At 56.7% G+C, this 137929-nt stretch overlaps 4 protein-coding genes across 4 annotated transcripts; all 4 read left to right on the top strand.

Annotated features, from left to right (window-relative positions):
• The first annotated feature begins 9266 nt into the window (after positions 1-9266).
• LOC138101465 (serine/threonine-protein kinase PAK 3-like) lies at positions 9267-22318 on the top strand. The gene is made up of 12 exons (XM_068999230.1): positions 9267-9358; positions 13159-13281; positions 14021-14217; positions 14901-14964; positions 15559-15607; positions 15906-16018; positions 16275-16392; positions 17142-17241; positions 17523-17719; positions 17812-18027; positions 21702-21739; positions 22192-22318. Exons 1-12 carry the CDS (start codon positions 9267-9269, stop codon positions 22316-22318), a joined length of 1434 nt encoding a protein of 477 aa, XP_068855331.1.
• Positions 22319-22426: 108 nt separating this feature from the next.
• Positions 22427-31357, top strand: LOC138101466 (serine/threonine-protein kinase PAK 3-like). The gene is made up of 11 exons (XM_068999231.1): positions 22427-22431; positions 23054-23250; positions 23934-23997; positions 24592-24640; positions 24939-25051; positions 25308-25425; positions 26175-26274; positions 26556-26752; positions 26845-27060; positions 30741-30778; positions 31231-31357. Exons 1-11 carry the CDS (start codon positions 22427-22429, stop codon positions 31355-31357), a joined length of 1224 nt encoding a protein of 407 aa, XP_068855332.1.
• Positions 31358-31465: 108 nt separating this feature from the next.
• LOC138101467 (serine/threonine-protein kinase PAK 3-like) lies at positions 31466-40396 on the top strand. Its single transcript, XM_068999232.1, has 11 exons — positions 31466-31470; positions 32093-32289; positions 32973-33036; positions 33631-33679; positions 33978-34090; positions 34347-34464; positions 35214-35313; positions 35595-35791; positions 35884-36021; positions 39780-39817; positions 40270-40396. Exons 1-11 carry the CDS (start codon positions 31466-31468, stop codon positions 40394-40396), a joined length of 1146 nt encoding a protein of 381 aa, XP_068855333.1.
• Positions 40397-40504: 108 nt separating this feature from the next.
• Positions 40505-49429, top strand: LOC138101468 (serine/threonine-protein kinase PAK 3-like). Its single transcript, XM_068999233.1, has 11 exons — positions 40505-40509; positions 41132-41328; positions 42012-42075; positions 42670-42718; positions 43017-43129; positions 43386-43503; positions 44253-44352; positions 44634-44830; positions 44923-45060; positions 48813-48850; positions 49303-49429. Exons 1-11 carry the CDS (start codon positions 40505-40507, stop codon positions 49427-49429), a joined length of 1146 nt encoding a protein of 381 aa, XP_068855334.1.
• The last annotated feature ends 88500 nt before the right edge of the window (positions 49430-137929 follow it).

Genomic DNA, 137929 nt, shown 5'->3' on the forward strand with positions numbered 1-137929 from the left:
AGAAAGAAAGAAAGAAAGAAAGAAAGAAAGAAAGAAAGAAAGAAAGAAAGAAAGAAAGAAAGAAAGAAAGAAAGAAAGAAAGAAAGAAAGAAAGAAAGAAAGAAAGAAAGAAAGAAAGAAAGAAAGAAAGAAAGAAAGAAAGAAAGAAAGAAAGAAAGAAAGAAAGAAAGAAAGAAAGAAAGAAAGAAAGAAAGAAAGAAAGAAAGAAAGAAAGAAAGAAAGAAAGAAAGAAAGAAAGAAAGAAAGATTCTGCAGTGCATAAACTAAGGAAAAAAGTCAATCTCTACTTCCCATTAACAGCAATGTTTGGACCCTTCCCAGCAAGCTGGGCTTCAGCACAGGGAATGGTTTCTCCAGGAGGCAAACGTTGAGGAATCACGAAAGCCCCCACACACCCTTCCTCCTCTCTCCCTTAGCTTCAGCTATCTGAGCTGGAGTCATACGGTATGGAACATCCCCTTGGCTAATTGGGGTCAGCTGGCCTGCTTGTGTTCCCTGCCAGGATCTTCTAAATGCTGCTGCTCCCTTTAGCTCTTGGACACCTACTGACACAGAGCTGGGAAAAAACATCCCCTGGCCACCAGCTTACAAGGTGAGTTACGCCAAAGTAAGAGCTCTGTGGGAAATCTCTATCCATGCCCATCCTTTTAATCCATCTGTGCACATAGGGGCTGCCCATAGATGTGTCTGGTATCTGAAGAAGGAGTGCACAAGCACCGTGACTGACACTTTCCCTCTCCATGTGCGTTCCACAGCTATGGGTACAGACGTGATGGAAAGCCTGGTACAGCCAGAGCCTTCTGTCCCTGCAGAAGGGAGCGCGGCGGGTGGGGGCGGTTGGTGGGCAGCGAGTCCCGGACAGCGGGCGAGATCCGGCTCCACAGGTGCCAGGCCCCGCTAAGGCTTAATGCCGGCTCCTCTGCAACAGCAAAGACCTTCAGCCGTGTCACTGCCCAGAGGGGCGGTGCTGGCCCGGCCGCACAGCTCGTTTTCCCCACAGGTTGCAGGAGATGAGAACACAACGCTTGCAAACACCGACTGTGAGCCACAGCTCTGGGTGCTCAGCGTTAAGCTCAGCTCTGGGAGCGCTGCACCAAGCTTCAGGGGATGCACTGGGAGCCCGGCTGGGCTCTGCCCTGGGGCCATCCTCCAGGGACAGCTGCAAACAGGGAGCATTTGGTTGCCACAAAGAGCCAAGCCATGGCTGCAGGGAAGCTGCTCCGGCTGCGGCCTGCACTGTTGTGTGCTGTGCTCTGGGGCTGCTGCTCCCCACAGAGGGGACTGCACTGGGGTGCCAGAGGAGACAGAGAAGCTCCAGCTTAAGCCTAACTGGGCTGGGTGGCTGGGCTGGGAAGAGTGGCGAGGGTCAAGGGCATTCACAGAGCTCATCCTGCTCTGTGAAGAACGAGGAAAAGGAAGTGGGAAGCCAGCAGTGAGCAGAGCTGAGGCCTGGAGAGCAGCTCTGAATGACCCCCAAATCTCACCAGACCTCTGAGACATTGCTGTTCTTCAGCCAGTGACAACATGAGTCCCTAAACCTGGGGCTCACTCTTCCTCGTGGCCAGGGGCATCAAGGAAGGCTACAGTGCAATGGGGACTGCGGTGAGCTGGGAACTCACTGGGGGAAAGAGGGAGCACTTGTGGAGCAAAAGGCAGGTGGGGGAGAGAACTGCTCAGAGAAGAGCTGAGCTTCAGCTTGAGCAAGCTGAAAAATGGCATTGGGGGTCATCCCAGACTGATTTCATTTCAGAAGTTACTGAACAAGTTTGTTATTGGGGGGGTGTCATATTTTCCCCCGGAGGTGCACACTCTGCAAACTTGAGCTGCACTGCCGAGCTACTCAAGCACGTCTCTGCTGCAGGTCACGGCGTTTCTTCTTTGGCTTCTCGTGGCCCCGGGGCTGAGCCGCAGCAGAGCCTTGGTGGAGCCCAGAGCAGCCTCAGCATCCACAGAGCCCGGCTGCAAGGAGAGAAAGCAGAAAGCACCCGTCAGCTGAAGGCTCCCGTCCCCCTTGTCCCAGCCGCCCGCGGTGCCCAGGCCGTGCTGGCCGCGCTCAGGGCGCTGCCCAAAGCTGCCCAGCATTGCTGCCTCTGGCAGGAGAGCAGGAGGGCAGGACACGTGCCCAGCCTGCAGCCGGCCATGGCACAGCCACCTCCTCAGCAGCTGCCCAGAGCAGGATGCCGCTGTGCTCGCTGCCGTCTCCCAAAAGCCCTTATCCCAGCCATGCTGCGTGTGCTCAGGGATGTGCCTAAACTTTGCCATCAATTCTTTCCTTTGGAGGAGAGCAGGAGAGCAGGACATTGCCACCTGCTCAGCAGCTGCCAGTGCGGGATGCTCCTGAGCCCGCTGTTGTCTCCCAGCACTGCTATTCCCCCCGTGCTGCAGAGACGAGGATCCACCTGGAGAGAGCCGTCGTGGGAGCGAGAGCCGGCCCCAGGTGCTGTGCCAGCCCCTCCTGAAAGGGTGCTCCCCGCAGACCATCTGGTGCAGCACGATGCCCAGGGACCAGACGGTCGCTGCCTCGCCGTGGTACCAGCCTAACAGGGTCCATTCCGGGGGGCTGTAGGACGGTGTTCCTATGGAATAGAGGTGGAGTTCTTCAGGGGGACGCTGCCTGCTCCCAGAGCCTCGCCCCAGCATCCCTGGGCATGCGGGGGCCGCAGCAGCGGCACGCGGCGTGACCCGCTGCCCTCTTGCCAGCACCTGGGACTTGCGTACAAACTGGGGGTTGGAAAAGAAGCCGCTGGTGTCGCAAGAGGGCAGCGGAAGCCCTGGCAAGGCCCGAGCATTCCATGCAAAGGAAAAACCCACTTTGTGCTGGGGAAAAACCACGCTTTCATCCTCCCTGCCTGCACTGCCCCAGAAACCATTCTTAAGCCAAGGCAAGCACGGGCAGCAGAGCAGTCCGAGCCCTGTCTCGCCTGCACACCAAACGGGCTGGAGCACAGGTTCTGGGCCCCCCTCTCTGCTACTCCCACCCACGGGTGTTTCTGTGACGCTGGCTGCCCCAGCCCCAGCGCCAGTCCTGGGCAGAGTGGCTGGCGAAGGCTGCCAGCAAGGCTGGAAAATAGCCCTTCAGCCAGCGCCGCTCAAAAGCAGCTCAGCTGAAGACTCCGGCTGCCATGACTGGCAGCAAAAGGGAGAATCCCCCCTGCCACAGCTGGCTTTGGGCTGTGAGATGTTGGGCCGTGAGATGTTGGGCTGTGAGATGCCGCTACCAGGAGCCTCCCCCTGCGTGGGCTCACCTGCAAAGCTGGTGTAGGCTGCGGCTTGCAGGTAGGTGCCACAGCCAAAGTCGATGAGTTTGGCCTGCCCGGTTGCCAGGTCAACCAGGATGTTCTCCGGTTTGATGTCCCGGTGCAGGACCCCGCAGCTGGTGCAGTGCCGCACGGCCTCCAGCACCTGGCGGAACAGGTGCCGCGCCACCTCCTCACACAGGAAGCCCCGTGCCCAAATGAAGTGAAGGAGGTCCTGAGACCGCTCCGGGCGCTCCAGCACCATCACCACGTTGTTGGGGAGCTCCAGCCACTCGTGGAGCTGGACGATGCCAGGGAAGCCAGCGGACACCTTGTCCAGCAGCACGATCTCCAGTGGTGCTCGGGTGCCGTCGGGCTGTGGGAGGAGCACGGTGCTGTCAGCGGAGCTGATGCCGTGCCGGGGCTCGGGAAGCCCTCAGCCAGCCGGGGACGCTCTGCGCGCTCCGCTGGCCCCACGGCCGCTCTCCCTCGAAGTGTTCTGGCGGCTTCCACCCTGCCGGGCCTCGGCTCATCCCCGCCCGTCGCGCCCCGGCTTCTCCCGCTGCCCCTCGCTCACTCACCAGCTCGCCCCAATGGCCGATGCGGTTCCGCGGCACCCGTTTGATGGCCACCTGCAAGGCAAGGGGAGCAGCGGGCTGAGCTCGCCGCCCGCCGTGCCCAGCCCCATGCTCCTTCTCCTCCTCCTTTGCCCCCCGCCTCCTGCGCCCGCCGCCGGCCCCGCCACTCACCGGGGCGCCGTCCGAGAGCCGCGTGGCCGCGAAGACGCTGCCGAAGCCGCCGCGCCCCAGCAGCGAACCCAGCCGGTAGCGCTCCTTCAGGCCCTGCTGCGCCTTCCGTGCCCGCGAGACGCGGCCGTCAGCGCTCGGCCCGGGGCCAGGAACGGCCCCCGAGCGCCGCTCAACCGCCCCGGGCCGGCCATCCCCACATGGGGGCTCTTTTGGAGGGGCCACCGGCGGCTCGGGGCCGGCGGCCGCGCTCAAGAGCGGCGGAGCTCGGAGCGGGGAAGACGCTGCGGAGGCGGCGGGAGCGGCCGCGCCGCCTGTGTCCCCGGCGGGCCCCGGGAGGAGCCGAGGCCGGGACCGGGGCCGGGGCCGGGGCCGGGGTAGGGGTCGGGCCAGCCGGAGCCAGGGGCTGGCGATGCTGCCCAGGAGCCAGGCACTGATGCCCGCCCAGCAGCGCCACAGCCAGGACGGCGAGAGCCGGGCGGAGGCGGGACCGCGGCGGGACGCCCGGGGGCGGGGAGGGGGCAGCCCCGCCCGGGGCCGGGGGCGGGCCGGGGGCATGGCCCGGCCGGGCCTGGGGAGAGGGAGGCCGCGGGAGGGGGGGTTGGGGAACGAAAGGGAGAGCGGGAGAGGGTGCGAGACACTGGGAGAGGGAGAGGAGGAGCAGGAGAAGGGACGCAGAGGGTTCGTGGACTCGCTGCTTTTGTGCTGCTGCCGCTGCTGCCGCTGCTGCCGCTGCTGCCGCTGCTGCCGCTGAAGCGCTGGGAGCGTTTGTCCGCGTGTCCGTGTGTCCGGTGCCCGTGTGTCCGTTCCCCCCCGCGCGCCCCACGGCCGAGCCCCGCGCGCCCCGGGGCAGCACGGGCCGCTCCGCTCCGGGGCCGAGGCGGAGTCCCGGAGCATCTCTTCCTCCCGCAGCCACACCAAACCCGCTCGGCCATTGGGAGCAGTTTTGCACACGTTTCCCTTTGAAGGGCTCCTCTCTACCCCCATTTCCAAGGAGTCTCCCTGGGGTTTTGGCACCTGCAGCGACAGGGCAGCGATTGGGCTTCAAAGTGCAAGAAAGACATGGAGGGGCTGGAGCACGTCCAGAGATGGGAATGGAGCTGGGGAAGGCTCTGGAGGACTTCTGAGGGGCAGCTGAGGGATCTGAGGGGGCTGAGCCTGGAGGAAAGGAGGCTCAGGGGGGACCTGGCTCTCTCCAAGTCCCTGACAGGAGGGGGCAGCCAGGAGGGGTGGGGCTCTGCTGCCAAGGGAAAGCACGAGAGGAAATGGGCTCGGGGGAACTCTTGGGGTGGATGGTGGGGAAATTCTCATCCTCCGTGTCTCTACAAAGGGGGAGGGGGGCAGGGGTGGGGCACGACCTAGGGACACGGGGGTGGTGACGCTGGGCTGGGGACACGGGAAAGGGCACGGGAAGCCAAAGCCCCGCTGAGCGCTGGCGCTGGGCTGGCACGGGGTGAGCCGGCAGCAGGGCCCCGCAGCCCTGAGGGACTCGCCCTGACGGCTGGGGAGTATTGATCCCGGTCTCTAAAAAATGAGACTCAGTAAAATATCATTAAAAGGTGCCTCCTTCTCCTTCTCCTCCTCCCCCATCCTTTCTCCTGCTCCCCCTGGGCCCAGTGCCCACCCTTGGCCCCCCGTTTTCCCAGCGCGGTCGCATCCCGCGGGAGGAGCCGGGATGGAGCCGGGATGGAGCCGGGAGAGGTCGGGCTGGGGCAGGGCTGGGCTCTGGGCCCGGCCTGGGCGCCCCCCACGCGCCCCCTCCTCAAATTCCCCTGGCGGGGGGCGCTGGGAGCGAGGGGGGGCGCAGGCGGGGTCCGGGTGGGGAGCGCTGAGCGCTGCGGGTCTGCCTGGCAACTGGTGAGTCACCAGCGCCGCGCGCTCTGATTGGCTGAAGGTTGTTCAACGCCTTCTCTGATTATCTGATACTCGCGGGGGATTTTGGTTGGTCGTTGGGGGCTGTGGGGCGGCTTAGGGGGGGGGTCTCTGCGCCTTTGGGGTTCGCTGGGTGCCGATTTGGGGTTCAGGTGCCTCCCAAGGGCCCCCCGGGGGGGGGGGGGGGGGTGACACAGGGGTGACACACGGGGGTCCCCATTCTCGATCCATCCTGGGGCCGGTTCTGCCCCCTCCACTCTCGGTCCCCCCGCGGGATCCCCCAAAGTCCCTTCCCACTGTTTCCCAATAAACGGGACCGGGGCGAACTGGGAAGCCTTCCTGGAAACACTGGGAGCAGCCGGGCAGGGGCAGAGTGACAGCGGGGCTGGGGGGGACACACGACCCCCAAAATCAGCGCGGGGATGGAGCGGGGGGTCCCGGCCGGGCCCGAGGCCACGGGGAGGGGCTGCGGCCACCGGTGGCTCAGGAGCTCTGTGGGCAGAGCAAAGGGGGTGACACCGGGCTGGGGGGCCCCGGGGGACCTCAGAGCTCCGGGGGAGGGGGGACACGACCCCCGGGCCCCTCCCGTCACCTGCTTGCGCAGGTAGAAGCCGAGCCCCAGCGCCAGGAAGACAAAGCCCAACACGAAGCCCCCGATCCCCGTCAGCATCTTGGGGGGTGGAGGGGCAGCTTTGGGGGGGGGGGGGTGGACGGCAGAAGGATCCGGAAAACGGCGGCGGCTGACGGGAAGGGACCGGAATGGACTGGGACAGAATGGGATGGACTGGGACAGAATGGGATGGACTAGGACAGAATGGGACAGGAGGATACACTGGCACCAGGATCAGGACTGGACAGGGCCAGATTTGGAGCACCAGGGATTATACTGGGATATATTGGGACCACACTGAGGGTTACTGGGAACATACTGAGGCCCAATGGGTGCTGCTGGGATATACTGGGAGTGATTTGCATCATACTGGGAATGACTGGGATTGTACTGGGAGTGACTGGAACCACAGTGGTGGTGAAAGGGCACAATTGGAAAGATGCAGGGGGCAATTGGGATCATCCTGGGAGCAGCTGGTCCATACTGGGGTCATAGTGGGATCATAGTGGGAGTGACAGGGTCATGTTGCAGTGACTGGCATAGTGCTGGGAGTATCTGGGAGTGACTGGGATCATACTGGGGGTGACAGGGATCAAACCAGACTCATACTGGGAAGTTACCTGGAATCATCCTGGGGGTGACTGGACTCATACTGGGATCATGCTTTGAGCAACTGGGTCCATGATGGGGCAAAAGGCATCATAGAGGGACTGAATGGGAGTGGCTGGGTTCATACTGGAAGTGACTGGGGCTGTACCTTACTCCTACTGGGAGGGACTGAGAGTGAAAGGAACCATACAGGACATGACTGGGAACAACTGGGACCATGTTGGGGGCAAGTGGGATCTTCTTGGGAATGACTGGGAACATAAAAGCTTGAGTGGAGTTTTTATCCCGTGGCATTCCTGGGGAGCAGCGGCAGCTCCGTGCCCCCAGCCCGGGGGGTGGGAGCAGGGGAACCGGTGGCAGCATCTTCGGGGCACAGCCGAGGGCTGGGGGGCTCCTCCCCCAATTCATTTTCTCTGCCCAATTCAAATCATCCCCTCCCATTCAAATCCCCTCCGTTCACATTTTCTCCCCACCATTAAAGTTTCCTTGCCCCAGTTCAACTTTTCTCCCCAATTAAGCCCTGAGGCCCCACCCCATCCCCGGCTCCTCCCAGCAGGATCCGGCCGGGACTTTCTGGAAACAGCAGCGGAAAGAGTTCAAAAATTCCTCATTACTTCCATCGATTTCCTTGGTTTCCGGGGCATTTTCCTGCGGCTGCTCCGGGCCAAGGCTGAGGGGTCCCCTCGGGCTCCAGCCCCTTTCCAGACCCTTTTTCCAGCTCCTTTCCTCAGCTGACCCAAAGCTGCGGATTTTGGGGAGCGGGAAGAGTCGCTCTGCTCGGGGGTCCCCGCAGTGCCCCAGGGAGGCCCCGAGGCCGCAGCGTGGTTCCCTCCGGCCCCTTGGAGTGTTTGGAATCTCCAACTCTCAGCAATCGCTGTCCGTGGCATTCAATTCCCCCTGCAGGGTTTTCCCCCAGACCGGCTTTCTTTCCAGAGGGTTTTGTGGTTTCGCTTTGAGCTGGGGCCTGAGGGCACCGGAGCGGCCGCGGGTGCCGGGGCAGGAAGGGCTGAGGGACAGCAGTGCCCCACAAACCTCCGGGAGGGGGACAAGGGCTGGAGGGGGCAAAGAGAGAATAAACACAAGATTTTAGAAAAAGAAAAAAATCCAGTAAAATATAGATGATATCTAAAATATAATAAAAAGAACTGAATAAAGAAAGTAACAGCAGAGCTTCTTCTCCTGGGACTTTGGGTTCCTTGTCCAAGCTCCGAGCTGGGTGTGAGCCAGAAACCAGTGCCTGGGAGAGCCATTGCTGCTTGAAGGGCTTCCTATGGCCAGAACTAAAGTGTCGAGTATCAAGGAACAGCTTGAGGTTACAGAAGCGCCAGCGCTCCCGTTGGATTCCCTCGTTTGAAGCTGAAAGCGGAGCTCCATCTGTGACTCTGCTTTGTAAGGATTGAATGTAAAACTCCAGAGCAATCCCCGTTTCCCTCCCTCCTCTGGCCAGCGGCGCACGGAGAAGGGATGGGAGTTTCGGTGAGTCCGTGCTTCCCCCGGAGGGACAGGAATCCTTGCCGTGTCCAGCGGGGGTCCCTCCCCAGCCGTGCGGTCACTCCCCGGCCCGGCCCTGAGGCGCGGGGCAGTCGCGGGGCAGCCGCGCTCCGGCCCCGTCAGCAGCAGCGCCGCTTCGTGCCGGGCAGGAGCGGCAGAAGGAGCCGGGCGGCGGCGGGGGCTGAATCCCGGCAGGAGGAGGAGGAAGAGGAAGAAGAAGAAGGGGCCAGGTCGGCCTGCGGTGTCCGATGGCCAGGGAGCAGCGGGGAGGCCTCGGGGAGCGGCGGCGGGCGGGGCTCTGTTGGAGCCGCCCCGAGGGGTTTGTGCCACGCCGGGTCCCTGAAGGAGTCGCTCCGCGGCACGGGCGGGCTGGGAACATAAGGAAATGAAGAGAAGAGAAGAGAAGAGAAGAGAAGAGAAGAGAAGAGAAGAGAAGAGAAGAGAAGAGAAGAGAAGAGAAGAGAAGAGAAGAGAAGAGAAGAGAAGAGAAGAGAAGAGAAGAGAAGAGAAGAGAAGAGAAGAGAAGAGAAGAGAAGAGAAGAGAAGAGAAGAGAAGAGAAGAGAAGAGAAGAGAAGAGAAGAGCCGCACCGAGACGCGTCTCCCCCGCCCGCGTCTGAAGGAGCTGCACCGAGGGACGGGCGGAGGTTGAGTAGATTAAAATACAGAGAACAGAGTAAAAGAGAATAAAAAACTGCACCGGGATGTCCGCGGCGCCCGGTGTCACTGACGAGCCGCACGGCGGGACGGGCGCTGTCGGGTGTGGCCAGAAGGGCAGTGCCGAGGAGGGTGAGAGGTGAGAATAGAAAAAAACAGTAGGGAGAATAGAATAAAATGCAATAAAAGACCCACACCAGGGAATCTCCGCAGCCCCGTGTCACTGAAGAGTTGCACCGAGAGAGCGGCGAGAGGTGACGGTGGTGAAAAGTGGAGTATTGCTGATGTAGGGAAGCTGAGAATTATCCTGGAGCTAGAAATGGACCAATCGTCATCCTGATGATTAAGCTATGAAAGAAAAAGCTGGGACTCAGCAGAACTGGACCAGGCATGAGCTGTCAGCCTGAACAGGTCACCAGGAGGACAGAATGATGAAGATGAAGATGAAGATGAAGATGAAGATGAAGAAGTAGCTGGAAGACCCTTGGTTTCAGCCCTTGGTTTCAGCAGGACTGGCAATAAAAGGCTGTAAAACCTTCAGAACCCTGGAAGATTCCCTTCCTTGCCACACTGGGCCTAAGCTGGACAGCGCCTTCGAAGCCGTGCGCTCTGGACGGGCTGTCCTGTTCATGGCTTTGCGCTGCTTCCCAGCGGCCCAAGGCTCTCCCCCCTCACAGAGGGGCCCTGCCCCGCCCCGCGCGCCCCGTGGCCGCTCCCGCTCCGCCCGCCCTGCGGAGATGTTGCCCCCCCACCCGCCCCCCGTGCCCTGGCATCCCCCAGCGCCAGCCGCCCCTCAGGGAGGGGCAGGAGGAGGGAGCAGGCCCCGCTTGTTCCCCTTTCCTGGCGGTCACGTGGCATCCAAGAGCCAAGGAGGGCTGAAATGGCACGTCCCCCAAACGCTTCCCTCTCTGGTCCTTTTGGGGCACTAACGCGCTCTGCTCAAGGGAGTCCGAGGGCCTACGCTCGGCTTTCCCTGCTAAGGCCTCATTCTTCCTTCTGTAAGCTCTACAACTGGCTGGTTGACGTTAGCTCTCTAGGAGATGGGGAAAACGAGACGCTTTCAAATTGGGAGAATTACCCTGGTAAATTACTGCAGTTTTTCAGCAACAGAATTTCAAGGTGCAGCTGGGCCTTTCAGCCATTGCATCGATTTTCAAATGGCACCCGCAGCATCCGACGTGTGAAGAGCCCAGTGTGAAGCTCCTCAAAGACACTGCAGCAGTTGTCCCCCAGCAGACAGGACGTGTCTGTGCTGAGTCACCAGAAAAGAGAGCTAAGCCCGGAGTCATTCGTGCATGGGCAAGCAGAGTTGGTTTCCAGAAGAGTTGCATGCACTCGTTTCCCTCTCCCACTCAGTACTTGCTCTCCTCTTTCAAGCTGGCTCCTGCCTTTAACTGGAGCTTTTGACAGAGAAGGGAATGACTGCATCTCATTTTCTTTGGGATGTGGCTATCCAAATGTCTGCAAGGAATCTTACAGGGAGCATGGAGCCTGGGCAAACATCTGTGAGGCTGCAGCTTTTGACTGCTTGAAACGGGCCTTCTTTGGGCTCGGCACCTGCAGGCCACCGCAGAGCGGTAGCCGCAGGCTGCTGCCAGAGCTGCAACACAACAAAACTGTGGCAGCCCGAGAATCAGCGCGCAGCTCTTCTGCATGTTGTCCGACGTTAAGGTGCCAAAGAAAGAGCAAGCAGGAAGAGAGGAGCTTTGTGTCAGGAGACAAGCCAACACCTCCCTGCCAGAAAGGGAGGTCAGGCTCCAAAGTGAGTCCGAGCAAAGGTCAGCATGCACCTACGTGCTCAAGAGGCAACTGCGCACTGCAGTACTCCTGGAAACTGATTTCCTTGGCTTCTTTTGTCCCCTAAATGTCATCAAAGCAGTTAGGGCTTTCAGAAGCAACAAAGATGCCAGCAGGAACAAGCACACTTGCTTTTAGTCAAAGCCTTGGGGAGGAAAAGCCACGTTTGCTTGGATTTCTTGGGGGCCTGCTGGATCGGTGCATTTTCGGAGTTACCCCGGGATGCCTTGAGCACTGGCTTATGGACGGTAAGGATTTTTTCTCCTGCTTTATGACTGAGGAGATCTTCCCAGGCTTTTCTTTTGCGTCAGCTGTACAGAAGATTTCGGTTGCCGGGCGTAACTACGCCAACAGAGCCAGAGCGGCTGCTATTGTGACGTCAAGGGAGCCGGGCCGCATCACAGTGCTGTCAGCGCGACGTTGTCCCGGCGCGCGCGAGGCCTCCTTGTCCAGAGCAGCTCTTTGGCTCGCTCGCTGCAGGAGGACCCTCGTGACTGAGGCGTTCTCAGCAGACGGCCTGCACCCCGAGAGGAGTCTTGGTTTTTCCCCCGGGTGGCATTCAGTGTGCAAACCCGCACAGCACTGCTAGAATGATCGGGCAAGTCTGTGCCGCGGTTTGCACGGTTTTTTCTGTGGCGTATTCCGGCTACTTCCTGACCCACCTGACTCGTAAGTAAAGGTTTATCCTGGGGGTAGCCATCACACGGCTTTTGCTTCACTTTGCTCTTGATGCTCGTTTGTAGTGATGAAGCAGATTTGGGAGCAAAAGTGCCATTAAGGTGCCGCTCCTTTGCTAAAGCTCCTGCCAACAGCATCAGCTAAAAAGGGGGTGTCTGCACTCGCTGGCGGCTGGAGAGTATTTGCAACGTAACCTGCAGGGGTTGCGTTCCCTCCACGGGAGAGCGCGTGGCATTGGACACTGTCATTTCCTCAGCTTGCTGCTTCAGCCGAGACAACTGCAAATTGCAGGCTGGCAGGGAGCCTCACAAGTACTTCTAAAACTTGCCCAGGAGTGAGGGAAAGCACTTTCTTGCTCCAAATCCTGCCATTAGAGGCCTTGGCTCTCTGCTATGACCCTTGACGGTGTGCCAAGAGAGCAATTCCCTTGGCAATGAAGTGCAAGCTCCTAACCGCTTAGGCTTTGCTCCTGAACCCAGGAGCTGTTCCTGGGCTGCTTTAGAAGAGAACCACCACAGCTATGGGGCCCTTTGTGGAAGCTTTCCTGGGGGATCATTTGCAGCAAATGGATGGGAATTAGTGCATGCAATTTATTTAAAAAACAAACAAACAAACAAAAACCAAATTAAAAACAACCCAACAACAACAACAACAACAAAAAACCAGAAAAGAAAGGTTGCAGAAAAGAGAAGAGGAAAAAGCTGCTTGAGCTGTTGGGCAGAACAGAAGCTCTGACTTAAAGGCCACTTGGCATTTCTGTGATCGTGTTTCTGTTTCTTCAGCGACAAAAGTAGAGAGAGCCTAGTATAGTGTCCTTGTTGTTCTCTTGCTTGCAGTGGGAAAATCTTGTGTTGCTCCTGGAGGGATGTTGGGAAAGGAAAATGCTCTCTGTTGGGACTGACTTGTCCTGTGGGACTCCCCAGCACAGGCACTTTTCTAACGGCATCTGGTTCCTTTTGCCTTGCTCTCTGCAGGTCACCTCACACGCGGATGGAGACAAGCCCGTCCTTTGGTGAGTGGCAAAGGAACCTCTGACCTTGCTGGCATGTAAGAATTGTGCGGCAAGCTGTGAGCTTGGCCTGTTGTGGTAGAGTGTAGAGTGCCAGCCTGGGAGGCGGAAAGAAAGGCCAAGTCGGTGTTGGCATCAGCAGCAGCAAAGGGAGCACTGGCTCTTTCCTAATTTTCCATTGAAGAGCCTTTCAAGAGATGAAAGGCAAGTGTGGCAGGCCAAAGGTGTCTTGCTGATTCTAGCCAGGGTGGAGGATCAAATGCACAGCAAGACGGAGCACCACCTAATTTGCCCACCTTAAGAGGGTGAATTTCACGACTCAGAATCCCACTTTGATCAAAGTTTCTGATTTCCCCTTAGTCTGGGTGAAAAGAAAGCAGCTTACGGAGCTGACAAGAAAGCAGCTCCTAAAGGACTGGCTGCTCCCTGTCCCTCTCACTGCTGTCTGTCTGCAGGGCTCACCAGCAGGGTCAGCAGCTCCTCTGGCTCCCTCTCTTGCTGAGGAAGATGCGGAAGAGGAGCCAAATGACAAGAAGCCTCCAGCTGGTGTCCATCCACGGCCTGAACGTGCAGAGCCAGTAAGTGGCGCCTGTGGTTGGCACTGCCTTTGGTGGAGGGCCGAGCTTCAAGTTTCTGACGAGCCAGCCCTTGCCGCTCGTGCCTGAAGATGCTGGGGGCTGTGTGCCTGCCATGACGTAGTGCTGCTTCAGCCAGGCCAGGCACCCCTGGCAAATGGCTTCTGAACTTTCCCATTTGAGCGCCATTTTGCTGGGACGCTGAGAGGGCCTGAGAATGTCTTTGGGATCAGACGAGAGGCAGCATTGTGCCTTTCAATTGTTGCCAGCGTAGAAGTGAGCCCCTCGGTGCACGGTGTCCGTGCAGGCTCCCCGTGGTCAGTGGACAGAGACGGTCCAAAGACTCAGTTGAGAGCCTTGCAGGATACTTAGGAGACACTGGCCCCTGGGAGGGACCAATTAGCTTCAGGCACAACATAGAGCAGACTGGCCTTCTGGTCAGACGCTACCATGCCCACTCGAGGGTGACTTCATTGCCCAGGGGAACACAGCAGGAGGAAAGCAACAAGGCTCTGGGGCCCTGCTCCCACCTCTTGCTGGATCTTTGCAAGCTCGTCAATACCTTGTTGCAGTGGTCTTGCAGAAAATCGATAAAATGTAGCATGAACCTGGCCATGTGCTGCTGTATCACAGCAGCCTTTGGGCTTTGCCCGTTGCCTTTGAGAAGGGGACATGCAAAACCCCCCCAGCCAAAGAGGCCTGGCGGTGGCTGACAGCCTTCCTTTTGCCGTGTGCTCTGCAGGGCATCTGTGCCAGCCGCCTTTCTGACGGGCAATCCTTTCTTGTCCCAGCTCTCTCTTGACGCGCGCTCTGCCGTCCAACGTGCCGCTTCACCGGCGCGCTCTGCAGCAGCCAGCACTCCCCCACGTGCCAGCACTTCGTTCAGCAGCCCAGCCCAGCAGCCGGAGATGAGAGAGGAGCAGAGCCTGAAGAGACTGAGTACGTCTGGTGTATTTCTGGTCTGCCAGAGCGGTGTGTTTTCTGCGGGTCTCTGAAGTTCCTCCTCGCTTTAGTGTCACAGAGGCATTTAGGCCTCCCTCCAAGAACCTGTTGCTGTGCTTTGAGGCAGCAAGAGAGCGCTCGGCGTGTTCCCGCTGCCTCTGAGGGCAGCTGGCACTGGCTTGACTTTTCCTGGGCTGCCCTCTGTGCCAAAGACAAAAGCAGAGATTGTTTCTGTTGAGCAGAAGGCTGGCACCTAGCGGGTGACTGGGCCCCAGGGAGCTCTCGGGCCCCAGCTCTTCTCTGGCTGCCCTTTTTACGACTGTTCTCGCTCCTCCTCTCACTGCTGCACACTGTTCTCCTAAGTGGCCCTGCCGGTGACGGCAGGTGCCACTGCAGAGGCCGCGGAGGCCCTTCCTTAACTCGGAGGGCCCAGTTCCTAAAGGCCCTTCGTTCTGGCTTATCACATGAGCTGCTGTGCTTGAGAGCCGTGAAGTCCTTCTTGGAAAGGCCAACTGCTGAAAGGCAGAGAAGATGGCCCTCCCGCTCGCTGTTCTCAGCGGCTGGAAGCCAAGTGACTGCAATGGGCACAGAGCTCCCGACAGTGGGGCTGCATCTTGGATCGTCTGGGGAGCGGCATCTCCCTTTGAAAGTGAGCACCTTGCACTGCTTTTGTCTTTCAGGGAGCATTGTGAGTCTGGGCGAGCCGAGGAGGAAATACTCGGCGTTTGAAGAACTCGGACGAGGGTAAGTCTGACGCCTGCTCCTTACGCAAAACCACGGGCCCGGTCATTTGGCCGGTGCAGCGTCAAGCGTGAAGTCAGGCAAGCTGCGAACACGGTCAGACTCCGGCTTTACCTTCCTGCCACCTCTCAGGACTGCTCAGTCAGAGCAGTCAGAAGGCATCATCAAAGACAACCTGGTGCTGGCAAGGTCTGCCTTGCTTGCAGCAAGGAGCAGGGCCTGGAAGATGTCCCGCCCCTGCCGGCCTACCAGAGCACCTTGTCACCCGAGAGCTGGCAGATAACACTTCTCAAAGGCAGAGTTTTCCAAGTTCTTCTTCTCCAGTTTTTCCAAAGGGTCCCCCTTAGGCTGGGAACGGAAGCAATCGGGCGTGTGCCTTGGAGATTTGTAGCAGCCCTTGGTGTTCACACTGGGCCTCAGTTTTCTCCTGGACACCCTGCGTGGCAGAGGGCTGCTGGGCTCTTGTGCTATTGGCGGGGGAGGCGCTGCAGCCAGGCGTTTTCCAAATGCTCCAGGCAGCCTGGGGAGATCTCCCGCCTAGGCTGGCTTTCACCGCCAGGGACTAAAGGGCTTTTTCTGCTGCCGTTTTCTTTCTAGGGGTTTTGGAGCTGTTTATAAAGCCCTCGACGCCAGCACAGGACAACAGGTAAAGTGTCAATGCCCCCAGCAGATTTTGCAGCTCTGGAGCGCTTTCGCCGCGGCTGCGAGCCTTGGCTGGAGCTTTGGGTGGCCGCTCCATCTCTGCGGCAGAGGCTGCTCCTCTGAAGCACAGCCTAGGCTCAGCAGCCTGCAGACGGCATTTGGGACGGGCTTCGGTCCTTCTCCTAAGCTCTGCCCTTTGGCACAGCTGGGCTGCGTCATTGCACAAGCACTCGCTGCGTGTTCCTGGGGATCTCGTGCGACGAGCGGCTTCTCAAGTCAACGGTCTCTCAATGTCCTTTTAGGTGGCCATCAAGAAAATGGCTCTTCAAGAGGAGATGTCCGAGGAGCTGGCTGTCAATGAAATCGTGGCCATGAGGGACAGTAGGAACCCCAATATTGTGTCCTACTTAGACAGGTGGGGCTATTCTCATGTCAGTGTTCCTTTAGGATACTGCAAGCCCAAAGTGGCAAACCCCTTTGGTCACTGGCAGAAAATGGAGCTGTTTAGGATTTCTCTCCTCCAGTGCGTGGGAGGAGGTTGCACTTGGTCTGCAAGAATCTCCTCTGGCAAATGCAGCTTGGAGAGCACTTCCAGAAAGCTGGGTCAGCCCCTCGGGTGACTGGGCTGTGCCCAGGTCCTCTCTCTCCATGCCGGGCTTTTCTTCTTTCAGCTACCTGGTCGATGGAGAGCTCTGGCTGGCGATGGAGTTCATGGACGGCGGCACGTTGTATGATGTAGTCGGGGCAGTGTACCTCGAGGAAGGACAGATAGGCGCTGTCTGTCGGGAGGTGAGGGATGCCGCTTGTGCTTCCCCTGGCCTGTTGGCCCTTGTCAACTGGTGGTTAAGAACAGCAGAGATTTCTTGCTCACGGCCTTGCTTTGCTGTTGCTGTCACGACACGCAGAAGAAAGAACATCTGAAGCCAACTGCCTGCCAGTGTCCCCGCACTTCCTAGGCTCCGTTCTCGCACTCTTATGTGCTGCCGTTGTGCTGGGGCGCTCGCGCTCGCTGGCTCGCTGGCTCGCTCGCTGTGTCGCACTTGTTTCCTCTTGCCAGCTTTGCCTCTCAACGTTTGCCTGGAGCCTGTCTGTGTGTCCTGCATTCCTTGCCGCTCCAAGCCTGAACGCTGGTGGCAGAATTTCAAGCTAAGGGCAAAGGAGATGTCCTCAGCTTCAAAGGATAGCATTGCAGCCCAGATGGCGTTGGATTCTGGAACAGGTCTAACGTGCTGCTTCCTCCTCTGCTGCCACAAGGCTACCAAGAAAATCTTTGCCATGCCGCCCCCCAGCCAAAGGGCACGCGCTACGTACCGAAGGGAGGAGGGGCTTTTGGAAGCTCAGATGTGCCTTTGCTTGGAAAGATAGAACACGCGTAAGAGTGTTGAAGCAGCAAGCTCTTCCTCTTGACAGCACTAGGATGCTGCGCCCTGGCTCCCAATTCCCTGAGAAAGCTGTCACTCTCGTCCAGCCCGTTCCTTTCTTGCGGGATGAAATCAGGTCCTGAACCTTCACCCTTCCCTTTCTCCTCTCTCTCTCAGTGCCTGCAAGGACTGCATTTCCTTCATTCCCGCCGAGTCATCCACAGAGACGTCAAAAGCTGCAACATTCTTGTGAGCACGGACGGATCTGTCAAACTGGGTGGGTATCCTTGGTCCGGCGCAGCGTTCCCGGGATGCGCTCTGGGGCTGCTCTGGGGTAACTGCCAGTTCTCCAGAAGCACTGCTTGGCCAGTGCGCCAAACCTGAGGGCGTTTTTGAAGAGGCCAATGCCTTGTTTCCCTGGCTACAGCCCCGCGGAAGCAGAGCACTGCTGCTTTTCCAGCTAGATTCACCGTGGCCTTGTCAGGCTTTGAGCGGGCAATTCTTTGGCTGGGTTTGCCAGTTGTAGCTGGCTTTGACAGGGTTTGTTTTTCTCCGCAGCTGACTTTGGCCTCTGTGCTCAGCTCACCCCTGAGCACGACAAGTGCAGCTCCAGCGTCGGCACTCCCAGCTGGATGGCGCCAGAAGTCGTGAGAGGAGAAGCCTACGGCCCCAAAGTGGACATCTGGTCACTGGGGATCGTGGGGCTGGAAATGGTGGAAGGGGAAGCTCCTTACCAGAGGGAACCCCGTCTCAGGGTAAGGTGCAGCTTCAAAGTGTGGCTCTGTGCAGAGAGAGCTGTTGTGGCTAGGAAAGGAGCAGGTAGAGTGTCCGCTTCCCTTTTTGGTAGGTTTTTGAACTGATAGAAAGGAACGGGGCCCCAAAACTGCAAAACCCCAGGCACCACTCGGCTCTCCTGCGCGACTTTCTCCGCTGCTGCCTGCAGACAGACGAGGACAGGCGCTGGTCTGCCCAGGAACTCCTGAAGGTAAGAAAAAGCAAAGCGGCAAAAAGCCCTGCGAGCTGTGGACACCTGCATGAAGGGCCGAAGAGGACTGTGGGCCACGTGGGCCTGGGCGAGACAGGTCCGGGAGCGGAAGGCGGAGGGGCAGATGGTGCCCTCGGTCCTCTTTGCGCGTCTTCCTGGTAGCAGAGGAGCCCTGCTTGAGCCTGTTGGACGTGATCTTGGGAAGTCATGGTTCCTTTTGGTTGTGTTTTTCCTTTGGGCAGCATCCATTTGTGACCTCAGGCGATCCTGCCTCCAGCCTGGCTGCTCTGATCATCTCAGCCAAGCAAGTGCAGGAAGATTGGAGAGGAGACGCTTGCGCCTGAGGAGGCCTTGGTGCCCCGCCAGCCCAGAGGAGTGAAGAGGGGATGTACCGTATTTAAGAGAAGATTCGGCCATCCCCTGAGTTTTATAATTTAGCTGTTCCATAGTTAGGAAGTTTATGGTTTTGAGATTTTCTTAGCTTAGCTGGTTTTCGTTAGGACTCCAGTCCCCAGAAAGTTTCATTAAAGGAGCATTGTTTAGCTAAGAGTAGAGTATTGCTGATGTAGGGAAGCTGAGAACTATCCTGGAGCTAGAAATGGACCAATCGTCATCCTGATGATTAAGCTATGAAAGAAAAAGCTGGGACTCAGCAGAACTGGACCAGGCATGAGCTGTCAGCCTGAACAGGTCACCAGGAGGACAGAATGATGAAGATGAAGATGAAGATGAAGATGAAGATGAAGATGAAGATGAAGATGAAGATGAAGAAGTAGCTGGAAGACCCTTGGTTTCAGCCCTTGGTTTCAGCAGGACTGGCAATAAAAGGCTGTAAAACCTTCAGAACCCTGGAAGATTCCCTTCCTTGCCACACTGGGCCTAAGCTGGACAGCGCCTTCGAAGCCGTGCGCTCTGGACGGGCTGTCCTGTTCATGGCTTTGCGCTGCTTCCCAGCGGCCCAAGGCTCTCCCCCCTCACAGAGGGGCCCTGCCCCGCCCCACGCGCCCCGTGGCCGCTCCCGCTCCGCCCGCCCTGCGGAGATGTTGCCCCCCCACCCGCCCCCCGTGCCCTGGCATCCCCCAGCGCCAGCCGCCCCTCAGGGAGGGGCAGGAGGAGGGAGCAGGCCCCGCTTGTTCCCCTTTCCTGGCGGTCACGTGGCATCCAAGAGCCAAGGAGGGCTGAAATGGCACGTCCCCCAAACGCTTCCCTCTCTGGTCCTTTTGGGGCACTAACGCGCTCTGCTCAAGGGAGTCCGAGGGCCTACGCTCGGCTTTCCCTGCTAAGGCCTCATTCTTCCTTCTGTAAGCTCTACAACTGGCTGGTTGACGTTAGCTCTCTAGGAGATGGGGAAAACGAGACGCTTTCAAATTGGGGGAATTACCCTGGTAAATTACTGCAGTTTTTCAGCAACAGAATTTCAAGGTGCAGCTGGGCCTTTCAGCCATTGCATCGATTTTCAAATGGCACCCGCAGCATCCGACGTGTGAAGAGCCCAGTGTGAAGCTCCTCAAAGACACTGCAGCAGTTGTCCCCCAGCAGACAGGACGTGTCTGTGCTGAGTCACCAGAAAAGAGAGCTAAGCCCAGAGTCATTCGTGCATGGGCAAGCAGAGTTGGTTTCCAGAGGAGTTGCATGCACTCGTTTCCCTCTCCCACTCAGTACTTGCTCTCCTCTTTCAAGCTGGCTCCTGCCTTTAACTGGAGCTTTTGACAGAGAAGGGAATGACTGCATCTCATTTTCTTTGGGATGTGGCTATCCAAATGTCTGCAAGGAATCTTACAGGGAGCATGGAGCCTGGGCAAACATCTGTGAGGCTGCAGCTTTTGACTGCTTGAAACGGGCCTTCTTTGGGCTCGGCACCTGCAGGCCACCGCAGAGCGGTAGCCGCAGGCTGCTGCCAGAGCTGCAACACAACAAAACTGTGGCAGCCCGAGAATCAGCGCGCAGCTCTTCTGCATGTTGTCCGACGTTAAGGTGCCAAAGAAAGAGCAAGCAGGAAGAGAGGAGCTTTGTGTCAGGAGACAAGCCAACACCTCCCTGCCAGAAAGGGAGGTCAGGCTCCAAAGTGAGTCCGAGCAAAGGTCAGCATGCACCTACGTGCTCAAGAGGCAACTGCGCACTGCAGTACTCCTGGAAACTGATTTCCTTGGCTTCTTTTGTCCCCTAAATGTCATCAAAGCAGTTAGGGCTTTCAGAAGCAACAAAGATGCCAGCAGGAACAAGCACACTTGCTTTTAGTCAAAGCCTTGGGGAGGAAAAGCCACGTTTGCTTGGATTTCTTGGGGGCCTGCTGGATCGGTGCATTTTCGGAGTTACCCCGGGATGCCTTGAGCACTGGCTTATGGACGGTAAGGATTTTTTCTCCTGCTTTATGACTGAGGAGATCTTCCCAGGCTTTTCTTTTGCGTCAGCTGTACAGAAGATTTCGGTTGCCGGGCGTAACTACGCCAACAGAGCCAGAGCGGCTGCTATTGTGACGTCAAGGGAGCCGGGCCGCATCACAGTGCTGTCAGCGCGACGTTGTCCCGGCGCGCGCGAGGCCTCCTTGTCCAGAGCAGCTCTTTGGCTCGCTCGCTGCAGGAGGACCCTCGTGACTGAGGCGTTCTCAGCAGACGGCCTGCACCCCGAGAGGAGTCTTGGTTTTTCCCCCGGGTGGCATTCAGTGTGCAAACCCGCACAGCACTGCTAGAATGATCGGGCAAGTCTGTGCCGCGGTTTGCACGGTTTTTTCTGTGGCGTATTCCGGCTACTTCCTGACCCACCTGACTCGTAAGTAAAGGTTTATCCTGGGGGTAGCCATCACACGGCTTTTGCTTCACTTTGCTCTTGATGCTCGTTTGTAGTGATGAAGCAGATTTGGGAGCAAAAGTGCCATTAAGGTGCTGCTCCTTTGCTAAAGCTCCTGCCAACAGCATCAGCTAAAAAGGGGGTGTCTGCACTCGCTGGCGGCTGGAGAGTATTTGCAACGTAACCTGCAGGGGTTGCGTTCCCTCCACGGGAGAGCGCGTGGCATTGGACACTGTCATTTCCTCAGCTTGCTGCTTCAGCCGAGACAACTGCAAATTGCAGGCTGGCAGGGAGCCTCACAAGTACTTCTAAAACTTGCCCAGGAGTGAGGGAAAGCACTTTCTTGCTCCAAATCCTGCCATTAGAGGCCTTGGCTCTCTGCTATGACCCTTGACGGTGTGCCAAGAGAGCAATTCCCTTGGCAATGAAGTGCAAGCTCCTAACCGCTTAGGCTTTGCTCCTGAACCCAGGAGCTGTTCCTGGGCTGCTTTAGAAGAGAACCACCACAGCTATGGGGCCCTTTGTGGAAGCTTTCCTGGGGGATCATTTGCAGCAAATGGATGGGAATTAGTGCATGCAATTTATTTAAAAAACAAACAAACAAACAAAAACCAAATTAAAAACAACCCAACAACAACAACAACAACAAAAAACCAGAAAAGAAAGGTTGCAGAAAAGAGAAGAGGAAAAAGCTGCTTGAGCTGTTGGGCAGAACAGAAGCTCTGACTTAAAGGCCACTTGGCATTTCTGTGATCGTGTTTCTGTTTCTTCAGCGACAAAAGTAGAGAGAGCCTAGTATAGTGTCCTTGTTGTTCTCTTGCTTGCAGTGGGAAAATCTTGTGTTGCTCCTGGAGGGATGTTGGGAAAGGAAAATGCTCTCTGTTGGGACTGACTTGTCCTGTGGGACTCCCCAGCACAGGCACTTTTCTAACGGCATCTGGTTCCTTTTGCCTTGCTCTCTGCAGGTCACCTCACACGCGGATGGAGACAAGCCCGTCCTTTGGTGAGTGGCAAAGGAACCTCTGACCTTGCTGGCATGTAAGAATTGTGCGGCAAGCTGTGAGCTTGGCCTGTTGTGGTAGAGTGTAGAGTGCCAGCCTGGGAGGCGGAAAGAAAGGCCAAGTCGGTGTTGGCATCAGCAGCAGCAAAGGGAGCACTGGCTCTTTCCTAATTTTCCATTGAAGAGCCTTTCAAGAGATGAAAGGCAAGTGTGGCAGGCCAAAGGTGTCTTGCTGATTCTAGCCAGGGTGGAGGATCAAATGCACAGCAAGACGGAGCACCACCTAATTTGCCCACCTTAAGAGGGTGAATTTCACGACTCAGAATCCCACTTTGATCAAAGTTTCTGATTTCCCCTTAGTCTGGGTGAAAAGAAAGCAGCTTACGGAGCTGACAAGAAAGCAGCTCCTAAAGGACTGGCTGCTCCCTGTCCCTCTCACTGCTGTCTGTCTGCAGGGCTCACCAGCAGGGTCAGCAGCTCCTCTGGCTCCCTCTCTTGCTGAGGAAGATGCGGAAGAGGAGCCAAATGACAAGAAGCCTCCAGCTGGTGTCCATCCACGGCCTGAACGTGCAGAGCCAGTAAGTGGCGCCTGTGGTTGGCACTGCCTTTGGTGGAGGGCCGAGCTTCAAGTTTCTGACGAGCCAGCCCTTGCCGCTCGTGCCTGAAGATGCTGGGGGCTGTGTGCCTGCCATGACGTAGTGCTGCTTCAGCCAGGCCAGGCACCCCTGGCAAATGGCTTCTGAACTTTCCCATTTGAGCGCCATTTTGCTGGGACGCTGAGAGGGCCTGAGAATGTCTTTGGGATCAGACGAGAGGCAGCATTGTGCCTTTCAATTGTTGCCAGCGTAGAAGTGAGCCCCTCGGTGCACGGTGTCCGTGCAGGCTCCCCGTGGTCAGTGGACAGAGACGGTCCAAAGACTCAGTTGAGAGCCTTGCAGGATACTTAGGAGACACTGGCCCCTGGGAGGGACCAATTAGCTTCAGGCACAACATAGAGCAGACTGGCCTTCTGGTCAGACGCTACCATGCCCACTCGAGGGTGACTTCATTGCCCAGGGGAACACAGCAGGAGGAAAGCAACAAGGCTCTGGGGCCCTGCTCCCACCTCTTGCTGGATCTTTGCAAGCTCGTCAATACCTTGTTGCAGTGGTCTTGCAGAAAATCGATAAAATGTAGCATGAACCTGGCCATGTGCTGCTGTATCACAGCAGCCTTTGGGCTTTGCCCGTTGCCTTTGAGAAGGGGACATGCAAAACCCCCCCAGCCAAAGAGGCCTGGCGGTGGCTGACAGCCTTCCTTTTGCCGTGTGCTCTGCAGGGCATCTGTGCCAGCCGCCTTTCTGACGGGCAATCCTTTCTTGTCCCAGCTCTCTCTTGACGCGCGCTCTGCCGTCCAACGTGCCGCTTCACCGGCGCGCTCTGCAGCAGCCAGCACTCCCCCACGTGCCAGCACTTCGTTCAGCAGCCCAGCCCAGCAGCCGGAGATGAGAGAGGAGCAGAGCCTGAAGAGACTGAGTACGTCTGGTGTATTTCTGGTCTGCCAGAGCGGTGTGTTTTCTGCGGGTCTCTGAAGTTCCTCCTCGCTTTAGTGTCACAGAGGCATTTAGGCCTCCCTCCAAGAACCTGTTGCTGTGCTTTGAGGCAGCAAGAGAGCGCTCGGCGTGTTCCCGCTGCCTCTGAGGGCAGCTGGCACTGGCTTGACTTTTCCTGGGCTGCCCTCTGTGCCAAAGACAAAAGCAGAGATTGTTTCTGTTGAGCAGAAGGCTGGCACCTAGCGGGTGACTGGGCCCCAGGGAGCTCTCGGGCCCCAGCTCTTCTCTGGCTGCCCTTTTTACGACTGTTCTCGCTCCTCCTCTCACTGCTGCACACTGTTCTCCTAAGTGGCCCTGCCGGTGACGGCAGGTGCCACTGCAGAGGCCGCGGAGGCCCTTCCTTAACTCGGAGGGCCCAGTTCCTAAAGGCCCTTCGTTCTGGCTTATCACATGAGCTGCTGTGCTTGAGAGCCATGAAGTCCTTCTTGGAAAGGCCAACTGCTGAAAGGCAGAGAAGATGGCCCTCCCGCTCGCTGTTCTCAGCGGCTGGAAGCCAAGTGACTGCAATGGGCACAGAGCTCCCGACAGTGGGGCTGCATCTTGGATCGTCTGGGGAGCGGCATCTCCCTTTGAAAGTGAGCACCTTGCACTGCTTTTGTCTTTCAGGGAGCATTGTGAGTCTGGGCGAGCCGAGGAGGAAATACTCGGCGTTTGAAGAACTCGGACGAGGGTAAGTCTGACGCCTGCTCCTTACGCAAAACCACGGGCCCGGTCATTTGGCCGGTGCAGCGTCAAGCGTGAAGTCAGGCAAGCTGCGAACACGGTCAGACTCCGGCTTTACCTTCCTGCCACCTCTCAGGACTGCTCAGTCAGAGCAGTCAGAAGGCATCATCAAAGACAACCTGGTGCTGGCAAGGTCTGCCTTGCTTGCAGCAAGGAGCAGGGCCTGGAAGATGTCCCGCCCCTGCCGGCCTACCAGAGCACCTTGTCACCCGAGAGCTGGCAGATAACACTTCTCAAAGGCAGAGTTTTCCAAGTTCTTCTTCTCCAGTTTTTCCAAAGGGTCCCCCTTAGGCTGGGAACGGAAGCAATCGGGCGTGTGCCTTGGAGATTTGTAGCAGCCCTTGGTGTTCACACTGGGCCTCAGTTTTCTCCTGGACACCCTGCGTGGCAGAGGGCTGCTGGGCTCTTGTGCTATTGGCGGGGGAGGCGCTGCAGCCAGGCGTTTTCCAAATGCTCCAGGCAGCCTGGGGAGATCTCCCGCCTAGGCTGGCTTTCACCGCCAGGGACTAAAGGGCTTTTTCTGCTGCCGTTTTCTTTCTAGGGGTTTTGGAGCTGTTTATAAAGCCCTCGACGCCAGCACAGGACAACAGGTAAAGTGTCAATGCCCCCAGCAGATTTTGCAGCTCTGGAGCGCTTTCGCCGCGGCTGCGAGCCTTGGCTGGAGCTTTGGGTGGCCGCTCCATCTCTGCGGCAGAGGCTGCTCCTCTGAAGCACAGCCTAGGCTCAGCAGCCTGCAGACGGCATTTGGGACGGGCTTCGGTCCTTCTCCTAAGCTCTGCCCTTTGGCACAGCTGGGCTGCGTCATTGCACAAGCACTCGCTGCGTGTTCCTGGGGATCTCGTGCGACGAGCGGCTTCTCAAGTCAACGGTCTCTCAATGTCCTTTTAGGTGGCCATCAAGAAAATGGCTCTTCAAGAGGAGATGTCCGAGGAGCTGGCTGTCAATGAAATCGTGGCCATGAGGGACAGTAGGAACCCCAATATTGTGTCCTACTTAGACAGGTGGGGCTATTCTCATGTCAGTGTTCCTTTAGGATACTGCAAGCCCAAAGTGGCAAACCCCTTTGGTCACTGGCAGAAAATGGAGCTGTTTAGGATTTCTCTCCTCCAGTGCGTGGGAGGAGGTTGCACTTGGTCTGCAAGAATCTCCTCTGGCAAATGCAGCTTGGAGAGCACTTCCAGAAAGCTGGGTCAGCCCCTCGGGTGACTGGGCTGTGCCCAGGTCCTCTCTCTCCATGCCGGGCTTTTCTTCTTTCAGCTACCTGGTCGATGGAGAGCTCTGGCTGGCGATGGAGTTCATGGACGGCGGCACGTTGTATGATGTAGTCGGGGCAGTGTACCTCGAGGAAGGACAGATAGGCGCTGTCTGTCGGGAGGTGAGGGATGCCGCTTGTGCTTCCCCTGGCCTGTTGGCCCTTGTCAACTGGTGGTTAAGAACAGCAGAGATTTCTTGCTCACGGCCTTGCTTTGCTGTTGCTGTCACGACACGCAGAAGAAAGAACATCTGAAGCCAACTGCCTGCCAGTGTCCCCGCACTTCCTAGGCTCCGTTCTCGCACTCTTACGTGCTGCCGTTGTGCTGGGGCGCTCGCGCTCGCTGGCTCGCTGGCTCGCTCGCTGTGTCGCACTTGTTTCCTCTTGCCAGCTTTGCCTCTCAACGTTTGCCTGGAGCCTGTCTGTGTGTCCTGCATTCCTTGCCGCTCCAAGCCTGAACGCTGGTGGCAGAATTTCAAGCTAAGGGCAAAGGAGATGTCCTCAGCTTCAAAGGATAGCATTGCAGCCCAGATGGCGTTGGATTCTGGAACAGGTCTAACGTGCTGCTTCCTCCTCTGCTGCCACAAGGCTACCAAGAAAATCTTTGCCATGCCGCCCCCCAGCCAAAGGGCACGCGCTACGTACCGAAGGGAGGAGGGGCTTTTGGAAGCTCAGATGTGCCTTTGCTTGGAAAGATAGAACACGCGTAAGAGTGTTGAAGCAGCAAGCTCTTCCTCTTGACAGCACTAGGATGCTGCGCCCTGGCTCCCAATTCCCTGAGAAAGCTGTCACTCTCGTCCAGCCCGTTCCTTTCTTGCGGGATGAAATCAGGTCCTGAACCTTCACCCTTCCCTTTCTCCTCTCTCTCTCAGTGCCTGCAAGGACTGCATTTCCTTCATTCCCGCCGAGTCATCCACAGAGACGTCAAAAGCTGCAACATTCTTGTGAGCACGGACGGATCTGTCAAACTGGGTGGGTATCCTTGGTCCGGCGCAGCGTTCCCGGGATGCGCTCTGGGGCTGCTCTGGGGTAACTGCCAGTTCTCCAGAAGCACTGCTTGGCCAGTGCGCCAAACCTGAGGGCGTTTTTGAAGAGGCCAATGCCTTGTTTCCCTGGCTACAGCCCCGCGGAAGCAGAGCACTGCTGCTTTTCCAGCTAGATTCACCGTGGCCTTGTCAGGCTTTGAGCGGGCAATTCTTTGGCTGGGTTTGCCAGTTGTAGCTGGCTTTGACAGGGTTTGTTTTTCTCCGCAGCTGACTTTGGCCTCTGTGCTCAGCTCACCCCTGAGCACGACAAGTGCAGCTCCAGCGTCGGCACTCCCAGCTGGATGGCGCCAGAAGTCGTGAGAGGAGAAGCCTACGGCCCCAAAGTGGACATCTGGTCACTGGGGATCGTGGGGCTGGAAATGGTGGAAGGGGAAGCTCCTTACCAGAGGGAACCCCGTCTCAGGGTAAGGTGCAGCTTCAAAGTGTGGCTCTGTGCAGAGAGAGCTGTTGTGGCTAGGAAAGGAGCAGGTAGAGTGTCCGCTTCCCTTTTTGGTAGGTTTTTGAACTGATAGAAAGGAACGGGGCCCCAAAACTGCAAAACCCCAGGCACCACTCGGCTCTCCTGCGCGACTTTCTCCGCTGCTGCCTGCAGACAGACGAGGACAGGCGCTGGTCTGCCCAGGAACTCCTGAAGGTAAGAAAAAGCAAAGCGGCAAAAAGCCCTGCGAGCTGTGGACACCTGCATGAAGGGCCGAAGAGGACTGTGGGCCACGTGGGCCTGGGCGAGACAGGTCCGGGAGCGGAAGGCGGAGGGGCAGATGGTGCCCTCGGTCCTCTTTGCGCGTCTTCCTGGTAGCAGAGGAGCCCTGCTTGAGCCTGTTGGACGTGATCTTGGGAAGTCATGGTTCCTTTTGGTTGTGTTTTTCCTTTGGGCAGCATCCATTTGTGACCTCAGGCGATCCTGCCTCCAGCCTGGCTGCTCTGATCATCTCAGCCAAGCAAGTGCAGGAAGATTGGAGAGGAGACGCTTGCGCCTGAGGAGGCCTTGGTGCCCCGCCAGCCCAGAGGAGTGAAGAGGGGATGTACCGTATTTAAGAGAAGATTCGGCCATCCCCTGAGTTTTATAATTTAGCTGTTCCATAGTTAGGAAGTTTATGGTTTTGAGATTTTCTTAGCTTAGCTGGTTTTCGTTAGGACTCCAGTCCCCAGAAAGTTTCATTAAAGGAGCATTGTTTAGCTAAGAGTAGAGTATTGCTGATGTAGGGAAGCTGAGAACTATCCTGGAGCTAGAAATGGACCAATCGTCATCCTGATGATTAAGCTATGAAAGAAAAAGCTGGGACTCAGCAGAACTGGACCAGGCATGAGCTGTCAGCCTGAACAGGTCACCAGGAGGACAGAATGATGAAGATGAAGATGAAGATGAAGATGAAGATGAAGATGAAGATGAAGATGAAGATGAAGATGAAGAAGTAGCTGGAAGACCCTTGGTTTCAGCCCTTGGTTTCAGCAGGACTGGCAATAAAAGGCTGTAAAACCTTCAGAACCCTGGAAGATTCCCTTCCTTGCCACACTGGGCCTAAGCTGGACAGCGCCTTCGAAGCCGTGCGCTCTGGACGGGCTGTCCTGTTCATGGCTTTGCGCTGCTTCCCAGCGGCCCAAGGCTCTCCCCCCTCACAGAGGGGCCCTGCCCCGCCCCACGCGCCCCGTGGCCGCTCCCGCTCCGCCCGCCCTGCGGAGATGTTGCCCCCCCACCCGCCCCCCGTGCCCTGGCATCCCCCAGCGCCAGCCGCCCCTCAGGGAGGGGCAGGAGGAGGGAGCAGGCCCCGCTTGTTCCCCTTTCCTGGCGGTCACGTGGCATCCAAGAGCCAAGGAGGGCTGAAATGGCACGTCCCCCAAACGCTTCCCTCTCTGGTCCTTTTGGGGCACTAACGCGCTCTGCTCAAGGGAGTCCGAGGGCCTACGCTCGGCTTTCCCTGCTAAGGCCTCATTCTTCCTTCTGTAAGCTCTACAACTGGCTGGTTGACGTTAGCTCTCTAGGAGATGGGGAAAACGAGACGCTTTCAAATTGGGGGAATTACCCTGGTAAATTACTGCAGTTTTTCAGCAACAGAATTTCAAGGTGCAGCTGGGCCTTTCAGCCATTGCATCGATTTTCAAATGGCACCCGCAGCATCCGACGTGTGAAGAGCCCAGTGTGAAGCTCCTCAAAGACACTGCAGCAGTTGTCCCCCAGCAGACAGGACGTGTCTGTGCTGAGTCACCAGAAAAGAGAGCTAAGCCCAGAGTCATTCGTGCATGGGCAAGCAGAGTTGGTTTCCAGAGGAGTTGCATGCACTCGTTTCCCTCTCCCACTCAGTACTTGCTCTCCTCTTTCAAGCTGGCTCCTGCCTTTAACTGGAGCTTTTGACAGAGAAGGGAATGACTGCATCTCATTTTCTTTGGGATGTGGCTATCCAAATGTCTGCAAGGAATCTTACAGGGAGCATGGAGCCTGGGCAAACATCTGTGAGGCTGCAGCTTTTGACTGCTTGAAACGGGCCTTCTTTGGGCTCGGCACCTGCAGGCCACCGCAGAGCGGTAGCCGCAGGCTGCTGCCAGAGCTGCAACACAACAAAACTGTGGCAGCCCGAGAATCAGCGCGCAGCTCTTCTGCATGTTGTCCGACGTTAAGGTGCCAAAGAAAGAGCAAGCAGGAAGAGAGGAGCTTTGTGTCAGGAGACAAGCCAACACCTCCCTGCCAGAAAGGGAGGTCAGGCTCCAAAGTGAGTCCGAGCAAAGGTCAGCATGCACCTACGTGCTCAAGAGGCAACTGCGCACTGCAGTACTCCTGGAAACTGATTTCCTTGGCTTCTTTTGTCCCCTAAATGTCATCAAAGCAGTTAGGGCTTTCAGAAGCAACAAAGATGCCAGCAGGAACAAGCACACTTGCTTTTAGTCAAAGCCTTGGGGAGGAAAAGCCACGTTTGCTTGGATTTCTTGGGGGCCTGCTGGATCGGTGCATTTTCGGAGTTACCCCGGGATGCCTTGAGCACTGGCTTATGGACGGTAAGGATTTTTTCTCCTGCTTTATGACTGAGGAGATCTTCCCAGGCTTTTCTTTTGCGTCAGCTGTACAGAAGATTTCGGTTGCCGGGCGTAACTACGCCAACAGAGCCAGAGCGGCTGCTATTGTGACGTCAAGGGAGCCGGGCCGCATCACAGTGCTGTCAGCGCGACGTTGTCCCGGCGCGCGCGAGGCCTCCTTGTCCAGAGCAGCTCTTTGGCTCGCTCGCTGCAGGAGGACCCTCGTGACTGAGGCGTTCTCAGCAGACGGCCTGCACCCCGAGAGGAGTCTTGGTTTTTCCCCCGGGTGGCATTCAGTGTGCAAACCCGCACAGCACTGCTAGAATGATCGGGCAAGTCTGTGCCGCGGTTTGCACGGTTTTTTCTGTGGCGTATTCCGGCTACTTCCTGACCCACCTGACTCGTAAGTAAAGGTTTATCCTGGGGGTAGCCATCACACGGCTTTTGCTTCACTTTGCTCTTGATGCTCGTTTGTAGTGATGAAGCAGATTTGGGAGCAAAAGTGCCATTAAGGTGCCGCTCCTTTGCTAAAGCTCCTGCCAACAGCATCAGCTAAAAAGGGGGTGTCTGCACTCGCTGGCGGCTGGAGAGTATTTGCAACGTAACCTGCAGGGGTTGCGTTCCCTCCACGGGAGAGCGCGTGGCATTGGACACTGTCATTTCCTCAGCTTGCTGCTTCAGCCGAGACAACTGCAAATTGCAGGCTGGCAGGGAGCCTCACAAGTACTTCTAAAACTTGCCCAGGAGTGAGGGAAAGCACTTTCTTGCTCCAAATCCTGCCATTAGAGGCCTTGGCTCTCTGCTATGACCCTTGACGGTGTGCCAAGAGAGCAATTCCCTTGGCAATGAAGTGCAAGCTCCTAACCGCTTAGGCTTTGCTCCTGAACCCAGGAGCTGTTCCTGGGCTGCTTTAGAAGAGAACCACCACAGCTATGGGGCCCTTTGTGGAAGCTTTCCTGGGGGATCATTTGCAGCAAATGGATGGGAATTAGTGCATGCAATTTATTTAAAAAACAAACAAACAAACAAAAACCAAATTAAAAACAACCCAACAACAACAACAACAACAAAAAACCAGAAAAGAAAGGTTGCAGAAAAGAGAAGAGGAAAAAGCTGCTTGAGCTGTTGGGCAGAACAGAAGCTCTGACTTAAAGGCCACTTGGCATTTCTGTGATCGTGTTTCTGTTTCTTCAGCGACAAAAGTAGAGAGAGCCTAGTATAGTGTCCTTGTTGTTCTCTTGCTTGCAGTGGGAAAATCTTGTGTTGCTCCTGGAGGGATGTTGGGAAAGGAAAATGCTCTCTGTTGGGACTGACTTGTCCTGTGGGACTCCCCAGCACAGGCACTTTTCTAACGGCATCTGGTTCCTTTTGCCTTGCTCTCTGCAGGTCACCTCACACGCGGATGGAGACAAGCCCGTCCTTTGGTGAGTGGCAAAGGAACCTCTGACCTTGCTGGCATGTAAGAATTGTGCGGCAAGCTGTGAGCTTGGCCTGTTGTGGTAGAGTGTAGAGTGCCAGCCTGGGAGGCGGAAAGAAAGGCCAAGTCGGTGTTGGCATCAGCAGCAGCAAAGGGAGCACTGGCTCTTTCCTAATTTTCCATTGAAGAGCCTTTCAAGAGATGAAAGGCAAGTGTGGCAGGCCAAAGGTGTCTTGCTGATTCTAGCCAGGGTGGAGGATCAAATGCACAGCAAGACGGAGCACCACCTAATTTGCCCACCTTAAGAGGGTGAATTTCACGACTCAGAATCCCACTTTGATCAAAGTTTCTGATTTCCCCTTAGTCTGGGTGAAAAGAAAGCAGCTTACGGAGCTGACAAGAAAGCAGCTCCTAAAGGACTGGCTGCTCCCTGTCCCTCTCACTGCTGTCTGTCTGCAGGGCTCACCAGCAGGGTCAGCAGCTCCTCTGGCTCCCTCTCTTGCTGAGGAAGATGCGGAAGAGGAGCCAAATGACAAGAAGCCTCCAGCTGGTGTCCATCCACGGCCTGAACGTGCAGAGCCAGTAAGTGGCGCCTGTGGTTGGCACTGCCTTTGGTGGAGGGCCGAGCTTCAAGTTTCTGACGAGCCAGCCCTTGCCGCTCGTGCCTGAAGATGCTGGGGGCTGTGTGCCTGCCATGACGTAGTGCTGCTTCAGCCAGGCCAGGCACCCCTGGCAAATGGCTTCTGAACTTTCCCATTTGAGCGCCATTTTGCTGGGACGCTGAGAGGGCCTGAGAATGTCTTTGGGATCAGACGAGAGGCAGCATTGTGCCTTTCAATTGTTGCCAGCGTAGAAGTGAGCCCCTCGGTGCACGGTGTCCGTGCAGGCTCCCCGTGGTCAGTGGACAGAGACGGTCCAAAGACTCAGTTGAGAGCCTTGCAGGATACTTAGGAGACACTGGCCCCTGGGAGGGACCAATTAGCTTCAGGCACAACATAGAGCAGACTGGCCTTCTGGTCAGACGCTACCATGCCCACTCGAGGGTGACTTCATTGCCCAGGGGAACACAGCAGGAGGAAAGCAACAAGGCTCTGGGGCCCTGCTCCCACCTCTTGCTGGATCTTTGCAAGCTCGTCAATACCTTGTTGCAGTGGTCTTGCAGAAAATCGATAAAATGTAGCATGAACCTGGCCATGTGCTGCTGTATCACAGCAGCCTTTGGGCTTTGCCCGTTGCCTTTGAGAAGGGGACATGCAAAACCCCCCCAGCCAAAGAGGCCTGGCGGTGGCTGACAGCCTTCCTTTTGCCGTGTGCTCTGCAGGGCATCTGTGCCAGCCGCCTTTCTGACGGGCAATCCTTTCTTGTCCCAGCTCTCTCTTGACGCGCGCTCTGCCGTCCAACGTGCCGCTTCACCGGCGCGCTCTGCAGCAGCCAGCACTCCCCCACGTGCCAGCACTTCGTTCAGCAGCCCAGCCCAGCAGCCGGAGATGAGAGAGGAGCAGAGCCTGAAGAGACTGAGTACGTCTGGTGTATTTCTGGTCTGCCAGAGCGGTGTGTTTTCTGCGGGTCTCTGAAGTTCCTCCTCGCTTTAGTGTCACAGAGGCATTTAGGCCTCCCTCCAAGAACCTGTTGCTGTGCTTTGAGGCAGCAAGAGAGCGCTCGGCGTGTTCCCGCTGCCTCTGAGGGCAGCTGGCACTGGCTTGACTTTTCCTGGGCTGCCCTCTGTGCCAAAGACAAAAGCAGAGATTGTTTCTGTTGAGCAGAAGGCTGGCACCTAGCGGGTGACTGGGCCCCAGGGAGCTCTCGGGCCCCAGCTCTTCTCTGGCTGCCCTTTTTACGACTGTTCTCGCTCCTCCTCTCACTGCTGCACACTGTTCTCCTAAGTGGCCCTGCCGGTGACGGCAGGTGCCACTGCAGAGGCCGCGGAGGCCCTTCCTTAACTCGGAGGGCCCAGTTCCTAAAGGCCCTTCGTTCTGGCTTATCACATGAGCTGCTGTGCTTGAGAGCCGTGAAGTCCTTCTTGGAAAGGCCAACTGCTGAAAGGCAGAGAAGATGGCCCTCCCGCTCGCTGTTCTCAGCGGCTGGAAGCCAAGTGACTGCAATGGGCACAGAGCTCCCGACAGTGGGGCTGCATCTTGGATCGTCTGGGGAGCGGCATCTCCCTTTGAAAGTGAGCACCTTGCACTGCTTTTGTCTTTCAGGGAGCATTGTGAGTCTGGGCGAGCCGAGGAGGAAATACTCGGCGTTTGAAGAACTCGGACAAGGGTAAGTCTGACGCCTGCTCCTTACGCAAAACCACGGGCCCGGTCATTTGGCCGGTGCAGCGTCAAGCGTGAAGTCAGGCAAGCTGCGAACACGGTCAGACTCCGGCTTTACCTTCCTGCCACCTCTCAGGACTGCTCAGTCAGAGCAGTCAGAAGGCATCATCAAAGACAACCTGGTGCTGGCAAGGTCTGCCTTGCTTGCAGCAAGGAGCAGGGCCTGGAAGATGTCCCGCCCCTGCCGGCCTACCAGAGCACCTTGTCACCCGAGAGCTGGCAGATAACACTTCTCAAAGGCAGAGTTTTCCAAGTTCTTCTTCTCCAGTTTTTCCAAAGGGTCCCCCTTAGGCTGGGAACGGAAGCAATCGGGCGTGTGCCTTGGAGATTTGTAGCAGCCCTTGGTGTTCACACTGGGCCTCAGTTTTCTCCTGGACACCCTGCGTGGCAGAGGGCTGCTGGGCTCTTGTGCTATTGGCGGGGGAGGCGCTGCAGCCAGGCGTTTTCCAAATGCTCCAGGCAGCCTGGGGAGATCTCCCGCCTAGGCTGGCTTTCACCGCCAGGGACTAAAGGGCTTTTTCTGCTGCCGTTTTCTTTCTAGGGGTTTTGGAGCTGTTTATAAAGCCCTCGACGCCAGCACAGGACAACAGGTAAAGTGTCAATGCCCCCAGCAGATTTTGCAGCTCTGGAGCGCTTTCGCCGCGGCTGCGAGCCTTGGCTGGAGCTTTGGGTGGCCGCTCCATCTCTGCGGCAGAGGCTGCTCCTCTGAAGCACAGCCTAGGCTCAGCAGCCTGCAGACGGCATTTGGGACGGGCTTCGGTCCTTCTCCTAAGCTCTGCCCTTTGGCACAGCTGGGCTGCGTCATTGCACAAGCACTCGCTGCGTGTTCCTGGGGATCTCGTGCGACGAGCGGCTTCTCAAGTCAACGGTCTCTCAATGTCCTTTTAGGTGGCCATCAAGAAAATGGCTCTTCAAGAGGAGATGTCCGAGGAGCTGGCTGTCAATGAAATCGTGGCCATGAGGGACAGTAGGAACCCCAATATTGTGTCCTACTTAGACAGGTGGGGCTATTCTCATGTCAGTGTTCCTTTAGGATACTGCAAGCCCAAAGTGGCAAACCCCTTTGGTCACTGGCAGAAAATGGAGCTGTTTAGGATTTCTCTCCTCCAGTGCGTGGGAGGAGGTTGCACTTGGTCTGCAAGAATCTCCTCTGGCAAATGCAGCTTGGAGAGCACTTCCAGAAAGCTGGGTCAGCCCCTCGGGTGACTGGGCTGTGCCCAGGTCCTCTCTCTCCATGCCGGGCTTTTCTTCTTTCAGCTACCTGGTCGATGGAGAGCTCTGGCTGGCGATGGAGTTCATGGACGGCGGCACGTTGTATGATGTAGTCGGGGCAGTGTACCTCGAGGAAGGACAGATAGGCGCTGTCTGTCGGGAGGTGAGGGATGCCGCTTGTGCTTCCCCTGGCCTGTTGGCCCTTGTCAACTGGTGGTTAAGAACAGCAGAGATTTCTTGCTCACGGCCTTGCTTTGCTGTTGCTGTCACGACACGCAGAAGAAAGAACATCTGAAGCCAACTGCCTGCCAGTGTCCCCGCACTTCCTAGGCTCCGTTCTCGCACTCTTACGTGCTGCCGTTGTGCTGGGGCGCTCGCGCTCGCTGGCTCGCTGGCTCGCTCGCTGTGTCGCACTTGTTTCCTCTTGCCAGCTTTGCCTCTCAACGTTTGCCTGGAGCCTGTCTGTGTGTCCTGCATTCCTTGCCGCTCCAAGCCTGAACGCTGGTGGCAGAATTTCAAGCTAAGGGCAAAGGAGATGTCCTCAGCTTCAAAGGATAGCATTGCAGCCCAGATGGCGTTGGATTCTGGAACAGGTCTAACGTGCTGCTTCCTCCTCTGCTGCCACAAGGCTACCAAGAAAATCTTTGCCATGCCGCCCCCCAGCCAAAGGGCACGCGCTACGTACCGAAGGGAGGAGGGGCTTTTGGAAGCTCAGATGTGCCTTTGCTTGGAAAGATAGAACACGCGTAAGAGTGTTGAAGCAGCAAGCTCTTCCTCTTGACAGCACTAGGATGCTGCGCCCTGGCTCCCAATTCCCTGAGAAAGCTGTCACTCTCGTCCAGCCCGTTCCTTTCTTGCGGGATGAAATCAGGTCCTGAACCTTCACCCTTCCCTTTCTCCTCTCTCTCTCAGTGCCTGCAAGGACTGCATTTCCTTCATTCCCGCCGAGTCATCCACAGAGACGTCAAAAGCTGCAACATTCTTGTGAGCACGGACGGATCTGTCAAACTGGGTGGGTATCCTTGGTCCGGCGCAGCGTTCCCGGGATGCGCTCTGGGGCTGCTCTGGGGTAACTGCCAGTTCTCCAGAAGCACTGCTTGGCCAGTGCGCCAAACCTGAGGGCGTTTTTGAAGAGGCCAATGCCTTGTTTCCCTGGCTACAGCCCCGCGGAAGCAGAGCACTGCTGCTTTTCCAGCTAGATTCACCGTGGCCTTGTCAGGCTTTGAGCGGGCAATTCTTTGGCTGGGTTTGCCAGTTGTAGCTGGCTTTGACAGGGTTTGTTTTTCTCCGCAGCTGACTTTGGCCTCTGTGCTCAGCTCACCCCTGAGCACGACAAGTGCAGCTCCAGCGTCGGCACTCCCAGCTGGATGGCGCCAGAAGTCGTGAGAGGAGAAGCCTACGGCCCCAAAGTGGACATCTGGTCACTGGGGATCGTGGGGCTGGAAATGGTGGAAGGGGAAGCTCCTTACCAGAGGGAACCCCGTCTCAGGGTAAGGTGCAGCTTCAAAGTGTGGCTCTGTGCAGAGAGAGCTGTTGTGGCTAGGAAAGGAGCAGGTAGAGTGTCCGCTTCCCTTTTTGGTAGGTTTTTGAACTGATAGAAAGGAACGGGGCCCCAAAACTGCAAAACCCCAGGCACCACTCGGCTCTCCTGCGCGACTTTCTCCGCTGCTGCCTGCAGACAGACGAGGACAGGCGCTGGTCTGCCCAGGAACTCCTGAAGGTAAGAAAAAGCAAAGCGGCAAAAAGCCCTGCGAGCTGTGGACACCTGCATGAAGGGCCGAAGAGGACTGTGGGCCACGTGGGCCTGGGCGAGACAGGTCCGGGAGCGGAAGGCGGAGGGGCAGATGGTGCCCTCGGTCCTCTTTGCGCGTCTTCCTGGTAGCAGAGGAGCCCTGCTTGAGCCTGTTGGACGTGATCTTGGGAAGTCATGGTTCCTTTTGGTTGTGTTTTTCCTTTGGGCAGCATCCATTTGTGACCTCAGGCGATCCTGCCTCCAGCCTGGCTGCTCTGATCATCTCAGCCAAGCAAGTGCAGGAAGATTGGAGAGGAGACGCTTGCGCCTGAGGAGGCCTTGGTGCCCCGCCAGCCCAGAGGAGTGAAGAGGGGATGTACCGTATTTAAGAGAAGATTCGGCCATCCCCTGAGTTTTATAATTTAGCTGTTCCATAGTTAGGAAGTTTATGGTTTTGAGATTTTCTTAGCTTAGCTGGTTTTCGTTAGGACTCCAGTCCCCAGAAAGTTTCATTAAAGGAGCATTGTTTAGCTAAGAGTAGAGTATTGCTGATGTAGGGAAGCTGAGAACTATCCTGGAGCTAGAAATGGACCAATCGTCATCCTGATGATTAAGCTATGAAAGAAAAAGCTGGGACTCAGCAGAACTGGACCAGGCATGAGCTGTCAGCCTGAACAGGTCACCAGGAGGACAGAATGATGAAGATGAAGATGAAGATGAAGATGAAGATGAAGATGAAGATGAAGATGAAGATGAAGATGAAGAAGTAGCTGGAAGACCCTTGGTTTCAGCCCTTGGTTTCAGCAGGACTGGCAATAAAAGGCTGTAAAACCTTCAGAACCCTGGAAGATTCCCTTCCTTGCCACACTGGGCCTAAGCTGGACAGCGCCTTCGAAGCCGTGCGCTCTGGACGGGCTGTCCTGTTCATGGCTTTGCGCTGCTTCCCAGCGGCCCAAGGCTCTCCCCCCTCACAGAGGGGCCCTGCCCCGCCCCACGCGCCCCGTGGCCGCTCCCGCTCCGCCCGCCCTGCGGAGATGTTGCCCCCCCACCCGCCCCCCGTGCCCTGGCATCCCCCAGCGCCAGCCGCCCCTCAGGGAGGGGCAGGAGGAGGGAGCAGGCCCCGCTTGTTCCCCTTTCCTGGCGGTCACGTGGCATCCAAGAGCCAAGGAGGGCTGAAATGGCACGTCCCCCAAACGCTTCCCTCTCTGGTCCTTTTGGGGCACTAACGCGCTCTGCTCAAGGGAGTCCGAGGGCCTACGCTCGGCTTTCCCTGCTAAGGCCTCATTCTTCCTTCTGTAAGCTCTACAACTGGCTGGTTGACGTTAGCTCTCTAGGAGATGGGGAAAACGAGACGCTTTCAAATTGGGGGAATTACCCTGGTAAATTACTGCAGTTTTTCAGCAACAGAATTTCAAGGTGCAGCTGGGCCTTTCAGCCATTGCATCGATTTTCAAATGGCACCCGCAGCATCCGACGTGTGAAGAGCCCAGTGTGAAGCTCCTCAAAGACACTGCAGCAGTTGTCCCCCAGCAGACAGGACGTGTCTGTGCTGAGTCACCAGAAAAGAGAGCTAAGCCCAGAGTCATTCGTGCATGGGCAAGCAGAGTTGGTTTCCAGAGGAGTTGCATGCACTCGTTTCCCTCTCCCACTCAGTACTTGCTCTCCTCTTTCAAGCTGGCTCCTGCCTTTAACTGGAGCTTTTGACAGAGAAGGGAATGACTGCATCTCATTTTCTTTGGGATGTGGCTATCCAAATGTCTGCAAGGAATCTTACAGGGAGCATGGAGCCTGGGCAAACATCTGTGAGGCTGCAGCTTTTGACTGCTTGAAACGGGCCTTCTTTGGGCTCGGCACCTGCAGGCCACCGCAGAGCGGTAGCCGCAGGCTGCTGCCAGAGCTGCAACACAACAAAACTGTGGCAGCCCGAGAATCAGCGCGCAGCTCTTCTGCATGTTGTCCGACGTTAAGGTGCCAAAGAAAGAGCAAGCAGGAAGAGAGGAGCTTTGTGTCAGGAGACAAGCCAACACCTCCCTGCCAGAAAGGGAGGTCAGGCTCCAAAGTGAGTCCGAGCAAAGGTCAGCATGCACCTACGTGCTCAAGAGGCAACTGCGCACTGCAGTACTCCTGGAAACTGATTTCCTTGGCTTCTTTTGTCCCCTAAATGTCATCAAAGCAGTTAGGGCTTTCAGAAGCAACAAAGATGCCAGCAGGAACAAGCACACTTGCTTTTAGTCAAAGCCTTGGGGAGGAAAAGCCACGTTTGCTTGGATTTCTTGGGGGCCTGCTGGATCGGTGCATTTTCGGAGTTACCCCGGGATGCCTTGAGCACTGGCTTATGGACGGTAAGGATTTTTTCTCCTGCTTTATGACTGAGGAGATCTTCCCAGGCTTTTCTTTTGCGTCAGCTGTACAGAAGATTTCGGTTGCCGGGCGTAACTACGCCAACAGAGCCAGAGCGGCTGCTATTGTGACGTCAAGGGAGCCGGGCCGCATCACAGTGCTGTCAGCGCGACGTTGTCCCGGCGCGCGCGAGGCCTCCTTGTCCAGAGCAGCTCTTTGGCTCGCTCGCTGCAGGAGGACCCTCGTGACTGAGGCGTTCTCAGCAGACGGCCTGCACCCCGAGAGGAGTCTTGGTTTTTCCCCCGGGTGGCATTCAGTGTGCAAACCCGCACAGCACTGCTAGAATGATCGGGCAAGTCTGTGCCGCGGTTTGCACGGTTTTTTCTGTGGCGTATTCCGGCTACTTCCTGACCCACCTGACTCGTAAGTAAAGGTTTATCCTGGGGGTAGCCATCACACGGCTTTTGCTTCACTTTGCTCTTGATGCTCGTTTGTAGTGATGAAGCAGATTTGGGAGCAAAAGTGCCATTAAGGTGCCGCTCCTTTGCTAAAGCTCCTGCCAACAGCATCAGCTAAAAAGGGGGTGTCTGCACTCGCTGGCGGCTGGAGAGTATTTGCAACGTAACCTGCAGGGGTTGCGTTCCCTCCACGGGAGAGCGCGTGGCATTGGACACTGTCATTTCCTCAGCTTGCTGCTTCAGCCGAGACAACTGCAAATTGCAGGCTGGCAGGGAGCCTCACAAGTACTTCTAAAACTTGCCCAGGAGTGAGGGAAAGCACTTTCTTGCTCCAAATCCTGCCATTAGAGGCCTTGGCTCTCTGCTATGACCCTTGACGGTGTGCCAAGAGAGCAATTCCCTTGGCAATGAAGTGCAAGCTCCTAACCGCTTAGGCTTTGCTCCTGAACCCAGGAGCTGTTCCTGGGCTGCTTTAGAAGAGAACCACCACAGCTATGGGGCCCTTTGTGGAAGCTTTCCTGGGGGATCATTTGCAGCAAATGGATGGGAATTAGTGCATGCAATTTATTTAAAAAACAAACAAACAAACAAAAACCAAATTAAAAACAACCCAACAACAACAACAACAACAAAAAACCAGAAAAGAAAGGTTGCAGAAAAGAGAAGAGGAAAAAGCTGCTTGAGCTGTTGGGCAGAACAGAAGCTCTGACTTAAAGGCCACTTGGCATTTCTGTGATCGTGTTTCTGTTTCTTCAGCGACAAAAGTAGAGAGAGCCTAGTATAGTGTCCTTGTTGTTCTCTTGCTTGCAGTGGGAAAATCTTGTGTTGCTCCTGGAGGGATGTTGGGAAAGGAAAATGCTCTCTGTTGGGACTGACTTGTCCTGTGGGACTCCCCAGCACAGGCACTTTTCTAACGGCATCTGGTTCCTTTTGCCTTGCTCTCTGCAGGTCACCTCACACGCGGATGGAGACAAGCCCGTCCTTTGGTGAGTGGCAAAGGAACCTCTGACCTTGCTGGCATGTAAGAATTGTGCGGCAAGCTGTGAGCTTGGCCTGTTGTGGTAGAGTGTAGAGTGCCAGCCTGGGAGGCGGAAAGAAAGGCCAAGTCGGTGTTGGCATCAGCAGCAGCAAAGGGAGCACTGGCTCTTTCCTAATTTTCCATTGAAGAGCCTTTCAAGAGATGAAAGGCAAGTGTGGCAGGCCAAAGGTGTCTTGCTGATTCTAGCCAGGGTGGAGGATCAAATGCACAGCAAGACGGAGCACCACCTAATTTGCCCACCTTAAGAGGGTGAATTTCACGACTCAGAATCCCACTTTGATCAAAGTTTCTGATTTCCCCTTAGTCTGGGTGAAAAGAAAGCAGCTTACGGAGCTGACAAGAAAGCAGCTCCTAAAGGACTGGCTGCTCCCTGTCCCTCTCACTGCTGTCTGTCTGCAGGGCTCACCAGCAGGGTCAGCAGCTCCTCTGGCTCCCTCTCTTGCTGAGGAAGATGCGGAAGAGGAGCCAAATGACAAGAAGCCTCCAGCTGGTGTCCATCCACGGCCTGAACGTGCAGAGCCAGTAAGTGGCGCCTGTGGTTGGCACTGCCTTTGGTGGAGGGCCGAGCTTCAAGTTTCTGACGAGCCAGCCCTTGCCGCTCGTGCCTGAAGATGCTGGGGGCTGTGTGCCTGCCATGACGTAGTGCTGCTTCAGCCAGGCCAGGCACCCCTGGCAAATGGCTTCTGAACTTTCCCATTTGAGCGCCATTTTGCTGGGACGCTGAGAGGGCCTGAGAATGTCTTTGGGATCAGACGAGAGGCAGCATTGTGCCTTTCAATTGTTGCCAGCGTAGAAGTGAGCCCCTCGGTGCACGGTGTCCGTGCAGGCTCCCCGTGGTCAGTGGACAGAGACGGTCCAAAGACTCAGTTGAGAGCCTTGCAGGATACTTAGGAGACACTGGCCCCTGGGAGGGACCAATTAGCTTCAGGCACAACATAGAGCAGACTGGCCTTCTGGTCAGACGCTACCATGCCCACTCGAGGGTGACTTCATTGCCCAGGGGAACACAGCAGGAGGAAAGCAACAAGGCTCTGGGGCCCTGCTCCCACCTCTTGCTGGATCTTTGCAAGCTCGTCAATACCTTGTTGCAGTGGTCTTGCAGAAAATCGATAAAATGTAGCATGAACCTGGCCATGTGCTGCTGTATCACAGCAGCCTTTGGGCTTTGCCCGTTGCCTTTGAGAAGGGGACATGCAAAACCCCCCCAGCCAAAGAGGCCTGGCGGTGGCTGACAGCCTTCCTTTTGCCGTGTGCTCTGCAGGGCATCTGTGCCAGCCGCCTTTCTGACGGGCAATCCTTTCTTGTCCCAGCTCTCTCTTGACGCGCGCTCTGCCGTCCAACGTGCCGCTTCACCGGCGCGCTCTGCAGCAGCCAGCACTCCCCCACGTGCCAGCACTTCGTTCAGCAGCCCAGCCCAGCAGCCGGAGATGAGAGAGGAGCAGAGCCTGAAGAGACTGAGTACGTCTGGTGTATTTCTGGTCTGCCAGAGCGGTGTGTTTTCTGCGGGTCTCTGAAGTTCCTCCTCGCTTTAGTGTCACAGAGGCATTTAGGCCTCCCTCCAAGAACCTGTTGCTGTGCTTTGAGGCAGCAAGAGAGCGCTCGGCGTGTTCCCGCTGCCTCTGAGGGCAGCTGGCACTGGCTTGACTTTTCCTGGGCTGCCCTCTGTGCCAAAGACAAAAGCAGAGATTGTTTCTGTTGAGCAGAAGGCTGGCACCTAGCGGGTGACTGGGCCCCAGGGAGCTCTCGGGCCCCAGCTCTTCTCTGGCTGCCCTTTTTACGACTGTTCTCGCTCCTCCTCTCACTGCTGCACACTGTTCTCCTAAGTGGCCCTGCCGGTGACGGCAGGTGCCACTGCAGAGGCCGCGGAGGCCCTTCCTTAACTCGGAGGGCCCAGTTCCTAAAGGCCCTTCGTTCTGGCTTATCACATGAGCTGCTGTGCTTGAGAGCCGTGAAGTCCTTCTTGGAAAGGCCAACTGCTGAAAGGCAGAGAAGATGGCCCTCCCGCTCGCTGTTCTCAGCGGCTGGAAGCCAAGTGACTGCAATGGGCACAGAGCTCCCGACAGTGGGGCTGCATCTTGGATCGTCTGGGGAGCGGCATCTCCCTTTGAAAGTGAGCACCTTGCACTGCTTTTGTCTTTCAGGGAGCATTGTGAGTCTGGGCGAGCCGAGGAGGAAATACTCGGCGTTTGAAGAACTCGGACGAGGGTAAGTCTGACGCCTGCTCCTTACGCAAAACCACGGGCCCGGTCATTTGGCCGGTGCAGCGTCAAGCGTGAAGTCAGGCAAGCTGCGAACACGGTCAGACTCCGGCTTTACCTTCCTGCCACCTCTCAGGACTGCTCAGTCAGAGCAGTCAGAAGGCATCATCAAAGACAACCTGGTGCTGGCAAGGTCTGCCTTGCTTGCAGCAAGGAGCAGGGCCTGGAAGATGTCCCGCCCCTGCCGGCCTACCAGAGCACCTTGTCACCCGAGAGCTGGCAGATAACACTTCTCAAAGGCAGAGTTTTCCAAGTTCTTCTTCTCCAGTTTTTCCAAAGGGTCCCCCTTAGGCTGGGAACGGAAGCAATCGGGCGTGTGCCTTGGAGATTTGTAGCAGCCCTTGGTGTTCACACTGGGCCTCAGTTTTCTCCTGGACACCCTGCGTGGCAGAGGGCTGCTGGGCTCTTGTGCTATTGGCGGGGGAGGCGCTGCAGCCAGGCGTTTTCCAAATGCTCCAGGCAGCCTGGGGAGATCTCCCGCCTAGGCTGGCTTTCACCGCCAGGGACTAAAGGGCTTTTTCTGCTGCCGTTTTCTTTCTAGGGGTTTTGGAGCTGTTTATAAAGCCCTCGACGCCAGCACAGGACAACAGGTAAAGTGTCAATGCCCCCAGCAGATTTTGCAGCTCTGGAGCGCTTTCGCCGCGGCTGCGAGCCTTGGCTGGAGCTTTGGGTGGCCGCTCCATCTCTGCGGCAGAGGCTGCTCCTCTGAAGCACAGCCTAGGCTCAGCAGCCTGCAGACGGCATTTGGGACGGGCTTCGGTCCTTCTCCTAAGCTCTGCCCTTTGGCACAGCTGGGCTGCGTCATTGCACAAGCACTCGCTGCGTGTTCCTGGGGATCTCGTGCGACGAGCGGCTTCTCAAGTCAACGGTCTCTCAATGTCCTTTTAGGTGGCCATCAAGAAAATGGCTCTTCAAGAGGAGATGTCCGAGGAGCTGGCTGTCAATGAAATCGTGGCCATGAGGGACAGTAGGAACCCCAATATTGTGTCCTACTTAGACAGGTGGGGCTATTCTCATGTCAGTGTTCCTTTAGGATACTGCAAGCCCAAAGTGGCAAACCCCTTTGGTCACTGGCAGAAAATGGAGCTGTTTAGGATTTCTCTCCTCCAGTGCGTGGGAGGAGGTTGCACTTGGTCTGCAAGAATCTCCTCTGGCAAATGCAGCTTGGAGAGCACTTCCAGAAAGCTGGGTCAGCCCCTCGGGTGACTGGGCTGTGCCCAGGTCCTCTCTCTCCATGCCGGGCTTTTCTTCTTTCAGCTACCTGGTCGATGGAGAGCTCTGGCTGGCGATGGAGTTCATGGACGGCGGCACGTTGTATGATGTAGTCGGGGCAGTGTACCTCGAGGAAGGACAGATAGGCGCTGTCTGTCGGGAGGTGAGGGATGCCGCTTGTGCTTCCCCTGGCCTGTTGGCCCTTGTCAACTGGTGGTTAAGAACAGCAGAGATTTCTTGCTCACGGCCTTGCTTTGCTGTTGCTGTCACGACACGCAGAAGAAAGAACATCTGAAGCCAACTGCCTGCCAGTGTCCCCGCACTTCCTAGGCTCCGTTCTCACACTCTTACGTGCTGCCGTTGTGCTGGGGCGCTCGCGCTCGCTGGCTCGCTGGCTCGCTCGCTGTGTCGCACTTGTTTCCTCTTGCCAGCTTTGCCTCTCAACGTTTGCCTGGAGCCTGTCTGTGTGTCCTGCATTCCTTGCCGCTCCAAGCCTGAACGCTGGTGGCAGAATTTCAAGCTAAGGGCAAAGGAGATGTCCTCAGCTTCAAAGGATAGCATTGCAGCCCAGATGGCGTTGGATTCTGGAACAGGTCTAACGTGCTGCTTCCTCCTCTGCTGCCACAAGGCTACCAAGAAAATCTTTGCCATGCCGCCCCCCAGCCAAAGGGCACGCGCTACGTACCGAAGGGAGGAGGGGCTTTTGGAAGCTCAGATGTGCCTTTGCTTGGAAAGATAGAACACGCGTAAGAGTGTTGAAGCAGCAAGCTCTTCCTCTTGACAGCACTAGGATGCTGCGCCCTGGCTCCCAATTCCCTGAGAAAGCTGTCACTCTCGTCCAGCCCGTTCCTTTCTTGCGGGATGAAATCAGGTCCTGAACCTTCACCCTTCCCTTTCTCCTCTCTCTCTCAGTGCCTGCAAGGACTGCATTTCCTTCATTCCCGCCGAGTCATCCACAGAGACGTCAAAAGCTGCAACATTCTTGTGAGCACGGACGGATCTGTCAAACTGGGTGGGTATCCTTGGTCCGGCGCAGCGTTCCCGGGATGCGCTCTGGGGCTGCTCTGGGGTAACTGCCAGTTCTCCAGAAGCACTGCTTGGCCAGTGCGCCAAACCTGAGGGCGTTTTTGAAGAGGCCAATGCCTTGTTTCCCTGGCTACAGCCCCGCGGAAGCAGAGCACTGCTGCTTTTCCAGCTAGATTCACCGTGGCCTTGTCAGGCTTTGAGCGGGCAATTCTTTGGCTGGGTTTGCCAGTTGTAGCTGGCTTTGACAGGGTTTGTTTTTCTCCGCAGCTGACTTTGGCCTCTGTGCTCAGCTCACCCCTGAGCACGACAAGTGCAGCTCCAGCGTCGGCACTCCCAGCTGGATGGCGCCAGAAGTCGTGAGAGGAGAAGCCTACGGCCCCAAAGTGGACATCTGGTCACTGGGGATCGTGGGGCTGGAAATGGTGGAAGGGGAAGCTCCTTACCAGAGGGAACCCCGTCTCAGGGTAAGGTGCAGCTTCAAAGTGTGGCTCTGTGCAGAGAGAGCTGTTGTGGCTAGGAAAGGAGCAGGTAGAGTGTCCGCTTCCCTTTTTGGTAGGTTTTTGAACTGATAGAAAGGAATGGGGCCCCAAAACTGCAAAACCCCAGGCACCACTCGGCTCTCCTGCGCGACTTTCTCCGCTGCTGCCTGCAGACAGACGAGGACAGGCGCTGGTCTGCCCAGGAACTCCTGAAGGTAAGAAAAAGCAAAGCGGCAAAAAGCCCTGCGAGCTGTGGACACCTGCATGAAGGGCCGAAGAGGACTGTGGGCCACGTGGGCCTGGGCGAGACAGGTCCGGGAGCGGAAGGCGGAGGGGCAGATGGTGCCCTCGGTCCTCTTTGCGCGTCTTCCTGGTAGCAGAGGAGCCCTGCTTGAGCCTGTTGGACGTGATCTTGGGAAGTCATGGTTCCTTTTGGTTGTGTTTTTCCTTTGGGCAGCATCCATTTGTGACCTCAGGCGATCCTGCCTCCAGCCTGGCTGCTCTGATCATCTCAGCCAAGCAAGTGCAGGAAGATTGGAGAGGAGACGCTTGCGCCTGAGGAGGCCTTGGTGCCCCGCCAGCCCAGAGGAGTGAAGAGGGGATGTACCGTATTTAAGAGAAGATTCGGCCATCCCCTGAGTTTTATAATTTAGCTGTTCCATAGTTAGGAAGTTTATGGTTTTGAGATTTTCTTAGCTTAGCTGGTTTTCGTTAGGACTCCAGTCCCCAGAAAGTTTCATTAAAGGAGCATTGTTTAGCTAAGAGTAGAGTATTGCTGATGTAGGGAAGCTGAGAACTATCCTGGAGCTAGAAATGGACCAATCGTCATCCTGATGATTAAGCTATGAAAGAAAAAGCTGGGACTCAGCAGAACTGGACCAGGCATGAGCTGTCAGCCTGAACAGGTCACCAGGAGGACAGAATGATGAAGATGAAGATGAAGATGAAGATGAAGATGAAGATGAAGATGAAGATGAAGATGAAGAAGTAGCTGGAAGACCCTTGGTTTCAGCCCTTGGTTTCAGCAGGACTGGCAATAAAAGGCTGTAAAACCTTCAGAACCCTGGAAGATTCCCTTCCTTGCCACACTGGGCCTAAGCTGGACAGCGCCTTCGAAGCCGTGCGCTCTGGACGGGCTGTCCTGTTCATGGCTTTGCGCTGCTTCCCAGCGGCCCAAGGCTCTCCCCCCTCACAGAGGGGCCCTGCCCCGCCCCACGCGCCCCGTGGCCGCTCCCGCTCCGCCCGCCCTGCGGAGATGTTGCCCCCCCACCCGCCCCCCGTGCCCTGGCATCCCCCAGCGCCAGCCGCCCCTCAGGGAGGGGCAGGAGGAGGGAGCAGGCCCCGCTTGTTCCCCTTTCCTGGCGGTCACGTGGCATCCAAGAGCCAAGGAGGGCTGAAATGGCACGTCCCCCAAACGCTTCCCTCTCTGGTCCTTTTGGGGCACTAACGCGCTCTGCTCAAGGGAGTCCGAGGGCCTACGCTCGGCTTTCCCTGCTAAGGCCTCATTCTTCCTTCTGTAAGCTCTACAACTGGCTGGTTGACGTTAGCTCTCTAGGAGATGGGGAAAACGAGACGCTTTCAAATTGGGGGAATTACCCTGGTAAATTACTGCAGTTTTTCAGCAACAGAATTTCAAGGTGCAGCTGGGCCTTTCAGCCATTGCATCGATTTTCAAATGGCACCCGCAGCATCCGACGTGTGAAGAGCCCAGTGTGAAGCTCCTCAAAGACACTGCAGCAGTTGTCCCCCAGCAGACAGGACGTGTCTGTGCTGAGTCACCAGAAAAGAGAGCTAAGCCCAGAGTCATTCGTGCATGGGCAAGCAGAGTTGGTTTCCAGAGGAGTTGCATGCACTCGTTTCCCTCTCCCACTCAGTACTTGCTCTCCTCTTTCAAGCTGGCTCCTGCCTTTAACTGGAGCTTTTGACAGAGAAGGGAATGACTGCATCTCATTTTCTTTGGGATGTGGCTATCCAAATGTCTGCAAGGAATCTTACAGGGAGCATGGAGCCTGGGCAAACATCTGTGAGGCTGCAGCTTTTGACTGCTTGAAACGGGCCTTCTTTGGGCTCGGCACCTGCAGGCCACCGCAGAGCGGTAGCCGCAGGCTGCTGCCAGAGCTGCAACACAACAAAACTGTGGCAGCCCGAGAATCAGCGCGCAGCTCTTCTGCATGTTGTCCGACGTTAAGGTGCCAAAGAAAGAGCAAGCAGGAAGAGAGGAGCTTTGTGTCAGGAGACAAGCCAACACCTCCCTGCCAGAAAGGGAGGTCAGGCTCCAAAGTGAGTCCGAGCAAAGGTCAGCATGCACCTACGTGCTCAAGAGGCAACTGCGCACTGCAGTACTCCTGGAAACTGATTTCCTTGGCTTCTTTTGTCCCCTAAATGTCATCAAAGCAGTTAGGGCTTTCAGAAGCAACAAAGATGCCAGCAGGAACAAGCACACTTGCTTTTAGTCAAAGCCTTGGGGAGGAAAAGCCACGTTTGCTTGGATTTCTTGGGGGCCTGCTGGATCGGTGCATTTTCGGAGTTACCCCGGGATGCCTTGAGCACTGGCTTATGGACGGTAAGGATTTTTTCTCCTGCTTTATGACTGAGGAGATCTTCCCAGGCTTTTCTTTTGCGTCAGCTGTACAGAAGATTTCGGTTGCCGGGCGTAACTACGCCAACAGAGCCAGAGCGGCTGCTATTGTGACGTCAAGGGAGCCGGGCCGCATCACAGTGCTGTCAGCGCGACGTTGTCCCGGCGCGCGCGAGGCCTCCTTGTCCAGAGCAGCTCTTTGGCTCGCTCGCTGCAGGAGGACCCTCGTGACTGAGGCGTTCTCAGCAGACGGCCTGCACCCCGAGAGGAGTCTTGGTTTTTCCCCCGGGTGGCATTCAGTGTGCAAACCCGCACAGCACTGCTAGAATGATCGGGCAAGTCTGTGCCGCGGTTTGCACGGTTTTTTCTGTGGCGTATTCCGGCTACTTCCTGACCCACCTGACTCGTAAGTAAAGGTTTATCCTGGGGGTAGCCATCACACGGCTTTTGCTTCACTTTGCTCTTGATGCTCGTTTGTAGTGATGAAGCAGATTTGGGAGCAAAAGTGCCATTAAGGTGCCGCTCCTTTGCTAAAGCTCCTGCCAACAGCATCAGCTAAAAAGGGGGTGTCTGCACTCGCTGGCGGCTGGAGAGTATTTGCAACGTAACCTGCAGGGGTTGCGTTCCCTCCACGGGAGAGCGCGTGGCATTGGACACTGTCATTTCCTCAGCTTGCTGCTTCAGCCGAGACAACTGCAAATTGCAGGCTGGCAGGGAGCCTCACAAGTACTTCTAAAACTTGCCCAGGAGTGAGGGAAAGCACTTTCTTGCTCCAAATCCTGCCATTAGAGGCCTTGGCTCTCTGCTATGACCCTTGACGGTGTGCCAAGAGAGCAATTCCCTTGGCAATGAAGTGCAAGCTCCTAACCGCTTAGGCTTTGCTCCTGAACCCAGGAGCTGTTCCTGGGCTGCTTTAGAAGAGAACCACCACAGCTATGGGGCCCTTTGTGGAAGCTTTCCTGGGGGATCATTTGCAGCAAATGGATGGGAATTAGTGCATGCAATTTATTTAAAAAACAAACAAACAAACAAAAACCAAATTAAAAACAACCCAACAACAACAACAACAACAAAAAACCAGAAAAGAAAGGTTGCAGAAAAGAGAAGAGGAAAAAGCTGCTTGAGCTGTTGGGCAGAACAGAAGCTCTGACTTAAAGGCCACTTGGCATTTCTGTGATCGTGTTTCTGTTTCTTCAGCGACAAAAGTAGAGAGAGCCTAGTATAGTGTCCTTGTTGTTCTCTTGCTTGCAGTGGGAAAATCTTGTGTTGCTCCTGGAGGGATGTTGGGAAAGGAAAATGCTCTCTGTTGGGACTGACTTGTCCTGTGGGACTCCCCAGCACAGGCACTTTTCTAACGGCATCTGGTTCCTTTTGCCTTGCTCTCTGCAGGTCACCTCACACGCGGATGGAGACAAGCCCGTCCTTTGGTGAGTGGCAAAGGAACCTCTGACCTTGCTGGCATGTAAGAATTGTGCGGCAAGCTGTGAGCTTGGCCTGTTGTGGTAGAGTGTAGAGTGCCAGCCTGGGAGGCGGAAAGAAAGGCCAAGTCGGTGTTGGCATCAGCAGCAGCAAAGGGAGCACTGGCTCTTTCCTAATTTTCCATTGAAGAGCCTTTCAAGAGATGAAAGGCAAGTGTGGCAGGCCAAAGGTGTCTTGCTGATTCTAGCCAGGGTGGAGGATCAAATGCACAGCAAGACGGAGCACCACCTAATTTGCCCACCTTAAGAGGGTGAATTTCACGACTCAGAATCCCACTTTGATCAAAGTTTCTGATTTCCCCTTAGTCTGGGTGAAAAGAAAGCAGCTTACGGAGCTGACAAGAAAGCAGCTCCTAAAGGACTGGCTGCTCCCTGTCCCTCTCACTGCTGTCTGTCTGCAGGGCTCACCAGCAGGGTCAGCAGCTCCTCTGGCTCCCTCTCTTGCTGAGGAAGATGCGGAAGAGGAGCCAAATGACAAGAAGCCTCCAGCTGGTGTCCATCCACGGCCTGAACGTGCAGAGCCAGTAAGTGGCGCCTGTGGTTGGCACTGCCTTTGGTGGAGGGCCGAGCTTCAAGTTTCTGACGAGCCAGCCCTTGCCGCTCGTGCCTGAAGATGCTGGGGGCTGTGTGCCTGCCATGACGTAGTGCTGCTTCAGCCAGGCCAGGCACCCCTGGCAAATGGCTTCTGAACTTTCCCATTTGAGCGCCATTTTGCTGGGACGCTGAGAGGGCCTGAGAATGTCTTTGGGATCAGACGAGAGGCAGCATTGTGCCTTTCAATTGTTGCCAGCGTAGAAGTGAGCCCCTCGGTGCACGGTGTCCGTGCAGGCTCCCCGTGGTCAGTGGACAGAGACGGTCCAAAGACTCAGTTGAGAGCCTTGCAGGATACTTAGGAGACACTGGCCCCTGGGAGGGACCAATTAGCTTCAGGCACAACATAGAGCAGACTGGCCTTCTGGTCAGACGCTACCATGCCCACTCGAGGGTGACTTCATTGCCCAGGGGAACACAGCAGGAGGAAAGCAACAAGGCTCTGGGGCCCTGCTCCCACCTCTTGCTGGATCTTTGCAAGCTCGTCAATACCTTGTTGCAGTGGTCTTGCAGAAAATCGATAAAATGTAGCATGAACCTGGCCATGTGCTGCTGTATCACAGCAGCCTTTGGGCTTTGCCCGTTGCCTTTGAGAAGGGGACATGCAAAACCCCCCCAGCCAAAGAGGCCTGGCGGTGGCTGACAGCCTTCCTTTTGCCGTGTGCTCTGCAGGGCATCTGTGCCAGCCGCCTTTCTGACGGGCAATCCTTTCTTGTCCCAGCTCTCTCTTGACGCGCGCTCTGCCGTCCAACGTGCCGCTTCACCGGCGCGCTCTGCAGCAGCCAGCACTCCCCCACGTGCCAGCACTTCGTTCAGCAGCCCAGCCCAGCAGCCGGAGATGAGAGAGGAGCAGAGCCTGAAGAGACTGAGTACGTCTGGTGTATTTCTGGTCTGCCAGAGCGGTGTGTTTTCTGCGGGTCTCTGAAGTTCCTCCTCGCTTTAGTGTCACAGAGGCATTTAGGCCTCCCTCCAAGAACCTGTTGCTGTGCTTTGAGGCAGCAAGAGAGCGCTCGGCGTGTTCCCGCTGCCTCTGAGGGCAGCTGGCACTGGCTTGACTTTTCCTGGGCTGCCCTCTGTGCCAAAGACAAAAGCAGAGATTGTTTCTGTTGAGCAGAAGGCTGGCACCTAGCGGGTGACTGGGCCCCAGGGAGCTCTCGGGCCCCAGCTCTTCTCTGGCTGCCCTTTTTACGACTGTTCTCGCTCCTCCTCTCACTGCTGCACACTGTTCTCCTAAGTGGCCCTGCCGGTGACGGCAGGTGCCACTGCAGAGGCCGCGGAGGCCCTTCCTTAACTCGGAGGGCCCAGTTCCTAAAGGCCCTTCGTTCTGGCTTATCACATGAGCTGCTGTGCTTGAGAGCCGTGAAGTCCTTCTTGGAAAGGCCAACTGCTGAAAGGCAGAGAAGATGGCCCTCCCGCTCGCTGTTCTCAGCGGCTGGAAGCCAAGTGACTGCAATGGGCACAGAGCTCCCGACAGTGGGGCTGCATCTTGGATCGTCTGGGGAGCGGCATCTCCCTTTGAAAGTGAGCACCTTGCACTGCTTTTGTCTTTCAGGGAGCATTGTGAGTCTGGGCGAGCCGAGGAGGAAATACTCGGCGTTTGAAGAACTCGGACAAGGGTAAGTCTGACGCCTGCTCCTTACGCAAAACCACGGGCCCGGTCATTTGGCCGGTGCAGCGTCAAGCGTGAAGTCAGGCAAGCTGCGAACACGGTCAGACTCCGGCTTTACCTTCCTGCCACCTCTCAGGACTGCTCAGTCAGAGCAGTCAGAAGGCATCATCAAAGACAACCTGGTGCTGGCAAGGTCTGCCTTGCTTGCAGCAAGGAGCAGGGCCTGGAAGATGTCCCGCCCCTGCCGGCCTACCAGAGCACCTTGTCACCCGAGAGCTGGCAGATAACACTTCTCAAAGGCAGAGTTTTCCAAGTTCTTCTTCTCCAGTTTTTCCAAAGGGTCCCCCTTAGGCTGGGAACGGAAGCAATCGGGCGTGTGCCTTGGAGATTTGTAGCAGCCCTTGGTGTTCACACTGGGCCTCAGTTTTCTCCTGGACACCCTGCGTGGCAGAGGGCTGCTGGGCTCTTGTGCTATTGGCGGGGGAGGCGCTGCAGCCAGGCGTTTTCCAAATGCTCCAGGCAGCCTGGGGAGATCTCCCGCCTAGGCTGGCTTTCACCGCCAGGGACTAAAGGGCTTTTTCTGCTGCCGTTTTCTTTCTAGGGGTTTTGGAGCTGTTTATAAAGCCCTCGACGCCAGCACAGGACAACAGGTAAAGTGTCAATGCCCCCAGCAGATTTTGCAGCTCTGGAGCGCTTTCGCCGCGGCTGCGAGCCTTGGCTGGAGCTTTGGGTGGCCGCTCCATCTCTGCGGCAGAGGCTGCTCCTCTGAAGCACAGCCTAGGCTCAGCAGCCTGCAGACGGCATTTGGGACGGGCTTCGGTCCTTCTCCTAAGCTCTGCCCTTTGGCACAGCTGGGCTGCGTCATTGCACAAGCACTCGCTGCGTGTTCCTGGGGATCTCGTGCGACGAGCGGCTTCTCAAGTCAACGGTCTCTCAATGTCCTTTTAGGTGGCCATCAAGAAAATGGCTCTTCAAGAGGAGATGTCCGAGGAGCTGGCTGTCAATGAAATCGTGGCCATGAGGGACAGTAGGAACCCCAATATTGTGTCCTACTTAGACAGGTGGGGCTATTCTCATGTCAGTGTTCCTTTAGGATACTGCAAGCCCAAAGTGGCAAACCCCTTTGGTCACTGGCAGAAAATGGAGCTGTTTAGGATTTCTCTCCTCCAGTGCGTGGGAGGAGGTTGCACTTGGTCTGCAAGAATCTCCTCTGGCAAATGCAGCTTGGAGAGCACTTCCAGAAAGCTGGGTCAGCCCCTCGGGTGACTGGGCTGTGCCCAGGTCCTCTCTCTCCATGCCGGGCTTTTCTTCTTTCAGCTACCTGGTCGATGGAGAGCTCTGGCTGGCGATGGAGTTCATGGACGGCGGCACGTTGTATGATGTAGTCGGGGCAGTGTACCTCGAGGAAGGACAGATAGGCGCTGTCTGTCGGGAGGTGAGGGATGCCGCTTGTGCTTCCCCTGGCCTGTTGGCCCTTGTCAACTGGTGGTTAAGAACAGCAGAGATTTCTTGCTCACGGCCTTGCTTTGCTGTTGCTGTCACGACACGCAGAAGAAAGAACATCTGAAGCCAACTGCCTGCCAGTGTCCCCGCACTTCCTAGGCTCCGTTCTCGCACTCTTACGTGCTGCCGTTGTGCTGGGGCGCTCGCGCTCGCTGGCTCGCTGGCTCGCTCGCTGTGTCGCACTTGTTTCCTCTTGCCAGCTTTGCCTCTCAACGTTTGCCTGGAGCCTGTCTGTGTGTCCTGCATTCCTTGCCGCTCCAAGCCTGAACGCTGGTGGCAGAATTTCAAGCTAAGGGCAAAGGAGATGTCCTCAGCTTCAAAGGATAGCATTGCAGCCCAGATGGCGTTGGATTCTGGAACAGGTCTAACGTGCTGCTTCCTCCTCTGCTGCCACAAGGCTACCAAGAAAATCTTTGCCATGCCGCCCCCCAGCCAAAGGGCACGCGCTACGTACCGAAGGGAGGAGGGGCTTTTGGAAGCTCAGATGTGCCTTTGCTTGGAAAGATAGAACACGCGTAAGAGTGTTGAAGCAGCAAGCTCTTCCTCTTGACAGCACTAGGATGCTGCGCCCTGGCTCCCAATTCCCTGAGAAAGCTGTCACTCTCGTCCAGCCCGTTCCTTTCTTGCGGGATGAAATCAGGTCCTGAACCTTCACCCTTCCCTTTCTCCTCTCTCTCTCAGTGCCTGCAAGGACTGCATTTCCTTCATTCCCGCCGAGTCATCCACAGAGACGTCAAAAGCTGCAACATTCTTGTGAGCACGGACGGATCTGTCAAACTGGGTGGGTATCCTTGGTCCGGCGCAGCGTTCCCGGGATGCGCTCTGGGGCTGCTCTGGGGTAACTGCCAGTTCTCCAGAAGCACTGCTTGGCCAGTGCGCCAAACCTGAGGGCGTTTTTGAAGAGGCCAATGCCTTGTTTCCCTGGCTACAGCCCCGCGGAAGCAGAGCACTGCTGCTTTTCCAGCTAGATTCACCGTGGCCTTGTCAGGCTTTGAGCGGGCAATTCTTTGGCTGGGTTTGCCAGTTGTAGCTGGCTTTGACAGGGTTTGTTTTTCTCCGCAGCTGACTTTGGCCTCTGTGCTCAGCTCACCCCTGAGCACGACAAGTGCAGCTCCAGCGTCGGCACTCCCAGCTGGATGGCGCCAGAAGTCGTGAGAGGAGAAGCCTACGGCCCCAAAGTGGACATCTGGTCACTGGGGATCGTGGGGCTGGAAATGGTGGAAGGGGAAGCTCCTTACCAGAGGGAACCCCGTCTCAGGGTAAGGTGCAGCTTCAAAGTGTGGCTCTGTGCAGAGAGAGCTGTTGTGGCTAGGAAAGGAGCAGGTAGAGTGTCCGCTTCCCTTTTTGGTAGGTTTTTGAACTGATAGAAAGGAATGGGGCCCCAAAACTGCAAAACCCCAGGCACCACTCGGCTCTCCTGCGCGACTTTCTCCGCTGCTGCCTGCAGACAGACGAGGACAGGCGCTGGTCTGCCCAGGAACTCCTGAAGGTAAGAAAAAGCAAAGCGGCAAAAAGCCCTGCGAGCTGTGGACACCTGCATGAAGGGCCGAAGAGGACTGTGGGCCACATGGGCCTGGGCGAGACAGGTCCGGGAGCGGAAGGCGGAGGGGCAGATGGTGCCCTCGGTCCTCTTTGCGCGTCTTCCTGGTAGCAGAGGAGCCCTGCTTGAGCCTGTTGGACGTGATCTTGGGAAGTCATGGTTCCTTTTGGTTGTGTTTTTCCTTTGGGCAGCATCCATTTGTGACCTCAGGCGATCCTGCCTCCAGCCTGGCTGCTCTGATCATCTCAGCCAAGCAAGTGCAGGAAGATTGGAGAGGAGACGCTTGCGCCTGAGGAGGCCTTGGTGCCCCGCCAGCCCAGAGGAGTGAAGAGGGGATGTACCGTATTTAAGAGAAGATTCGGCCATCCCCTGAGTTTTATAATTTAGCTGTTCCATAGTTAGGAAGTTTATGGTTTTGAGATTTTCTTAGCTTAGCTGGTTTTCGTTAGGACTCCAGTCCCCAGAAAGTTTCATTAAAGGAGCATTGTTTAGCTAAGAGTAGAGTATTGCTGATGTAGGGAAGCTGAGAACTATCCTGGAGCTAGAAATGGACCAATCGTCATCCTGATGATTAAGCTATGAAAGAAAAAGCTGGGACTCAGCAGAACTGGACCAGGCATGAGCTGTCAGCCTGAACAGGTCACCAGGAGGACAGAATGATGAAGATGAAGATGAAGATGAAGATGAAGATGAAGATGAAGATGAAGATGAAGATGAAGAAGTAGCTGGAAGACCCTTGGTTTCAGCCCTTGGTTTCAGCAGGACTGGCAATAAAAGGCTGTAAAACCTTCAGAACCCTGGAAGATTCCCTTCCTTGCCACACTGGGCCTAAGCTGGACAGCGCCTTCGAAGCCGTGCGCTCTGGACGGGCTGCCCTGTTCATGGCTTTGCGCTGCTTCCCAGCGGCCCAAGGCTCTCCCCCCTCACAGAGGGGCCCTGCCCCGCCCCACGCGCCCCGTGGCCGCTCCCGCTCCGCCCGCCCTGCGGAGATGTTGCCCCCCCACCCGCCCCCCGTGCCCTGGCATCCCCCAGCGCCAGCCGCCCCTCAGGGAGGGGCAGGAGGAGGGAGCAGGCCCCGCTTGTTCCCCTTTCCTGGCGGTCACGTGGCATCCAAGAGCCAAGGAGGGCTGAAATGGCACGTCCCCCAAACGCTTCCCTCTCTGGTCCTTTTGGGGCACTAACGCGCTCTGCTCAAGGGAGTCCGAGGGCCTACGCTCGGCTTTCCCTGCTAAGGCCTCATTCTTCCTTCTGTAAGCTCTACAACTGGCTGGTTGACGTTAGCTCTCTAGGAGATGGGGAAAACGAGACGCTTTCAAATTGGGGGAATTACCCTGGTAAATTACTGCAGTTTTTCAGCAACAGAATTTCAAGGTGCAGCTGGGCCTTTCAGCCATTGCATCGATTTTCAAATGGCACCCGCAGCATCCGACGTGTGAAGAGCCCAGTGTGAAGCTCCTCAAAGACACTGCAGCAGTTGTCCCCCAGCAGACAGGACGTGTCTGTGCTGAGTCACCAGAAAAGAGAGCTAAGCCCAGAGTCATTCGTGCATGGGCAAGCAGAGTTGGTTTCCAGAGGAGTTGCATGCACTCGTTTCCCTCTCCCACTCAGTACTTGCTCTCCTCTTTCAAGCTGGCTCCTGCCTTTAACTGGAGCTTTTGACAGAGAAGGGAATGACTGCATCTCATTTTCTTTGGGATGTGGCTATCCAAATGTCTGCAAGGAATCTTACAGGGAGCATGGAGCCTGGGCAAACATCTGTGAGGCTGCAGCTTTTGACTGCTTGAAACGGGCCTTCTTTGGGCTCGGCACCTGCAGGCCACCGCAGAGCGGTAGCCGCAGGCTGCTGCCAGAGCTGCAACACAACAAAACTGTGGCAGCCCGAGAATCAGCGCGCAGCTCTTCTGCATGTTGTCCGACGTTAAGGTGCCAAAGAAAGAGCAAGCAGGAAGAGAGGAGCTTTGTGTCAGGAGACAAGCCAACACCTCCCTGCCAGAAAGGGAGGTCAGGCTCCAAAGTGAGTCCGAGCAAAGGTCAGCATGCACCTACGTGCTCAAGAGGCAACTGCGCACTGCAGTACTCCTGGAAACTGATTTCCTTGGCTTCTTTTGTCCCCTAAATGTCATCAAAGCAGTTAGGGCTTTCAGAAGCAACAAAGATGCCAGCAGGAACAAGCACACTTGCTTTTAGTCAAAGCCTTGGGGAGGAAAAGCCACGTTTGCTTGGATTTCTTGGGGGCCTGCTGGATCGGTGCATTTTCGGAGTTACCCCGGGATGCCTTGAGCACTGGCTTATGGACGGTAAGGATTTTTTCTCCTGCTTTATGACTGAGGAGATCTTCCCAGGCTTTTCTTTTGCGTCAGCTGTACAGAAGATTTCGGTTGCCGGGCGTAACTACGCCAACAGAGCCAGAGCGGCTGCTATTGTGACGTCAAGGGAGCCGGGCCGCATCACAGTGCTGTCAGCGCGACGTTGTCCCGGCGCGCGCGAGGCCTCCTTGTCCAGAGCAGCTCTTTGGCTCGCTCGCTGCAGGAGGACCCTCGTGACTGAGGCGTTCTCAGCAGACGGCCTGCACCCCGAGAGGAGTCTTGGTTTTTCCCCCGGGTGGCATTCAGTGTGCAAACCCGCACAGCACTGCTAGAATGATCGGGCAAGTCTGTGCCGCGGTTTGCACGGTTTTTTCTGTGGCGTATTCCGGCTACTTCCTGACCCACCTGACTCGTAAGTAAAGGTTTATCCTGGGGGTAGCCATCACACGGCTTTTGCTTCACTTTGCTCTTGATGCTCGTTTGTAGTGATGAAGCAGATTTGGGAGCAAAAGTGCCATTAAGGTGCCGCTCCTTTGCTAAAGCTCCTGCCAACAGCATCAGCTAAAAAGGGGGTGTCTGCACTCGCTGGCGGCTGGAGAGTATTTGCAACGTAACCTGCAGGGGTTGCGTTCCCTCCACGGGAGAGCGCGTGGCATTGGACACTGTCATTTCCTCAGCTTGCTGCTTCAGCCGAGACAACTGCAAATTGCAGGCTGGCAGGGAGCCTCACAAGTACTTCTAAAACTTGCCCAGGAGTGAGGGAAAGCACTTTCTTGCTCCAAATCCTGCCATTAGAGGCCTTGGCTCTCTGCTATGACCCTTGACGGTGTGCCAAGAGAGCAATTCCCTTGGCAATGAAGTGCAAGCTCCTAACCGCTTAGGCTTTGCTCCTGAACCCAGGAGCTGTTCCTGGGCTGCTTTAGAAGAGAACCACCACAGCTATGGGGCCCTTTGTGGAAGCTTTCCTGGGGGATCATTTGCAGCAAATGGATGGGAATTAGTGCATGCAATTTATTTAAAAAACAAACAAACAAACAAAAACCAAATTAAAAACAACCCAACAACAACAACAACAACAAAAAACCAGAAAAGAAAGGTTGCAGAAAAGAGAAGAGGAAAAAGCTGCTTGAGCTGTTGGGCAGAACAGAAGCTCTGACTTAAAGGCCACTTGGCATTTCTGTGATCGTGTTTCTGTTTCTTCAGCGACAAAAGTAGAGAGAGCCTAGTATAGTGTCCTTGTTGTTCTCTTGCTTGCAGTGGGAAAATCTTGTGTTGCTCCTGGAGGGATGTTGGGAAAGGAAAATGCTCTCTGTTGGGACTGACTTGTCCTGTGGGACTCCCCAGCACAGGCACTTTTCTAACGGCATCTGGTTCCTTTTGCCTTGCTCTCTGCAGGTCACCTCACACGCGGATGGAGACAAGCCCGTCCTTTGGTGAGTGGCAAAGGAACCTCTGACCTTGCTGGCATGTAAGAATTGTGCGGCAAGCTGTGAGCTTGGCCTGTTGTGGTAGAGTGTAGAGTGCCAGCCTGGGAGGCGGAAAGAAAGGCCAAGTCGGTGTTGGCATCAGCAGCAGCAAAGGGAGCACTGGCTCTTTCCTAATTTTCCATTGAAGAGCCTTTCAAGAGATGAAAGGCAAGTGTGGCAGGCCAAAGGTGTCTTGCTGATTCTAGCCAGGGTGGAGGATCAAATGCACAGCAAGACGGAGCACCACCTAATTTGCCCACCTTAAGAGGGTGAATTTCACGACTCAGAATCCCACTTTGATCAAAGTTTCTGATTTCCCCTTAGTCTGGGTGAAAAGAAAGCAGCTTACGGAGCTGACAAGAAAGCAGCTCCTAAAGGACTGGCTGCTCCCTGTCCCTCTCACTGCTGTCTGTCTGCAGGGCTCACCAGCAGGGTCAGCAGCTCCTCTGGCTCCCTCTCTTGCTGAGGAAGATGCGGAAGAGGAGCCAAATGACAAGAAGCCTCCAGCTGGTGTCCATCCACGGCCTGAACGTGCAGAGCCAGTAAGTGGCGCCTGTGGTTGGCACTGCCTTTGGTGGAGGGCCGAGCTTCAAGTTTCTGACGAGCCAGCCCTTGCCGCTCGTGCCTGAAGATGCTGGGGGCTGTGTGCCTGCCATGACGTAGTGCTGCTTCAGCCAGGCCAGGCACCCCTGGCAAATGGCTTCTGAACTTTCCCATTTGAGCGCCATTTTGCTGGGACGCTGAGAGGGCCTGAGAATGTCTTTGGGATCAGACGAGAGGCAGCATTGTGCCTTTCAATTGTTGCCAGCGTAGAAGTGAGCCCCTCGGTGCACGGTGTCCGTGCAGGCTCCCCGTGGTCAGTGGACAGAGACGGTCCAAAGACTCAGTTGAGAGCCTTGCAGGATACTTAGGAGACACTGGCCCCTGGGAGGGACCAATTAGCTTCAGGCACAACATAGAGCAGACTGGCCTTCTGGTCAGACGCTACCATGCCCACTCGAGGGTGACTTCATTGCCCAGGGGAACACAGCAGGAGGAAAGCAACAAGGCTCTGGGGCCCTGCTCCCACCTCTTGCTGGATCTTTGCAAGCTCGTCAATACCTTGTTGCAGTGGTCTTGCAGAAAATCGATAAAATGTAGCATGAACCTGGCCATGTGCTGCTGTATCACAGCAGCCTTTGGGCTTTGCCCGTTGCCTTTGAGAAGGGGACATGCAAAACCCCCCCAGCCAAAGAGGCCTGGCGGTGGCTGACAGCCTTCCTTTTGCCGTGTGCTCTGCAGGGCATCTGTGCCAGCCGCCTTTCTGACGGGCAATCCTTTCTTGTCCCAGCTCTCTCTTGACGCGCGCTCTGCCGTCCAACGTGCCGCTTCACCGGCGCGCTCTGCAGCAGCCAGCACTCCCCCACGTGCCAGCACTTCGTTCAGCAGCCCAGCCCAGCAGCCGGAGATGAGAGAGGAGCAGAGCCTGAAGAGACTGAGTACGTCTGGTGTATTTCTGGTCTGCCAGAGCGGTGTGTTTTCTGCGGGTCTCTGAAGTTCCTCCTCGCTTTAGTGTCACAGAGGCATTTAGGCCTCCCTCCAAGAACCTGTTGCTGTGCTTTGAGGCAGCAAGAGAGCGCTCGGCGTGTTCCCGCTGCCTCTGAGGGCAGCTGGCACTGGCTTGACTTTTCCTGGGCTGCCCTCTGTGCCAAAGACAAAAGCAGAGATTGTTTCTGTTGAGCAGAAGGCTGGCACCTAGCGGGTGACTGGGCCCCAGGGAGCTCTCGGGCCCCAGCTCTTCTCTGGCTGCCCTTTTTACGACTGTTCTCGCTCCTCCTCTCACTGCTGCACACTGTTCTCCTAAGTGGCCCTGCCGGTGACGGCAGGTGCCACTGCAGAGGCCGCGGAGGCCCTTCCTTAACTCGGAGGGCCCAGTTCCTAAAGGCCCTTCGTTCTGGCTTATCACATGAGCTGCTGTGCTTGAGAGCCGTGAAGTCCTTCTTGGAAAGGCCAACTGCTGAAAGGCAGAGAAGATGGCCCTCCCGCTCGCTGTTCTCAGCGGCTGGAAGCCAAGTGACTGCAATGGGCACAGAGCTCCCGACAGTGGGGCTGCATCTTGGATCGTCTGGGGAGCGGCATCTCCCTTTGAAAGTGAGCACCTTGCACTGCTTTTGTCTTTCAGGGAGCATTGTGAGTCTGGGCGAGCCGAGGAGGAAATACTCGGCGTTTGAAGAACTCGGACAAGGGTAAGTCTGACGCCTGCTCCTTACGCAAAACCACGGGCCCGGTCATTTGGCCGGTGCAGCGTCAAGCGTGAAGTCAGGCAAGCTGCGAACACGGTCAGACTCCGGCTTTACCTTCCTGCCACCTCTCAGGACTGCTCAGTCAGAGCAGTCAGAAGGCATCATCAAAGACAACCTGGTGCTGGCAAGGTCTGCCTTGCTTGCAGCAAGGAGCAGGGCCTGGAAGATGTCCCGCCCCTGCCGGCCTACCAGAGCACCTTGTCACCCGAGAGCTGGCAGATAACACTTCTCAAAGGCAGAGTTTTCCAAGTTCTTCTTCTCCAGTTTTTCCAAAGGGTCCCCCTTAGGCTGGGAACGGAAGCAATCGGGCGTGTGCCTTGGAGATTTGTAGCAGCCCTTGGTGTTCACACTGGGCCTCAGTTTTCTCCTGGACACCCTGCGTGGCAGAGGGCTGCTGGGCTCTTGTGCTATTGGTGGGGGAGGCGCTGCAGCCAGGCGTTTTCCAAATGCTCCAGGCAGCCTGGGGAGATCTCCCGCCTAGGCTGGCTTTCACCGCCAGGGACTAAAGGGCTTTTTCTGCTGCCGTTTTCTTTCTAGGGGTTTTGGAGCTGTTTATAAAGCCCTCGACGCCAGCACAGGACAACAGGTAAAGTGTCAATGCCCCCAGCAGATTTTGCAGCTCTGGAGCGCTTTCGCCGCGGCTGCGAGCCTTGGCTGGAGCTTTGGGTGGCCGCTCCATCTCTGCGGCAGAGGCTGCTCCTCTGAAGCACAGCCTAGGCTCAGCAGCCTGCAGACGGCATTTGGGACGGGCTTCGGTCCTTCTCCTAAGCTCTGCCCTTTGGCACAGCTGGGCTGCGTCATTGCACAAGCACTCGCTGCGTGTTCCTGGGGATCTCGTGCGACGAGCGGCTTCTCAAGTCAACGGTCTCTCAATGTCCTTTTAGGTGGCCATCAAGAAAATGGCTCTTCAAGAGGAGATGTCCGAGGAGCTGGCTGTCAATGAAATCGTGGCCATGAGGGACAGTAGGAACCCCAATATTGTGTCCTACTTAGACAGGTGGGGCTATTCTCATGTCAGTGTTCCTTTAGGATACTGCAAGCCCAAAGTGGCAAACCCCTTTGGTCACTGGCAGAAAATGGAGCTGTTTAGGATTTCTCTCCTCCAGTGCGTGGGAGGAGGTTGCACTTGGTCTGCAAGAATCTCCTCTGGCAAATGCAGCTTGGAGAGCACTTCCAGAAAGCTGGGTCAGCCCCTCGGGTGACTGGGCTGTGCCCAGGTCCTCTCTCTCCATGCCGGGCTTTTCTTCTTTCAGCTACCTGGTCGATGGAGAGCTCTGGCTGGCGATGGAGTTCATGGACGGCGGCACGTTGTATGATGTAGTCGGGGCAGTGTACCTCGAGGAAGGACAGATAGGCGCTGTCTGTCGGGAGGTGAGGGATGCCGCTTGTGCTTCCCCTGGCCTGTTGGCCCTTGTCAACTGGTGGTTAAGAACAGCAGAGATTTCTTGCTCACGGCCTTGCTTTGCTGTTGCTGTCACGACACGCAGAAGAAAGAACATCTGAAGCCAACTGCCTGCCAGTGTCCCCGCACTTCCTAGGCTCCGTTCTCGCACTCTTACGTGCTGCCGTTGTGCTGGGGCGCTCGCGCTCGCTGGCTCGCTGGCTCGCTCGCTGTGTCGCACTTGTTTCCTCTTGCCAGCTTTGCCTCTCAACGTTTGCCTGGAGCCTGTCTGTGTGTCCTGCATTCCTTGCCGCTCCAAGCCTGAACGCTGGTGGCAGAATTTCAAGCTAAGGGCAAAGGAGATGTCCTCAGCTTCAAAGGATAGCATTGCAGCCCAGATGGCGTTGGATTCTGGAACAGGTCTAACGTGCTGCTTCCTCCTCTGCTGCCACAAGGCTACCAAGAAAATCTTTGCCATGCCGCCCCCCAGCCAAAGGGCACGCGCTACGTACCGAAGGGAGGAGGGGCTTTTGGAAGCTCAGATGTGCCTTTGCTTGGAAAGATAGAACACGCGTAAGAGTGTTGAAGCAGCAAGCTCTTCCTCTTGACAGCACTAGGATGCTGCGCCCTGGCTCCCAATTCCCTGAGAAAGCTGTCACTCTCGTCCAGCCCGTTCCTTTCTTGCGGGATGAAATCAGGTCCTGAACCTTCACCCTTCCCTTTCTCCTCTCTCTCTCAGTGCCTGCAAGGACTGCATTTCCTTCATTCCCGCCGAGTCATCCACAGAGACGTCAAAAGCTGCAACATTCTTGTGAGCACGGACGGATCTGTCAAACTGGGTGGGTATCCTTGGTCCGGCGCAGCGTTCCCGGGATGCGCTCTGGGGCTGCTCTGGGGTAACTGCCAGTTCTCCAGAAGCACTGCTTGGCCAGTGCGCCAAACCTGAGGGCGTTTTTGAAGAGGCCAATGCCTTGTTTCCCTGGCTACAGCCCCGCGGAAGCAGAGCACTGCTGCTTTTCCAGCTAGATTCACCGTGGCCTTGTCAGGCTTTGAGCGGGCAATTCTTTGGCTGGGTTTGCCAGTTGTAGCTGGCTTTGACAGGGTTTGTTTTTCTCCGCAGCTGACTTTGGCCTCTGTGCTCAGCTCACCCCTGAGCACGACAAGTGCAGCTCCAGCGTCGGCACTCCCAGCTGGATGGCGCCAGAAGTCGTGAGAGGAGAAGCCTACGGCCCCAAAGTGGACATCTGGTCACTGGGGATCGTGGGGCTGGAAATGGTGGAAGGGGAAGCTCCTTACCAGAGGGAACCCCGTCTCAGGGTAAGGTGCAGCTTCAAAGTGTGGCTCTGTGCAGAGAGAGCTGTTGTGGCTAGGAAAGGAGCAGGTAGAGTGTCCGCTTCCCTTTTTGGTAGGTTTTTGAACTGATAGAAAGGAATGGGGCCCCAAAACTGCAAAACCCCAGGCACCACTCGGCTCTCCTGCGCGACTTTCTCCGCTGCTGCCTGCAGACAGACGAGGACAGGCGCTGGTCTGCCCAGGAACTCCTGAAGGTAAGAAAAAGCAAAGCGGCAAAAAGCCCTGCGAGCTGTGGACACCTGCATGAAGGGCCGAAGAGGACTGTGGGCCACGTGGGCCTGGGCGAGACAGGTCCGGGAGCGGAAGGCGGAGGGGCAGATGGTGCCCTCGGTCCTCTTTGCGCGTCTTCCTGGTAGCAGAGGAGCCCTGCTTGAGCCTGTTGGACGTGATCTTGGGAAGTCATGGTTCCTTTTGGTTGTGTTTTTCCTTTGGGCAGCATCCATTTGTGACCTCAGGCGATCCTGCCTCCAGCCTGGCTGCTCTGATCATCTCAGCCAAGCAAGTGCAGGAAGATTGGAGAGGAGACGCTTGCGCCTGAGGAGGCCTTGGTGCCCCGCCAGCCCAGAGGAGTGAAGAGGGGATGTACCGTATTTAAGAGAAGATTCGGCCATCCCCTGAGTTTTATAATTTAGCTGTTCCATAGTTAGGAAGTTTATGGTTTTGAGATTTTCTTAGCTTAGCTGGTTTTCGTTAGGACTCCAGTCCCCAGAAAGTTTCATTAAAGGAGCATTGTTTAGCTAAGAGTAGAGTATTGCTGATGTAGGGAAGCTGAGAACTATCCTGGAGCTAGAAATGGACCAATCGTCATCCTGATGATTAAGCTATGAAAGAAAAAGCTGGGACTCAGCAGAACTGGACCAGGCATGAGCTGTCAGCCTGAACAGGTCACCAGGAGGACAGAATGATGAAGATGAAGATGAAGATGAAGATGAAGATGAAGATGAAGATGAAGATGAAGATGAAGAAGTAGCTGGAAGACCCTTGGTTTCAGCCCTTGGTTTCAGCAGGACTGGCAATAAAAGGCTGTAAAACCTTCAGAACCCTGGAAGATTCCCTTCCTTGCCACACTGGGCCTAAGCTGGACAGCGCCTTCGAAGCCGTGCGCTCTGGACGGGCTGTCCTGTTCATGGCTTTGCGCTGCTTCCCAGCGGCCCAAGGCTCTCCCCCCTCACAGAGGGGCCCTGCCCCGCCCCACGCGCCCCGTGGCCGCTCCCGCTCCGCCCGCCCTGCGGAGATGTTGCCCCCCCACCCGCCCCCCGTGCCCTGGCATCCCCCAGCGCCAGCCGCCCCTCAGGGAGGGGCAGGAGGAGGGAGCAGGCCCCGCTTGTTCCCCTTTCCTGGCGGTCACGTGGCATCCAAGAGCCAAGGAGGGCTGAAATGGCACGTCCCCCAAACGCTTCCCTCTCTGGTCCTTTTGGGGCACTAACGCGCTCTGCTCAAGGGAGTCCGAGGGCCTACGCTCGGCTTTCCCTGCTAAGGCCTCATTCTTCCTTCTGTAAGCTCTACAACTGGCTGGTTGACGTTAGCTCTCTAGGAGATGGGGAAAACGAGACGCTTTCAAATTGGGGGAATTACCCTGGTAAATTACTGCAGTTTTTCAGCAACAGAATTTCAAGGTGCAGCTGGGCCTTTCAGCCATTGCATCGATTTTCAAATGGCACCCGCAGCATCCGACGTGTGAAGAGCCCAGTGTGAAGCTCCTCAAAGACACTGCAGCAGTTGTCCCCCAGCAGACAGGACGTGTCTGTGCTGAGTCACCAGAAAAGAGAGCTAAGCCCAGAGTCATTCGTGCATGGGCAAGCAGAGTTGGTTTCCAGAGGAGTTGCATGCACTCGTTTCCCTCTCCCACTCAGTACTTGCTCTCCTCTTTCAAGCTGGCTCCTGCCTTTAACTGGAGCTTTTGACAGAGAAGGGAATGACTGCATCTCATTTTCTTTGGGATGTGGCTATCCAAATGTCTGCAAGGAATCTTACAGGGAGCATGGAGCCTGGGCAAACATCTGTGAGGCTGCAGCTTTTGACTGCTTGAAACGGGCCTTCTTTGGGCTCGGCACCTGCAGGCCACCGCAGAGCGGTAGCCGCAGGCTGCTGCCAGAGCTGCAACACAACAAAACTGTGGCAGCCCGAGAATCAGCGCGCAGCTCTTCTGCATGTTGTCCGACGTTAAGGTGCCAAAGAAAGAGCAAGCAGGAAGAGAGGAGCTTTGTGTCAGGAGACAAGCCAACACCTCCCTGCCAGAAAGGGAGGTCAGGCTCCAAAGTGAGTCCGAGCAAAGGTCAGCATGCACCTACGTGCTCAAGAGGCAACTGCGCACTGCAGTACTCCTGGAAACTGATTTCCTTGGCTTCTTTTGTCCCCTAAATGTCATCAAAGCAGTTAGGGCTTTCAGAAGCAACAAAGATGCCAGCAGGAACAAGCACACTTGCTTTTAGTCAAAGCCTTGGGGAGGAAAAGCCACGTTTGCTTGGATTTCTTGGGGGCCTGCTGGATCGGTGCATTTTCGGAGTTACCCCGGGATGCCTTGAGCACTGGCTTATGGACGGTAAGGATTTTTTCTCCTGCTTTATGACTGAGGAGATCTTCCCAGGCTTTTCTTTTGCGTCAGCTGTACAGAAGATTTCGGTTGCCGGGCGTAACTACGCCAACAGAGCCAGAGCGGCTGCTATTGTGACGTCAAGGGAGCCGGGCCGCATCACAGTGCTGTCAGCGCGACGTTGTCCCGGCGCGCGCGAGGCCTCCTTGTCCAGAGCAGCTCTTTGGCTCGCTCGCTGCAGGAGGACCCTCGTGACTGAGGCGTTCTCAGCAGACGGCCTGCACCCCGAGAGGAGTCTTGGTTTTTCCCCCGGGTGGCATTCAGTGTGCAAACCCGCACAGCACTGCTAGAATGATCGGGCAAGTCTGTGCCGCGGTTTGCACGGTTTTTTCTGTGGCGTATTCCGGCTACTTCCTGACCCACCTGACTCGTAAGTAAAGGTTTATCCTGGGGGTAGCCATCACACGGCTTTTGCTTCACTTTGCTCTTGATGCTCGTTTGTAGTGATGAAGCAGATTTGGGAGCAAAAGTGCCATTAAGGTGCCGCTCCTTTGCTAAAGCTCCTGCCAACAGCATCAGCTAAAAAGGGGGTGTCTGCACTCGCTGGCGGCTGGAGAGTATTTGCAACGTAACCTGCAGGGGTTGCGTTCCCTCCACGGGAGAGCGCGTGGCATTGGACACTGTCATTTCCTCAGCTTGCTGCTTCAGCCGAGACAACTGCAAATTGCAGGCTGGCAGGGAGCCTCACAAGTACTTCTAAAACTTGCCCAGGAGTGAGGGAAAGCACTTTCTTGCTCCAAATCCTGCCATTAGAGGCCTTGGCTCTCTGCTATGACCCTTGACGGTGTGCCAAGAGAGCAATTCCCTTGGCAATGAAGTGCAAGCTCCTAACCGCTTAGGCTTTGCTCCTGAACCCAGGAGCTGTTCCTGGGCTGCTTTAGAAGAGAACCACCACAGCTATGGGGCCCTTTGTGGAAGCTTTCCTGGGGGATCATTTGCAGCAAATGGATGGGAATTAGTGCATGCAATTTATTTAAAAAACAAACAAACAAACAAAAACCAAATTAAAAACAACCCAACAACAACAACAACAACAAAAAACCAGAAAAGAAAGGTTGCAGAAAAGAGAAGAGGAAAAAGCTGCTTGAGCTGTTGGGCAGAACAGAAGCTCTGACTTAAAGGCCACTTGGCATTTCTGTGATCGTGTTTCTGTTTCTTCAGCGACAAAAGTAGAGAGAGCCTAGTATAGTGTCCTTGTTGTTCTCTTGCTTGCAGTGGGAAAATCTTGTGTTGCTCCTGGAGGGATGTTGGGAAAGGAAAATGCTCTCTGTTGGGACTGACTTGTCCTGTGGGACTCCCCAGCACAGGCACTTTTCTAACGGCATCTGGTTCCTTTTGCCTTGCTCTCTGCAGGTCACCTCACACGCGGATGGAGACAAGCCCGTCCTTTGGTGAGTGGCAAAGGAACCTCTGACCTTGCTGGCATGTAAGAATTGTGCGGCAAGCTGTGAGCTTGGCCTGTTGTGGTAGAGTGTAGAGTGCCAGCCTGGGAGGCGGAAAGAAAGGCCAAGTCGGTGTTGGCATCAGCAGCAGCAAAGGGAGCACTGGCTCTTTCCTAATTTTCCATTGAAGAGCCTTTCAAGAGATGAAAGGCAAGTGTGGCAGGCCAAAGGTGTCTTGCTGATTCTAGCCAGGGTGGAGGATCAAATGCACAGCAAGACGGAGCACCACCTAATTTGCCCACCTTAAGAGGGTGAATTTCACGACTCAGAATCCCACTTTGATCAAAGTTTCTGATTTCCCCTTAGTCTGGGTGAAAAGAAAGCAGCTTACGGAGCTGACAAGAAAGCAGCTCCTAAAGGACTGGCTGCTCCCTGTCCCTCTCACTGCTGTCTGTCTGCAGGGCTCACCAGCAGGGTCAGCAGCTCCTCTGGCTCCCTCTCTTGCTGAGGAAGATGCGGAAGAGGAGCCAAATGACAAGAAGCCTCCAGCTGGTGTCCATCCACGGCCTGAACGTGCAGAGCCAGTAAGTGGCGCCTGTGGTTGGCACTGCCTTTGGTGGAGGGCCGAGCTTCAAGTTTCTGACGAGCCAGCCCTTGCCGCTCGTGCCTGAAGATGCTGGGGGCTGTGTGCCTGCCATGACGTAGTGCTGCTTCAGCCAGGCCAGGCACCCCTGGCAAATGGCTTCTGAACTTTCCCATTTGAGCGCCATTTTGCTGGGACGCTGAGAGGGCCTGAGAATGTCTTTGGGATCAGACGAGAGGCAGCATTGTGCCTTTCAATTGTTGCCAGCGTAGAAGTGAGCCCCTCGGTGCACGGTGTCCGTGCAGGCTCCCCGTGGTCAGTGGACAGAGACGGTCCAAAGACTCAGTTGAGAGCCTTGCAGGATACTTAGGAGACACTGGCCCCTGGGAGGGACCAATTAGCTTCAGGCACAACATAGAGCAGACTGGCCTTCTGGTCAGACGCTACCATGCCCACTCGAGGGTGACTTCATTGCCCAGGGGAACACAGCAGGAGGAAAGCAACAAGGCTCTGGGGCCCTGCTCCCACCTCTTGCTGGATCTTTGCAAGCTCGTCAATACCTTGTTGCAGTGGTCTTGCAGAAAATCGATAAAATGTAGCATGAACCTGGCCATGTGCTGCTGTATCACAGCAGCCTTTGGGCTTTGCCCGTTGCCTTTGAGAAGGGGACATGCAAAACCCCCCCAGCCAAAGAGGCCTGGCGGTGGCTGACAGCCTTCCTTTTGCCGTGTGCTCTGCAGGGCATCTGTGCCAGCCGCCTTTCTGACGGGCAATCCTTTCTTGTCCCAGCTCTCTCTTGACGCGCGCTCTGCCGTCCAACGTGCCGCTTCACCGGCGCGCTCTGCAGCAGCCAGCACTCCCCCACGTGCCAGCACTTCGTTCAGCAGCCCAGCCCAGCAGCCGGAGATGAGAGAGGAGCAGAGCCTGAAGAGACTGAGTACGTCTGGTGTATTTCTGGTCTGCCAGAGCGGTGTGTTTTCTGCGGGTCTCTGAAGTTCCTCCTCGCTTTAGTGTCACAGAGGCATTTAGGCCTCCCTCCAAGAACCTGTTGCTGTGCTTTGAGGCAGCAAGAGAGCGCTCGGCGTGTTCCCGCTGCCTCTGAGGGCAGCTGGCACTGGCTTGACTTTTCCTGGGCTGCCCTCTGTGCCAAAGACAAAAGCAGAGATTGTTTCTGTTGAGCAGAAGGCTGGCACCTAGCGGGTGACTGGGCCCCAGGGAGCTCTCGGGCCCCAGCTCTTCTCTGGCTGCCCTTTTTACGACTGTTCTCGCTCCTCCTCTCACTGCTGCACACTGTTCTCCTAAGTGGCCCTGCCGGTGACGGCAGGTGCCACTGCAGAGGCCGCGGAGGCCCTTCCTTAACTCGGAGGGCCCAGTTCCTAAAGGCCCTTCGTTCTGGCTTATCACATGAGCTGCTGTGCTTGAGAGCCGTGAAGTCCTTCTTGGAAAGGCCAACTGCTGAAAGGCAGAGAAGATGGCCCTCCCGCTCGCTGTTCTCAGCGGCTGGAAGCCAAGTGACTGCAATGGGCACAGAGCTCCCGACAGTGGGGCTGCATCTTGGATCGTCTGGGGAGCGGCATCTCCCTTTGAAAGTGAGCACCTTGCACTGCTTTTGTCTTTCAGGGAGCATTGTGAGTCTGGGCGAGCCGAGGAGGAAATACTCGGCGTTTGAAGAACTCGGACGAGGGTAAGTCTGACGCCTGCTCCTTACGCAAAACCACGGGCCCGGTCATTTGGCCGGTGCAGCGTCAAGCGTGAAGTCAGGCAAGCTGCGAACACGGTCAGACTCCGGCTTTACCTTCCTGCCACCTCTCAGGACTGCTCAGTCAGAGCAGTCAGAAGGCATCATCAAAGACAACCTGGTGCTGGCAAGGTCTGCCTTGCTTGCAGCAAGGAGCAGGGCCTGGAAGATGTCCCGCCCCTGCCGGCCTACCAGAGCACCTTGTCACCCGAGAGCTGGCAGATAACACTTCTCAAAGGCAGAGTTTTCCAAGTTCTTCTTCTCCAGTTTTTCCAAAGGGTCCCCCTTAGGCTGGGAACGGAAGCAATCGGGCGTGTGCCTTGGAGATTTGTAGCAGCCCTTGGTGTTCACACTGGGCCTCAGTTTTCTCCTGGACACCCTGCGTGGCAGAGGGCTGCTGGGCTCTTGTGCTATTGGCGGGGGAGGCGCTGCAGCCAGGCGTTTTCCAAATGCTCCAGGCAGCCTGGGGAGATCTCCCGCCTAGGCTGGCTTTCACCGCCAGGGACTAAAGGGCTTTTTCTGCTGCCGTTTTCTTTCTAGGGGTTTTGGAGCTGTTTATAAAGCCCTCGACGCCAGCACAGGACAACAGGTAAAGTGTCAATGCCCCCAGCAGATTTTGCAGCTCTGGAGCGCTTTCGCCGCGGCTGCGAGCCTTGGCTGGAGCTTTGGGTGGCCGCTCCATCTCTGCGGCAGAGGCTGCTCCTCTGAAGCACAGCCTAGGCTCAGCAGCCTGCAGACGGCATTTGGGACGGGCTTCGGTCCTTCTCCTAAGCTCTGCCCTTTGGCACAGCTGGGCTGCGTCATTGCACAAGCACTCGCTGCGTGTTCCTGGGGATCTCGTGCGACGAGCGGCTTCTCAAGTCAACGGTCTCTCAATGTCCTTTTAGGTGGCCATCAAGAAAATGGCTCTTCAAGAGGAGATGTCCGAGGAGCTGGCTGTCAATGAAATCGTGGCCATGAGGGACAGTAGGAACCCCAATATTGTGTCCTACTTAGACAGGTGGGGCTATTCTCATGTCAGTGTTCCTTTAGGATACTGCAAGCCCAAAGTGGCAAACCCCTTTGGTCACTGGCAGAAAATGGAGCTGTTTAGGATTTCTCTCCTCCAGTGCGTGGGAGGAGGTTGCACTTGGTCTGCAAGAATCTCCTCTGGCAAATGCAGCTTGGAGAGCACTTCCAGAAAGCTGGGTCAGCCCCTCGGGTGACTGGGCTGTGCCCAGGTCCTCTCTCTCCATGCCGGGCTTTTCTTCTTTCAGCTACCTGGTCGATGGAGAGCTCTGGCTGGCGATGGAGTTCATGGACGGCGGCACGTTGTATGATGTAGTCGGGGCAGTGTACCTCGAGGAAGGACAGATAGGCGCTGTCTGTCGGGAGGTGAGGGATGCCGCTTGTGCTTCCCCTGGCCTGTTGGCCCTTGTCAACTGGTGGTTAAGAACAGCAGAGATTTCTTGCTCACGGCCTTGCTTTGCTGTTGCTGTCACGACACGCAGAAGAAAGAACATCTGAAGCCAACTGCCTGCCAGTGTCCCCGCACTTCCTAGGCTCCGTTCTCGCACTCTTACGTGCTGCCGTTGTGCTGGGGCGCTCGCGCTCGCTGGCTCGCTGGCTCGCTCGCTGTGTCGCACTTGTTTCCTCTTGCCAGCTTTGCCTCTCAACGTTTGCCTGGAGCCTGTCTGTGTGTCCTGCATTCCTTGCCGCTCCAAGCCTGAACGCTGGTGGCAGAATTTCAAGCTAAGGGCAAAGGAGATGTCCTCAGCTTCAAAGGATAGCATTGCAGCCCAGATGGCGTTGGATTCTGGAACAGGTCTAACGTGCTGCTTCCTCCTCTGCTGCCACAAGGCTACCAAGAAAATCTTTGCCATGCCGCCCCCCAGCCAAAGGGCACGCGCTACGTACCGAAGGGAGGAGGGGCTTTTGGAAGCTCAGATGTGCCTTTGCTTGGAAAGATAGAACACGCGTAAGAGTGTTGAAGCAGCAAGCTCTTCCTCTTGACAGCACTAGGATGCTGCGCCCTGGCTCCCAATTCCCTGAGAAAGCTGTCACTCTCGTCCAGCCCGTTCCTTTCTTGCGGGATGAAATCAGGTCCTGAACCTTCACCCTTCCCTTTCTCCTCTCTCTCTCAGTGCCTGCAAGGACTGCATTTCCTTCATTCCCGCCGAGTCATCCACAGAGACGTCAAAAGCTGCAACATTCTTGTGAGCACGGACGGATCTGTCAAACTGGGTGGGTATCCTTGGTCCGGCGCAGCGTTCCCGGGATGCGCTCTGGGGCTGCTCTGGGGTAACTGCCAGTTCTCCAGAAGCACTGCTTGGCCAGTGCGCCAAACCTGAGGGCGTTTTTGAAGAGGCCAATGCCTTGTTTCCCTGGCTACAGCCCCGCGGAAGCAGAGCACTGCTGCTTTTCCAGCTAGATTCACCGTGGCCTTGTCAGGCTTTGAGCGGGCAATTCTTTGGCTGGGTTTGCCAGTTGTAGCTGGCTTTGACAGGGTTTGTTTTTCTCCGCAGCTGACTTTGGCCTCTGTGCTCAGCTCACCCCTGAGCACGACAAGTGCAGCTCCAGCGTCGGCACTCCCAGCTGGATGGCGCCAGAAGTCGTGAGAGGAGAAGCCTACGGCCCCAAAGTGGACATCTGGTCACTGGGGATCGTGGGGCTGGAAATGGTGGAAGGGGAAGCTCCTTACCAGAGGGAACCCCGTCTCAGGGTAAGGTGCAGCTTCAAAGTGTGGCTCTGTGCAGAGAGAGCTGTTGTGGCTAGGAAAGGAGCAGGTAGAGTGTCCGCTTCCCTTTTTGGTAGGTTTTTGAACTGATAGAAAGGAACGGGGCCCCAAAACTGCAAAACCCCAGGCACCACTCGGCTCTCCTGCGCGACTTTCTCCGCTGCTGCCTGCAGACAGACGAGGACAGGCGCTGGTCTGCCCAGGAACTCCTGAAGGTAAGAAAAAGCAAAGCGGCAAAAAGCCCTGCGAGCTGTGGACACCTGCATGAAGGGCCGAAGAGGACTGTGGGCCACGTGGGCCTGGGCGAGACAGGTCCGGGAGCGGAAGGCGGAGGGGCAGATGGTGCCCTCGGTCCTCTTTGCGCGTCTTCCTGGTAGCAGAGGAGCCCTGCTTGAGCCTGTTGGACGTGATCTTGGGAAGTCATGGTTCCTTTTGGTTGTGTTTTTCCTTTGGGCAGCATCCATTTGTGACCTCAGGCGATCCTGCCTCCAGCCTGGCTGCTCTGATCATCTCAGCCAAGCAAGTGCAGGAAGATTGGAGAGGAGACGCTTGCGCCTGAGGAGGCCTTGGTGCCCCGCCAGCCCAGAGGAGTGAAGAGGGGATGTACCGTATTTAAGAGAAGATTCGGCCATCCCCTGAGTTTTATAATTTAGCTGTTCCATAGTTAGGAAGTTTATGGTTTTGAGATTTTCTTAGCTTAGCTGGTTTTCGTTAGGACTCCAGTCCCCAGAAAGTTTCATTAAAGGAGCATTGTTTAGCTAAGAGTAGAGTATTGCTGATGTAGGGAAGCTGAGAACTATCCTGGAGCTAGAAATGGACCAATCGTCATCCTGATGATTAAGCTATGAAAGAAAAAGCTGGGACTCAGCAGAACTGGACCAGGCATGAGCTGTCAGCCTGAACAGGTCACCAGGAGGACAGAATGATGAAGATGAAGATGAAGATGAAGATGAAGATGAAGATGAAGATGAAGATGAAGAAGTAGCTGGAAGACCCTTGGTTTCAGCCCTTGGTTTCAGCAGGACTGGCAATAAAAGGCTGTAAAACCTTCAGAACCCTGGAAGATTCCCTTCCTTGCCACACTGGGCCTAAGCTGGACAGCGCCTTCGAAGCCGTGCGCTCTGGACGGGCTGTCCTGTTCATGGCTTTGCGCTGCTTCCCAGCGGCCCAAGGCTCTCCCCCCTCACAGAGGGGCCCTGCCCCGCCCCACGCGCCCCGTGGCCGCTCCCGCTCCGCCCGCCCTGCGGAGATGTTGCCCCCCCACCCGCCCCCCGTGCCCTGGCATCCCCCAGCGCCAGCCGCCCCTCAGGGAGGGGCAGGAGGAGGGAGCAGGCCCCGCTTGTTCCCCTTTCCTGGCGGTCACGTGGCATCCAAGAGCCAAGGAGGGCTGAAATGGCACGTCCCCCAAACGCTTCCCTCTCTGGTCCTTTTGGGGCACTAACGCGCTCTGCTCAAGGGAGTCCGAGGGCCTACGCTCGGCTTTCCCTGCTAAGGCCTCATTCTTCCTTCTGTAAGCTCTACAACTGGCTGGTTGACGTTAGCTCTCTAGGAGATGGGGAAAACGAGACGCTTTCAAATTGGGGGAATTACCCTGGTAAATTACTGCAGTTTTTCAGCAACAGAATTTCAAGGTGCAGCTGGGCCTTTCAGCCATTGCATCGATTTTCAAATGGCACCCGCAGCATCCGACATGTGAAGAGCCCAGTGTGAAGCTCCTCAAAGACACTGCAGCAGTTGTCCCCCAGCAGACAGGACGTGTCTGTGCTGAGTCACCAGAAAAGAGAGCTAAGCCCAGAGTCATTCGTGCATGGGCAAGCAGAGTTGGTTTCCAGAGGAGTTGCATGCACTCGTTTCCCTCTCCCACTCAGTACTTGCTCTCCTCTTTCAAGCTGGCTCCTGCCTTTAACTGGAGCTTTTGACAGAGAAGGGAATGACTGCATCTCATTTTCTTTGGGATGTGGCTATCCAAATGTCTGCAAGGAATCTTACAGGGAGCATGGAGCCTGGGCAAACATCTGTGAGGCTGCAGCTTTTGACTGCTTGAAACGGGCCTTCTTTGGGCTCGGCACCTGCAGGCCACCGCAGAGCGGTAGCCGCAGGCTGCTGCCAGAGCTGCAACACAACAAAACTGTGGCAGCCCGAGAATCAGCGCGCAGCTCTTCTGCATGTTGTCCGACGTTAAGGTGCCAAAGAAAGAGCAAGCAGGAAGAGAGGAGCTTTGTGTCAGGAGACAAGCCAACACCTCCCTGCCAGAAAGGGAGGTCAGGCTCCAAAGTGAGTCCGAGCAAAGGTCAGCATGCACCTACGTGCTCAAGAAGCAACTGCGCACTGCAGTACTCCTGGAAACTGATTTCCTTGGCTTCTTTTGTCCCCTAAATGTCATCAAAGCAGTTAGGGCTTTCAGAAGCAACAAAGATGCCAGCAGGAACAAGCACACTTGCTTTTAGTCAAAGCCTTGGGGAGGAAAAGCCACGTTTGCTTGGATTTCTTGGGGGCCTGCTGGATCGGTGCATTTTCGGAGTTACCCCGGGATGCCTTGAGCACTGGCTTATGGACGGTAAGGATTTTTTCTCCTGCTTTATGACTGAGGAGATCTTCCCAGGCTTTTCTTTTGCGTCAGCTGTACAGAAGATTTCGGTTGCCGGGCGTAACTACGCCAACAGAGCCAGAGCGGCTGCTATTGTGACGTCAAGGGAGCCGGGCCGCATCACAGTGCTGTCAGCGCGACGTTGTCCCGGCGCGCGCGAGGCCTCCTTGTCCAGAGCAGCTCTTTGGCTCGCTCGCTGCAGGAGGACCCTCGTGACTGAGGCGTTCTCAGCAGACGGCCTGCACCCCGAGAGGAGTCTTGGTTTTTCCCCCGGGTGGCATTCAGTGTGCAAACCCGCACAGCACTGCTAGAATGATCGGGCAAGTCTGTGCCGCGGTTTGCACGGTTTTTTCTGTGGCGTATTCCGGCTACTTCCTGACCCACCTGACTCGTAAGTAAAGGTTTATCCTGGGGGTAGCCATCACACGGCTTTTGCTTCACTTTGCTCTTGATGCTCGTTTGTAGTGATGAAGCAGATTTGGGAGCAAAAGTGCCATTAAGGTGCCGCTCCTTTGCTAAAGCTCCTGCCAACAGCATCAGCTAAAAAGGGGGTGTCTGCACTCGCTGGCGGCTGGAGAGTATTTGCAACGTAACCTGCAGGGGTTGCGTTCCCTCCACGGGAGAGCGCGTGGCATTGGACACTGTCATTTCCTCAGCTTGCTGCTTCAGCCGAGACAACCTGCAAATTGCAGGCTGGCAGGGAGCCTCACAAGTACTTCTAAAACTTGCCCAGGAGTGAGGGAAAGCACTTTCTTGCTCCAAATCCTGCCATTAGAGGCCTTGGCTCTCTGCTGTGACCCTTGACGGTGTGCCAAGAGAGCAATTCCCTTGGCAATGAAGTGCAAGCTCCTAACCGCTTAGGCTTTGCTCCTGAACCCAGGAGCTGTTCCTGGGCTGCTTTAGAAGAGAACCGCCACAGCTATGGGGCCCTTTGTGGAAGCTTTCCTGGGGGATCATTTGCAGCAAATGGATGGGAATTAGTGCATGCAATTTATTAAAACAAACAAACAAACAAAAAAATAGTGGTGGGAAAGCCTACTCCTATTAAGGAGCCTTTAGAAATATTTTTTTGCTTTTGGACCAGCCAAAAGCCAGCCTAGCACTGTAAGTCCTTTTTCTCTACCTGAGCTCTAGTGCTGTTTCAGCCAGAAGATCTAAAATCCCTGCGCTCCTGGGGCATACCATCTATCGAGCCATAGGATCCCAAATTTTTATATTTTGCTAATTTTTGTAATTTTTCAATTTTTCCATTTTTAATAAATTATTTTAATTTTTAACTAAGAGTTGTCTCATTTCTCACACACAGCGTGGTCCCAGTGGCTCCCAGTCACACCCAGTATGGTTGCTTTCACTCTCAGTAAGAGTCCAATGTGGCTCCAGTCACTTCCAGTATGAACCCAGTCACTCCCTGTATGATAGCATTTGCCCCCACTGTGGTCCCAGTTGCTCCCAGTGTCTTGGTTTGAAAGACAGGTGTCTGCCAAGGAAGGCAGGAGTCTCTCCTGAAATGGAAGGAAAAAAAATTGCAACCCCCTTCCCTCTGAATTATTATAATTTTGAAATTAAGGAGCTTTATAGGCAAAGATATGAGGAACAGGAATAACAGTTCTTTACTAATATATATCTATATGTGTATAACCAGTCAAACAAACAGCAATAGCTATGGCAGTAACAGCAAACAATCACAAACCCAGTCCCAGCCTTCTTGGCTGTCAGGCCGTTTCCCCTTGGGTGCAGTTCTGCTCTCAGCCAGCAGTGGCGCTGGCGGCTCCTGGTGAGCAGGGCAGGTGCGATGGTTCCCCCACGGCTGCAGGGGGCGCTCCGGAGCGAGCTCGGGGAGCACACGGCACTGACGGCCTGGGATCCCGGGAAGGGATGGAACAAAGATTTCAAAAACCCCCTGGGCAGCCGATCCCGATGTCCAGCCGGACCCTCGGGAACAGCAGGCTGGAATGGCAGGCTGGAACGGCAGGCTGGAACAGCAGGGATGAGCACAAATCCTGCATGGCAGACAAGATGTATCAAAGTTCCGGAGCTGCGGTGGGAACCCCCGGAGGTCTCGGCAGGCAGGGAGAGCCGGGCTACAGAGCAGCGAAGGCTTGAAGCAATGGCAGCGGCAGGGCGGCCGCAGCCTGGCTCCCAGCGGGGCAGGGAAGGCGGGCTTGGGAATCCCGGGGTCTCTCCGGTAGAAGGAAAGCAGCCGAAGAAGCAGCCTCTCTCTCCGTCATCCAAAACGCCAGGGACTGACTGCCCACACAGCCAGGTGAAAAAAAGAGTAGCAAGATGCACCCCACCCCTATGGCCAGGTTTTCTGTTTTTCTTAAGCACCCAGTAATTTGTCCCCGTGGCAACATGGATGGGGAAAATTCCTTTAACAGAAGAAAACCCCAGGAGAACTCCCAAAACCCCAACATTCTGTTACAAGCTTCCTGCAGATTGTTCCATCTCTGCTCTCCATATGGAAAGATACAAAGATCCCTTTTGGTTCACACAGTTAAATGTCTGATGGGTCACACGGTGATACCTGTACAGATACACATCTGGAGAGAAAGCCAAACATCCATCGAACTCTCTCAACACCCACAGAGCCTGAACCAAACTCTACAAGGCCACGCAGCTTTACACAGAAATTCATACATCGATAAAACTGTACAACGGGATGCAGGTTTACACAGAAATTGATACACAGGAAAACACAACAATCTGTGCTGTGTGAATACACTGACTTCTGTATAAAAATGGCTCCACATGGCGGGAACCGATACAGAACTGTGCGATTACCAAAGGACCCATCGACACTTCCATACCCTTGGAACTAAAGACACAGGACTGTAGAGCTCTCCAACTCTGTACATTCCTGTCTGGGGGTGAGTTTATGATGTGTATCCCCTATCGCTGCTCTCTGCCCAGAAATCAATCCTGTGCCTTTCTGTGCCTTTAAACTGAGCCCGACGGGGGAGAGAGAAAAAACCGAGCAAACTTTTCAAAGCAGTTGTTCAAGGACACAGACACACACGCCTCTGTGTTCTGCTGCAGCAGCGAGAAGAGCGGAGGGAGCGCCCTGCTTGCTTTCCAGTCCGCTTTCGGCTCCTTTTCTCCAGAGGGAGATGGAGAGTTGAAGTTTGTTTTCCTGGGACTTGGGCTTTTTCCCTTCTTCACTTCTGGACTGTTTCAACATCAGAACACACCGGGAGAATTTTCCACCGAGGCCCTGGAGGACACCAACCCAGCTCCAAGGAGGAGGAGAGAGAGCACACCTACAGAAGGACTCTGAAATCTTCCCAGGTTTCTCTCCACAGCGAGAGGTTTTAGTATTCAGCATTATTATCCTTTTCCTGTGTGTTTGTTAAATAAATAGGTTCTCTTTCACTTTCCTCAGAGGAAAATATTTTTTTCCCAGACCTGGTGGGAGAGGGCTGGTTGTAACCTGCCTTCTGTCAGAGGATATTTTCCTGCAAATTTGTCCAAAGCAGCACACTAAAATAAGTCAGTATTTATTTTGAGGGAAAATGATTTCTAATGGCATTTTGAGGGTCAACAAATACAAAGATAATAATAAGGATAAATACAAAGAAATACAGAGAAAATACAAAGAGGTGAAAGAGGACAGGAGCTCACTGGACAGGTCCTTGGCAGCGCCCGGGCAGACCCTGCATGAATTTGGCTGCCTGAATGCAGCTCTTGCCTGGGCACCAGGGGTGGCCCCCTCTGCGTGTCTCTCCCAGCACCACAGGGATGCTCCTACCCCTTCCCTGGTGCCCCAGGGTTCTGCAAGTGCCTTCTGGGGCCACCCAGACACCTCCCTGGGCCTCTGGAGGCCCCATGGCATGGTGCAGACAGGGACTGAATCAAAGTTGCCTTGGAAGATGGAGGCAGGAGAATATTGCCCACGATCTTCTTTCCAGCTGCCCCACACTCCTGCAAATCCTGCTGGGACACTCAGGCTCTCCATTCCGGGGCTCTGGAGCTCCCATGCAAACCCATCCATCACTGTGTCCCCTCTCACGTGGATATCAAGAAAATGACACAGCAATATCTAGAAAATGTGAACTTGATTGATTTGACTGCTCTAAAATTCTACAACTCGAGGGTGACTGGAAGACTATGAGGTGACAATCTTATGCCTCCAAAAAGGGTCAACAGTTTGGAACTGGAACCCTCAGGGAAACTTCAGCTTCTGGGGGAAAAGGTGCCCTTCCTCCTCTCTCCCTTTGCTTTATACATCTGAGCTGGAGTCATATGGTTGGAACATCCCCTTGGCTGATTTGGGTCCGCTGGTCTGGCTGTGTCCCCTGCCAGGATCCTGCCCACTCCCATCCCCTCTGATGGGGGAAGGAATGGCAGAGGGACAGCGCTGCTGGGCAGTAGCCAGAACACCGCTCTATTATCAGCACCCGTCCAGCTACCAATGCAAAGCACAGCCCTGGAAGGCCCATGAACTTTCCCTCAGGCAGACCCAACACACGGGACTTGAGCTGCCAGCGGCCCAGGTCACCCTCTGCCAGCCCCGCTCCTTGGACCTTGTGTCCCCACAAGCAGACACAAAGTGTTTCTGCTGCTCCTCCTCCTGCGCAAATCCACAGAGAGCTGGGATTTTTCCAAGTCTCGTGTCTCTATTGTGCCGTATTCCCAAAGAAGCAGCAGCCCCTCCTGATGAACACGGCGAGTTGCACGGATGCTTGTCAGCTCCACTGCCTGCCTAGAAATCTGGAAACTGCTTCTAAATGCTGCTCCCTTCAGCTCTTGGGCACCGACTGACACAGAGCTGGGAAAAAAATGCCCTGGCTGCTGGCTGACAAGGTGAGTTCCGCCAGAGTCAGAGCTCTGTGGGAAATCTCTATCCATGCCTCTCCTTTGAATAGACCCTGACAGGGGGTGCGCAGGAATGTGTCCTGTATGGAAAGGAAGGAGTGTGCAAGCACCGTGACTGACACTTTCCCTCTCCATGTGCGTTCCACAGCTATGGGTACACAGACGTGATGGAAAGCCTGGTACAGCCAGAGCCTTCTGTCCCTGCAGAAGGGAGCGCGGCGGGTGGGGGCGGTTGGTGGGCAGCGAGTCCCGGACAGCGGGCGAGATCCGGCTCCACAGGTGCCAGGCCCCGCTAAGGCTTAATGCCGCCTCCTCGGCAACAGGAAAGGCCTTCAGCCTCGTCCCTGCCAAGAGGGGCGGTGCTGGCCTGGCCGCACAGCTCGTTTTCCCCACAGGTTGCAGGAGATGAGATCACAACGCTTGCAAACACCGACTGCGAGCCACAGCTCTGGGTGCTCACCATGAACCTCAGCTCTGCGAGCGCTGTCTGCCCCAGGCTCCAGGGGATGCACTGGGAGCCCGGCTGGGCTCTGCCCTGGGGCCATCCTCCAGGGACAGCTGCAAACAGGGAGCATTTGGTTGCCACAAAGAGCCAAGCCATGGCTGCAGGGAGCTGCTCCGGCTGTGGCCTGCACTGTTGTGTGCTGTGCTCTGGGGCTGCTGCTCCCCACAGAGGGGACTGCACTGGGGTGCCAGAGGAGACAGAGAAGCTCCAGCTTAAGCCTAACTGGGCTGGGTGGCTGGGCTGGGAAGGGTGGCGAGGGTCAAGGGCATTCACAGAGCTCATCCTGCTTTGTGAAGAATGAGGAAAAGGAAGTGGGAAGCCAGCAGTGAGCAGAGCTGAGGCCTGGAGAGCAGCTCTGAATGACCCCCAAATCTCACCAGACCTTTGAGACATTGCTGTTCTTCAGCCAGTGACAACACGAGTCCCTAAACCTGGGGCTCATTCTTCCTCATGGCCAGGGCCATCAAGGAAGGCTACAGTGCAATGGGGACTGCGGTGAGCTGGGAACTCACTGGGGGAAAGAGGGAGCACTTGTGGAGCAAAAGGCAGGTGGGGGAGAGAACTGTTCAGAGAAGGGCTGGGCTTCAGCTTGAGCAAGCTGAAAAATGGCATTGGGGGTCATCCCAGACTGATTTCATTTCAGAAGTTACTGAACAAGTTTGTTATTGGGGGGGTGTCATATTTTCCCCCGGAGGTGCACACTCTGCAAACTTGAGCTGCACTGCCGAGCTACTCAAGCACGTCTCTGCTGCAGGTCACGGCGTTTCTTCTTTGGCTTCTCGTGGCCCCGGGGCTGAGCCGCAGCAGAGCCTTGGTGGAGCCCAGAGCAGCCTCAGCATCCACAGAGCCCGGCTGCAAGGAGAGAAAGCAGAAAGCACCCGTCAGCTGAAGGCTCCCGTCCCCCTTGTCCCAGCCGCCCGCGGTGCCCAGGCCATGCTGGCCGCGCTCAGGGCGCTGCCCAAAGCTGCCCAGCATTGCTGCCTCTGGCAGGAGAGCAGGAGGGCAGGACACGTGCCCAGCCTGCAGCCGGCCGTGGCACAGCCACCTCCTCAGCAGCTGCCCAGAGCAGGATGCCGCTGTGCTCGCTGCCGTCTCCCAAAAGCCCTTATCCCAGCCGTGCCAAGAGGACGGGCACCCACCTCACGCCTCCCGCCGCCAGAAGAAAAGCTGCTCCCAAACGGTGTCCTCAGCCCTTCTCCAAGGGCATGTCCCATCCATGCCACAGCTGCTCCCAAGCACTTTGCCATCCGGACCAGACAGCACCTAGAATGCTTCCTTTGGAAAAACAAACCATAAATCAATGAAAAGAGATTACAGACAAAAAGGGAAAACAAGGAAAAAGGTAAAAAATCTTCTCCCTGCTGGGCCTTGAGGAAGGTCCAAGCCTGCCATGCGAGGGAAAACCCCACCCACGGGCCAGGGCAGCCCACGCTTTCTGCCTTCCCCCTGCACTGCCCCCAAAAGTCATGCTGAGCCCAAAGCAAACAAGGGCACTGGAGCAGCCCAAGCCCTTCCTTGCCTGCAGAGCAAAGCAGCCCATGCACAGCTTCTGGTGTCCAACCTCTGCTCCCACCATGGGGCTTTGTTTGTGTCGGGCTGGCTGCCCCAGCCCCAGCCCCAGCGCGGGCCACGGTGGGTGCTGGGGGCTGTTGGCAGGGCCAGGAGCAGACTCCCAGTTCAAAACCAGCCCAGCCCATCCCCCCAGCCCTGCCAAAAAGCAGCTTGGCAGCCGACTGAAGAATTGGTTGCATCCGCCCCAGCAAAGGGGGAAACCTTTGCTTCCCGGCCAGGCTGTGCAATGCACAAATCTGGGAGCATCCCCCTGCATGTGGACTCATCTGCAAATTCGCTGTGGAGCCTGGCTTTGGAGAAGGTGCCACAATTGAAGTCCATCATCTTCAGCTTGCCAGGTGGAGGAAGAGCTTGTCATCCTTGATGTCACCCTCCATGTCTCCAGCAGCAGCAGCCGCACCTGCCACAGCTTCTCCAGGGGCTCCTTCTTCCCTGGGGCTGGAGCAGGCTGTCAGTGCTCTGCCCAGGGCCCCGGCTGTCGCTGAAGCAGAACAAGCAAAAGCAGCTGGCATGGGGGCCACCAGTGCTGGGAAGAGCAGCTCAGCTCCAGCAGCAGGGCTGCGCGTGCCCAGCTGAGGAGCCCTGCGCAGCGATTCAGGCAGGACAAAATCTCTGCCTTTCTTTGCTGCTTCCTGCCAAGGCGCGTGTGCAGCTGGAACTTACCGGCTCCCTGGGTCAAAGCGTGCACGTGGCTCTCTCCCTTCTCCTATGGCATGTGAATATCCTGCATCCAAGGATCACAGGACAGGTCTTCTAATGAGGGCCTTTCCGAGGAGAGCACGGTTAAACACCGTCGGATGAGATCCTGGCACTCTGCGGAGAGAAAGCAGAAAGCGCCAGTCAGTTGCAGAAGGCTCCTGTCCGCTTTGCCCCACTCTTGCCATGGCCAGGCCGTGCTGCGTGTGCTCAGGGCTGTGCCTAAACTTTGCCATCAATTCTTTCTTTTGGAGAGCAGGAGAGCAGGACATTGCCACCTGCTCAGCAGCTGCCAGTGCGGGATGCTCCTGAGCCCGCTGCTGTCTCCCAGCACTGCTATTCCCCCCGTGCTGCAGAGACGAGGATCCACCTGGAGAGAGCCGTCGTGGGAGCGAGAGCCGGCCCCAGGTGCTGTGCCAGCCCCTCCTGAAAGGGTGCTCCCCGCAGACCATCTGGTGCAGCACGATGCCCAGGGACCAGACGGTCGCTGCCTCGCCGTGGTACCAGCCTAACAGGGTCCATTCCGGGGGGCTGTAGGACGGTGTTCCTATGGAATAGAGGTGGAGTTCTTCAGGGGGACGCTGCCTGCTCCCAGAGCCTCGCCCCAGCATCCCTGGGCATGCGGGGGCCGCAGCAGCGGCACGCGGCGTGACCCGCTGCCCTCTTGCCAGCACCTGGGACTTGCGTACAAACTGGGGGTTGGAAAAGAAGCCGCTGGTGTCGCAAGAGGGCAGCGGAAGCCCTGGCAAGGCCCGAGCATTCCATGCAAAGGAAAAACCCACTTGGTGCTGGGGAAAAACCACGCTTTCATCCTCCCTGCCTGCACTGCCCCAGAAACCATTCTTAAGCCAAGGCAAGCACGGGCAGCAGAGCAGTCCGAGCCCTGTCTCGCCTGCACACCAAACGGGCTGGAGCACAGGTTCTGGGCCCCCCTCTCTGCTACTCCCACCCACGGGTGTTTCTGTGACGCTGGCTGCCCCAGCCCCAGCGCCAGTCCTGGGCAGAGTGGCTGGCGAAGGCTGCCAGCAAGGCTGGAAAATAGCCCTTCAGCCAGCGCCGCTCAAAAGCAGCTCAGCTGAAGACTCCGGCTGCCATGACTGGCAGCAAAAGGGAGAATCCCCCCTGCCACAGCTGGCTTTGGGCTGTGAGATGTTGGGCCGTGAGATGTTGGGCTGTGAGATGCCGCTACCAGGAGCCTCCCCCTGCGTGGGCTCACCTGCAAAGCTGGTGTAGGCTGCGGCTTGCAGGTAGGTGCCACAGCCAAAGTCGATGAGTTTGGCCTGCCCGGTTGCCAGGTCAACCAGGATGTTCTCCGGTTTGATGTCCCGGTGCAGGACCCCGCAGCTGGTGCAGTGCCGCACGGCCTCCAGCACCTGGCGGAACAGGTGCCGCGCCACCTCCTCACACAGGAAGCCCCGTGCCCAAATGAAGTGAAGGAGGTCCTGAGACCGCTCCGGGCGCTCCAGCACCATCACCACGTTGTTGGGGAGCTCCAGCCACTCGTGGAGCTGGACGATGCCAGGGAAGCCAGCGGACACCTTGTCCAGCAGCACGATCTCCAGTGGTGCTCGGGTGCCGTCGGGCTGTGGGAGGAGCACGGTGCTGTCAGCGGAGCTGATGCCGTGCCGGGGCTCGGGAAGCCCTCAGCCAGCCGGGGACGCTCTGCGCGCTCCGCTGGCCCCACGGCCGCTCTCCCTCGAAGTGTTCTGGCGGCTTCCACCCTGCCGGGCCTCGGCTCATCCCCGCCCGTCGCACCCCGGCTTCTCCCGCTGCCCCTCGCTCACTCACCAGCTCGCCCCAATGGCCGATGCGGTTCCGCGGCACCCGTTTGATGGCCACCTGCAAGGCAAGGGGAGCAGCGGGCTGAGCTCGCCGCCCGCCGTGCCCAGCCCCATGCTCCTTCTCCTCCTCCTTTGCCCCCCGCCTCCTGCGCCCGCCGCCGGCCCCGCCACTCACCGGGGCGCCGTCCGAGAGCCGCGTGGCCGCGAAGACGCTGCCGAAGCCGCCGCGCCCCAGCAGCGAACCCAGCCGGTAGCGCTCCTTCAGGCCCTGCTGCGCCTTCCATGCCCGCGAGACGCGGCCGTCAGCGCTCGGCCCGGGGCCAGGAACGGCCCCCGAGCGCCGCTCAACCGCCCCGGGCCGGCCATCCCCACATGGGGGCTCTTTTGGAGGGGCCACCGGCGGCTCGGGGCCGGCGGCCGCGCTCAAGAGCGGCGGAGCTCGGAGCGGGGAAGACGCTGCGGAGGCGGCGGGAGCGGCCGCGCCGCCTGTGTCCCCGGCGGGCCCCGGGAGGAGCCGAGGCCGGGACCGGGGCCGGGGCCGGGGCCGGGGTAGGGGTCGGGCCAGCCGGAGCCAGGGGCTGGCGATGCTGCCCAGGAGCCAGGCACTGATGCCCGCCCAGCAGCGCCACAGCCAGGACGGCGAGAGCCGGGCGGAGGCGGGACCGCGGCGGGACGCCCGGGGGCGGGGAGGGGGCAGCCCCGCCCGGGGCCGGGGGCATGGCCCGGCCGGGCCTGGGGAGAGGGAGGCCGCGGGAGGGGGGGTTGGGGAACGAAAGGGAGAGCGGGAGAGGGTGCGAGACACTGGGAGAGGGAGAGGAGGAGCAGGAGAAGGGACGCAGAGGGTTCGTGGACTCGCTGCTTTTGTGCTGCTGCCGCTGCTGCCGCTGCTGCCGCTGCTGCCGCTGCTGCTGCTGCTGCCGCTGCTGCCGCTGCTGCCGCTGCTGCCGCTGCTGCCGCTGAAGCGCTGGGAGCGTTTGTCCGCGTGTCCGTGTGTCCGGTGCCCGTGTGTCCGTTCTCCCCCGCGCGCCCCACGGCCGAGCCCCGCGCGCCCCGGGGCAGCACGGGCCGCTCCGCTCCGGGGCCGAGGCGGAGTCCCGGAGCATCTCTTCCTCCCGCAGCCACACCAAACCCGCTCGGCCATTGGGAGCAGTTTTGCACACGTTTCCCTTTGAAGGGCTCCTCTCTACCCCCATTTCCAAGGAGTCTCCCTGGGGTTTTGGCACCTGCAGCGACAGGGCAGCGATTGGGCTTCAAAGTGCAAGAAAGACATGGAGGGGCTGGAGCACGTCCAGAGATGGGAATGGAGCTGGGGAAGGCTCTGGAGGACTTCTGAGGGGCAGCTGAGGGATCTGAGGGGGCTGAGCCTGGAGGAAAGGAGGCTCAGGGGGGACCTGGCTCTCTCCAAGTCCCTGACAGGAGGGGGCAGCCAGGAGGGGTGGGGCTCTGCTGCCAAGGGAAAGCACGAGAGGAAATGGGCTCGGGGGAACTCTTGGGGTGGATGATGGGGAAATTCTCATCCTCCGTGTCTCGACAAAGGGGGAGGGGGGCAGGGGTGGGGCACGACCTAGGGACACGGGGGTGGTGACGCTGGGCTGGGGACACGGGAAAGGGCACGGGAAGCCAAAGCCCCGCTGAGCGCTGGCGCTGGGCTGGCACGGGGTGAGCCGGCAGCAGGGCCCCGCAGCCCTGAGGGACTCGCCTTGACGGCTGGGGAGTATTGATCCCGGTCTCTAAAAAATGAGACTCAATAAAATATCATTAAAAGGTGCCTCCTTCTCCTTCTCCTTCTCCTCCTCTCCCATCCTTTCTCCTGCTCCCCCCGGGCCCAGCGCCCACCCTTGGCCCCCCGTTTTCCCAGCGCGGTCGCATCCCGCGGGAGGAGCCGGGATGGAGCCGGGAGAGGTCGGGCTGGGGCAGCGCTGGGCTCTGGGCCCGGCCTGGGCGCCCCCCACGCGCCCCCTCCTCAAATTCCCCTGGCGGGGGGCGCTGGGAGCGAGGGGGGGCGCAGGCGGGGTCCGGGTGGGGAGCGCTGAGCGCTGCGGGTCTGCCTGGCAACTGGTGAGTCACCAGCGCCGCGCGCTCTGATTGGCTGAAGGTTGTTCAACGCCTTCTCTGATTATCTGATACTCGCGGGGGATTTTGGTTGGTCGTTGGGGGCTGTGGGGCGGCTTAGGGGGGGGTCTCTGCGCCTTTGGGGTTCGCTGGGTGCCGATTTGGGGTTCAGGTGCCTCCCAAGGGCCCCCCGGGGGGGGGGTGACACACGGGGGTCCCCATTCTCGATCCATCCTGGGGCCGGTTCTGCCCCCTCCACTCTCGGTCCCCCCGCGGGATCCCCCAAAGTCCCTTCCCACTGTTTCCCAATAAACGGGACCGGGGCGAACTGGGAAGCCTTCCTGGAAACACTGGGAGCAGCCGGGCAGGGGCAGAGTGACAGCGGGGCTGGGGGGGACACACGACCCCCAAAATCAGCGCGGGGATGGAGCGGGGGGTCCTGGCCGGGCCCGAGGCCACGGGGAGGGGCTGCGGCCACCGGCGGCTCAGGAGCTCTGTGGGCAGAGCAAAGGGGGTGACACCGGGCTGGGGGGCCCCGGGGGAGCACAGAGCTCCAGGAGAGGGGGGACGCGACCCCCGGGCCCCTCCCATCACCTGCTTGTGCAGGTAGAAGCCGAGCCCCAGCGCCAGGAAGACGAAGGCCAACACGAAGCCCCCGATCCCCGTCAGCATCTTGGGGGGTGGGGGGGCAGCCTTGGGGGGGGAGGGGAACACAGATACAGGAAACGGCGGTGGCTGTCGGGAAGGGACCGGAAAGGACTGGGACAGAATGGGATGAACTGGGAGAGAATGGGACACCAGGATACACTGGGACCAGTGAATCAGGGGGATGGGGAGCAGAAGAATTTGTTTGTCAGGAGCAATGCATCTAGCTTGGTCAGCATAGCAGAGCAGGAAGAAAAGATAGGAGACCGCTGATAAGACCAGCGGGAGTCTCAGACAGACATCCTGCCTCATCCCAAAACTAGCTCAAACCAGTGCCAAAGCTTAAACCCAGGCCAAAGGTATAAAAGAGCATGCGCAGGAGAGAAAGGTGAAAAGTTCAGACGAGGAAGACTCCCCCTGACTTCATCAAAAGACCCTCGGAAGACCCCTACCACAACCACCAAACAACACTGCACAAGCGCTACGCGGATGTAAATGACTTTTGAGTTCACAATAAAACCAAGCGAGGCTGGGCGGGGCTAGGTGATGAATATGTATAAGTTTGTTAGGAAACTTAATGAATATGGAACTTGTAACCCAGTAAATACCGAGCTGAATGCAGCTGTCGGCACGCGTGATTTTGGAGGAGCGATCCCCCGTGCGTCCCAGCGCTGGAATAAAGCATACCCACCTACTTTACTACTTATTTAGTAGTGGAGTTCTGTCCGCTTTTCATTATAACTCAAGCTATATTAGCATCTTGTTACTTTGACCCCAGTTATAATGTTAACTAGTTAATATCTGCATAGAAAGGTTATTCTTAACATGTTTACACATCATTTACAAGCAGCAGTTTTTTCCTCCTAGTTGTAGAAAGAGGAGGGAGTGAGGACATGTAGAGAAAGACAACTTGACGGCACCAAGGTCAGTGGAAAGAAAGAGGGGCAGGAGATGCTCCCAGCGTCGGAGTCGAGATTTTCTCTGCAAGCCGTGCTGAGGACTGGGATAAAACAAACTGTCTCCCTGGGATCCATGAAGTCCACGGGGGGATGCAGAGATCCACTCCCAGCCCGTGGGAAAAGGTGCTCACAGCGGAGCGGCTGGGTGCTACAAAAGCTGTAATCCAGGGGGAGACCTGAACAGGGAGAGAGGGCTCCTGCTTCCAGAGATAGAGAAAGAGGGCTCTTGCTTCCGAACTGAAGCAGCTGATCCTTAAAAGACTACACCCCATGGACTAATGACCACACCTGCAGTTTTGGGAAGACCGTTTTGCCCGTGGGAGGGACTCACGTTACAGCAGGCTGGGAGGGATTGATACTCGTGAAATTAGAAACGCGCTGGAGAAGTGCACAGAGAACTGTCTCCTGTGGGAAGGAGCCCATGGCAGAGCAGAAGAAAGAGACTCCCCTCCCTGAGGGAACTGAAGAAAGATCTCGAGTGATGAACTGGCTTGAACACTCCCAGGCCCTGTCTCCCTGCGCTGTCGGAGGGAAAGAGGGAGGGGATGGAGAGGAAAAAAGGTGTTTGAAAGGCTTATTTTCTTCCTCATTATCCTACTCCGTTAATAATAAATTTACTTTATGCCTTTAAGTTTGAGCCTGTTTTGAACTTAGAATGTTTTTCTCCCAATCCTTATCTCAACTCATGAGCCCTTCGTGATGATTTTCATGGCTACCTGATATTTGAGACAGTGTCAAACCACGACAGTGGCCCTTGTGTTCCATGTGGCCCCTCTCTGTCACAAGTGACCCTTGGTTCCATGAGATTGTCACAATGGTCCCCATGTAGCCCTGAGGCTGCGCTGTCAGCTGTCACTATGGACGCTGGATTCCACAGGAGCTGGCAATGGCCCAGTGGCACCTGCGTCCTCTGAGGCCCCGCCTTGTCAGTGGAGCCGTGTTTCCATGAGATTCCATGTTGGCACAGGGGCCTGCTGAGTTCCATGAGGCTGCGTCGTGTCCCAATGGACAATCTCGCTGCCCTCAGCTCTGCGCTGCCATTGCCAGCCCTGCCCTGACCTCTGCCCAGCCTCACCCTCTGTGCCTTGGACACACACACATGCCCTGAGCTCATCCTCCCTCTGGGTGCTTCTCCTGCCCCAGCGCTGCCCTGGGAGGGTTCATTCCTCACAGGAGCTGCTGTGTTTGTACTGGTGCATTTTATAGCTCTGCTTCTGCCTCTCTGTCACTTGTGTCTCCACAGAGCTCTGCAGGGAGAAGATTCATGGAATGACAGAGGTGGGAAGAGCCCCCTGAGCCCCCTTGGCCAGGCTGTGGCTGGGCTGGAGTTGCCTTTGTCCAGAGCAGCCCCTGGGCTGCTGTGCTTGCCACTTGTGGCTGCAGCGGGCTTGGTCCCAGCCCAAGGCTTTGGCTGTCCCTGAGCAGGGCTGGCCCCGCATGAGGCGTCTCTGCAGCCCCCCCAAACCATGGGCTGGGGGTGGGCAAGTGTTCCCAAGGGCACAGGGAGGGGACAGCTGGGCTGGACTGACCCAAGGGATCTCCCATTCCATGGGACGTCAGGGTCAGCAATGGACTGGGGGAAAGGAAGGGGGCGAGAGGGTGTCTGGATTTTCTATATTGATCCATTTGTCTTCCAAGGCAGCCACTCCATGCACTGAATTCTTGCCTCCCTGTGGTTTCTTTGCTTCTGCATTTGGCCTTTGCTCTTTACTTCCTTTCCCTAACCATTAATCTCTCTTCATGGTGACTCACAGTTTTCTCAGCTTATTTTCTCCCGGTGCCTGGCTGGGGAGGGACAGTGCCAGAGACACTTGGTTGTCACTTGATGGACAGAGAGGTTTTACCACGGTCACCTTGCCCAAGCCTTCTCTTATGGGCACACCCAGAAGCGTCAGGGCTCTGTCGGGTGCCCACCCCTGAGCTGGGCTCATGCCCTGCTCACAGCCCCAGGGCTGCTCAGGGACACGAGTCCTTCCCTGGCACGCTCACAGACAGTTCATTGCAGCACGGGCAGGGGCTCCCTGGGCTCTGCTGCCGCTGCCAGAGCCTGGCAGGGAGCTCAGCCCTGCGGGTGTCACCCTGCCCTGCCCCTGCCCGAGGTGCCCCACGGCCGCAGGGATGGGCACGGGGAGCTCTGTGCACAGGAGCTCATCCCAGCCCCGCATCCAGGGGGTTCCCAGGGGACGGCACTCTCTGGGAACTCCAGGAACAGCTGAAGGTGTTTGTGCTCGCTGGGTTTATGTCCCCCCCCCCCACACAGGGTGTTCAGGGCTGTGTCTTGTCTGTGCACTGCAAACACGGAGCCCTGACCCGGTCCCTGGATGTCCCTCCATGGAGGGAAGAACAACCTCTGTGAGCTGGGCAGAGAGGCCCCTGCTGGCAGCGGCGCTGGCTTTGCCAGGGCACTGCTGGGTGCCCCCACCCTGAGCACTGCCACCCTTTGCTGCTCAGGGCTGGTTTCCTCTCCAGGGTGCTGCGTTGGGCACATCCTGGAGACAAAATTGGGAAGGAGATTGAAGCTTTCAGGCCCTGCACTGGGGAGATGCCCTCGCATGATGGAAATGCTGCTGCAGAGCCCAGCTCTGTCCCAGCAGTGCCCACGGCCTGTCCCTGCCTGCAGTCCCTGGGCAGTCACACAGCAGGACTGGGACCCAGCTGACAGAGCCCTGAGGCCTGAAACCAACACAGGGGCTCTGCAGGGGAGTGTGGAAGGGAAGGAAGAGGAGTTACGGAGGAGAAGTCCTGGGGCTCCCTGGCAGTGCTCTCCTGCTGGGACTCTTTTCTCCCCCAGCTCTGCCCAGAGGCACCGACCCTGCAGCTCCAGAGAAGTCAGGGAGGAAAGATGTCAGGGAAACAAGACAACACAGGCTTCTTTCTTTTGTTCCAGCACACACATACTGTAGTGCAGCTCCCCGTTTCTACAGTCTCTGGGTCACACTGGAAAGGCAAATACCAAATTAAAAATGGAACAGACAAAGATTTTTGTGTGAACAAATTCACAGCAGCGTAACACCTGTGTCAGCAGCAACAAACACAGGACACAGAGTGGGCATTAATGAGTCACATCAGAGCAGCTCTGCAGGAGAATGAGAGTTTATTGCTGCTGAAAACCGGCCGTGATCCTTTTCCTCAGGGCATCCCTGAGCTCCTGCTTCCTCAGGCTGTAGATGAGGGGGTTCAGGGCTGGAGGCAGCACCGAGTACAGAACTGACACTGCCACATCCAGGGATGGGGAGGAGATGGAGGGGGGCTTCAGGTAGGAAAATATAACAGTGCTGAGGAACAGAGAGAGCATGGCCAGGTGAGGGAGGCACGTGGAAAAGGCTTTGTGCCGGCCCTGCTCAGAGGGGATCTTCAGCACGGCCCTGAAGATCTGCACATAGGAGAAAACAATGAACACAAAACAGCCAAATACCAAACAGACACTGACAGCGATGAGCCCAAGTTCCCTGAGGTAGGATTTGGAGCAGGAGAGCTTGAGGATGTGTGGGATTTCCCAGAAGAAGTGGCCCAGGCCATTGCCCTGGCACAGGGGCAGGGGAAATGTATTGGCCATGTGCATGAGAGTGTAGAGAAAGGCACTGGCCCAGGCAGCTGCTGCCATGTGGGCACAAGCTCTGCTGCCCAGGAGGGCCCCGTAGTGCAGGGCTTTGCAGATGGACACGTAGCGGTCGTAGCACATGATGAGGAGGAGGGAATACTCTGCTGAGATGAAGAACAGAAAGAAAAACACCTGAGCAGCACATGCTGAGTAGGAGAGGTGCCTGGTGCCCAGAGGGAATTGTGCATGGCCTTGGGGACAGTGGTGCAGATGGAGCCCAGGTCGCTGAGGGCCAGGCTGAGCAGGAAGAAGAACACGGGGCTGGGCAGGTGCTGGCCGCAGGCTCCGGCACTGATGATGAGGCCGTTGGCCAGGAGGGCAGCCAGGGAGATGCCCAGGAAGAGGCAGAAGTGCAGGAGCTGCAGCTGCCGCGTGTCTGCCAATGCCAGCAGGAGGAAGTGCCTGATGGAGCTGCTGTTGGACATTTCTGCACTCTGGACTGTTGGAAGAAGGCATTGACAAGCTGGGACAGATTCCCCTGAGTCAATCCTATGCTATTTTCTTAGGAATCCCCTCAAAACAACTTCTCCTCCTGTGACAGAACTTGGCTAAGCTTTTTGATTTCTGAGCTCAGGTTTGTGCTGCTGCCTCATCCTCAGCGTTGCTCTCAGCCTGAACACTGGGGGCCCAGAGGGAAAACAGGGCTCCCTGTGCCCCAGTGCAGTCGGACCTGCTGGTCCCCACACAGGTGCCCTTTGCTCATTTCACCTCCCTCTATTTCCTGGTGATTGTACTTAAAATGGGCTTGAAAAATAAAGTGACTTTTTGAAGGCCCCAATTTCAAAACCATTGCTCTAAACCCTTCTTCCTTTCCCTGTGCAGCTGTGGTTGCTCTGGCTCTCTGCTGCCTGCAGTTGTGCCTCCTGGCAGCTGTTTCTCTGGGTCCAAGGCTTGTCCCTGCCAGTGCTGCCAGAGCCCAGCCCAGCCCTGGGGGCTCAGCTCTGCCCTGCAGAGCCCTCCCAGCACAGGGCACTGCCCAGGGGCATCTCCCTGGCAGCAGGGCCTGAAGGGCAGCTCAGACAAAGGGAGATGCTGCAAGCCAAGGTGCTGCTGGTGCTGTCTGCAGGCAGAGGAGTGTGAGGAGGCACTTCCTGAGGGAGATCTGAGGCAGAGCTGCTGATCCCCAGGGCAGCAGTGCAGGAGTCTCAGTGACACAGACAAACCTGAGAGCCCCTTTCCCTTCCCTTGAGGAGAAAGCTGAGAGCAGCTCTGGCCATGCAGCACCACCTCCCCAGCAGGAGGAGTCTGCCCTGAGGGGGGCCGCTCCTTCCACCTCCAACTCCTCCCCACAGCCCATGGGGAGCTCCCAGGCAGGCTGAGAGCTGCCCCTGGCAGGTGGCAGATGCCCTGGCCTGGCAAAGAGCCCTCAGGGCTGCAGGAGCTGCTCTGCAGGACAGCCCTGGGCACCCCTGGCTCCTGCCCACCTTCAGAGCCTGCAGCCGGCCCTGGCAGCAGGAGCCGTCCTGCCCTGTCCCTCTGACAGTGCCCAGGGCAGCCCCGCTCTGCAGCACATCCTCCCCCAAGGCAGGAACGGCAGCAGAGCCATCCTCACAGCCATGGCAGCCGTGTCATGGGCCAGCTCTAGAGGATCCCTGCAGCCAGAGACTCACTGTGTCCCACGCTGTGAAGGTTTCTCCACGAATGAGTTCAGAGCTGTCCTTCCAGCTGCTTTAGCTAGCTCTCTGCTCACTCCTCCCAGGTACCTGCAGGCAGTGCCCTCAGCCCTGCTGGGCAGGCAGAGGAGCTGCTCCTCAGCAGAGCTGCCTCTTTGAAGCTCTCGCTGGTTGCCAGGAGCTTGAGAGTTCCCTCTGTGCCAGGAGCCCGGCCCAGCTCAGCAGCACAGCAGCAGCACAAGGACTTTAATGACCCTCTCAGGCCTTTGGTGTTGTTCACATCAGACTCAGTCCCTCAGAGCGTCTTCAAAAAACTTCTCAAGAACTCAAAGATTCAAAGTCCAAAGTTTCTTGAACTTTTAATGGGTCCCATCAGGACACGACTCACGTGAAAGTGTCCCCAGGTTCCAGTGAGAGCAGAACTCTGGAGGCAGCGATGGCAGGTGGGGACAAGCAAGGGAAAGGTGTCTCTGGTGCTGAGCAAACCTGGCTGTGTTCCCTGAGTGCAAAGGGCCAAGGCCTGAGCCCCAGCCCCTGGCAAGGCAGATCCTGTCCCTCCCTCAGTGCTCAGGGCTCTTGCCGGGGCACTGGGAAGTGGGGATGGGCAGTGCCCAGGGCAGCACCATGGGGCGGCCCCTGCCAGGCTGCTGGGCAGGGACAAGGAGGCACTGAGGCCCCAGGGCTGCAAGGGTCACTTGTCTCCTGCTGGCCTCAGGGCCAGGGCCAGCAGCCGTGGCCAAAGGGCTGCACAAGTTGGCTCTGTCAGGGCCTTGCAGCTGCTGCCCATCCCTCTGCCCTCTGCAGCCCAGGCTGTGCCACGCTGTCCCTGCCCTGCGCCTCTGTCCCTGCAGGCTGTCCTCATCCCCCCGGCTGCCCCACCTGGCTGGCCCCTTCCTTTGCCGGCAGCTCTGCGTCCTGCCTGCCTCTACCTGGGCACACAAAGCCTTGGGCTGCTCCAGGCTCCTTCTGGGGGACGTGTTGCACCCCAGCCCTGCCTGGGAGGGAAATTCCTTTCTCCTGGTGTCCACTCTGGACCTCCCCAGCTGCCCTGTCACAAAGGCCCCTCGGTTCTTTGGGGCCCAGCAGTGCCACAGTGGCCCCTTGGCTCCATGGAACGCCACAGGGTCACAATGGTTCCCTTGGTGCCACCAGCCCTGCAGGGTCACAACGGCCCCTGGGTTCCACGAGGCCACGCGGGGTCACAGTGGTCTCCAGAGGAAGGGCAGCACCGAGCCCCAGGGTTTCAGGGGCAGATGAGACACAGCCACCAGAGGCCAAGGCCAGCCACATCTGTCTGTCCTGGCAGGTTTGTCTGGGAGCAGCCCTTGGATATTGGGAATTTGGGAGGTGGAATCCCAATTTTGGCCATGGGCACCTTGTTGAGAAGGATGGGTTTATTCCACATGAAAGTAAAGCACAAAGTCCAAGAGTTTAGGAAGAAGATGAGAGGTGGCCACCATGGGTGAGGGCAGCCAGACCTGTCTCTCATGGCAGCTTTTGTCTGGGAGCAATCCTTGGATAGACAGAATTTGGGAGGTAGAATTTCAGTTTTGGCCATGGGAGCCTGGATGAGAAGGACGGTTCTTTTCCTTAGGAAGGAAAGCACGAAGCCCCAGGAGCCCCAGGGCTCCTGAGCCAGCCCCTGCTGCCCCGGGAGGGAATTTGGGGAGGGGGCAGAGGGGGTGCGCAGCCCCTGCCGGGGGATGACCCCGGCCCAGCGCCCTTCGTTCAGCACCGAGCTGGGCGTGGGGCCGCAGGAGGAAGAGGCCGATGGGAAGCAGATCCTGCAGGGGAGACAGGGCTTGGGCTCAGGGCAAGGTTCTGCCCTGCACACCTGGCTCAGGTGTGAGCCTGCCCCAGGAAGGGAGCGGGACATTCCCATCCCCACGGATCAGGGCTGGGAGCAGCACTGGGACCAGGGACATGGAAATACTGGGAGCCACTGGGACCGCACTGAGGGGTGAATTATCCCCCCCAGCACCTTTCCAGGCCGCCCTGTGACCTGAGAAATGCTCGCTGGGCCTCAGCCTTGGCCAAGAGCCCCCGGGCTCAGCTGCTCTGAGCTCAGGCGCTGCCGGCTCCCGCAGCCCGCCCAGGGCCGCCCTGCCCGTGCCGGGGCTGTGCTGGAATTCTCTGCTGCTGCTGGGCCACTCGGGGGGTCTGGCCCAGCAGGAAAGGTGACCTTGAGCCAGGAGCTTTCCTTGGCCGCAGCAAAGCCTCAGCATGGAAAGACCTTCCCAGCGCTGTGCCCTGGGCCGGGAGGGATTGTGCCACCAGAGCTGTCCCTCCATTTCTTCTGCCAGGCAGCTCTAGGACATGGAAAGTGGAGAAGCCAGAGCTGCTTCTCAGCTTTTCACAGTCCTCCAGAGGAATCCTGTGTGGGAAGCAGCCTGGGAACAGGGTTGAGGTGCCAGGGCAGGGGAATTCAGAGCCCTTTCCTCCCCCGTGGGCTGAGGCTCTGGCCCTTGCCCTTTGCAATGGCCCTGCAGCTGCCAGAGGGGCCTTTTTGGCTCAGCTGAGAGCAGTCCTGCTGCAAGGCTGTCCTCGAGCTGCTTGGGCTGCACATGTGCCCAGGGAATGCTCATTGCTTGCAGTCTCAGGTGCTGTGCGTGTGCAGGTGTAACTACTGCAGGAGGGAACAGCTCTGCTGGGGGGAGTTCTCTTTTTCTTGGTGGTTTTTCTGTTGAATGAACGTTCCCTGCCAGCTCTTCCCTGCAGAGCTCTGTAGCTGTATGTGCCACTTGTCTGTGGCACTGTGGCTCAGGAGGTGGCCAAGGGGAGCTTGGCCGAGGTGTGGGCAGAGGAATGGCCATCAGGCCAGGCTGGGGGGTCAGCGGCCGGTCAGTTGCGTTGGGTGGCCGCGGCTCTGGACACTTGTGTGGGAGCGTGTGCAGGGCTGGAAGGCTGGGGCTGCCGCCGCTGTGTCGCAGAGCCGGGAAGGCCGGGGCTGGCCCGGCCCTGGCCCGGCCCCGCCAGTTCTGCCAGCTGCCGGCGGGGACACAAAGGGCAGCTCCGAGCTGCGGCCGCTGCGCTGCGGCCGCACAAACGCAGCGCCCGCAGAGCTCCAGGGCAAGGTGCTGGCCCTGGCTCGGGGCTGGGCCGGGGCCAGCGGCAGAAAATCAACTTGCAGCTCGGGCCCCGCAGCAGGGAGGAGCAGCAATTGCTGGGGGAGAGAGACTCTTGCCAAGGGCCTGCGGGGCCGGGCCCCAGGGAACGGCTTCCCGCTGCCCGAGGGCAGGCTGAGATGGGATGTGGGGCAGCAATGGTTCCCTGGCAGGGCGCTCAGGGCCTGGCACAGGCTGGCCCGAGAAGCTGCGGCTGCCCCCGCATCCCTGCAAGTGTCCCAGGCCGGCTCGGCCATTGGGGCTTCCTGCCCAGGAGGGCTGGGCTGGGCTGGGGCTGCTGAGGGCGGGATGGGCTCTGGCTGAGCCAGCTGAAGGCTGCGCATGATGAGGCCGGGGGGACCCCGTTGCTGAGTGGGTTCTGGGGTATCCCACATTCCTGAAGGGATTTTAGGGTATGTCCCATTCCTGAGGCATTTTTGGGGTGCCCCCCAATGCTTAGGGAGGGGTTCTGAGAGGGGGGCTCTGGTGCTTGGAAGGGGGACCTATTGTCAGGGAGCCGGGGAGCCCATTTTGGGAAGGATGCTGCTGTTTCTGGCAATGTTGAGAGGTTCTGAATGGGCTGTGGGGCCCTGGCTCTCATTTTGGGACTTGAGGTGAGCCCATGGGCACAGCAAGGGCTGAGGAGAGGTTCCAAGCTCCCATTTGGGATGGAGGGATTGAGCGGGTGCCTCCAATAAACTCAATCCCAGCCCCAATGTGTCGATGGCAGCCCCAAATGGCTCGATCCGTCAGCCCCAAGGCCTGGCTGTGGGGAGTCAGGAGCCACAGAAGGGGAATTGGTGTCCAGGAGGGATGGGATGGGATGGGATGGGATGGGATGGGATGGGATGGGATGGGATGGGATGGGATGGGATGGGATGGGATGGGGGTTGCATCATGGGGGTGGGATGAAGTTTGGGATTGATGGGGTGGTTTGAACACTTGGAGTGGGGCACTCCAGGGAGGAAAACCAGGAGCTGCTTTTGGGGAGGCACCTGCTGCTTTTTGACAATTTTAGGGCCTCTAAGTGGCTTCTGGGAGGTTGCAGTGAATTTGGGGAAAGTGCCATAAACCCCCCGCAATTTGGGGGGCTGAGGTGAAATCCCCACATTTTGGGAGGGTGAGAGGACCCTAATTGGGAGGGGATCCTGCTGCTTTGCACCCCTTCAATGGGGTGAGAAGTGGCTTGTGAGGGACGGAAGGAAGGAAGGAAGGAAGGAAGGAAGGAAGGAAGGAAGGAAGGAAGGAAGGAAGGAAGGAAGGAAGGAAGGAAGGAAGGAAGGAAGGAAGGAAGGAAAACAATGCAAGTACTGAATGAAACAAAAAAAAGATAAATAACTGAGTTCTCTTTTAAAAAATATCAATTCCCTCTGAATCCAAAGTTGCAGAAGACTTTTCTTTCCACATTTGGGTTTTGTTTTTATCTCTCATACTTTTTCTGGTTCTTTTCTTTTTTCTCTTGTTTTTAATAGATAAGACCTGCTAGGAAAGGAATGCAGAGCAAAATGAGACCCATTTCTGGCAGGCAATGAAAGTGTCGGCTCCTGGTCTGGTTGCTTTTGTGTGGATCCCTCATCTCTGTGGCACGGGGGGAATAGCAGTGCTGGGAGCCAGCAGCGGGCTCAGGAGCATCCCGCTCTGTCAGCTCTGAGCAGGTGGCACATGTCCTGCTCTCCTGCTGCCCTCCAAAGCACAGAATCCATGGGCAAGTTTAGGCCCAGCTCTGGGCACAGCCAGCATGGCCTGGGCACGGGAACGGGGGCCAAAGCGGGCGGGATCCTTCTGCAGCTGCCTGGTGGTTTCTGGTTTCTGTGCCCAGAGTGCCAGGATGTTCTTAAGAGGTGCTTGTCCATGCAGCCCTTGGACAGGCCGTCCTTGGAAGAGCTCTTCAGTGCTCCTTGGCTGCAGGGTGTTCATGTGCCCTAGAGGATGGCAGGGACCCACGGGCACAGTGTGATCCAGGGGCCTGGCAGGTAACAGCCCCACACAGCTCTTGGCAATCAGTGGCAAAGCAAAGCAGACTATTTTGTCCTGTCTGTAGCTCTGAGCAGGGAGCATCAGAAGGGAACACGCAGCTCTTGGGCTGCAGCTGAGCTGGAGGCCTGCTCTGGCAAGCACTGGTGGCCACCATCCCCCCTGGTTTTGTTTGTCTGGTTCATTGATGGCTGGGGCCCTGGGCAGAACCCTGAGAGCCTGGTGTGGCCCCAGGGAAGGAGAAGGAGCCCCTGGAGAAGCTGTACCAGGTGGGGCTGCTGCTGCTGGAGCCACCAAGGACGAGCTCAAGGACGACAACCTCTTCCTGGAGCTAGCCAGTGGCAGCTGAAGATGATGGACTTTGATTCTGGCACCTTCTCCAAAGACACGCTCCACGGCCAGTGTGCAGGTGAGTCCAGAGCCAGGGGGATGCTCCCAGAGCTGGGCATGGCACGGCCTGGCCGGGCACCAAAGGTTCCCCCTTTGCTGGGGCGGCTGCAGGGAATTCTTCAGTGGCTGCCAAACTGCTTTTGGGCTCTGGGCAGCTGCTGAGGAGGTGGCTGTGCCATGGCTGGCTGCAGGCTGGGCACATGTCCTGCCCTCCTGCTCTGCTCCCAAAGGCAGCAATGCTGGGCAGCTTTGGGCCCTGCTCTGAGCACAGCCAGCACGGCCTGGGCACTGCGGGCGGCTGGGACAAGGCCGTGAAATCCAACATCTGGCCTTGTTTGGGGCTGTATGGTCAAAGTCAGCTCCCTTGGCTCCTCCTTGAGCCCTGGCCAGGCTTAGGAGGAAGCCAAGAGGAGGATGAAAGCAGATGTTCCTGCACTAGAAGTGCTGTCAGTTTGTTTCTCCAGCACTGTCAAAGCTGGGCCCTCTCCCAGCGGGGTTGGAGCCTCAGCTGTGGCTGGAGGCAGCTGCAGGAATTCCCAGTGTCCGGGAGTGGCTCTCCAGTCCTTGGCTGGGACAGCTTCCCCCAGCTGATGGGTGGCTCTGGGTGATGGTAAAGTCTGAGGGTCACTGGGGCTGGATCTTGGTTAATCACTGCAGGCAATCTTTGGCACTGATGACTGGGGGCATTGCTGAGCTGTTCCTGCTGTGATTCTTTGCTAATGATTATGTGCTTTGCTGAGCTTATGCTTTTGTAATTCTTTGCAGATTTGCATTTTATAAATTGCACAATCCCTTCAGTAGGGTCTGTGTCTTTGGTGCTGACCCTGCCCACCAGCAAAACAGGGCCCCATCCTGCCTGAGTGTTACCTGGGAAGACAAAAACCCTCACTCCAAATGTCCCCCCCTTCCTCCTTGTTCCCCCCACTTTATACACTGGCCATGATGTCCTGTGGTCTGGGATATCCCTGGGGTCAGTTGGGGTCACCTGTCCTGGCTGTGACCCCTGCCAAGCTCCCCCTCACCCCCAGCCCCTCCCCAGCGTGGCCGGACGAGGGGCAGGAAAGGCCTTGGCTCTGTGCAAGCTCAGCAAGAACAAAACCATCTCCGTGTGAGCAACGCTGTGCTCAGCACAGAGCCAAACACAGCCCCAGAGAAAGGCCTGGCAAGGAAATTCCCTCTGCCCCAGCCCACAGCAGCACCCCATGGCCATCCACCATCACCACGGCTCCACGGGTTCCTTTCCATGGCCCCGGCCCTGGCCACGGGACCTTGGGCTGGTGGCCATGGCAGCCGACTGTGGCCCAGGGCTCAGTGCCCGTGTCCATGGCAGCAGTGCCCAGCCACGGGCCCTGAGTGCAGGTGACCGTGCCAATCCCCATGGCAGCGGGGCCAAGCGCTGGTGTCCATGGCACCAAAGTGAGGAACGGGTCCCTGTGGCCGCTGCCGTGGCATCAGCGAGTGTCAGTGCAATTGTAGCTGGCACCAGCCCCGGCACCGCTCTGTCCTGAGGGCTGCCATGGCAGCCGAGGGCAGCCCAGGTCTGCGGGCAAGTGGCCACGGACCCTGAGTGCAGCAATGGGTCCTGGGGGGGTTTCCAAGGGAACTGGAACTGATGAGGGTTGCCATGGCATCCAACCCCCTGGGATGTCACACAGCCACCCTGGGATGTCCCACAGCCAACCTGGGATGTCAAAACTCATTCTGTGATGTCACATAGCCACCCTGTGATGTCATAGACACCCTGTGATGTCATAGACACTCTGTGATGTCATGCCACCCATCTGTGATGTCACAGTCCTCTCTGTGATATCACTGTGATAGCTCTGTGATGTCACAGCAGACTCTATGATGTCATACAGCTCCCCTGTGATGTCACACAACCACTCTGTGATGTCACACAAGCACCCTGTGATGTCACAGTCCTATCTGTGATGTCACAACTCTGCACTGTGATGTCACACCAGCACCCTGTGATGTCACAGCCATCTCTGTGATGTCATAGTCTGCCCTGTGATGTCAGAGCCCAATCTGTGATGTCACAGCCAACTCTATGATGTCACAGCACCACTCTCTGATGTCACAGAGCTGCTCCATGATGTCGCCGTAGACTCTATGATGTCATACAGCCACCCTGTGATGTCACACAGCCCCTTTCTGACATCACAGCTGCTCTGTGGCTCTGTGACACAGGCACAGAGGTGTTACCAAAACTTCAGGGAAACAAAACCTCCTCAGCATCAGCGCAGCACGAAGCAGCAGCATTCTTTATTGGGCCGGATGCACGAGGGGAGAGCCCCTCCCAAAGTCATGTGTGCCGAGGTCAGGAATGTTCCTGTTTGCAGACTGTGTTTCACAGACTCATTCCCAGACTGTCCCACAATAAACACACACACGACAATCATTTCCCCAAAATCATTGCATATTTCCCCCACCCCTTTGCACATCCGTTCTTCTGCCCTGGGGCTCTCTTTGGGGGTCCCTGGTGGTCGGTGACCCCAAAGCCAGCCCTGACTGCCCAGTGAACTGGTGAAAGTTGGCACACCTGGGCTGGTTGCTGCCTACAGAATCAGCCTTGTGCGGTTCCATGGCCAGTGGCTTTTGGAGAAGAAGCATTGTATGAACCCACCAGGTGCAAACGGTTTTTCATCTGGTAAATTTCCCCCCTTGGAGGGTTGGGAAGCTTCTCTTCCCTTCAAGCCTTCGTAAGCCTCACTCTGCTCCTTTACTCACATCCCACGAGTTCCTCAGCTGCTTTCACAACCATGTTCTTTACACAGCTCAAAGCAAGTGTCACAAGCACAAGTATTGCTGGGATCCCAGTTAGACTTTGCAAAAGTCAGGCCAACCATCAGTCAGAGAAAATCCAAGTCCTTGAAATATTTTATCCAGTTACTGTCTAATCCTCCCCTTAATTCCCTGCTGGATGCAGCAACTGATTTTATCCTCTCTACCCGATCATCCAATCCAGCATCACATTTGGAATGTGCACACAACAAGTGTTGCTGTTTCAGTTCAAGAATCCACATACTCCCTGTCCATGTAACAGCAATAGGGCTAAAGCCAATCTGCTCTGTAAAGTCATTTTAGCTGTGGCTGGCAATTGTTCCTTTATTTCAGCAAGCCCCAAAGGAGCTGCATTCACTCAGGTTTCCATCTGCAGAGCCCAATGGTGTGTGGCTGCTCTGTTCCTAAAGGCAGATCTTTGCGGAGCAGAGATGAATTCTAAAATCCATCCCGCTGTAGTTCCCGCACTGGGATGTTTCCAAGTTCCATCCCCTTTAACCTTTCCCCACAGTTGGGTTCCCGGTGGTGACTCCTTGCACGAGGGACGGAACGTTAATACCCCCAGTGTCCATGGTGCTCCTGATTCTCCCAGGGCCAAACGTGTGCTCCAAATTCCATCACTTCCCACCCATCCTGGGGCTCCTAAGGATCTGACCGCATCCTGCTGACACTCTGTGCCTCTCCAAGGCTTGCTGTTTGTTGGCTGAGCCCAGGTGTCACTGAGAAAGGCAGAATCATTTCTACAAACACAGCCTAGCCTCAGAGCCTGGGCCACAGCCAGGAGCTGCTGCACCTCAGGATTCCAAACAGCTCAAGTGTCTGTCCCAGGGCAATCCCACTTTTCCTTTGTCCTGGGATCCTTTGGCCTTGACCTTGTTAAATCAGGATATTTTATACCCACCTGTAAGGGGTCCCGTGGAAGGCCTGGGCTCCCTTCCCAGCCCAGACACCCCTGAACTGGCTGGAAACATTCCCATTGTCCTGTCTGAGGGTGATTCCATACTGCTGGAATTTGGCAGCTCCAGGGGCTATCAGTGCAATCTGTCAGCTGATCAATATTTCCTGAGGTAATTTCCAGATCCAGTTTGGAAATGTTACAATTCTCAGCAGTATCGTTCTTATGTGTCCATGGTAAGGAATATTCTCCTTCCATCCCTGTCCAGGTGCCCTGGGTGCTATTTCCTTCCACAAGTGTTCCCAGATTTTTGTCAAATTGCTGACTGAAGCTCCCCACGGAACTGGATTTTCTGCACAGGTTGGTGTTGGCAAACAAGCTGTTACAGGGGTCACATTCTGTCATCTGCCAACATCTTGCACTGACTTTGAAAACCGCATTTCCCTTCCCAGAAGTCAGGAACATCGTTTCTATTTTTATTATAGTTACACAATAATTGATCATCTAGATCCAATAAAGAGTATCCCCTTAGAAAATCCTATTCAATACCTAAAACAATAGGATTGATGTAAAACCCCAAACTCCATGGTGTCAGACAGTCTTGTTTCTGCTGTGTTTAATGTGTGCTTGCTGGTTTTACCCGCATGTGATGAACCCTGAGTTTGATTCCTTCTACCTTGAGTGCAGGGTAGGTTACCAGGAGGACTTGAGATGGTCCCTTCCACTTTGGCTGGATTGTTCCAAAATTCCAGGTTCTGATGTACACCGCATCTCCTGGTTGGAAAGGATGTACAGGCGAGTCCAGCCCCAATGATCTGTTGAGAACCATGCACCTTTTAAGGCTTACAAGAGTTAGTCCCAGTGCTATTAAATATTCATTGCAGCAAAACTTCTGAGACTTCCCTTGTCTTGTTGGTGCCACATGGGAAAGCTTCTGGCCATCCAGAAAAAGGATCCACCAATACCAAAATGTGCCAGTCCCCCTTCTGTCTGGGCAGTTCTGCAAAATCAGTTGGCCAAAATCACCTGGTGATTCCCATGTAACGAGCCCTGGAGGCAGCCTTCTTCCTTCAAAACCAATCCCATCTTTCTCAACAACTGATCTATTATTTTTTGCCATTTTTGTGCTTACTAGATGCCTTTGTAAACTGGCCACCATATTCTCCATTTCCTAATGTGTTTCCTGATGTTTTAGTTCCATTATACATTAATTGTGGAGCTCCAATTACCTGCCCACACGGGGTTACCAATCACCTGCTGGGATTTTCCGTAGCTGCTGCTGATGGGGCTGACTGCCTGTCCTGATCACTGGAATCTGGCTTTTGTTGCAGAACATTCAAGTTTTTGCTAGGTATTAGTGCAAGGAGAGCTTTTTCAGCACCCTCTTGAGCTGTTTGGTCAGCCAATGGAGTCCCTGGATTAACTGGGGAGTCTCCAAACCCATGGGCTTTACAAGGGCATCAGGGCCACTTCTTTTGGTTTTGGCACACTCTGCAGTAGGTGACTGATTTCTTTTTGTACTCACTGGAGACCTCTGTGCCCTTTCCTTCCATGTGGCTCCCTGGGCGTCTATTATTCCAAACCCAGAGTTCAAATCAGTCCATATGTTCACCTTTTTTCCTTCAGTGATTTCTAGGAAAGGTCATTCATTCTGCTTTTTGTGCTGATGTGTTCAAAGCTAAAGCCTGGGCTTCTATGACCTGGGTTGAGGTTCCCACTGCACACCCAGCTGCCCGTTTTCCATCCGTACCATGCTGCTCCCACCAGGGTGCAGGTCCAGTGCTGGCTCCTGGATGGGATTGCTCTCGAGGTCCCAGAGTCTGCCAGAACACACTTGTTCCATGGATCCCAGGCAGCCATAGCACAAAGATTCCAACCCTTCTCTTAGAAGGGACTCGAACACTTCCCTGTTCCAACCTTGGGTACCTTGAACCAAACCCTGCAAAGCTTTTGCTGCACCTTACAGGCAGGTCAACAGTTTACACTGGGAAAGGAAAAGGTGCCTTTATCTTACCAGGGGTCTTTCTCTGATTTCCTTTGGAGCAGGGATCAAGGGTTCTTCCCAGAATCCTTCAGTGCTGCCTGCAGGTCCTGCCATCCCTCAGATCTGTTGAAATTCAAGAGGATGAGGCCACGGGGTGTCCCAATGGTGCCTTGGTTCCATGGGCCCCACAGTGTAACCATGGTGTCCTTGGTTCTGCAGTGTCACAATGGACCCTTCATTCCATGAGGCCCCACAGTGTGGCAATGGTCCCTTGAGTCCATGAGGCCCCACAAGGTCACAATGGTCCCTTGGTTCCATGGCCCCGCACTCTCACAATGCTCTCCTTGGCTGCACAAGGTCCCGTAGTGGCACAAGGGTCTCCTTGGTGCAGAGACCAGGGCAGAAGGGTTCCACAAGGCCCCAGAGTGTCACAAGGATCTCCTTGGATCTACAGTGTCAGAACTGACCCTTGGTTACACGAGATCCTCCTGTGTCCCAAGGGCTCATTGGTTCCACAGGGCCTGATTCTCTAACACTTCAGAGATGGTGTAGGACAGTTTCTATTTTCCCGCAGTTTGGTGACGAAAGGAGCACGCTGGGCAGAGCACGGAGATGCTGCTGCTGTCTGCTCAGGGGAAAGGGTCCAACAAGGCTGAGGGGCTGGGAGGCTGCTGGAAGGGCCGTGCCCCACATGGTACAGCTTTCCTGGGAGGCAGGGAACAGCAGGAGAGACACGCACTGCCCCACAGAGCAGCTGGGCAGGGGGACACTGGGCATGAGGAGGAGGAAATGTCCCTCCCAGGGCAGCGTGGGGGCAGAAGCACCCAGAGGGAGGATGAGCTCAGGGCATGTGTGTGTGCCCAAGGCACAGAGGGTGAGGCTGGGCACAGCTCAGGCCAGGGCTGGAGGTGGCAGGGCAGAGCTGGTGGTGGGGCAGTGAGATGGGAGTGTGCAGCCTGCAGGGACACAGCAGCAGCGGTGGGACAGCGCAGGACAAGCTGTGCTGGACATGGCCAAGGGCCCTGGCAGGGCTGGCAGTGTCCAGGAGAAGCCAAGACTTGGTGCCCAGGGTCATGGCAGCGTATCTTCCACCAAGGGCTTAGAGGACACACCTTGTCCTCAGGCCCTGGGGCCTCCTGGGAATAGCCCCAGAAAGTCTGGGCACTGTCAGCCCCCTGTCCTGCCCTCAGCATTCCCCCACATCCCAGCAGCCTCATTTGGGAATGGCTCTGCTCCAGGATGGCATGCTGCAGAGAATGCAGGTAGATTTTGTGCTCACTCCTGGCATGCAGCTGGACAATAAAGCCTGATCCAGCCCCCCCTCAGCATATGTCCGGCTCTGGCATTGGGGCGGGGCAACTTTGGGAGCAGCCCCAGCCCTGCTCCTGCTCCCGGCTGGGCACCCAGCTGCTGGGACACAGGTGTGTCCTGATGCCACCGTCTACTCCTTTGAGAAGGGGAGGACAGAGTGCATCAGGGAGTTTGGTGTGGCTTACATGCGGCAAGGAGAAGGTGCAGCCCCAAACTGGCTTTCACTTCTAGAACCTTTTGCTATTGCGGGAGCAGCTGCTGGAGCTTTTCAACCGAGCTGCAAGAGTGAAAAGTGTGATGGCATGTCTATCTGAGAAGGAAGGTTCGGTGCCGCAGCCTGTTGTGCACAATTTATATGCTGATAAGAGAAGGGGGTGCTTTTGGAACGTTTTCCTTCCTGACACTTCTGTCTCTGTGAGCTTTAGCTGCTTGGACTCAGGGATACCGAAGGTATGTGAAAGTGACTGGGATGCGAGAATCATGTTGCACAGGGAACAGGGAAGGTCAGCAAATGTTTCCTGTCCTGGCACATCTCTCAGTCTGAACTGCAGCTGCAGATGCTTCACTTCCGCCAAGGACTCTGCCACCTTGAGAGAAGGATGCGCTCTATGGAGTTGAGAAAGAAAGTGCGTCTCACTAGCTTCTTTCCTCTACTTCATAGACAGCAAAGGGGCTATGAAAGGCAGCACTGGCTTTTTGTTCTAGGACTTCTTCTTTACAAGCAGCTGCTGGATGTTTGGAAGGGGGTTTGGGATATGCAAAAATGAGAGGCTAAGATGGTAAGAGGGTAAGATGGAAGTCATCTGGCAAAAGCAGAGCTCACAAAAGGGCCAGCTGAGAAAGCTCTTGCTGCCTACAACTTCAACTGCACCCCTCAAAGCAGCAGCACACATGCTGCTCTCGGCACTTTCCTTCTCAGCTCTACGCACCATCCTAAGCCTTGCCTCTCCCACACTCAGGATCCAAAGACAACGGCACCAGGGACTGCTCACACACTAAAGGCACCAGGACAAAAGGCTCACCAGCTTGGCCTTTGCATTCCCGCTGACAGCTCCACAGCTTGAACCCAGAGAACTGCCTGCTGCCAACAGCCTTTCCAATCACTCTGAGCACCTCATGACAAGGAGTGTGGGGAATGAATCTCCAGCAGCCTCCTGCCCCAGGCTGTCCCCCGGGAGCAGCCCTGCTCCAGGCTGTGACTGCCACCTGCACAGCCAAAGGACCCAGAGCCGGTGTTACACACCACGGCTGTGCCTGGCACAGAGACACCAGTGGCCACACAAGTGGCCATGGCACTGTCCACACACAGTCCCTGCTGCTGCTCCCCCAGCCGCTGGCACCAACTCCCAGCCACCCACTCCTAAAGCCACGGGGCCCACTGGGACACTGCGGGGGCTCGTGGAAGCCAGCGGCCATTGTGACACAGTGGGGCTGCACAGAGCCCACGGTGCTTTGTGACCCGTGGCTCCCAGGAGAGCCTTTGTGATGCTGGGGAACTACAAGGAAGCCTGGCTCCTCTGTGACACCACCACAGAAGCTCAGGGGAGCCCTTGAGACTGTGCTGATGCTATTGAACCTGATGCAACCCTGCCTCCTCTGTGACACCACAGAAGCTCTTGGAGCCCTGGAGACCGTGGTGATGCTATGGAACCTGATGCAACCCTGCCTCCTCTGTGACACCACAGAACCTCTGGGAGCCCTGGAGACCGTGCTGATGCTATGGAACCTGATGCAACCCTGCCTCCACTGTGACACCACAGAAGCTCAGGGAGCCCTGGAGACTGTGGTGATGCTATGGAACCTGATGCAACCCTGCCTCCACTGTGACACCACAGAACCTCTGGGAGCCCTGGAGACCGTGCTGATGCTATGGAACCTGATGCAACCCTGCCTCCACTGTGACACCACAGAAGCTCGGGGAGCTCTGCAGACCGTGGGGATGCTGGCGAAGCTGACGGAACCCTGGGCACCACAGTGACGCTATGGAACCTGGTGGAACCGAGGGGCCACAGTGACACTGTGGGGCCTTTTGGAAGCAACAGGACCCTGGTGGGAAGCCACGGGATGATTAATCCTGCACGAACCTGCTCCAGGTGGGCTCCTCTCTCCCGGCTTCCACAGGTGCTGCTAGGATCCCACTCCGGCACTGGCTTGGCACGGGCTCACGGCTTCCTTTGGCAATGGCTCTGCTCCAGGATGGCATGCTGCAGAGAATGCAGGTAGATTTTGTGCTCACTCCTGGCATGCAGCTGGACAATAAAGCCTGATCCAGCCCCCCCTCAGCATATGTCCGGCTCTGGCATTGGGGCGGGGCAACTTTGGGAGCAGCCCCAGCCCTGCTCCTGCTCCCGGCTGGGCACCCAGCTGCTGGGACACAGGTGTGTCCTGATGCCACCGTCTACTCCTTTGAGAAGGGGAGGACAGAGTGCATCAGGGAGTTTGGTGTGGCTTACATGCGGCAAGGAGAAGGTGCAGCCCCAAACTGGCTTTCACTTCTAGAACCTTTTGCTATTGCGGGAGCAGCTGCTGGAGCTTTTCAACCGAGCTGCAAGAGTGAAAAGTGTGATGGCATGTCTATCTGAGAAGGAAGGTTCGGTGCCGCAGCCTGTTGTGCACAATTTATATGCTGATAAGAGAAGGGGGTGCTTTTGGAACGTTTTCCTTCCTGACACTTCTGTCTCTGTGAGCTTTAGCTGCTTGGACTCAGGGATACCGAAGGTATGTGAAAGTGACTGGGATGCGAGAATCATGTTGCACAGGGAACAGGGAAGGTCAGCAAATGTTTCCTGTCCTGGCACATCTCTCAGTCTGAACTGCAGCTGCAGATGCTTCACTTCCGCCAAGGACTCTGCCACCTTGAGAGAAGGATGCGCTCTATGGAGTTGAGAAAGAAAGTGCGTCTCACTAGCTTCTTTCCTCTACTTCATAGACAGCAAAGGGGCTATGAAAGGCAGCACTGGCTTTTTGTTCTAGGACTTCTTCTTTACAAGCAGCTGCTGGATGTTTGGAAGGGGGTTTGGGATATGCAAAAATGAGAGGCTAAGATGGTAAGAGGGTAAGATGGAAGTCATCTGGCAAAAGCAGAGCTCACAAAAGGGCCAGCTGAGAAAGCTCTTGCTGCCTACAACTTCAACTGCACCCCTCAAAGCAGCAGCACACACGCTGCTCTCGGCACTTTCCTTCTCAGCTCTACGCACCATCCTAAGCCTTGCCTCTCCCACACTCAGGATCCAAAGACAACGGCACCAGGGACTGCTCACACACTAAAGGCACCAGGACAAAAGGCTCACCAGCTTGGCCTTTGCATTCCCGCTGACAGCTCCACAGCTTGAACCCAGAGAACTGCCTGCTGCCAACAGCCTTTCCAATCACTCTGAGCACCTCATGACAAGGAGTGTGGGGAATGAATCTCCAGCAGCCTCCTGCCCCAGGCTGTCCCCCGGGAGCAGCCCTGCTCCAGGCCGTGACTGCCACCTGCACAGCCAAAGGACCCAGAGCCGGTGTTACACACCACGGCTGTGCCTGGCACAGAGACACCAGTGGCCACACAAGTGGCCATGGCACTGTCCACACACAGTCCCTGCTGCTGCTCCCCCAGCCGCTGGCACCAACTCCCAGCCACCCACTCCTAAAGCCACGGGGCCCACTGGGACACTGCGGGGGCTCGTGGAAGCCAGCGGCCATTGTGACACAGCGGGGCTGCACAGAGCCCACGGTGCTTTGTGACCCGTGGCTCCCAGGAGAGCCTTTGTGATGCTGGGGAACTACAAGGAAGCCTGGCTCCTCTGTGACACCACCACAGAAGCTCAGGGGAGCCCTGGAGACCGTGCTGATGCTATGGAACCTGATGCAACCCTGCCTCCTCTGTGACACCACAGAACCTCTGGGAGCCCTGGAGACCGTGCTGATGCTATGGAACCTGATGCAACCCTGCCTCCACTGTGACACCACAGAAGCTCAGGGAGCCCTGGAGACTGTGGTGATGCTATGGAACCTGATGCAACCCTGCCTCCACTGTGACACCACAGAACCTCTGGGAGCCCTGGAGACCGTGCTGATGCTATGGAACCTGATGCAACCCTGCCTCCACTGTGACACCACAGAAGCTCGGGGAGCTCTGCAGACCGTGGGGATGCTGGCGAAGCTGACGGAACCCTGGGCACCACAGTGACGCTATGGAACCTGGTGGAACCGAGGGGCCACAGTGACACTGTGGGGCCTTTTGGAAGCAACAGGACCCTGGTGGGAAGCCACGGGATGATTAATCCTGCACGAACCTGCTCCAGGTGGGCTCCTCTCTCCCAGCTTCCACAGGTGCTGCTAGGATCCCACTCCGGCACTGGCTTGGCACGGGCTCACGGCTTCCTTTGGCAATGGCTCTGCTCCAGGATGGCATGCTGCAGAGAATGCAGGTAGATTTTGTGCTCACTCCTGGCATGCAGCTGGACAATAAAGCCTGATCCAGCCCCCCCTCAGCATATGTCCGGCTCTGGCATTGGGGCGGGGCAACTTTGGGAGCAGCCCCAGCCCTGCTCCTGCTCCCGGCTGGGCACCCAGCTGCTGGGACACAGGTGTGTCCTGATGCCACCGTCTACTCCTTTGAGAAGGGGAGGACAGAGTGCATCAGGGAGTTTGGTGTGGCTTACATGCGGCAAGGAGAAGGTGCAGCCCCAAACTGGCTTTCACTTCTAGAACCTTTTGCTATTGCGGGAGCAGCTGCTGGAGCTTTTCAACCGAGCTGCAAGAGTGAAAAGTGTGATGGCATGTCTATCTGAGAAGGAAGGTTCGGTGCCGCAGCCTGTTGTGCACAATTTATATGCTGATAAGAGAAGGGGGTGCTTTTGGAACGTTTTCCTTCCTGACACTTCTGTCTCTGTGAGCTTTAGCTGCTTGGACTCAGGGATACCGAAGGTATGTGAAAGTGACTGGGATGCGAGAATCATGTTGCACAGGGAACAGGGAAGGTCAGCAAATGTTTCCTGTCCTGGCACATCTCTCAGTCTGAACTGCAGCTGCAGATGCTTCACTTCCGCCAAGGACTCTGCCACCTTGAGAGAAGGATGCGCTCTATGGAGTTGAGAAAGAAAGTGCGTCTCACTAGCTTCTTTCCTCTACTTCATAGACAGCAAAGGGGCTATGAAAGGCAGCACTGGCTTTTTGTTCTAGGACTTCTTCTTTACAAGCAGCTGCTGGATGTTTGGAAGGGGGTTTGGGATATGCAAAAATGAGAGGCTAAGATGGTAAGAGGGTAAGATGGAAGTCATCTGGCAAAAGCAGAGCTCACAAAAGGGCCAGCTGAGAAAGCTCTTGCTGCCTACAACTTCAACTGCACCCCTCAAAGCAGCAGCACACATGCTGCTCTCGGCACTTTCCTTCTCAGCTCTACGCACCATCCTAAGCCTTGCCTCTCCCACACTCAGGATCCAAAGACAACGGCACCAGGGACTGCTCACACACTAAAGGCACCAGGACAAAAGGCTCACCAGCTTGGCCTTTGCATTCCCGCTGACAGCTCCACAGCTTGAACCCAGAGAACTGCCTGCTGCCAACAGCCTTTCCAATCACTCTGAGCACCTCATGACAAGGAGTGTGGGGAATGAATCTCCAGCAGCCTCCTGCCCCAGGCTGTCCCCCGGGAGCAGCCCTGCTCCAGGCCGTGACTGCCACCTGCACAGCCAAAGGACCCAGAGCCGGTGTTACACACCACGGCTGTGCCTGGCACAGAGACACCAGTGGCCACACAAGTGGCCATGGCACTGTCCACACACAGTCCCTGCTGCTGCTCCCCCAGCCGCTGGCACCAACTCCCAGCCACCCACTCCTAAAGCCACGGGGCCCACTGGGACACTGCGGGGGCTCGTGGAAGCCAGCGGCCATTGTGACACAGCGGGGCTGCACAGAGCCCACGGTGCTTTGTGACCCGTGGCTCCCAGGAGAGCCTTTGTGATGCTGGGGAACTACAAGGAAGCCTGGCTCCTCTGTGACACCACCACAGAAGCTCAGGGGAGCCCTTGAGACTGTGCTGATGCTATTGAACCTGATGCAACCCTGCCTCCTCTGTGACACCACAGAAGCTCTTGGAGCCCTGGAGACCGTGGTGATGCTATGGAACCTGATGCAACCCTGCCTCCTCTGTGACACCACAGAACCTCTGGGAGCCCTGGAGACCGTGCTGATGCTATGGAACCTGATGCAACCCTGCCTCCACTGTGACACCACAGAAGCTCAGGGAGCCCTGGAGACTGTGGTGATGCTATGGAACCTGATGCAACCCTGCCTCCACTGTGACACCACAGAACCTCTGGGAGCCCTGGAGACCGTGCTGATGCTATGGAACCTGATGCAACCCTGCCTCCACTGTGACACCACAGAAGCTCGGGGAGCTCTGCAGACCGTGGGGATGCTGGCGAAGCTGACGGAACCCTGGGCACCACAGTGACGCTATGGAACCTGGTGGAACCGAGGGGCCACAGTGACACTGTGGGGCCTTTTGGAAGCAACAGGACCCTGGTGGGAAGCCACGGGATGATTAATCCTGCACGAACCTGCTCCAGGTGGGCTCCTCTCTCCCGGCTTCCACAGGTGCTGCTAGGATCCCACTCCGGCACTGGCTTGGCACGGGCTCACGGCTTCCTTTGGCAATGGCTCTGCTCCAGGATGGCATGCTGCAGAGAATGCAGGTAGATTTTGTGCTCACTCCTGGCATGCAGCTGGACAATAAAGCCTGATCCAGCCCCCCCTCAGCATATGTCCGGCTCTGGCATTGGGGCGGGGCAACTTTGGGAGCAGCCCCAGCCCTGCTCCTGCTCCCGGCTGGGCACCCAGCTGCTGGGACACAGGTGTGTCCTGATGCCACCGTCTACTCCTTTGAGAAGGGGAGGACAGAGTGCATCAGGGAGTTTGGTGTGGCTTACATGCGGCAAGGAGAAGGTGCAGCCCCAAACTGGCTTTCACTTCTAGAACCTTTTGCTATTGCGGGAGCAGCTGCTGGAGCTTTTCAACCGAGCTGCAAGAGTGAAAAGTGTGATGGCATGTCTATCTGAGAAGGAAGGTTCGGTGCCGCAGCCTGTTGTGCACAATTTATATGCTGATAAGAGAAGGGGGTGCTTTTGGAACGTTTTCCTTCCTGACACTTCTGTCTCTGTGAGCTTTAGCTGCTTGGACTCAGGGATACCGAAGGTATGTGAAAGTGACTGGGATGCGAGAATCATGTTGCACAGGGAACAGGGAAGGTCAGCAAATGTTTCCTGTCCTGGCACATCTCTCAGTCTGAACTGCAGCTGCAGATGCTTCACTTCCGCCAAGGACTCTGCCACCTTGAGAGAAGGATGCGCTCTATGGAGTTGAGAAAGAAAGTGCGTCTCACTAGCTTCTTTCCTCTACTTCATAGACAGCAAAGGGGCTATGAAAGGCAGCACTGGCTTTTTGTTCTAGGACTTCTTCTTTACAAGCAGCTGCTGGATGTTTGGAAGGGGGTTTGGGATATGCAAAAATGAGAGGCTAAGATGGTAAGAGGGTAAGATGGAAGTCATCTGGCAAAAGCAGAGCTCACAAAAGGGCCAGCTGAGAAAGCTCTTGCTGCCTACAACTTCAACTGCACCCCTCAAAGCAGCAGCACACACGCTGCTCTCGGCACTTTCCTTCTCAGCTCTACGCACCATCCTAAGCCTTGCCTCTCCCACACTCAGGATCCAAAGACAACGGCACCAGGGACTGCTCACACACTAAAGGCACCAGGACAAAAGGCTCACCAGCTTGGCCTTTGCATTCCCGCTGACAGCTCCACAGCTTGAACCCAGAGAACTGCCTGCTGCCAACAGCCTTTCCAATCACTCTGAGCACCTCATGACAAGGAGTGTGGGGAATGAATCTCCAGCAGCCTCCTGCCCCAGGCTGTCCCCCGGGAGCAGCCCTGCTCCAGGCTGTGACTGCCACCTGCACAGCCAAAGGACCCAGAGCCGGTGTTACACACCACGGCTGTGCCTGGCACAGAGACACCAGTGGCCACACAAGTGGCCATGGCACTGTCCACACACAGTCCCTGCTGCTGCTCCCCCAGCCGCTGGCACCAACTCCCAGCCACCCACTCCTAAAGCCACGGGGCCCACTGGGACACTGCGGGGGCTCGTGGAAGCCAGCGGCCATTGTGACACAGCGGGGCTGCACAGAGCCCACGGTGCTTTGTGACCCGTGGCTCCCAGGAGAGCCTTTGTGATGCTGGGGAACTACAAGGAAGCCTGGCTCCTCTGTGACACCACCACAGAAGCTCAGGGGAGCCCTTGAGACTGTGCTGATGCTATGGAACCTGATGCAACCCTGCCTCCTCTGTGACACCACAGAAGCTCTTGGAGCCCTGGAGACCGTGGTGATGCTATGGAACCTGATGCAACCCTGCCTCCTCTGTGACACCACAGAACCTCTGGGAGCCCTGGAGACCGTGCTGATGCTATGGAACCTGATGCAACCCTGCCTCCACTGTGACACCACAGAAGCTCAGGGAGCCCTGGAGACTGTGGTGATGCTATGGAACCTGATGCAACCCTGCCTCCACTGTGACACCACAGAACCTCTGGGAGCCCTGGAGACCGTGCTGATGCTATGGAACCTGATGCAACCCTGCCTCCACTGTGACACCACAGAAGCTCGGGGAGCTCTGCAGACCGTGGGGATGCTGGCGAAGCTGACGGAACCCTGGGCACCACAGTGACGCTATGGAACCTGGTGGAACCGAGGGGCCACAGTGACACTGTGGGGCCTTTTGGAAGCAACAGGACCCTGGTGGGAAGCCACGGGATGATTAATCCTGCACGAACCTGCTCCAGGTGGGCTCCTCTCTCCCGGCTTCCACAGGTGCTGCTAGGATCCCACTCCGGCACTGGCTTGGCACGGGCTCACGGCTTCCTTTGGCAATGGCTCTGCTCCAGGATGGCATGCTGCAGAGAATGCAGGTAGATTTTGTGCTCACTCCTGGCATGCAGCTGGACAATAAAGCCTGATCCAGCCCCCCCTCAGCATATGTCCGGCTCTGGCATTGGGGCGGGGCAACTTTGGGAGCAGCCCCAGCCCTGCTCCTGCTCCCGGCTGGGCACCCAGCTGCTGGGACACAGGTGTGTCCTGATGCCACCGTCTACTCCTTTGAGAAGGGGAGGACAGAGTGCATCAGGGAGTTTGGTGTGGCTTACATGCGGCAAGGAGAAGGTGCAGCCCCAAACTGGCTTTCACTTCTAGAACCTTTTGCTATTGCGGGAGCAGCTGCTGGAGCTTTTCAACCGAGCTGCAAGAGTGAAAAGTGTGATGGCATGTCTATCTGAGAAGGAAGGTTCGGTGCCGCAGCCTGTTGTGCACAATTTATATGCTGATAAGAGAAGGGGGTGCTTTTGGAACGTTTTCCTTCCTGACACTTCTGTCTCTGTGAGCTTTAGCTGCTTGGACTCAGGGATACCGAAGGTATGTGAAAGTGACTGGGATGCGAGAATCATGTTGCACAGGGAACAGGGAAGGTCAGCAAATGTTTCCTGTCCTGGCACATCTCTCAGTCTGAACTGCAGCTGCAGATGCTTCACTTCCGCCAAGGACTCTGCCACCTTGAGAGAAGGATGCGCTCTATGGAGTTGAGAAAGAAAGTGCGTCTCACTAGCTTCTTTCCTCTACTTCATAGACAGCAAAGGGGCTATGAAAGGCAGCACTGGCTTTTTGTTCTAGGACTTCTTCTTTACAAGCAGCTGCTGGATGTTTGGAAGGGGGTTTGGGATATGCAAAAATGAGAGGCTAAGATGGTAAGAGGGTAAGATGGAAGTCATCTGGCAAAAGCAGAGCTCACAAAAGGGCCAGCTGAGAAAGCTCTTGCTGCCTACAACTTCAACTGCACCCCTCAAAGCAGCAGCACACACGCTGCTCTCGGCACTTTCCTTCTCAGCTCTACGCACCATCCTAAGCCTTGCCTCTCCCACACTCAGGATCCAAAGACAACGGCACCAGGGACTGCTCACACACTAAAGGCACCAGGACAAAAGGCTCACCAGCTTGGCCTTTGCATTCCCGCTGACAGCTCCACAGCTTGAACCCAGAGAACTGCCTGCTGCCAACAGCCTTTCCAATCACTCTGAGCACCTCATGACAAGGAGTGTGGGGAATGAATCTCCAGCAGCCTCCTGCCCCAGGCTGTCCCCCGGGAGCAGCCCTGCTCCAGGCCGTGACTGCCACCTGCACAGCCAAAGGACCCAGAGCCGGTGTTACACACCACGGCTGTGCCTGGCACAGAGACACCAGTGGCCACACAAGTGGCCATGGCACTGTCCACACACAGTCCCTGCTGCTGCTCCCCCAGCCGCTGGCACCAACTCCCAGCCACCCACTCCTAAAGCCACGGGGCCCACTGGGACACTGCGGGGGCTCGTGGAAGCCAGCGGCCATTGTGACACAGCGGGGCTGCACAGAGCCCACGGTGCTTTGTGACCCGTGGCTCCCAGGAGAGCCTTTGTGATGCTGGGGAACTACAAGGAAGCCTGGCTCCTCTGTGACACCACCACAGAAGCTCAGGGGAGCCCTGGAGACCGTGCTGATGCTATGGAACCTGATGCAACCCTGCCTCCTCTGTGACACCACAGAACCTCTGGGAGCCCTGGAGACCGTGCTGATGCTATGGAACCTGATGCAACCCTGCCTCCACTGTGACACCACAGAAGCTCAGGGAGCCCTGGAGACTGTGGTGATGCTATGGAACCTGATGCAACCCTGCCTCCACTGTGACACCACAGAACCTCTGGGAGCCCTGGAGACCGTGCTGATGCTATGGAACCTGATGCAACCCTGCCTCCACTGTGACACCACAGAAGCTCGGGGAGCTCTGCAGACCGTGGGGATGCTGGCGAAGCTGACGGAACCCTGGGCACCACAGTGACGCTATGGAACCTGGTGGAACCGAGGGGCCACAGTGACACTGTGGGGCCTTTTGGAAGCAACAGGACCCTGGTGGGAAGCCACGGGATGATTAATCCTGCACGAACCTGCTCCAGGTGGGCTCCTCTCTCCCAGCTTCCACAGGTGCTGCTAGGATCCCACTCCGGCACTGGCTTGGCACGGGCTCACGGCTTCCTTTGGCAATGGCTCTGCTCCAGGATGGCATGCTGCAGAGAATGCAGGTAGATTTTGTGCTCACTCCTGGCATGCAGCTGGACAATAAAGCCTGATCCAGCCCCCCCTCAGCATATGTCCGGCTCTGGCATTGGGGCGGGGCAACTTTGGGAGCAGCCCCAGCCCTGCTCCTGCTCCCGGCTGGGCACCCAGCTGCTGGGACACAGGTGTGTCCTGATGCCACCGTCTACTCCTTTGAGAAGGGGAGGACAGAGTGCATCAGGGAGTTTGGTGTGGCTTACATGCGGCAAGGAGAAGGTGCAGCCCCAAACTGGCTTTCACTTCTAGAACCTTTTGCTATTGCGGGAGCAGCTGCTGGAGCTTTTCAACCGAGCTGCAAGAGTGAAAAGTGTGATGGCATGTCTATCTGAGAAGGAAGGTTCGGTGCCGCAGCCTGTTGTGCACAATTTATATGCTGATAAGAGAAGGGGGTGCTTTTGGAACGTTTTCCTTCCTGACACTTCTGTCTCTGTGAGCTTTAGCTGCTTGGACTCAGGGATACCGAAGGTATGTGAAAGTGACTGGGATGCGAGAATCATGTTGCACAGGGAACAGGGAAGGTCAGCAAATGTTTCCTGTCCTGGCACATCTCTCAGTCTGAACTGCAGCTGCAGATGCTTCACTTCCGCCAAGGACTCTGCCACCTTGAGAGAAGGATGCGCTCTATGGAGTTGAGAAAGAAAGTGCGTCTCACTAGCTTCTTTCCTCTACTTCATAGACAGCAAAGGGGCTATGAAAGGCAGCACTGGCTTTTTGTTCTAGGACTTCTTCTTTACAAGCAGCTGCTGGATGTTTGGAAGGGGGTTTGGGATATGCAAAAATGAGAGGCTAAGATGGTAAGAGGGTAAGATGGAAGTCATCTGGCAAAAGCAGAGCTCACAAAAGGGCCAGCTGAGAAAGCTCTTGCTGCCTACAACTTCAACTGCACCCCTCAAAGCAGCAGCACACACGCTGCTCTCGGCACTTTCCTTCTCAGCTCTACGCACCATCCTAAGCCTTGCCTCTCCCACACTCAGGATCCAAAGACAACGGCACCAGGGACTGCTCACACACTAAAGGCACCAGGACAAAAGGCTCACCAGCTTGGCCTTTGCATTCCCGCTGACAGCTCCACAGCTTGAACCCAGAGAACTGCCTGCTGCCAACAGCCTTTCCAATCACTCTGAGCACCTCATGACAAGGAGTGTGGGGAATGAATCTCCAGCAGCCTCCTGCCCCAGGCTGTCCCCCGGGAGCAGCCCTGCTCCAGGCCGTGACTGCCACCTGCACAGCCAAAGGACCCAGAGCCGGTGTTACACACCACGGCTGTGCCTGGCACAGAGACACCAGTGGCCACACAAGTGGCCATGGCACTGTCCACACACAGTCCCTGCTGCTGCTCCCCCAGCCGCTGGCACCAACTCCCAGCCACCCACTCCTAAAGCCACGGGGCCCACTGGGACACTGCGGGGGCTCGTGGAAGCCAGCGGCCATTGTGACACAGCGGGGCTGCACAGAGCCCACGGTGCTTTGTGACCCGTGGCTCCCAGGAGAGCCTTTGTGATGCTGGGGAACTACAAGGAAGCCTGGCTCCTCTGTGACACCACCACAGAAGCTCAGGGGAGCCCTTGAGACTGTGCTGATGCTATTGAACCTGATGCAACCCTGCCTCCTCTGTGACACCACAGAAGCTCTTGGAGCCCTGGAGACCGTGGTGATGCTATGGAACCTGATGCAACCCTGCCTCCTCTGTGACACCACAGAACCTCTGGGAGCCCTGGAGACCGTGCTGATGCTATGGAACCTGATGCAACCCTGCCTCCACTGTGACACCACAGAAGCTCAGGGAGCCCTGGAGACTGTGGTGATGCTATGGAACCTGATGCAACCCTGCCTCCACTGTGACACCACAGAACCTCTGGGAGCCCTGGAGACCGTGCTGATGCTATGGAACCTGATGCAACCCTGCCTCCACTGTGACACCACAGAAGCTCGGGGAGCTCTGCAGACCGTGGGGATGCTGGCGAAGCTGACGGAACCCTGGGCACCACAGTGACGCTATGGAACCTGGTGGAACCGAGGGGCCACAGTGACACTGTGGGGCCTTTTGGAAGCAACAGGACCCTGGTGGGAAGCCACGGGATGATTAATCCTGCACGAACCTGCTCCAGGTGGGCTCCTCTCTCCCGGCTTCCACAGGTGCTGCTAGGATCCCACTCCGGCACTGGCTTGGCACGGGCTCACGGCTTCCTTTGGCAATGGCTCTGCTCCAGGATGGCATGCTGCAGAGAATGCAGGTAGATTTTGTGCTCACTCCTGGCATGCAGCTGGACAATAAAGCCTGATCCAGCCCCCCCTCAGCATATGTCCGGCTCTGGCATTGGGGCGGGGCAACTTTGGGAGCAGCCCCAGCCCTGCTCCTGCTCCCGGCTGGGCACCCAGCTGCTGGGACACAGGTGTGTCCTGATGCCACCGTCTACTCCTTTGAGAAGGGGAGGACAGAGTGCATCAGGGAGTTTGGTGTGGCTTACATGCGGCAAGGAGAAGGTGCAGCCCCAAACTGGCTTTCACTTCTAGAACCTTTTGCTATTGCGGGAGCAGCTGCTGGAGCTTTTCAACCGAGCTGCAAGAGTGAAAAGTGTGATGGCATGTCTATCTGAGAAGGAAGGTTCGGTGCCGCAGCCTGTTGTGCACAATTTATATGCTGATAAGAGAAGGGGGTGCTTTTGGAACGTTTTCCTTCCTGACACTTCTGTCTCTGTGAGCTTTAGCTGCTTGGACTCAGGGATACCGAAGGTATGTGAAAGTGACTGGGATGCGAGAATCATGTTGCACAGGGAACAGGGAAGGTCAGCAAATGTTTCCTGTCCTGGCACATCTCTCAGTCTGAACTGCAGCTGCAGATGCTTCACTTCCGCCAAGGACTCTGCCACCTTGAGAGAAGGATGCGCTCTATGGAGTTGAGAAAGAAAGTGCGTCTCACTAGCTTCTTTCCTCTACTTCATAGACAGCAAAGGGGCTATGAAAGGCAGCACTGGCTTTTTGTTCTAGGACTTCTTCTTTACAAGCAGCTGCTGGATGTTTGGAAGGGGGTTTGGGATATGCAAAAATGAGAGGCTAAGATGGTAAGAGGGTAAGATGGAAGTCATCTGGCAAAAGCAGAGCTCACAAAAGGGCCAGCTGAGAAAGCTCTTGCTGCCTACAACTTCAACTGCACCCCTCAAAGCAGCAGCACACACGCTGCTCTCGGCACTTTCCTTCTCAGCTCTACGCACCATCCTAAGCCTTGCCTCTCCCACACTCAGGATCCAAAGACAACGGCACCAGGGACTGCTCACACACTAAAGGCACCAGGACAAAAGGCTCACCAGCTTGGCCTTTGCATTCCCGCTGACAGCTCCACAGCTTGAACCCAGAGAACTGCCTGCTGCCAACAGCCTTTCCAATCACTCTGAGCACCTCATGACAAGGAGTGTGGGGAATGAATCTCCAGCAGCCTCCTGCCCCAGGCTGTCCCCCGGGAGCAGCCCTGCTCCAGGCCGTGACTGCCACCTGCACAGCCAAAGGACCCAGAGCCGGTGTTACACACCACGGCTGTGCCTGGCACAGAGACACCAGTGGCCACACAAGTGGCCATGGCACTGTCCACACACAGTCCCTGCTGCTGCTCCCCCAGCCGCTGGCACCAACTCCCAGCCACCCACTCCTAAAGCCACGGGGCCCACTGGGACACTGCGGGGGCTCGTGGAAGCCAGCGGCCCATGTGACACAGCGGGGCTGCACAGAGCCCACGGTGCTTTGTGACCCGTGGCTCCCAGGAGAGCCTTTGTGATGCTGGGGAACTACAAGGAAGCCTGGCTCCTCTGTGACACCACCACAGAAGCTCAGGGGAGCCCTGGAGGCCGTGCTGATGCTATTGAACCTGATGCAACCCTGCCTCCTCTGTGACACCACAGAACCTCTGGGAGCTCTGGAGACCGTGCTGATGCTATGGAACCTGATGCAACCCTGCCTCCACTGTGACACCACAGAAGCTCGGGGAGCTCTGCAGACCGTGGGGATGCTGGCGAAGCTGACGGAACCCTGGGCACCACAGTGACGCTATGGAACCTGGTGGAACCGAGGGGCCACAGTGACACTGTGGGGCCTTTTGGAAGCAACAGGACCCTGGTGGGAAGCCACGGGATGATTAATCCTGCACGAACCTGCTCCAGGTGGGCTCCTCTCTCCCGGCTTCCACAGGTGCTGCTAGGATCCCACTCCGGCACTGGCTTGGCACGGGCTCACGGCTTCCTTTGGCAATGGCTCTGCTCCAGGATGGCATGCTGCAGAGAATGCAGGTAGATTTTGTGCTCACTCCTGGCATGCAGCTGGACAATAAAGCCTGATCCAGCCCCCCCTCAGCATATGTCCGGCTCTGGCATTGGGGCGGGGCAACTTTGGGAGCAGCCCCAGCCCTGCTCCTGCTCCCGGCTGGGCACCCAGCTGCTGGGACACAGGTGTGTCCTGATGCCACCGTCTACTCCTTTGAGAAGGGGAGGACAGAGTGCATCAGGGAGTTTGGTGTGGCTTACATGCGGCAAGGAGAAGGTGCAGCCCCAAACTGGCTTTCACTTCTAGAACCTTTTGCTATTGCGGGAGCAGCTGCTGGAGCTTTTCAACCGAGCTGCAAGAGTGAAAAGTGTGATGGCATGTCTATCTGAGAAGGAAGGTTCGGTGCCGCAGCCTGTTGTGCACAATTTATATGCTGATAAGAGAAGGGGGTGCTTTTGCAACGTTTTCCTTCCTGACACTTCTGTCTCTGTGAGCTTTAGCTGCTTGGACTCAGGGATACCGAAGGTATGTGAAAGTGACTGGGATGCGAGAATCATGTTGCACAGGGAACAGGGAAGGTCAGCAAATGTTTCCTGTCCTGGCACATCTCTCAGTCTGAACTGCAGCTGCAGATGCTTCACTTCCGCCAAGGACTCTGCCACCTTGAGAGAAGGATGCGCTCTATGGAGTTGAGAAAGAAAGTGCGTCTCACTAGCTTCTTTCCTCTACTTCATAGACAGCAAAGGGGCTATGAAAGGCAGCACTGGCTTTTTGTTCTAGGACTTCTTCTTTACAAGCAGCTGCTGGATGTTTGGAAGGGGGTTTGGGATATGCAAAAATGAGAGGCTAAGATGGTAAGAGGGTAAGATGGAAGTCATCTGGCAAAAGCAGAGCTCACAAAAGGGCCAGCTGAGAAAGCTCTTGCTGCCTACAACTTCAACTGCACCCCTCAAAGCAGCAGCACACACGCTGCTCTCGGCACTTTCCTTCTCAGCTCTACGCACCATCCTAAGCCTTGCCTCTCCCACACTCAGGATCCAAAGACAACGGCACCAGGGACTGCTCAACACTAAAGGCACCAGGACAAAAGGCTCACCAGCTTGGCCTTTGCATTCCCGCTGACAGCTCCACAGCTTGAACCCAGAGAACTGCCTGCTGCCAACAGCCTTTCCAATCACTCTGAGCACCTCATGACAAGGAGTGTGGGGAATGAATCTCCAGCAGCCTCCTGCCCCAGGCTGTCCCCCGGGAGCAGCCCTGCTCCAGGCCGTGACTGCCACCTGCACAGCCAAAGGACCCAGAGCCGGTGTTACACACCACGGCTGTGCCTGGCACAGAGACACCAGTGGCCACACAAGTGGCCATGGCACTGTCCACACACAGTCCCTGCTGCTGCTCCCCCAGCCGCTGGCACCAACTCCCAGCCACCCACTCCTAAAGCCACGGGGCCCACTGGGACACTGCGGGGGCTCGTGGAAGCCAGCGGCCATTGTGACACAGCGGGGCTGCACAGAGCCCACGGTGCTTTGTGACCCGTGGCTCCCAGGAGAGCCTTTGTGATGCTGGGGAACTACAAGGAAGCCTGGCTCCCTCTGTGACACCACCACAGAAGCTCAGGGGAGCCCTGGAGACCGTGCTGATGCTATTGAACCTGATTGCAACCCTGCCTCCTCTGTGACACCACAGAACCTCTGGGAGCCCTGGAGACCGTGCTGATGCTATGGAACCTGATGCAACCCTGCCTCCTCTGTGACACCACAGAACCTCTGGGAGCCCTGGAGACCGTGCTGATGCTATGGAACCTGATGCAACCCTGCCTCCACTGTGACACCACAGAAGCTCAGGGAGCCCTGGAGACTGTGGTGATGCTATGGAACCTGATGCAACCCTGCCTCCACTGTGACACCACAGGAACCTCTGGGAGCCCTGGAGACCGTGCTGATGCTATGGAACCTGATGCAACCCTGCCTCCACTGTGACACCACAGAAGCTCGGGGAGCTCTGCAGACCGTGGGGATGCTGGCGAAGCTGACGGAACCTGGGCACCACAGTGACGCTATGGAACCTGGTGGAACCGAGGGGCCACAGTGACACTGGTGGGGCCTTTTGGAAGCAACAGGACCCTGGTGGGAAGCCACGGGATGATTAATCCTGCACGAACCTGCTCCAGGTGGGCTCCTCTCTCCCGGCTTCCACAGGTGCTGCTAGGATCCCACTCCGGCACTGGCTTGGCACGGGCTCACGGCTTCCTTTGGCAATGGCTCTGCTCCAGGATGGCATGCTGCAGAGAATGCAGGTAGATTTTGTGCTCACTCCTGGCATGCAGCTGGACAATAAAGCCTGATCCAGCCCCCCCCTCAGCATAATGTCCGGCTCTGGCATTGGGGCGGGGGCAACTTTGGGAGCAGCCCCAGCCCTGCTCCTGCTCCCGGCTGGGCACCCAGCTGCTGGGACACAGGTGTGTCCTGATGCCACCGTCTACTCCTTTGAGAAGGGGAGGACAGAGTGCATCAGGAGTTTGGTGTGGCTTACATGCGGCAAGGAGAAGGTGCAGCCCCAAACTGGCTTTCACTTCTAGAACCTTTTGCTATTGCGGGGAGCAGCTTGCTGGAGCTTTTCAACCGAGCTGCAAGAGTGAAAAGTGTGATGGCATGTCTATCTGAGAAGGAAGGTTCGGTGCCGCAGCCTGTGTGCACAATTTATATGCTGATAAGAGAAGGGGGTGCTTTTGCAACGTTTTCCTTCCTGACACTTCTGTCTCTGTGAGCTTTAGCTGCCTTGGACTCAGGGATACCGAAGGTATGTGAAAGTGACTGGGATGCGAGAAATCATGTTGCACAGGGAACAGGGAAGGTCAGCAAATGTTTCCTGTCCTGGCACATCTCTCAGTCTGAACTGCAGCTGCAGATGCTTCACTTCCGCCAAGGACTCTGCACCTTGAGAGAAGGATGCGCTCTATGGAGTTGAGAAAGAAAGTGCGTCTCACTAGCTTCTTTCCTCTACTTCATAGACAGCAAAGGGGCTATGAAAGGCAGCACTGGCTTTTTGTTCTAGGACTTCTTCCTTTACAAGCAGCTGCTGGATGTTTGAAGGGGGTTTGGGATATGCAAAAATGAGAGGCTAAGATGGTAAGAGGGTAAGATGGAAGTCATCTGGCAAAAGCAGAGCTCACAAAAGGGCCAGCTGAGAAGCTCTTGCTGCCTACAACTTCAACTGCACCCCTCAAAGCAGCAGCACACACGCTGCTCTCGGCACTTCCTTCTCAGCTCTACGCACCATCCTAAGCCTTGCCTCTCCCACACTCAGGATCCAAAGACAACGGCACCAGGGACTGCTCACACACTAAAGGCACCAGGACAAAAGGCTCACCAGCTTGGCCTTTGCATTCCCGCTGACAGCTCCACAGCTTGACCCAGAGAACTGCCTGCTGCCAACAGCCTTTCCAATCACTCCGAGCACCTCATGACAAGGAGTGTGGGGAATGAATCTCCAGCAGCCTCCTGCCCCAGGCTGTCCCCCGGGAGCAGCCCTGCTCCAGGCCGTGACTGCCACCTGCACAGCCAAAGGACCCAGAGCCGGTGTTACCACACCACGGCTGTGCCTGGCACAGAGACACCAGTGGCCACACAAGTGGCCATGGCACTGTCCACACACAGTCCCTGCTGCTGCTCCCCCAGCCGCTGGCACCAACTCCCAGCCACCCACTCCTAAAGCCACGGGGCCCACTGGGACACTGCGGGGGCTCGTGGAAGCCAGCGGCCATTGTGACACAGCGGGGCTGCACAGAGCCACGGTGCTTTGTGACCCGTGGCTCCCAGGAGAGCCTTTGTGATGCTGGGGAACTACAAGGAAGCCTGGCTCCTCTGTGACACCACCACAGAAGCTCAGGGGAGCCCTGGAGACCGTGCTGATGCTATTGAACCTGATGCAACCCTGCCTCCTCTGTGACACCACAGAACCTCTGGGAGCCCTGGAGACCGTGGTGATGCTATGGAACCTGATGCAACCCTGCCTCCTCTGTGACACCACAGAACCTCTGGGAGCCCTGGAGACCGTGCTGATGCTATGGAACCTGATGCAAACCCTGCCTCCACTGTGACACCACAGAACCTCTGGGAGCCCTGGAGACTGTGGTGATGCTATGGAACCTGATGCAACCCTGCCTCCACTGTGACACCACAGAACCTCTGGGAGCCCTGGAGACCGTGCTGATGCTATGGAACCTGATGCAACCCTGCCTCCACTGTGACACCACAGAAGCTCGGGGAGCTCTGCAGACCGTGGGGATGCTGGCGGAGCTGACGGAACCCTGGGCACCACAGTGACGCTATGGAACCTGGTGGAACCGAGGGGCCACAGTGACACTGTGGGGCCTTTTGGAAGCAACAGGACCCTGGTGGGAAGCCACGGGATGATTAATCCTGCACGAACCTGCTCCAGGTGGGCTCCTCTCTCCCGGCTTCCACAGGTGCTGCTAGGATCCCACTCCGGCACTGGCTTGGCACGGGCTCACGGCTTCCTTTGGCAATGGCTCTGCTCAGGATGGCATGCTGCAGAGAATGCAGGTAGATTTTGTGCTCACTCCTGGCATGCAGCTGGACAATAAAGCCTGATCCAGCCCCCCCTCAGCATATGTCCGGCTCTGGCATTGGGGCGGGCAACTTTGGGAGCAGCCCCAGCCCTGCTCCTGCTCCCGGCTGGGCACCCAGCTGCTGGGACACAGGTGTGTCCTGATGCCACCGTCTACTCTTTGAGAAGGGGAGGACAGAGTGCATCAGGGAGTTTGTGTGGCTTACATGCGGCAAGGAGAAGGTGCAGCCCCAAACTGGCTTTCACTTCTAGAACCTTTTGCTCTTGCGGGAGCAGCTGCTGGAGCTTTTCAACCGAGCTGCAAGAGTGAAAAGTGTGATGGCATGTCTATCTGAGAAGGAAGGTTCGGTGCCGCAGCCTGTTGTGCACAATTTATATGCTGATAAGAGAAGGGGGTGCTTTTGGAACGTTTTCCCTTCCTGACACTTCTGTCTCTGTGAGCTTTAGCTGCTTGGACTCAGGGATACCGAAGGTATGTGGAAAGTGACTGGGATGCGAGAATCATGTTGCACAGGGAACAGGGAAGGTCAGCAAATGTTTCCTGTCCTGGCACATCTCTCAGTCTGAACTGCAGCTGCAGATGCTTCACTTCCGCCAAGGACTCTGCCACCTTGAGAGAAGGATGCGCTCTATGGAGTTGAGAAAGAAAGTGCGTCTCACTAGCTTCTTTCCTCTACTTCATAGACAGCAAAGGGGCTATGAAAGGCAGCACTGGCTTTTTGTTCTAGGACTTCTTCTTTACAAGCAGCTGCTGGATGTTTGGAAGGGGTTTGGGATATGCAAAAATGAGAGGCTAAGATGGTAAGAGGGTAAGATGGAAGATCATCTGGCAAAAGCAGAGCTCACAAAAGGGCCAGCTGAGAAAGCTCTTGCTGCCTACAACTTCAACTGCACCCCTCAAAGCAGCAGCACACACGCTGCTCTCGGCACTTTCCTTCTCAGCTCTACGCACCATCCTAAGCCTTGCCTCTCCCACACTCAGGATCCAAAGACAACGGCACCAGGGACTGCTCACACACTAAAAGGCACCAGGACAAAAGGCTCACCAGCTTGGCCGTTGCATTCCCGCTGACAGCTCCACAGCTTGAACCCAGAGAACTGCCTGCTGCCAACAGCCTTTCCAATCACTCTGAGCACCTCATGACAAGGAGTGTGGGGAATGAATCTCCAGGCAGCCTCCTGCCCCAGGCTGTCCCCCGGAGCAGGCCCTGCTCCAGGCCGTGACTGCCACCTGCACAGCCAAAGGACCCAGAGCCGGTGTTACACACCACGGCTGTGCCTGGCACAGAGACACCAGTGGCCACACAAGTGGCCATGGCACTGTCCACACACAGTCCCTGCTGCTGCTCCCCCAGCCGCTGGCACCAACTCCCAGCCACCTACTCCTAAAGCCACGGGGCCCACTGGGACACTGCGGGGGCTCGTGGAAGCCAGCGGCCATTGTGACACAGCGGGGCTGCACAGAGCCCACGGTGCTTTGTGACCCGTGGCTCCCAGGAGAGCCTTTGTGATGCTGGGGAACTACAAGGAAGCCTGGCTCCTCTGTGACACCACCACAGAAGCTCAGGGGAGCCCTGGAGACCGTGCTGATGCTATTGAACCTGATGCAACCCTGCCTCCTCTGTGACACCACAGAAGCTCTTGGAGCCCTGGAGACCGTGGTGATGCTATGGAACCTGATGCAACCCTGCCTCCTCTGTGACACCACAGAACCTCTGGGAGCCTGAGACCGTGCTGATGCTATGGAACCTGATGCAACCCTGCCTCCACTGTGACACCACAGAACCTCTGGGACGCCCCTGGAGACTGTGGTGATGCTATGGAACCTGATGCAACCCTGCCTCCACTGTGACACCACAGAACCTCTGGGAGCCCTGGAGACCGTGCTGATGCTATGGAACCTGATGCAACCCTGCCTCCACTGTGACACCACAGAAGCTCGGGGAGCTCTGCAGACCGTGGGGATGCTGGCGAAGCTGACGGAACCCTGGGCACCACAGTGACGCTATGGAACCTGGTGGAACCGAGGGGCCACAGTGACACTGTGGGGCCTTTTGAAGCAACAGGACCCTGGTGGGAAGCCACGGGATGATTAATCCTGCACGAACCTGCTCCAGGTGGGCTCCTCTCTCCCGGCTTCCACAGGTGCTGCTAGGATCCCACTCGGCACTGGCTTGGCACGGGCTCACGGCTTCCTTGGCAATGGCTCTGCTCCAGGATGGCATGCTGCAGAGAATGCAGGTAGATTTTGTGCTCACTCCTGGCATGCAGCTGGACAATAAAGCCTGATCCAGCCCCCCTCAGCATATGTCCGGCTCTGGCATTGGGGCGGGGCAACTTTGGGAGCAGCCCCAGCCCTGCTCCTGCTCCCGGCTGGGCACCCAGCTGCTGGGACACAGGTGTGTCCTGATGCCACCGTCTACTCCTTTGAGAAGGGGAGGACAGAGTGCATCAGGGAGTTTGGTGTGCTTACATGCGGCAAGGAGAAGGTGTAGCCCCCAAACTGGCTTTCAACTTCTAGAACCTTTTGCTATTGCGGGAGCAGCTGCTGGAGCTTTTCAACCGAGCTGCAAGAGTGAAAAGTGTGATGGCATGTCTATCTGAGAAGGAAGGTTCGGTGCCGCAGCCTGTTGTGCACAATTTATATGCTGATAAGAGAAGGGGGTGCTTTTGCAACGTTTTCCTTCCTGACACTTCTGTCTCTGTGAGCTTTAGCTGCTTGGACTCAGGGATACCGAAGGTATGTGAAAGTGACTGGGATGCGAGAATCATGTTGCACAGGGAACAGGGAAGGTCAGCAAATGTTTCCTGTCCTGGCACATCTCTCAGTCTGAACTGCAGCTGCAGATGCTTCACTTCCGCAAGGACTCTGCCACCTTGAGAGAAGGATGCGCTCTATGGAGTTGAGAAAGAAAGTGCGTCTCACTAGCTTCTTTCCTCTACTTCATAGACAGCAAAGGGGCTATGAAAGGCAGCACTGGCTTTTTGTTCTAGGACTTCTTCTTTACAAGCAGCTGCTGGATGTTTGGAAGGGGGTTTGGGATATGCAAAAATGAGAGGCTAAGATGGTAAGAGGGTAAGATGGAAGTCATCTGGCAAAAGCAGAGCTCACAAAAGGGCCAGCTGAGAAAGCTCTTGCTGCCTACAACTTCAACTGCACCCTCAAAGCAGCAGCACACACGCTGCTCTCGGCACTTTCCTTCTCAGCTCTACGCACCATCCTAAGCCTTGCCTCTCCCACACTCAGGATCCAAAGACAACGGCACCAGGGACTGCTCACACACTAAAGGCACCAGGACAAAAGGCTCACCAGCTTGGCCTTTGCATTCCCGCTGACAGCTCCACAGCTTGAACCCAGAGAACTGCCTGCTGCCAACAGCCTTTCCAATCACTCCGAGCACCTCATGACAAGGAGTTGTGGGGAATGAATCTCCAGCAGCCTCCTGCCCCAGGCTGTCCCCCGGGAGCAGCCCTGCTCCAGGCCGTGACTGCCACCTGCACAGCCAAAGGACCCAGAGCCGGTGTTACACACCACGGCTGTGCCTGGCACAGAGACACCAGTGGCCACACAAGTGGCCATGGCACTGTCCACACACAGTCCCTGCTGCTGCTCCCCCAGCCGCTGGCACCAACTCCCAGCCACCCACTCCTAAAGCCACGGGGCCCACTGGGACACTGCGGGGGCTCGTGGAAGCCAGCGGCCATTGTGACACAGCGGGGCTGCACAGAGCCCACGGTGCTTTGTGACCCGTGGCTCCCAGGAGAGCCTTTGTGATGCTGGGGAACTACAAGGAAGCCTGGCTCCTCTGTGACACCACCACAGAAGCTCAGGGGAGCCCTGGAGACCGTGCTGATGCTATTGAACCTGATGCAACCTGCCTCCTCTGTGACACCACAGAAGCTCTTGGAGCCCTGGAGACCGTGCTGATTGCTATGGAACCTGATGCAACCCTGCCTCCTCTGTGACACCACAGAACCTCTGGGAGCCCTGGAGACCGTGCTGATGCTATGGAACCTGATGCAACCCTGCCTCCACTGTGACACCACAGAAGCTCATGGGAGCCCTGGAGACTGTGGTGATGCTATGGAACCTGATGCAACCCTGCCTCCACTGTGACACCACAGAACCTCTTGGGAGCCCTGGAGACCGTGCTGATGCTATGGAAACCTGATGCAACCCTGCCTCCACTGTGACACCACAGAAGCTCGGGGAGCTCTGCAGACCGTGGGGATGCTGGCGAAGCTGACGGAACCCTGGGCACCACAGTGACGCTATGGAACCTGGTGGAACCGAGGGGCCACAGTGACACTGTGGGGCCTTTTGGAAGCAACAGGACCCTGGTGGGAAGCCACGGGATGATTAATCCTGCACGAACCTGCTCCAGGTGGGCTCCTCTCTCCCGGCTTCCACAGGTGCTGCTAGGATCCCACTCCGGCACTGGCTTGGCACGGGCTCACGGCTTCCTTTGGCAATGGCTCTGCTCCAGGATGGCATGCTGCAGAGAATGCAGGTAGATTTTGTGCTCACTCCTGGCATGCAGCTGGACAATAAAGCCTGATCCAGCCCCCCTCAGCATATGTCCGGCTCTGGCATTGGGGCGGGGCAACTTTGGGAGCAGCCCCAGCCCTGCTCCTGCTCCCGGCTGGGCACCCAGCTGCTGGGACACAGGTGTGTCCTGATGCCACCGTCTACTCCTTTGAGAAGGGGAGGACAGAGTGCATCAGGGAGTTTGGTGTGGCTTACATGCGGGCAAGGAGAGGTGCAGCCCCAAACTGGCTTTCACTTCTAGAACCTTTTTGCTATTGCGGGAGCAGCTGCTGGAGCTTTTCAACCGAGCTGCAAGAGTGAAAAGTGTGATGGCATGTCTATCTGAGAAGGAAGGTTCGGTGCCGCAGCCTGTTGTGCCAATTTATATGCTGATAGAGAAGGGGGTGCTTTTGCAACGTTTTCCTTCCTGACACTTCTGTCCTCTGTGAGCTTAGCTGCTTGGACTCAGGGATACCGAAGGTATGTGAAAGTGACTGGGATGCGAGAATCATGTTGCACAGGGAACAGGGAAGGTCAGCAAATGTTTCCTGTCCTGGCACATCTCTCAGTCTGAACTGCCAGCTGCAGATGCTTCACTTCCGCCAAGGACTCTGCCACCTTGAGAGAAGGATGCGCTCTATGGAGTTGAGAAAGAAAGTGCGTCTCACTAGCTTCTTTCCTCTACTTCATAGACAGCAAAGGGGCTATGAAAGGCAGCACTGGCTTTTTGTTCTAGGACTTCTTCTTACAAGCAGCTGCTGGATGTTTGGAAGGGGGTTTGGGATATGCAAAAATGAGAGGCTAAGATGGTAAGAGGGTAAGATGGAAGTCATCTGGCAAAAGCAGAGCTCACAAAAGGGCCAGCTGAGAAAGCTCTTGCTGCCTACAACTTCAACTGCACCCCTCAAAGCAGCAGCACACACGCTGCTCTCGGCACTTTCCTTCTCAGCTCTACGCACCATCCTAAGCCTTGCCTCTCCCACACTCAGGATCCAAAGACAACGGCACCAGGGACTGCTCACACACTAAAGGCACCAGGACAAAAGGCTCACCAGCTTGGCCTTTGCATTCCCGCTGACAGCTCCACAGCTTGAACCCAGAGAACTGCCTGCTGCCAACAGCCTTTCCAATCACTCCGAGCACCTCATGACAAGGAGTGTGGGGAATGAATCTCCAGCAGCCTCCTGCCCCAGGCTGTCCCCCGGGAGCAGCCCTGCTCCAGGCCGTGACTGCCACCTGCACAGCCAAAGGACCCAGAGCCGGTGTTACACACCACGGCTGTGCCTGGCACAGAGACACCAGTGGCCACACAAGTGGCCATGGCACTGTCCACACACAGTCCCTGCTGCTGCTCCCCCAGCCGCTGGCACCAACTCCCAGCCACCCACTCCTAAAGCCACGGGGCCCCACTGGGACACTGCGGGGGCTCGTGGAAGCCAGAGGCCATTGTGACACAGCGGGGCTGCACAGAGCCCACGGTGCTTTGTGACCCGTGGCTCCCAGGAGAGCCTTTGTGATGCTGGGGAACTACAAGGAAGCCTGGCTCCTCTGTGACACCACCACAGAAGCTCAGGGAGCCCTGGAGACCGTGCTGATGCTATTGAACCTGATGCAACCCTGCCTCCTCTGTGACACCACAGAAGCTCTTGGAGCCCTGGAGACCGTGGTGATGCTATGGAACCTGATGCAACCCTGCCTCCTCTGTGACACCACAGAACCTCTGGGAGCCCTGGAGACCGTGCTGATGCTATGGAACCTGATGCAACCCTGCCTCCACTGTGACACCACAGAACCTCTGGGAGCCCTGGAGACTGTGGTGATGCTATGGAACCTGATGCAACCCTGCCTCCACTGTGACACCACAGAACCTCTGGGAGCCCTGGAGACCGTGCTGATGCTATGGAACCTGATGCAACCCTGCCTCCACTGTGACACCACAGAAGCTCGGGGAGCTCTGCAGACCGTGGGATGCTGGCGGAGCTGACGGAACCCTGGGCACCACAGTGACGCTATGGAACCTGGTGGAACCGAGGGGCCACAGTGACACTGTGGGGCCTTTTGGAAGCAACAGGACCCTGGTGGGAAGCCACGGGATGATTAATCCTGCACGAACCTGCTCCAGGTGGGCTCCTCTCTCCCGGCTTCCACAGGTGCTGCTAGGATCCCACTCCGCACTGGGCTTGGCACGGGCTCACGGCTTCCTTTGGCAATGGCTCTGCTCCAGGATGGCATGCTGCAGAGAATGCAGGTAGATTTTGTGCTCACTCCTGGCATGCAGCTGGACAATAAAGCCTGATCCAGCCCCCCCTCAGCATATGTCCGGCTCTGGCATTGGGGCGGGGCAACTTTGGGAGCAGCCCCAGCCCTGCTCCTGCTCCCGGCTGGGCACCCAGCTGCTGGGACACAGGTGTGTCCTGATGCCACCGTCTACTCCTTTGAGAAGGGGAGGACAGAGTGCATCAGGGAGTTTGGTGTGGCTTACATGCGGCAAGGAGAAGGTGCAGCCCCAAACTGGCTTTCACTTCTAGAACCTTTTGCTCTTGCGGGAGCAGCTGCTGGAGCTTTTCAACCGAGCTGCAAGAGTGAAAAGTGTGATGGCATGTCTATCTGAGAAGGAAGGTTCGGTGCCGCAGCCTGTTGTGCACAATTTATATGCTGATAAGAGAAGGGGGTGCTTTTGCAACGTTTTCCTTCCTGACACTTCTGTCTCTGTGAGCTTTAGCTGCTTGGACTCAGGGATACCGAAGGTATGTGAAAGTGACTGGGATGCGAGAATCATGTTGCACAGGGAACAGGGAAGGTCAGCAAATGTTTCCTGTCCTGGCACATCTCTCAGTCTGAACTGCAGCTGCAGATGCTTCACTTCCGCCAAGGACTCTGCCACCTTGAGAGAAGGATGCGCTCTATGGAGTTGAGAAAGAAAGTGCGTCTCACTAGCTTCTTTCCTCTACTTCATAGACAGCAAAGGGGCTATGAAAGGCAGCACTGGCTTTTTGTTCTAGGACTTCTTCTTTACAAGCAGCTGCTGGATGTTTGGAAGGGGGTTTGGGATATGCAAAAATGAGAGGCTAAGATGGTAAGAGGGTAAGATGGAAGTCATCTGGCAAAAGCAGAGCTCACAAAAGGGCCAGCTGAGAAAGCTCTTGCTGCCTACAACTTCAACTGCACCCCTCAAAGCAGCAGCACACACGCTGCTCTCGGCACTTTCCTTCTCAGCTCTACGCACCATCCTAAGCCTTGCCTCTCCCACACTCAGGATCCAAAGACAACGGCACCAGGGACTGCTCACACACTAAAGGCACCAGGACAAAAGGCTCACCAGCTTGGCCTTTGCATTCCCGCTGACAGCTCCACAGCTTGAACCCAGAGAACTGCCTGCTGCCAACAGCCTTTCCAATCACTCTGAGCACCTCATGACAAGGAGTGTGGGGAATGAATCTCCAGCAGCCTCCTGCCCCAGGCTGTCCCCCGGGAGCAGCCCTGCTCCAGGCCGTGACTGCCACCTGCACAGCCAAAGGACCCAGAGCCGGTGTTACACACCACGGCTGTGCCTGGCACAGAGACACCAGTGGCCACACAAGTGGCCATGGCACTGTCCACACACAGTCCCTGCTGCTGCTCCCCCAGCCGCTGGCACCAACTCCCAGCCACCCACTCCTAAAGCCACGGGGCCCACTGGGACACTGCGGGGGCTCGTGGAAGCCAGCGGCCATTGTGACACAGCGGGGCTGCACAGAGCCCACGGTGCTTTGTGACCCGTGGCTCCCAGGAGAGCCTTTGTGATGCTGGGGAACTACAAGGAAGCCTGGCTCCTCTGTGACACCACCACAGAAGCTCAGGGGAGCCCTGGAGACCGTGCTGATGCTATTGAACCTGATGCAACCCTGCCTCCTCTGTGACACCACAGAAGCTCTTGGAGCCCTGGAGACCGTGCTGATGCTATGGAACCTGATGCAACCCTGCCTCCTCTGTGACACCACAGAACCTCTGGGAGCCCTGGAGACCGTGCTGATGCTATGGAACCTGATGCAACCCTGCCTCCACTGTGACACCACAGAAGCTCAGGGAGCCCTGGAGACTGTGGTGATGCTATGGAACCTGATGCAACCCTGCCTCCACTGTGACACCACAGAACCTCTGGGAGCCCTGGAGACCGTGCTGATGCTATGGAACCTGATGCAACCCTGCCTCCACTGTGACACCACAGAAGCTCGGGGAGCTCTGCAGACCGTGGGGATGCTGGCGAAGCTGACGGAACCCTGGGCACCACAGTGACGCTATGGAACCTGGTGGAACCGAGGGGCCACAGTGACACTGTGGGGCCTTTTGGAAGCAACAGGACCCTGGTGGGAAGCCACGGGATGATTAATCCTGCACGAACCTGCTCCAGGTGGGCTCCTCTCTCCCGGCTTCCACAGGTGCTGCTAGGATCCCACTCCGGCACTGGCTTGGCACGGGCTCACGGCTTCCTTTGGCAATGGCTCTGCTCCAGGATGGCATGCTGCAGAGAATGCAGGTAGATTTTGTGCTCACTCCTGGCATGCAGCTGGACAATAAAGCCTGATCCAGCCCCCCCTCAGCATATGTCCGGCTCTGGCATTGGGGCGGGGCAACTTTGGGAGCAGCCCCAGCCCTGCTCCTGCTCCCGGCTGGGCACCCAGCTGCTGGGACACAGGTGTGTCCTGATGCCACCGTCTACTCCTTTGAGAAGGGGAGGACAGAGTGCATCAGGGAGTTTGGTGTGGCTTACATGCGGCAAGGAGAAGGTGCAGCCCCAAACTGGCTTTCACTTCTAGAACCTTTTGCTATTGCGGGAGCAGCTGCTGGAGCTTTTCAACCGAGCTGCAAGAGTGAAAAGTGTGATGGCATGTCTATCTGAGAAGGAAGGTTCGGTGCCGCAGCCTGTTGTGCACAATTTATATGCTGATAAGAGAAGGGGGTGCTTTTGCAACGTTTTCCTTCCTGACACTTCTGTCTCTGTGAGCTTTAGCTGCTTGGACTCAGGGATACCGAAGGTATGTGAAAGTGACTGGGATGCGAGAATCATGTTGCACAGGGAACAGGGAAGGTCAGCAAATGTTTCCTGTCCTGGCACATCTCTCAGTCTGAACTGCAGCTGCAGATGCTTCACTTCCGCCAAGGACTCTGCCACCTTGAGAGAAGGATGCGCTCTATGGAGTTGAGAAAGAAAGTGCGTCTCACTAGCTTCTTTCCTCTACTTCATAGACAGCAAAGGGGCTATGAAAGGCAGCACTGGCTTTTTGTTCTAGGACTTCTTCTTTACAAGCAGCTGCTGGATGTTTGGAAGGGGGTTTGGGATATGCAAAAATGAGAGGCTAAGATGGTAAGAGGGTAAGATGGAAGTCATCTGGCAAAAGCAGAGCTCACAAAAGGGCCAGCTGAGAAAGCTCTTGCTGCCTACAACTTCAACTGCACCCCTCAAAGCAGCAGCACACACGCTGCTCTCGGCACTTTCCTTCTCAGCTCTACGCACCATCCTAAGCCTTGCCTCTCCCACACTCAGGATCCAAAGACAACGGCACCAGGGACTGCTCACACACTAAAGGCACCAGGACAAAAGGCTCACCAGCTTGGCCGTTGCATTCCCGCTGACAGCTCCACAGCTTGAACCCAGAGAACTGCCTGCTGCCAACAGCCTTTCCAATCACTCTGAGCACCTCATGACAAGGAGTGTGGGGAATGAATCTCCAGCAGCCTCCTGCCCCAGGCTGTCCCCCGGGAGCAGCCCTGCTCCAGGCCGTGACTGCCACCTGCACAGCCAAAGGACCCAGAGCCGGTGTTACACACCACGGCTATGCCTGGCACAGAGACACCAGTGGCCACACAAGTGGCCATGGCACTGTCCACACACAGTCCCTGCTGCTGCTCCCCCAGCCGCTGGCACCAACTCCCAGCCACCCACTCCTAAAGCCACGGGGCCCACTGGGACACTGCGGGGGCTCGTGGAAGCCAGCGGCCATTGTGACACAGCGGGGCTGCACAGAGCCCACGGTGCTTTGTGACCCGTGGCTCCCAGGAGAGCCTTTGTGATGCTGGGGAACTACAAGGAAGCCTGGCTCCTCTGTGACACCACCACAGAAGCTCAGGGGAGCCCTGGAGACCGTGCTGATGCTATTGAACCTGATGCAACCCTGCCTCCTCTGTGACACCACAGAAGCTCTTGGAGCCCTGGAGACCGTGGTGATGCTATGGAACCTGATGCAACCCTGCCTCCTCTGTGACACCACAGAACCTCTGGGAGCCCTGGAGACCGTGCTGATGCTATGGAACCTGATGCAACCCTGCCTCCACTGTGACACCACAGAAGCTCAGGGAGCCCTGGAGACCGTGCTGATGCTATGGAACCTGATGCAACCCTGCCTCCACTGTGACACCACAGAAGCTCGGGGAGCTCTGCAGACCGTGGGGATGCTGGCGAAGCTGACGGAACCCTGGGCACCACAGTGACGCTATGGAACCTGGTGGAACCGAGGGGCCACAGTGACACTGTGGGGCCTTTTGGAAGCAACAGGACCCTGGTGGGAAGCCACGGGATGATTAATCCTGCACGAACCTGCTCCAGGTGGGCTCCTCTCTCCCGGCTTCCACAGGTGCTGCTAGGATCCCACTCCGGCACTGGCTTGGCACGGGCTCACGGCTTCCTTTGGCAATGGCTCTGCTCCAGGATGGCATGCTGCAGAGAATGCAGGTAGATTTTGTGCTCACTCCTGGCATGCAGCTGGACAATAAAGCCTGATCCAGCCCCCCCTCAGCATATGTCCGGCTCTGGCATTGGGGCGGGGCAACTTTGGGAGCAGCCCCAGCCCTGCTCCTGCTCCCGGCTGGGCACCCAGCTGCTGGGACACAGGTGTGTCCTGATGCCACCGTCTACTCCTTTGAGAAGGGGAGGACAGAGTGCATCAGGGAGTTTGGTGTGGCTTACATGCGGCAAGGAGAAGGTGCAGCCCCAAACTGGCTTTCACTTCTAGAACCTTTTGCTATTGCGGGAGCAGCTGCTGGAGCTTTTCAACCGAGCTGCAAGAGTGAAAAGTGTGATGGCATGTCTATCTGAGAAGGAAGGTTCGGTGCCGCAGCCTGTTGTGCACAATTTATATGCTGATAAGAGAAGGGGGTGCTTTTGGAACGTTTTCCTTCCTGACACTTCTGTCTCTGTGAGCTTTAGCTGCTTGGACTCAGGGATACCGAAGGTATGTGAAAGTGACTGGGATGCGAGAATCATGTTGCACAGGGAACAGGGAAGGTCAGCAAATGTTTCCTGTCCTGGCACATCTCTCAGTCTGAACTGCAGCTGCAGATGCTTCACTTCCGCCAAGGACTCTGCCACCTTGAGAGAAGGATGCGCTCTATGGAGTTGAGAAAGAAAGTGCGTCTCACTAGCTTCTTTCCTCTACTTCATAGACAGCAAAGGGGCTATGAAAGGCAGCACTGGCTTTTTGTTCTAGGACTTCTTCTTTACAAGCAGCTGCTGGATGTTTGGAAGGGGGTTTGGGATATGCAAAAATGAGAGGCTAAGATGGTAAGAGGGTAAGATGGAAGTCATCTGGCAAAAGCAGAGCTCACAAAAGGGCCAGCTGAGAAAGCTCTTGCTGCCTACAACTTCAACTGCACCCCTCAAAGCAGCAGCACACACGCTGCTCTCGGCACTTTCCTTCTCAGCTCTACGCACCATCCTAAGCCTTGCCTCTCCCACACTCAGGATCCAAAGACAACGGCACCAGGGACTGCTCACACACTAAAGGCACCAGGACAAAAGGCTCACCAGCTTGGCCTTTGCATTCCCGCTGACAGCTCCACAGCTTGAACCCAGAGAACTGCCTGCTGCCAACAGCCTTTCCAATCACTCTGAGCACCTCATGACAAGGAGTGTGGGGAATGAATCTCCAGCAGCCTCCTGCCCCAGGCTGTCCCCCGGGAGCAGCCCTGCTCCAGGCCGTGACTGCCACCTGCACAGCCAAAGGACCCAGAGCCGGTGTTACACACCACGGCTGTGCCTGGCACAGAGACACCAGTGGCCACACAAGTGGCCATGGCACTGTCCACACACAGTCCCTGCTGCTGCTCCCCCAGCCGCTGGCACCAACTCCCAGCCACCCACTCCTAAAGCCACGGGGCCCACTGGGACACTGCGGGGGCTCGTGGAAGCCAGCGGCCATTG

This window comes from Aphelocoma coerulescens, unplaced genomic scaffold (assembly GCF_041296385.1).
Source record: "Aphelocoma coerulescens isolate FSJ_1873_10779 unplaced genomic scaffold, UR_Acoe_1.0 HiC_scaffold_305, whole genome shotgun sequence".
In the NCBI taxonomy this organism is placed as follows: Eukaryota; Metazoa; Chordata; class Aves; order Passeriformes; family Corvidae; genus Aphelocoma; species Aphelocoma coerulescens.

What these genes read in the sequence shown, in the direction of transcription:
- LOC138101468 (XM_068999233.1), top strand. An exon ending in ATTGTGTCCTACTTAGACAG is followed by an intron (nt 43,130 to 43,385) that starts GTGGGGCTATTC and finishes TTCTTCTTTCAG; the next exon opens with CTACCTGGTCGATGGAGAGC. An exon ending in GGAGACAAGCCCGTCCTTTG is followed by an intron (nt 48,851 to 49,302) that starts GTGAGTGGCAAA and finishes GTCTGTCTGCAG; the next exon opens with GGCTCACCAGCAGGGTCAGC.
- LOC138101467 (XM_068999232.1), top strand. An exon ending in CTGCCCAGGAACTCCTGAAG is followed by an intron (nt 36,022 to 39,779) that starts GTAAGAAAAAGC and finishes TGCTCTCTGCAG; the next exon opens with GTCACCTCACACGCGGATGG. An exon ending in GGAGACAAGCCCGTCCTTTG is followed by an intron (nt 39,818 to 40,269) that starts GTGAGTGGCAAA and finishes GTCTGTCTGCAG; the next exon opens with GGCTCACCAGCAGGGTCAGC.
- LOC138101465 (XM_068999230.1), top strand. Translation starts at nt 9,267, where the DNA reads ATGTCCGCGGCGCCCGGTGTCACTGACGAGCCGCACGGCGGGACGGGC. An exon ending in GCAGAGCCTGAAGAGACTGA is followed by an intron (nt 14,218 to 14,900) that starts GTACGTCTGGTG and finishes TTTGTCTTTCAG; the next exon opens with GGAGCATTGTGAGTCTGGGC. An exon ending in GGACGGATCTGTCAAACTGG is followed by an intron (nt 17,242 to 17,522) that starts GTGGGTATCCTT and finishes TTTTCTCCGCAG; the next exon opens with CTGACTTTGGCCTCTGTGCT.
- LOC138101466 (XM_068999231.1), top strand. An exon ending in TTTGAAGAACTCGGACGAGG is followed by an intron (nt 23,998 to 24,591) that starts GTAAGTCTGACG and finishes TTTTCTTTCTAG; the next exon opens with GGGTTTTGGAGCTGTTTATA. An exon ending in ATTGTGTCCTACTTAGACAG is followed by an intron (nt 25,052 to 25,307) that starts GTGGGGCTATTC and finishes TTCTTCTTTCAG; the next exon opens with CTACCTGGTCGATGGAGAGC.